Raw genomic sequence first — 130,876 nt, 5'->3', positions numbered from 1 at the left:
ACATTTTATTTTTTTAATAATATTTTTCCACTAGGTTGACTTCCCCTTCATCCTGTATGGCCCAGGTTTCCTTGTGCCAGATAAAGCAAAAAAAAAAAAAAAAAAAACCTTGGGGTAAAAAGTTTCAGAGTATCTAAGTCCCATTTCCTTAGCCTCCCAAGTCTTATTGCAGGTCAATGAGACAGCCTCCTAAGTCACTCGGGCACTTTTGAAAATTTTACCTTTAGGCTTTGCTTTGCTCATGCACAAAGAGACTAGAAGTTAGGGCTGGACAGAAAATACCCATCTCCATGAAATTTCGATGAACAACAGAAAATAATTTTCCATTCCTTCCCTTCAAAAAGTTTGGAAACTCTAAAACTGTAAAGGAATTGGCGCTACTGTTATCAGAAAGCCGTGCACCTGATTTTATGCCTGCTAATAGACTTGGTTTTAAAAAACACTGACAGGTTGTTCAGTCTCTAGGCCTCTCTCCTGCTGCCTCTGAAGTTGTTGGGATGTTTCCTTAAGGAAAGTTGGATCAGGCTCTCCTGCCCCCCCACTAATGGCAGGCAAATCCTCATCTATATATAAGCAGTCACACAAAGCCTGCCGTTCATGGAAAGCGAGGGAAAGGAGCAGAAACTGCATGCAAGAGGCCTCTGTCACCCCTGCATGTCATGACTGCTTTATGCTACTCAACATGGGGCGGGGGGAAATGTGAGCAGGACTAGTGGGTTGGACACCCCACAGCTCCTAAGACCCAGCATGGACAGGAGGGTGGTCACCCCCATTCACTGCACTGCACCTTACCTAGCAGTAGTGGCCACGGCGCAGCCACTCCTTGCTGAGCACAGGGGGGTGGATTGCATTCCCCTTCATAGTCCCTATCAGCAAGGCCCTTTTTCCTTTGGCTCGTCCCCTGGGACTACAATGGAGCCTTAGATCTTGTCTGATCACCAGTGTTGATGGCTAACGTTGTGCCAACACATTGGAGCACGAGGGGCACATCCGACTGCTACACTGACAATACGGTCTGTACGCCAACTCTGATCTTTCAGCTTCAACGCACAGTTCTGTTTGCTTGTATGTTTACATAATCTTCAAAATGTGGGCACTGAAAGGCAAACTTCCAATGATCTGAGACCATTCCAAGTCTGACGCGGACCGCCTCCTTCCTGGTTTGTTTTGTGTAGCATTCTACGTTGTTGGGATCCAATTCTGCTCCGGCTGATGCCAGGTGAATTTTTCCTTTTGGCTTCAGTGAGAGCAGGATTGTGGTATATTCTCAGGAGTACTGATGGGGCGGGGGGAAAGGGAGGCATAACTATCATGCATTTTAAGAGTAAGCTTGATTGGAACCAAATTTTTCTCTTTCCATCTCCAAATAATTAGTATTGGTGTAGAGTGAACCATTCACTGTAGACGTACATCTGAAACCAAAACTGATGTGAGGATCCACAAGGATGGGCTGGAATTAACACCAAACATCTAGCAGACCAGCTGTAGAGTGTTGGAAATTCTTGGGCAAACACTCTTGGCTAGCATATTGGTGCAGCTCCACTGAGTTCAGCAGAGCTATTCTGATGTACACCAGCTAAAGCAGGGGTGGACAAACATTTTGGCCCGAGGGTCACGTTGGGGTTGCAAAACTGTATGGAGGGCCTGGTAGGGAAGACTGTGCCTCCCCAAACAGCCTGGCCCTTGCCCCCTCCAACTTCCCACCCCCTGACTGCCCCCCTCAGAACCCCTGACCCATTCAACCGCCCTGCTCCTTGTCTCCTGTCAGCCCTCTCCTGGGACCCCCAGCCCCTAACCGCCCCCTGGGACTCCACCCCCTATCCAACCCCCCCTGCTCCCAGTCCCTTGACTGCCCCGACCCCTATCCACACCCCTGCCCCCTGACAGGCCCACTGGGAGTCCACGCCTATCCAACCCCCCCTGTTCCCCATCCCCTGACCACCTCCTCCCAGGATCCCCCACACCTAACTGCCCCCCCCCCGTTCCCTGTCCCCTGACTGCCCCAACCCCTATCCACACCCCCGCCCCCTGACAGGCCCCCTGGGACTCCCACGCCTATCCAACCCCCCCTGTTCCCCGTCCCCTGACCACCTCCTCCCAGGATCCCCCACACCTAACTGCCCCCCCGTTCCCTGACTGCCCCAACCCCTATCCACACCCCCGCCCCCTGACAGGCCCCCTGGGACTCCCACGCCTATCCAACCCCCCGTTCCCCATCCCCTGACCACCACCCCCCCCGACTGCCCCATTCAACTGCCCCCTGCTTCCTGTCCCCTGACTACCTTTCAAGGCCCCCTGCCCCTTATACAAACCCCTGGCCGCGGCCCACTTACTACGCCGAGCAGAGCATGCAGAGCAGCATGTGTGGCTGCCACGCCGGCCGGAGCCAGACACGCTGCCACTCTGTTCAGCAGAAGCACGCAGCTCCATCACCCAGAGCACTGCCCGCGCGGCGGCGTAGCTCTGCGGGGGAGGGGCCGGGGGCTCAGAAGTTGGGCAGGACAGTCCCACGGGCCGGATGTGGCCCGCGGGCCGTAGTTTGCCCACCTCTGAGCTAAAGGTATGACCCTCTGGATTCAAAACGAGCAAACCCCAAATCTATTGCTTCCTGAGGACCTGCGGTATAAGAGAGAACAGAAGAATTAATTCTGGAATTAAGGAGGTCCTGCAGCTGAGGTCCTACCAGAGATTAGATAGCTCAGAATGGCAATAATTTGACAGTAACACAGTAATACTGTGATTGTTGTTCATATAAAATAATACAAGTTGTATTGTTACAGCACATTTCAGTAATGAGCTAAAAGGTCAGTAGGAGCTTATAGGTGGAAAATCTTGAAAGAAACTGGACAGTGTTTCTAACAATTCCCTGCAGATTAATCACACTGATTCGTGACCCAGAAAGTTTAAAAAAAAAGTAACTAGACTCGCTCGAAGTACTAGTGAAAAGTTTCATAAACTCAATCTATTTTTCCAAACTAATCTTTGTATGAGGATAGTATAAATTGTCAGGAATTACGTGCAAATTTGCATACCTTCCTACCAGTGGAAGATATAATTAATATCACTGTTGCGCCACTCATCCAATTTCTCAGCTATGGGATTTTTTAAAATAACATAGCATATAAAAAGGTGTAAATTATACACAGTTGATGAGAAGAAACATTTTTCAGCTTCTTTTAAAAAATGGGACTGCAAACTTACCTTTCCCCCTTCCCCACTTAAAATGCAATTTTATACATGTGTTGCTTTATATAACAGATATTGAATGTGAATGTTACCTTTTATGAATGCAACTTGCCCTTTTTCATTACAGAAACTTCTGTTTGAAGTAATCAATAAACTTTGGTATGTTGTTCTGATTAATATTTTTGCCTCGTCTGTCACTTGGGATGCTCCTAAACCTCATTTGCAGGAGCAAGTAAACGGTTTATCATAGACGCATAAGATGCAGTTCTTAATGGAGGAGGTAAATGGGAGAGGTGTGGTCTGTTGCATGTTATACACAGTGCTTCATTCCTCACATAGAGCCTGATCCAAACCCCTTGGGAGTCTGTGGAAAGACTCCCATTATCTTCAGTGGGACTGGATTGGGTCGATAGAGCCATACGTAATTCTCCATGGGCAACTCCCACTGCTGTCAACAAGAATTACACACAAGGGAAGAATATGGTAGCCTCTACCTTCTCAGCAAATCAGACCACTTAGTTAAGCACCAAGTGTGAAAATGTTGGTCCTGATGCACCATGTTATATACTGGGTACTTGGGTAACGAGTAACTGAAACAATCAGCTGTTTTTCAGCTCCAAGCAACCTTGCCTTCCGTTCCACAAACACAGCAGAGAAGATCAGAGCCCCAGCTCTAAGCTGCCTGGAGTTGATGAAATGCAGGTTAGGATTTGTGCTGATGAAATTCAGTGTCGTTACGAATTGTTGGAGCAATTCACATGCTGTGTGTGTTTATTTTTAAGACGAGTGTCTCTGACTCAAAATGTTTGCCAAAAAAAAAAAAAAAAAAAACCCAGTTTGAGAAATTCTGTTTCTGCCTCTTTAATTATTAAGCTTCTGTGAACCATCACAGGACAGATGGCTGAGCTATTAAAACTAAAGTTAACCTTTACGGAGTAGCATGTACTATTGGAAACCAAATATCCACGTTGAGAATCTTAATCGTCTATTGTACTGTGTATTATACTGTACTGAGTGATCGGTAAAGTGATCTGAACAATTGCAAAGGCTTTTTTATCTGAATTGGCTATAAAGAGTGGCAGGAACAGAGTGGGAGCAAAGTTAGTGAACTTTGCGTGGATTGCCAAATACTTCAGAAAGCTCTGAACCATCGCAGTAACCTTTAAAATATCTATTTAGCTAAGGCGGGCCAGTGGTACTGAGTGTTCTCTCCCTCAGGTGCTGGGCTGGCTGGTTGCTGCTCACATGCTCAGGGTCTAACTGCTCATCATATGTGGAGTCGGGAAGGAATTTTCCTCCAGGTCAGATTGGCAGGGACCCTGCGGGGGTTTCACCTTCCTCTGCATCGCGTGGGTGCAGGTCACTTGCCAGGATTCTCTGGGTGTATCTCATTTAATCCTTTCTCCGCTTCTGCGGGGGCCTCAGCCACTGGTGCACCTCAGTCCCTCCCATGCACATGGGATGACCAGACAGCAAATATGAAAACTTGGGACTGTGTGTGTGTGTGTGTGTGTAGGGTAATAGGAGCCTATATAAGAAACTTGGGACTGTGTGTGTATGTGTGTGTGTGTATGTGTGTGTGTGTGTAGGGTAATAGGAGCCTATATAAGAAAAAGACCCAAAAATTGGGACTGACCCTATAAAATCGGGACATCTGGTCACCCTACATGCACATAATAGTCTAGTCTCTTGTGGGTCTCATTTATTTTGGTCTTATTTCTGGTGTTGGGTTTAGTGTTGGGGTGGTGTGGGTGTGTTGTGTGATACAGGAGGTCGGACCAGATGATCTAGTGGTCTCTCTGGCCTTAAATTTTGACTCGATGAATTGGAGAAGTATTAGAAATGAGAAGTATTGGTCATTTCCTAACATTCAGACCTTTTTTTTTTTTTTTTTTTTTTTTTAAATAAGGACTTTTAAGGTCAAGTTTTCAAAACATCAAAGCCCGCATGCATGTACTCATTCCGTATTTGTGTTTCAAAACCAGATGCATCTGCACCTCCGTGTGTGTGAGAGAGAGAGAAACGGTGGCCTTCCTGCGGCTGCTTGTGAAAACATTAAAATCTGATTTCAGCCTCACTTTGAACCTTTTGAAATAGTGGGATATAAAGTGGTGAGCTGACTCTGCAGCAGAAGACTTTGCCGACTGCAACAGCATATTGCCCCCCCCCCACCCCCTCGTGTGCTAGTATTTATAACAAGAAAGTAAAGTAAAGTGAACTTAAGCAGGGTTCCAACTCAGCCCTTGGGCATGGAGTCCAACCTCCCCAAAAGTGTTAGTCTCCCCTCTTTACATCAGGCTGCCCCAAGCCGCAGATGGCTGATGCGGTTTAAAGCATGGCAGTTCCCATAGCCACTGGTACGCAAGGGAGTGATGTTACGGGCATCACATCCAATTGCCTTTGACTTCCCTAACCCTGTTGACCAGGTACCTGCTTTACATCTGGATGAACTGAAGCAGCCTTTCTAAATGCGATTTGAGGGAAGATGAACTGACGTTAACCCCTTGTTCACTGGGGACTAGGTAGTGTCCCTGTCCCCTGACTTATTACTGAGATACTGGTAAACTGTAGACAAGTGAGCTTACGTATCTGAGGCACTTTAAACTCTGCTGAAATTGCTGGGTATATAAAAGGTAGTTCATCCCTGGTATAAGCTCTTTGATGTCAATATACTTATACCAGCAATGAACGTATCCCTTTCACTTCGGGTTAGTTCCAAACTAAATTTAGCTAAACCTGTTTTTCCCGTTTCCAGGATGGCTTAAAATATAAACTCTTAGCTCTGGCTCTGGGCGTGAAAGTACTAGATTGCCCGGCCGTGCTCTGGGGCCATTAGTGCTTGCAGATATTTTCCCAGGGAGCACCAGCGTCAAATGAACCATCATCTGTATGTGCATCCCAGGGCCTTAAACCCACTGATACTCACCTGGGGAAGGCCTTGAGTTGGGGTTTGGCCAGAGACCAATGTACAGAATAGGGTTGTGGATGAGATGGCGGGAGGAGGGTGATAAACAGGGATGTAGCAACGGAATTCCTGAATTATGTGAATCTGCTGGCTGAAAACCAGGGTAGAGGGACTGTAGCTGGACCTTCCTAAACTTCAGCAGCTGTTACAGTAAGGGCACAAGATGGGATTGAGGTGTCAGTCTCGCCACTACTACATAGGTCACTGTGACCCAAAGGCCGTGGATGCCAACTGGCAGAGGGCACAGGACTCCTCTGGGTTCACCAAAGGAATGTCATGGAAGGACTCTAATGAAAGCCTGTGTCCCATTGGTCATCATAATCATGGCAAAACGGATGTTGTATAAGGAGATATGTGTATACACTGAAAATTATGTTCTTAAGGTCTGTGATGAGACTGGTCACCTGAAAGGTAAAAAATTGGTTTTCTTTCAGGCAAGAATTGCTTTTCTAGCTGCCTGCTTCCATGTAAATTAAATATTGTCTGGTTCACAATGGGCCTCCAGTTACTATATGAACCGCCTGCTAATGAAGGATTGTGATATCTTCAAAGAGAGGAAATGTACAGGCAGAAGTGACCCAGCAGAGGAGAGAGCCCCGTTTACACAGTGAACTTTTGGGGATACAACTCAATAGTACAGAGGCACACCCTCATTCCTTCCATCTGTAAAGACAAGCGGCCAGCAGGCTTGATCTCATAAGAAGGGACTGCAGCCAAACTGGCTGAAAATGCTGGGGAAATGACGGAGGTAAGCTACCTTGTAGGAGATTGGGGAATGCCTTGTTGTTTGTGTGTAGGCTCTAGAAAGCGTGTTATGATTTTGTTTTATATATCACCACTTGGTTCCAGGATTCTCTCTCTCGCTCTTTCACTTGAATCTCTGTTCTTTGATGATAAACTTGTTCTTCTTGTCTCTATAAAGTGCAGTGCGTTAAGTGACATAGTGATCCTGAGTTGAATCTTACAAGCTGGTGTGGACTGCACCTCTGGGAATAGTGGATCTGAGAGTTTGGTGACAGGGACCTGGGCACACTCGGGGGATGCTCGGAGGACTTGGGGGTGAGCGGTTGCCTTTCGCTATCCCTTACAAAGAGAGTCCGGTCTAGTGGAGACTGAGCGGGTGCTCAGCCCGGTGCATGACAGCCGTGCAATCACCTGTGCTGTACTGGGACCAGTGCTGTGTGTAGAAGCAGTGGTGAGTTACCAGCATGCTAGGGGAATCCGCTCAGTGATAAGCATGCCAAAATTCCCTGGGCCAGGTAAAGCCGCAGGCTGCCAGTTGCAGATGAGGGAAATGCTGAGAGTTCAGCCAATTGATTTCTTCCTTAGGTGCAGGCATTTCTCCGGGTCTAACAGGGCAGCTTCTGACGGAGCAGAAGGGCTGGGGCAGTTGAAAGGAAACACCGCCTCTGACTGCCTGGCTTTTCAGCCTGGCCACACAGTTGAAAGGAACAGCAGTCAGAAGCGGGAGAAATAAAAACGCAAGCCTTTCCAAGAGGGACAATGGCTGTTGCTCCAAAATGGAGCTATGCTGGGCAACGGTGTCTGGTTCTTCAGATCAGCCGCAGAAGGAGCTTACGGTGGGCCGGAGAGTTACATGTCTGGGTTTGTTTAAAAGGCAACATGAAAAGAGCGACTTGTTTGATTGACCAGGGATTTCTGCTGTGTTTTTTCACCAAATAGCATGGTCCCATACAGGCCATGTCGACCTTTGTCAGAACTGAGGGTTTTACTGAACAGGAGCTGAAATTATCAGATTAATTGGGAAATTCCCCCCCCCCCCAAAAGGCCTGTAGCTAAGTGTCAGCCTACATGGAATAAAACTCAGAAAATAGAGGGGTCTTGTGGAAACTCTTAACACAACCTTTCCAAGGGAATGAGATCTCTCCTGCTCCCTGTGGAGCCTTGTTCCCTTCCAGGGCAGTTGAAGAACATCATCCAGTGGGTCCTATCTTGCAAGGTGCCGAGCACTATCTTGCTAAGCATGTTGTGGGCTCATGCCCTGGGATGGAGAGCCTCTTCCGCCAGCAGGACAGGACCGGTAGCTTCTGTTTAAGTGTCCATCCATCAGCCAGTGCAAAATCGGATCAACCCCGACTTTGCCTCCTCTGGAAATCCATCACTGCCGCAGCATGCTGGAGAGATGGCAAGTGTGTGGAGGGATTGAAAAATAACTACGTAAAAGAGAAGGTTTCACTGTAATGCAGCAATCTGAGGGAATATTGTTGAGGAACGCGGTACCTGGGTGTACTTTGACCTATGCATAAGTGGTTTCCCTCTGTCGGAAACTGGCTTATGGTTTTTTGTGCCAGTCGTGTCTGAACAGGGCTATATTGCTATGGCTGCAGTGGGGGTGTAGCTACCTATGCGATACCCAAACACTAAATCCTTAATGGGCAAACCTTGCCTTCTGTTTCACCAGAAACCCCCCTGGACACTGTAAGGAAGTTACGCCCAGTGGTTTCTTTCATGCTTTGCATCGGTCATTTGTATCTGGCTGCTGACATCTTCTGGGGTGGTGCAAAGGTAACTTTGTTCTGATTATTTTTTTTGGGTCTGTATCTAATCAAAAAGAGCCGTGCCTGGGGGCTCAGGCTTGGAAGATCTTGCTATTATGGGGCTTTCTAATTTGAGTTTGATGGCAGCAGAGCTTGTCAATAACAAAGTCGCAATGTGCCTGTGTAACTAAACGCTGGCCATAGACACCAAGACATTTGTAGCATCTCACAAAATACTGGACGTCAGTGCAGGAGAACTTGGTGCTACTGCGCCAGTCAAGGCATGTCCTGTTGCTCCCACTTAGCAGAGAGCCACCTTCTGTAGCGAAGTAGAATGAACATCACCCAGCCAGGGGCTGCTGCTAGTCTCTGCATCAACTGAGGTGGTGTGGAAGTGGGGAAAGGGCTTTACGGCAATCAGTTACTGATCTACAGCTCCTTGGCTATTCCACCGCTGTACTATGCCTGAGTCCCTGGCTTTGCACCCGTTGCCTATTTTTAATCTATCTCCGCTCTGCACTTGCTCGGATTGCTTGAGTAGGGGTGAGTGTACGTGAACAGACGTCTTTATCCTCTCCTCCTGAAGAACATAAACAGATCCAGCACTCCACAGCCAGCCAGAAGTCTCCATTCATCGAACTACTGTGTTGGCGTCCGCTGTCAGTCGCGTCAGTGTTAAAAATTAAGTACAATTACACAATATACTGAACTGGAGAGGGGCGCTTCCCGGGTTCTGATTTACTGTGAAATATCAGCCTCTGCACTGCAAAAAAAAAAAAAAAAGAACAGAAATATGGCTCAGCCGTTAATTTCCCAGGGAAAACACTGAAGCATCACTGAAAACATCCTTAATAAGACAGTGGTCTTATAACCTTGTTGTACGAGAGAGAATCTGACTCAGTGACTAGATTGCCTGTCAGATCTGCATTTTGAACCCACATGGGAAATGTTCCTTCATTCGGAATGCCTTGGCACGTTGGAAAGATATTTTTAACCGGGAAACCCAGCGTGGAGGCCCAAGATTAGAGCAAACATACTATCACCTGAAGGCTCTTGGATTCTAAATCTTTCTCCTTTTAAATTAGATACTATTTGTTCACAAACAACTGCGCACACTCACCCCAAAGCCCCTTTGAAATTGAAGCTTACCCAAGGTATTAACTTAACCCTTGCTGGAGCCTGACATTCCCATTTTATTTGCATAGCATACAGCGGCTGTGCAAGCAGCACCCGACTGACCTACTGCTACAGCTCTGTGCTGACCTGCAGGGACTGCTCTTGGAAGGGAACATGGATTCTTCTCCATGCTCATTTAATCTATGGCCTCTCTGCTGAGACCTGCCACTAAAGAGCAAATTGATGGCAAATAGGAGTGGACTGTTTTGTATGTGATTGCGTCAATTTTGGAACTGTACTGAGACCATCAACTCTTAGCCCCACTCCATCCCCAATCAGTAGCTGCTAAGATTGTATATCTCTAGCAACCGAAACAGGATTTGAACAGATGAATCTCCCATTAATTGTTTTCTGATCCACCAAATCCCTGTTAATTTTTATAACAAACCTATTTTGGTAGGTCCTACACAAACCCCAGGCATTGCATTCTTTCTGCTTGTCGAGCAGCACTGTTGCTAGAACTGTGCACAATCCTGACCTCAGTGAGGATACCTTTACCCAAACACAGAGAAAGAAGAGACAGCCAGGCTGGCAGCTGCTGTGTTAGAAACAAGAAGAAAGCATTGGTTGAACTGGTAACTATACGACGACATTTGTGGGGAAATTTTTCTTATAAAATTAGACAAATGTTAAGCAACCCCGGAAGCACTGTACATACGACTCTTGCCAGAGTTTACACCCTAATCTAATAGCCTGCCTAAATAATGACTAGCCCTGAATGCTGGAAGGCAAAGGGCCAGGCTACCGCTGGTTTTATGTGAAAGCAACATAATTAAAAACAGCTGTTTTGCGGCTGAGTTTCCCATCACAGTAGCCTCTGATCTGCATGAGCTGCCGTTGACATCTGATAACCGAGGCTGACAGGGGTCAGCCCTAACGGCTAGAGCACACTGCAGCTGCTCCACCAGCCCAAGTCACGCTACAGCCTGGTTTAACACGCTGCTGGGCCCAACCAATTCTGCGCCGGCTCTGTTTCAGCTGCTAGCAACCACGAAAAGACTTTGGTTTTAAACAGAGCTGCACAAAATTCTAGCTCAAATCTAACATGGTGTTTTGAAAATGTAGATAGGAAGGAGCAGCAAGGGATGGAACAGTATTATTTGTATTGTCCATGAACTGACCCTGACCGTTCCTGCAGCTGAGATACTTCTGCAGAGTTTAACTTAGAAGGGCCCAACTGGGCCATCAGGTGTGGATAGCAACAGAGGGTCCTGTGGCACCTTTGAGACCAACAGAAGTACTGGGAGCATAAGCTTTCGTGGGTAAGAACCTCACTTCTTCAGATGCAGGTGTGGATGATTTCACACAGCGGCACGTAGATCATTCTTGGGCCAATGGCCTTAACAGCGAAGAGGTACTTCAAGCCTGAGCTGACCCAAGTTACTGTGCAGGGTTCCAGGCAGCAGTGGCGGGAAGTGCAAGGCTTGCTTTCAGATGCAGTGGGTGGTATGACATAGCTTTGATGCTGGTGGCCAGGTGGCAGCTGGCTTTCTGGCTGACGGCCTCAGCTGAGAACCAGAAGGAAGAGTTAGGGTGAGGTGACTCAACTACCTTCTCAGACCCAAAGGCTCTCTCCAGGAAGGGCTGAGGCAGGTCAGGGCACCTGTGGCTATCAACCAAATCCTGTTGTGTTATTTTCCAGGAGACTTAAGTTTACTGGACATTTAGCGCACACACACCCTTCTTCCAATAACCAGGCTCATAACTGAGCTAGGGGGCTTGGTATTAAGGCTGGTGGCTAGCAGCAGGCTGTGAAATTCCACAGGACATTAGCAAGCGGAGGTGCACACTCTTAGCACACCCGGACAGCAGAGTCCCCTCACAGGCAATAGCTTTGATAAAGCCGTGGGGTGAACTGCTGGCCCCTCTAAAGCCACTAGCAAAACTCCCCCTGATTTCACCCTTGGGGGGACTTGCCTAGTTTAGAGCAGGGGCAAGAACCAGCCGCTGGCTAGGAAGCCAGTGCTCGCTGCCAGGCGAGGAATAGCTGGGGTGGAGGGCATGTCCCTCCTGCCTTCTACCCTCTGCAGAGAGAGGGGGGTCCCCATCCTTGGCGATGGCACAGCTTGGCTCGCGTACCAGACTCTCCCCTTCCCGCTGGGCGGTACACGGGGAAGGCTGCTCCCCACCCGGCCACCCCGTGCGCGCAGAGCCCCGCTGCGCCCTGAGCGCAGCAGCGATTCAGGGAGGCAGCGCCAGGGGAAGGAGGAACGGCCCCGTCCCCAGCCGCTGGAGCAGCCGGGCGAGGTGTGCCCGAGCCGCCCCCAGCCAAGGTCCCGTGCGCTCGGGCTGGAGGGAGCGGCCCTGCCGGGCTAGCAGGGCAGCCGGCGGCTCCGCAGTGCTGGGCGTGCAGGCCAGGCTGCCCGGAGCGCAGGAGGAGCGGCTCGGCCCGGGGCTGGCGCTGCCCGCTGCGGAGGCGAGGGGCCAGGCTGAGCCGGGGAACGACTCTCAGGGGCGATCCCGGCTTTCTCCTGGCTCCCGGCTGGGGAGGAGCATGGGGAGCCCAGCCCGGCGCTAGCAGGGAGACCGGCTGGCTGGCAGCGGGGACCAAGTCACCTGCCTCCCCTCCCCGCAGAGCTTGGCCCTGGCGCACCCCGCGCCGGAGCGCCCGGCCTCGGGCATGGCCCTGGCGCGCCCCGCGCCGGAGCGCACCCGGATCTCCGAGGTGGAAATGGAGGGTTATTACTGCCTGCTGCAAGCCGCCGCCCGCCTCCACTCCAGCGTCGCCGGTAAGTGACCCGCTCCCCTTCCCCGGCTCTCCCGCACCAGCCGGGGGATCCCTGCTTCTCCTCAGCCCCCCGAGGAGCCGACTGCTCTTCCCTGCGCCCCAGCCCCGTGCGGGGTAGGCGGGGGTCCCGCCTGGCAAAAAAAAAAAGTTCCATGGGGTGTCCGGGGTCATGGGGCTGCTGCTGCTGGGAGGCGAGTCCCTCGCTGCCCGGTTTGTTCGCTCCTTACACCCAGGGATTGAAGCAGTCCAAGCCCAAACCTGGCAGGAGCTTGAATACCACCCATGGGGATTGCTTATGTGACTGTTTGGGGTGCTGGCACTGGGGGAGCCTGACCTTCCCTGACGGGCAGGGGGCTTGGAGAGGGAAGGTGTGAAAACCTCGGGGGGGGGGGGGATATATTGTTAAACTCCAATGAAAAGAGGGTGTTTTAAAAATACATATTTTGTAAAGAGAACCAGAAATAACCATCTTCATATTGGAAGCCCAACCCCACCCGCAGCCCACAGTCTCCTTGCCCCAGCCTGTTTTTTCTCCCTCACCTAGTTCTTCTGTCCAGCAGCAATTTTCCTGCCTAATTTAGAGCATGCCTTCAAACATGCATCATAAAGATTGATTTTTAACTGATTTTTTTTTTTTTACCAAGCAGAAGGGACAAACTTCTGCATCTTCACCTTGCTGACAAATAAATTTATTGCAGCCTTATGCCTTCCAAATACCGTGCTCCTTGCACCCAGTGGATCTATGGAGGTGCCACTTCCGATACAGGTGTGCGATTTAATTGCTGACAGAATGTTTGCAACTGTACAAGTTGCCAGGGGGAAATAGCTGGGCCCTTGTACTCTAAAGCCAGGATCCTGAATACACCTATGTACGTGCTTAACTTTATTCAGATGCATAATGTCAAACACGTGTAGCTCTTTACAGAACTGGGTCCTAAATACTAGGCAGACAGATCACTACAGTAAATTCTTGTTAGAAGTCTCCAGTAGGTTTCATTGTAAGTGCTGTATGGTTGTTGTTTAAGGCACTGAATCACACTTGCTTTGATGGATTGCACTATGCATGTAGAAGGGTGTCTTATTTTTAAAGTAATCGTTGCTTCCCGTTGTGCCCCTGACATGCCCTCTCTTGTTGCGGGAACACTGTCGGAAAGGAATACAAAGTATTCCGGTTCCTTTTAATAAGCGAAAGTGTGTGATCGGATGCTAGCCCCTTTGTCGGGTTTCCATTGGCCAGTATTGCTGCAGTATGCCTCTTGTTAGTACTTGCAATACCCAGCCTTATGCTTCTGGTGGGCTTTGGGGGTATAAATCAGACTGCAGTTTATTTGCTAGTAGAACCCGTGATGGTCAGAAAGTTATGACTTGTATTGGAACCTCTGTGACTGGCGGTGATGTGCCATGCCAAACCTCACATTGATGATGCAGGCTCCGAGTCATTTGCATGTTTGGCGTAGTCACGCAATAGGAGCCATCAGCATTTTACAAATTGCTGCACCGAACCCTCAGAATGGTTCCAGGTCAGCCAGTTATTGATGGGTAGGTTGAACGGCAGCTGGGCATGATCAACTCTTGATTGATCTATTTACAGTATTTTTTAAAAAGCAGCAGATGTGTATAAAATTGTGTAGAATTGCTTGTTGCCCTTCCTGAGTCACTTAGGCCTGGTCTCCATTCAAGAATGTACTGGTCTGACTACATCGATGATGTTACATCAGTGCAAACCCGTAATGTGGACATGCTACACTGATGAAAAGCAGGTGTGACTTGACCCAGTAACTTTAGGCCATGGGTTTCCTTTGTGCCTTTACAGAACTCCCTTTGACAGCTCTAGTTATTTTGTAGTCCTGCACTGAGTGCAGGGGACTGGACTAGATGATTTACTGAGGTCCCTTCCAGTCCTACACTTTTGTGATTGTATAATCTGCTAATAAACCTTCCACGGGTTTGCTTAAGGGGGAGATTTTATTTCTTTTCAGCATAATCCTTTAATGGCTACCCAGGGGAAAGGGTCAGGGCCTATGGGCACTGCTTTCCCCGTGAGTGACACACAGAACACCTAGTCCCAGAACTGAAGGCACATGTTATTCATTATCGCTTAAGGGCCATCTCTGTGCTTGGAGCCATGCCTGGCACATAAGAAGACACTCTAACACAAGGATCTAACCGTCTAATTCTGATGGTCTCGACTCCGTTGCATAGCGTAGCTGAATTTATGATGCTGGATTTTTGTATTGGAGAACATAGGGACAGATGATTAGGTTCTGTAGTAGAAGTTTGGTTGGTGCTGCAAAGGAACAGTTGCATGAGCAAGGAAAGGATGCTGTTCGTGGGAATGTGCAATGAAAACAAAACAGTTCTATAGAGTCTGATCCGGTTCCTGTTGAGTCAATGACAAAACTTGTATTTTCTTGAAGCCAGAGCAGGACTGGGCTTTAGACAGGCAGCGTGAGTATAAGGGCATGAGTGCAGCGGTGATGCATAAATTCTCCACGCTATGTACATGAAGTCTGGGGAAACTGGACAGATCGCTCTCCGGTAACACGGGTCCCAATCCTGCATTCCGCTCTGTGCAGCTGGACCTTTACACCTGCTTTTGGAAAGTCAGTGGGACGCGACACAGGACCAAGGATGAATTTGTGTGGGTCCAGTTGCAGGACTGGGACCATGATTTGGGCAGAATTGCCTGCTCTCAGTGTTAAAACAATCATGTCAGCCTCCACTCCAGATCATGAGATTTCTAAAAAGATAATAAATGTGGGATTCTTCCCCACCCCATAATTTCTGAGTTTTTTTAGCCTGGCCTTGGGATACATTTTAAGCACTTTTCCCCAACCACAAGGGCTAGCAACTTTTTTAAAAAATTAAAACTGAGATTCTCACATAATTGCTTGACTGCAAGTGCTGAGGTTTCAAGGAAAACATCCAATATCATGAGACTTGTGATAAAATCATGAGGATTGGCAACATTGCATGTATATATACACACACACATACAAATGTCCTTTCGGTCTTTTTAGGGCGTAACGCAGCGATTCTCAAACTTTTGTACTGGTGACCCCTTTCACATAGCAAGCCTCTGAGTGCGACTCCCCCCTATAAATTAAAACCACATTTTTATATATTGAACACTATTATAAATGCTGGAGGAAACACAGGGTTTGTGGTGGAGGTTGACAGCTGGCGACTCCCATGTAATAACCTCATGACCCCCCGACCCCCAGTTTGAGAACCCCTGGCGTAACGTGTTTATAGCCATGTTTATAGGAGATACCATTTGAGAACTGTTAGAATACAAGCTTACTATGTAATGACCTCCAGAAAATGAATATTATCATCACTCGAAGCCATTCAAGGAGCTGCAGCCCCAACGAGGACCACAGGAGAAATAGTTGTGTAGGGATCTTAAACAGTACATAGGATGCATTCTGTTCACATAAAGCACAGTTTCTATACCTGCAATTTCATGATTTATCAGTTGTTTACCATAAGAAAAGTGAAATGACAGCAGGGCTGTGTGGGAGGGAGGTAATCTGAAATATAAAGTGGAGTGGGGGAGGGTAATTGACTTAAGTATTGTCAGAGTCTACCTTTGCCTCTAATCTGCATGATGCTCTGAAACAGGGAGCTTCCACCGTTTCTCATGGAAAACGTTGCCTCTACTTTTTCTGCCGTGTTTGCTTCTTGAGTCAGAGTAACAGACTAATGCCGCATTTTTAACCAGGGCTTTAAGATTACTTTATTCCCCAGCTCCAGAGTTTGATACAGAATTGGGTTCCAGTGCCCCTTCCTTTTTTAAATACAGTTGTTTCTGGCCCTTGCGGTTCAGAAGAAAGCCCTACAACAACACAGTGTAAACTGATGTAGCATTGTCTGCAGACAATGTCTGTAGACAGCCTGAAACAATGCTGAAAGTGGTGGATTCTCAGGTGTTTCAGCGAGTTAACTCTGAAACCGCAAGATGACAAATGTCAACACTGCTAATTATTTCAAAATTGTCCTAAATTGTCTTCTCAAGGGTCACCTACTTAATTGCCCAAGCCTCCAAATTCTTCCCTGACAATTTCTGTAATGTTGTACGTGATCAGTTACATTTTCAATACCCTGCAGATTTTTTAGGAGTTGCGCGAAGGAAGTCAGTTCAGTGTGAAAACCCTGCACCGACTCTATTGTCATGGTGGGAGTCACCATTTGGCTCTGCTACGCAGTCTTTCAAGTTCCTTTTCTTAGTGTGTAAGTAGTGTTCAGTCTCTGAAGAAATGCTTGCATTTTTGTGTGTGAGATATAATTGTTTGGGAGCGCTGTGGCAAGCATCAAGGAAGTTTCCTTCTGCCTTAACCTCTCTAACTAGAGGCAGAGTTGCTTTGTGCGACCCGGACATTGGTGTTTTGGCAGAGATTCCAATTGGCCGTGGGGTGTTTGTCACTACTTCTGTTCAAGGGCTATATGATGTAAAATAAACAAGTAGCACAAGACTATACCCAGACTCCACGTCTGATTCCTCCTTCAGCAGGAAACTAACCTAAGATGTCCTGACATCTGCTACTGCTCAGCAAGGGGTGATGGTATTCCTCATTTTCAATTCAATAAAAACCTCTGCTTTTGAATTTATCCTAATCTGCTGTGGAATTTCCACGTTGCCCCAGAAACTGGGGGCCTTGCTGCAGAATTGAGTTTCCCATTATTACAGGGTGCATGGGCAAAGGGCAGGGAATTCATCACTCCATCGACTTCGACGCTGCTGCTCCCAAGTTTGCAAGTGAATTAGGCCCCAGGATTTACCCTTAAACCTTCTGCCTTGCATCTGCATCTCCCTCTGAGGTTGTTACCTGTACATATGCAAAGCTGGAATTTGGCCTAAAAGAAGAAAGATTTGCAAGAGATCAAAGAAGATGTGAAAAGTTATTGATGTTTGTTCGCTCTTCTTTGGTTCTGCAGCTCTCTTTTAAATTACCTTGTGGTGAATTTGATTTGCTTTGGAAGCTGATAATTTGGCTATAATGGTGCATGGTGAGGGCAGATGCTAAGCATATTCCCCAAAGCCTGTTTGGAAATACAGCTGTATGCTGATTGGGAAAACATCTTTAGTCTCACTCCTGGGTCTTTCCTAAGCACAGACCGACTGAAGTTGGAAATTGAGGAAAGTTAAAAGCTGGCTGAAGCTCAGACGTTGATTTAAGCTTAATGTAAAAAACTCAGTACAAGTTTTTTTAATGCCCACGCTATTTACTGGGGGTGAGTATGAATGTGCACTGTGGGAGTTGAGAAACTTTTATTGCATTTCTTTTGTTAAACATAAATCCATACCTGGCTGACTTGGCTTTTAACGTTCCCAATTTTCAGCTGGCGTTAGGGTGGGTGCAGACAGAGAGCTAGTCTAGTTAGACACACATAGATCAGCATGTTGGATGTTGCTCTAACAGAAGAGGTCTAGGAATCAATGCATGACTCACCCACTGGAAGACTGCCAGTGTTTACGCTTGAATTCTTACTTCTGCTTTCTCTCACGTTAACTAACACAAGTATAAATTCTAGCCTCGACAGGGCACAGAAGCTTATCGTCAGTTCTACTGAACCCCAGGTTGCAGCCTGGGAATGACTAGCGAGAAGTATTTGTGTCCAGGAACAAATGTTCATATTGCGTCTACACTAGAATTTCCAACCAGCTTAGTGAACAGCTCTTAAAACACAACAAAAATGTCAAGTGTTAGACCGGTGCTGGGTGGCCTGGAGAAATCACTTAATTTCTCTGCCTCAGTTTCCCACTCTGTAAAAAGGTGATAATGCTTTCCTTCCTCACAGGGCTGTTGTGAGGCTTATTCAGGAATGTGAGGTGCCTTGCTATCCATGGATGAAAGGCTGTAAGAGTGCAAAGTATTATTAGAAGTTACCATTTACTTCAGGCACTGCGTCCTACAGAGGTTGGTGCCCTTATACATGAAACCATGGTATGGCTCCCCATCTGTGTGAAAATGATGTGCTGTCTGTTCCCCAGATGTCTCGGTGATCTAGACATCAGGGCATGGGAGGTAGGATGAACAGCTAGGAGGACGAAGTATTCAGAGGTGAAGGTGCAGTATTCTGCTGTGTCTTGTGGAGGTGCATTTGCAGTGGAGAAAGGAGCCAGGGAGTTCTTTTCCCCCCACAATGCCCCTGCATAGGGATGGGGCAAAATGCCGTTGCTATTGTTCTGATGGCGAGGTGGCTGGTTGAGCTGGTGCTACTTCATGACCTCAAAGGGATATGGCCAGCAGGGAGCTCCTCAGAGCTCTCCCTCCGTGCCACTTCTTGGAGGCAAACACCGCAGGGAGTGCCTTTCCGCAGCGAATGTAAGGAATGCTGCCCTCTTCAGTCCCCGCATGGGTGCTGTGTGCCCTGCAGGGTGCTTCGGTGGTAATCGGGGTGGCTTTATGGACTGCGACTGGACCACCTCAGAATGATGGACTGCCTGCTGCCATCCTAAGGCTGGGTCTGCCTGGGAAGCCGGCTCGCTTTACTGAGGCTGTTTTGCTGTTGGTATATTTGCATTTGTTGGAGAACCTAAGTCCTAGTGAGCACCCCGTGCTCAGCTGCTACAACTCTGCAGGCCCTGTCTGACTCCCAGTGCCCCACAGAACTCAGCACCACATGGAAAGCTGATGACCGGTGAAGCGTTGCTAACGTTTCAGTAAGGGGCTCCCTCAGTAAACATCCACCTCAGTCAGAGACACATTCCCTGTGTGCCACGCACTTCCCCACACTTCCCGGCCCTGTGGCCCTTGAGCCACCTTGTTACTCCATTGTGTGCTTCCCTACCTAGCAGCAGGTCTTTGGCAGCAGAAAGGGTGGCAGACAGGTTGTCTTATGGTCTCGTCTATCAGCAGTGAGGACAGCAGGCCATCTTCTGCTCTTTTGGCCGGAGGTGACTGGTTGGGTGGTGAGCAGGTCCTCTTTGGTAATGGGCCTGGATTGGGTCTCCTTGTCTTGACAGTAGCTCTCTCCTAATTGCTGGAGGCTAACATGAGGGGCGGAGAGGAGGGCAACTGGTTGAGCAGTGACTCTCTCGCAGCTGGTGGGTGTGGGTAATAATGGCTCCTGGCTGGGTACGCAGCCATGGTGGGAGAGGTAGGCTGTGGTGGGTACTAGACTCCCACTCGGTGCAGTAAAAGCTCTGCCCCATCTTGCCATCAATGCCATCAATTAGGGGCTACTTGGTAGAGGCCAATTTATATGCTCCGGGATGGCATCACCGATTAAGCCAATGGGAGCCACGTGGTGAAAAGCCCCTTGCGCGGCATTTGAAAACCTGATTTTCCTCAGCAGCTACACGCGTGCAGGCGTGTGAGTGTGGTTTTAACTTCAGCGGGGCGGTGGGCGGGGAACCATGTGCAAAATCTGGCCCATTAGAAAGTAGTGTCTAGACTGACTTGGAAGGTGCGGGGCGTGTGTTAACCTTTCCTGGGGGTTGATTTGCCTGAACATTGTGTGGTTGCAGAGTAGATTATGAGCCAGTTTTCTTTTGTCAGCGATTCCTGAGTTTTACGGATCTTCCTCTTCAATTAGTGTGTGACAGATGGCGGTTTGCTGTGGTATTTTTGACAGAACCAGCCGATGGTGCTTGTTGGCTTTCCCAGCATTGATGAAGGATATCTTTAATATCCAAAATCATTTTTTCTAATTTATCTAATTGCTAATCTTTGCCTGCTAATGAAACTCTGGTTTTAATTTGCTATAATTAGGCTTTCAGCCTCAAGACTGGAAATTCTTTTTGAATGTTACTTGCAAGGGTTACAGATGTTATATAGCCTGGGGCACTGCAGCCTGCGAACTGTAAACGCAGGTAGAGACAGCTATAGCAGGATCTGCTATCAGGCAGGCAGCGTTTGCAGCATTCAGAGCTACTGAGACCGTGTCATCAATATTTTACCATATCTTTTGTGCTACTGTAGCTTGGTAAAGAGAACGGCTGCGATACTTTGGAATAAAATAGCAGCCATTGAATTTCTGATCACTTCTGAGTTAAATAGCAATAATTGTTCTCATATTCTTTTTTTTTTTAATGGATATATAAGACTTCTCCTTAATGCATTAGGACCCCGATCCTGTGTGGATTTATTCAGCTGTGTAGCCCCAGTGACTTTAGTGGGGTTAGCTGTGTGTGTGGGAAGTTAAGCAGGTGTGTACGTTTTTGCAGGATTGGGGCTTAGGTGAGCCACTGTGCATCTTGTTTGGTGCCTATTTGTGCATGCGTTTACTGCAAGTGGATGCGTAGCTCAGGTAACTGCTGTTGCAAATGGCTCATTATGGTAATTGTATGCAACGACAATTGTGCGTGCAAACAGGCCCACAATTGTGGGTGCCAAACTTGTGTAATAATCCCATTCTCACTGTAGGTAAGAGAGGGATCTGCTTAATAAAATCCATGCCTTTCTCGGGTGTCCATTCCTGTTGTATGTGTGTGTGCATTACGTGGGGTGAAGCAGCCCAGAGTGTTGATGCTCTATGGCCAGACTACGATCCCACTTACACTGGTGTAAATCCAGGGTAAGGCTATTGACACCAAGTTGCTCTGGGTGAATTCAGTGTAACTAAAATCAAAACATGGTTCTTTGGGAGACTCCCCAAGCTCCTCCCACCATGAGTTCCTGCCTGGCATCCCAAAGGTCACTTCCATGCCACCCCGTCTCTCTCTTCTGCTGCTGTCACAGAACCCCCGTGAGCCATCTTGCTTCCAACGTGGTAGAAACATTCTCTCTCCGCCCCAGACCTCACCTACTGATTTGGAGGCTGATGTTCCCATTTGTTTGTGGATTTTAGGGAGTTCATAATGCAAACTCAGTTGCAGCCTTAACTGTGGAGTTCCTTCTGCCTCCCCACAATAAGGATGCTGTATACGTTGGATGCCAATGCAGATTAGACGTACACCCTTTAAGGAGTGAAGGGAGATCCTAATCAAGGAGCTGAGGTAGTTTCCCTGCTGGACATAAGCCTGGAGCACAGATCCAGCCAGACCGCAGCTTTGAGCTCTGAAGTCCTTTGCCAGCTACAGACAAACAGGTCCGGTTGGTTAAGGAAACCTGTTTGTATCCAATTGCCCAGAAGAGTCTAATGTAATTTTATTTCACACCTGTGTTCTAAGCACAGACCTTTTGATTGAAACTCTGACAGAGCCCATCATCCTACACGTTCACGAACCCGCATAGTCCATGCCTGCCTGATGGCTGGAGGTTGGGCTGTTTTAAAACTTGAGGGTCTTTTGGGGCTAAGACAGCACTGTGCCAGAAATAGAATGTCAAGCAACCTCCCTGAGAGGCCTGGGATTGTTCCACTTTACAAATGGGGAAACCGAAGCAGCGAAGACAAGTGATCTGCCTCATGGCCACAAAGGAAGTCAGTCTCAGAGCTAGGGATGGCGGAGTTCCTGGCTACCAGCCATGTGCTCAGGTCACTAGCCTACACCCTATTGTAAATAAGATAGGTCCCATAATCCAAGGAGTATTAATAAAAACATAATATTAAAATAGAGAGTTTAGGCCTTGGAAATAAGATGCCTGTGGAAATATGGGCAGCTTTCTGCCCTCCTCCTGCATGATGATAACCAGGGCACACGTCCTGCTCACACCTGTTTGACAGGAGTGTCATTGAAGCATATGCCATGTGTGTGTTTACTTCTATAGTTCTTCAAGGGTCCCTGCCACAGCAGATACCTGAACTACTGCACATGCATCTAGCCCAAACAAGCCTGGTGCAGGAGATTAAACGCAGGAAAGTGCCCCAAAAGTGAGGTGGTCAGCTTAGTAATATAGGTGCGTTTCAAGGAACAGAGTGGACTTAGTTCCAACCATAAGGTTGGGGTGAAAGCAGCCGCATGGCCAGGAGTGGGAGAAGATGGAGGCAGAGGAGGTGCAGGCAGAACTGACATCTAGGCAGTGGGTGTCAGTGCGTTCTGAGCCTCCAGGGCACTGTGTGCGTGTTGTGTTCTTCACAAAGCTTAGTACCACCGTGGTTCAAAGTTTGAGCCTGGAGTACAGGGCAGTAGAAACAGCTGCCTGCTTGTGTTAGCACGCCTGCATCATGGGTTCCCTGCAGGCTAGGAAAAGAACTGCTCTCCTATTTAACGTTTTTAACATCCTGCGTAGATTTTCTCAATCGTGTGCAATTCATTGTAGGACGTTGCATAGATTGTCTAGATAGTATATAGTTTAAAATAACTAGCTTCTGCCTTGCACGCTGGGCGAAATGCATAGTCTTTTCTGGCAGGCGCATTGCCTTTGAAGCAATAATATTTTGCATGTGCATAGTATCATTCATGTGGTGGCCTCAAAGCACTTTCTAGACATCAGTAACTTCACAGGAGCCTTCTGAGGCAGGGAAGGCTTACAGATGACTAAACTACGGCAGAGCACGGTTAATTAAGTGGCTGGCCCAAGCTGATACAGTGAGAGAAGGGGTAATAGGATGCAATGATCCCATTTCCCGGGCTCCTCTGACCACCAGACAAATATTCCCTCTTCAGAGCAGGCGCAAGCAGGGAATGATCAAGGAGTTCTCTTCATGGTTTAATGTCTCTCTATTATAGCTTCCCACAGTGTTGCAGCAGCCTTCAAATAAAACACGGTTCTACTCCTTTCAAATTAAATACATTTAGAGCTGGCTTGGTTGTTCCAAAGAACGCTTGATCAATATCATAAAACTGTAATGAGTTACTGTGTCAGCCTGGCAGGTGTGTGGGGCAGCTGCTGTTTACAGATGGTGTGGGCTACAGCGAAGTTCAGAAAGGAAAGAAAACAATGGGAGAGGGAACCCTTTAAAAAGGATATTAATGAAGCCAGAGGGCCTGTGTATGTGAACAGAGAGAGTTAAGGCTCCAAAGCTAGCTCCTTATTAACTGTGTAGTTTGCTTTAAGTACCTGGACAGATGGACTTTGATCATCCTGAAAGGAAAGATTTCTAAGAATGGGCATCGTTCTCACAGCCTTGATTTGTACAAATCCTAAAATCCAGCCCGGGGTACAGTCAAAAGGGAAGAGGACTCAGCCGAAGATTCTGGGCTGCACAAAACCAACCAGCTAGGACAGAAATAGATTCAACAGTGTTCTCTTAACTACGGATTCATATTCTCTCTCTCTCCGGCTGAGGAGTAAAGGCTCAATCCCGTGCGCCCCCCCCCCACCGCCGTGCTCCCCTTCCTTCCCCCGCCTGACTTCACACATTCTCAGAAACCCTGTGTTGTAGCAACAATCCTGTTGGCAGAGGAATCTTTCAGCTTCTGTTCCTTGAATGCAGCAATGGCTGCAGAGCGATTTTGTATATGTTCAGCTGGGTATGCATATAAAAATGAAGAGTAAAATGTTATTACAGGCAATCTACCCTCCAGTTCTGAGTAAGTTTTTAGATGCTACCTTAAAAGTGGAAGTAATACCTGCTTGGTATGGAGGTCAGTCTGGTGTGTAAAACTGTGTGAGATACGACAGGATAAAGGATTCTACTAGGTGGTATTGTTTTTAGGTTCAGTTTTGTATCTGCGCTGCTCTGATATGGTCCATCTGAGAGCAGATGTCTACCTGGTGTGGTTTAGGCAGGGTGAATTGGGTGCCATTTATTTATTTCTCCTAGTATTTGCCCAGGAAAGTGAATGTGGTGAGGAATGCAAACTGAGTCAGAGAGGGAAGCGGGCGATGTGACAGCCGCAATGGGAATGTGATCGCTAAGTTGTTATGCTTTGACCTTTACCAAAAGGGTGGTGTTCTCATTTGTATATTTTTTTGTCTAGCCATTGACTTCCCTTAACCCTTAAGGCTCTGCAAGGGAGTGTACTCCCATAAGTGCCTAACGCTTAGCTGCCAAGATTTTCAAGAGTAACTGGTTTTGGGTGGCCAAGTTGAGACACCTTAAAATGGCCTGATTGTCAGAAAGCGCTGAGTACCCGCCCTCTGGCAGTGAGGCGCCTTTGAAGTGTCTTGAGTGGGAAACCCAAAAATGCTAGTTACTTTTGAAAATCTGGGCCTCCATCATTGTCAGTCGCTGAGCCTACCCCCAACCCTGACTCCTAAGCATGAGTCGCAACTCAAACTCCCTCCCAGCCATTGAATCTTCAGCTCTAGGGCCCTTCTCTCCACCAATCTCGTCTGCTGTCCTTTCCCACAGCTGCCGGACACTCAACAAAATCCCTGATTCTTCTCCCCATCTCCCTAACTTTCCCACAAGTGATTCTGCTGCTGCTTGTCCTTGGCTACGCTGAGCCAAGGTGGGAGAGGCACTCTCTTTCGTGCAGCGTTGGTGTAGCCGTTGGTTACGCTAGCTGTTCGTGAGTTCAGCTGCCCCCATGGACAGCGAGGAGTAGCTTTTGTCCTGTAAACAGACTTAACATGTAAGTGAATAAAGTGTTGCTGGAGAGGAAGGCATGGTGTTAGCGAGGAACTGCTGAGTTCCAAACCTGGCTCTGACAAAGATTCCCTATCCTTAGTGTCATATGTGGTGGGTATAATAAGCATAATAATAATATAAACAGCCGATGCCACCTGCTGCCGGATACCTGGGCTGTGGTGGCCCTGCCTGCCCTCTGCCTCTTCCCATCCCTGCTCCACCCCTTCCCCAAGGCCCCCACCACCTGCCACTGCCTAGTGAGTCCCTCTTCTTCTCCACTCCACTCCCCCCTCCGGAGGTCCCTGTGGCTGGCTGCGACCCTCCTCTTCTCCACTCCACTCCCAGAAGGCCCCCCCTGCCTGCCACTTGCCATATCCCTCCTCTCCTCCACCCCCCTCCCCCACGAGGCCACCCATACTTTTGTGTATGTGGCTTTAAGTGGTCACTTAAGTTGTATCTCAGAGAGTGTTGTGAAGATTGATTGGTTAGTGTTTGCACAATGCTTTGAAGGTAAAAAGTGGCTTTCAACTTATTGGCAATGTGGTCCAGTGGGTAGGGCATTGACGTGGGGGGCAGAAGTTGTAGGTTCTAGTCCCACCTCTGACTCTAGGGAACTCTTTCTCTTACTACTGTTGGTCTGACTCGTGTATTTAGGTTGTAAACTGTTTGGGTCAAGGATGGTCTCTTAGTATGTGTTTGTACAGTGCCTAGCCCGACAGCGTTGTAAGCTCATTTGGGACTGGAAGACCCTACAGTAATACAAGCCCCTAGTGCTAAATAGCCTTCATTATCAGGGATTGTGGTTTAAAATAGATGTTTTTTTCTCCAATTACTGTCCTGTAGCATAGCTGATCTTTAGGAGGCTGGCAGGTGGGAAAGGCACAAGAGTGGGCAGGCTGGCACCTGCTAACAGTACAGCTGCTGGTGAACCATGCGCTTTTCAGATAACAGATATTTCTCTTGGAGGCAGAGCCGGCCGTAGGGGTAGGCCTCCCGGGTAACTGCCCAGAGGCGCTATGGTCCAGGGGGTGTCATATGGCAGTGCAGAGGCACTGCTGGCGTAGTTAGAAACTGCTCCTGTCTGGCAGGGGAGTGCCGCGTGGGGGGCGTCCAGATTTCTCTCTACCCCCTCCTGGTGGAGAAACATGGGGGGGGCAAGTGATGACATACAGATGCTGCTCACCCCTCACCCCCAACATTCCTCCATGCTCCCCCAGGGGGCTGTGAGGGGAGGAGCGAGGAGCAGCACTATGTGCTCCAAGCATCCAGGTCAGTTTCCCCATGTGGGCGCAGGAGGGGGTGCAGGGATTGGGGTAATGGGGACACAGTGCAGGAGTCAGGGGGGGCAGATTGAGGATCCCATGGGAGGCTGGGGCAATGGGGGGGGGGTCACCGTGCCTACGGGGGCCAAAGGCGCCAAAATACAAGTTTGCCCGGGCTGCCATTTTCCCTAAGGTCGGCCCTGCTTGGAGGAAAAGAACAATCTAAATGTCAGTGGGAATAGAGCTGTGCAAATCTTGGCTGAATCGGGGGGGGAGAGGAGTTGCAGTTTGATCCAAAATATATATACATATTTTTAAATTTTCGGCAAAACTAGGAAGTTTACCATTTTGGGTCACATGAAAAGTTTCATTTGGTTCTGAAGTTTTTAAACTTTTTTTGATTTAAGTGGAAGTAAAATTCAAAACGAAAAGTTGTTTTGAAGAAAAAAATCAAAACCTTTAATTTAGAACATGTAGCAAAATGTTTCAGATTTTCAGAATTCTTTTTTCCCCTTCTTTTTGACCAAAACAATTTGGTGAATTTGACACGAATTCACCAGAATGTTTTGGTTGCCCAAATATGCATTTTCAGTGAAAAAAGTTCTCAAGAAAATTTGCACAACTCAAAGTGGGAAGGAGCGAGTTGCTTCATCCACTGTAACCTGTCTCTACTCTGGTAAGAATGCAAACTGATAAATAAGTGCCTTCCTATTAAACATTGACTTGGAAAGACGTTGTTGTTTTTTAAAATAAGTGCTTTCATTATCACCCTAAGGTTAACTCCCCATTGCTAAACAGTGTTCTCTGAGAGCTATTAATAAACCACCCTTTCTGCCCCTATTCCTAAATGCAGGCAAACAAAGGGTGCATTTATTGTAAATCTTTTGGTGCTTTCTATTTTATTGTCACAGTCATTTATTCTGTGGGCCAGTTTTTCACACAATGTCCTTTGCAGGGGCGGCTCCAGGCACCAGCGCAGCAAGCGTGTGCCTGGGGTGGCAAGCCGCGGGGGGCAGCCTGCCAGTTGCTGTGAGGGCGGCAGTCAGGCTGCCTTCAGTGGCATGCCTGCAAGAGGTCCCCTGGTCCTGCGGTTTTGGCAGCAATTCAGTGGCGGGGACACCGAAGGTGTGGGACCAGCAGCCCTCCCGCAGGCATGCCGCCGAATCTGCATTACCAGCGGACCTCCCACAGGCATGCCGCCGAAAGCCGCCTGACTGCTGTGCTTGGGGTGACAAAATACATAGAGCCGCCCCCGGTCCTTTGGCTATGTCTTTACTGCGAAAAAGGCAATCCCTAGGTGTGAGGTATAGGGTTGACCCTGACTAGCTACAGTGAGGTAAAAATGACCTGTGCTTTGTCTCCATCAGACTTTTATAGCATATTAGCTATCTTGGTGGGAAAATGCATCTTTTTGACAGTGAAGACAGCCTGTAACTGTGAGTGCACACACAAGTCCTGCATTTGTATTTACTGATGTCATTAGGCAGGCAAACGCTGCATTCATTTATCTGCATGTGCCTTGCCTAACAAGGGGTCCTTTTAGGCAAGGGTCCTGTGGGGTCCTGATCCCTGTACATGTGGATCTGACTGTACTATCGAGGCCTTTGACTGTAAACTCTTTGGGAAAGGGACAGAGTCTTTTTACAGTCACTCACATTTATATAAAGTGATCCTGGGAGACAAGAGTGCAAAGCAACAACGCCCCTCTGCCATGTACATTGGCCAAAGCGGACAGTCTTTACACAAAAGAATAAATGGACACAAATCAAGAATGATAACATTCAAAAACCAGTAGGAGAGCACTTCAATCTCCCTGGACACTCAGTAACAGACTTAAAAGTGGCCATTCTTCAACAACAAAACTTCAAAAACAGACTCCAAGGAGAAAGTGCAGAACTGGAATTAATTTGCAAACTGGACACCATCAGATTAGGCCTGACTAAAGACTGGGAGTGGCTGGGTCACTACAAAAAGTAATTTCCCCTCTGTTGATACTCACACCTTCTTGTCAACTGTTGGGAATGGGCCACATCCATACTCGTTAGCACTGCAAAAAGTAAGTTTCCCTCTGTTGATATTCACCCCTTCTTGCCAACTGTTGGGAATAGGCTACATTCACCCTGTTTGAATTGGCCTCATTAGCACCAACCCCCCACTTGGAAAGGTAACTCCCATCTTTTCATGTGCTGTAATATATATACCTGCCTACTGTATTTTTCACTCCATGCATCTGATGAAGTGGGTTTTAGCCCACAAAAGTTTATGCCCAAATAAATTTGTTAGTCTCTCCTCGTTATTTTTGCTGATACAGACTAACCCGGCTACCCCTCTGAAACCCATTGCTTGTAATGTACTTCTGGGTGAAAAGACTAATGGGGAACAAAATACAAGTTGGGGAACAAATGATAAAGTTCTGGAGGCTTGTGGGTAGTGAAGTTAATCTCAGATTGAAGGATGAGGTTCTGCGGAAGTTGGACAATGACCAAATCGACCAGTGATACCAACGAGGCTTTGGGGGGAAATACCCGCGTGTATTACAGCTTGGCCACAGGCATCTTGTGCACTAATGAAAGAAGGGAAATTTCATGGCAAGGCAAGATGGAGGTGATCCAATGATGTGCTGGAGGCAGTGAAGGAGGAGCAGGAAAGCTTTAAATGATGGCAGAGAACAAGAATGGAGTGCAAGCTGGTAAAGAAAATGGCCAAAAGAGCGGTGGCAAAAATGAAGGGTCAGGCACTGAAAGTCTTATGTGCAGGACCACTTAAGAAGGAGGGGGAGAAAGGAGTATATAGATTAGCTAAGATTAGGCAAAGAAGCACAGAGGATTTGGAAGCTGTGAAGCTTATGACAGAGTGCCTAGAGAATTGTTCTGGTGACGCCTGGGGTCATGCCGTCTGCCGGAGACCTACATTGAGACTATCACGCACATGTACGAGGGTAGCACAAGGGTAGTGAGAAGCAGCTGCTGCTGCAGGGAGTCATTCGCTGCCAGGGTAGCTCTATATCAAGGATTGGCCTTCAGGCGATTCCTATTTGTGATTAGAAAGGGCATATTGATGCAGGAGATTAGGAGATCATCTCCGTAGAGCACGCTTTGCGCCCAGGACATTATGTTGTGCTGTGAAGAGAAATATGAACTGGAAAAGGACCTAGAACTATGGAAGGCTGCATTAGAGGGAAATGGCTTATGAATCAGCTGACAAAAGGCTGAATACCCGCAATGCTTCATTGAGAGGGACAGCGAGAAGTCAGTAAAATAGGCTGGCATCGAGTTAAAGTCTATGCAACAATTTAAATGCCTCAGTTCAGGGTTGAGGCATGATGGGAATGTGGATGTGGACGTTAGGAGCCGCATGAAGAGCATTTGGTGTAAATGGAGGGAGCTGATGGGAATTCTCTGTGGTAAGAATATGCCAAGTAAAATAAAGAGCAAAGTATATAAGATCATGACTAGGCCAGCATAATGTATGGGTCAGAATGATCACCAGTGAGGAAGAGAGAACAACCGTGACTTCAGACTGCTAAAGTGGACACTGGATAAGATGAAAGCTACCCAATGAAATGGTACGAGCCATGATGCAGCTATCCCCTGTCACAGAAAAGCTGAGGGCATATCGACTGACATGGCTGGGTCATGTGAGACAAGATGTGGGGTGTGTTGGCCAGAGAGTACAAGAGCTAGTAGTCAAGGGGCAAAGACCATGAGGAAGACCTAGAAAATGGTGGTTTGAAATGGTGAAGGAGGACATGAAGAAGGTTGGCCTCAGGTTGGACGACACAGTTGGCAAGAACGCGTGGAGATGAAGAACAAGAGCTGCTGACCTTGATTGATGGGTCAAAGTGAAGGCAAAGAAGAAGAAAGGCAATCTGGCACCCCTGTCATTAAGTACATCAGGGTAGCTGAGAGGGCTAGTTGAGTTGAGCTAAAGGAAGTTGATTAACGACTCCTGGGGAAATTCTGCAATATTGCAGTGCAGCAGAAAAATGCTGACTCCCCCACCCCCAGAGATTCCCTTTGCTTCCTTGCAGAAAATGGTTTCTGTGGGGGTGGGGAAGCAAAGAGAAGCTACACCAGTGTTCACTCACCCCTCCCCAGCAGCTCAGATGTGTCTGTTTGGGCAGTCGGGGGAGAGGTAAATCAACAGGGGGAGAAGGAGATCTGGGCTGCCCTGGCTGCCCAGGGATGTTAGTCTTGTCTGGGCGGGGTGGTGGTGGGGGGAGGAGGAGGATGGAGATGGAGTTCCCCCTCCCCCTTCCCATCCTGCACAGAGCAGCTGGGGCTGGTTCAGATCAATCCCCAGAAACTTCCTCTGGCTGCAGGAAGCTCTGCACTGCGGGAGGGGCTTGGTAGGGAGAGTTCTGAGTGCGGGGGGGGGGGATGAAGCTCAGCGGGGGGGTTGGGTGTAGGGGGATCTGGATGCAAGGGGATATGGTGGACGGGGGAGCAGCTCCCTGTAAGTAACCCATCCCACACCCACACACTGGAACTCCCCCACTGAGCCCCCCACTAAACCTCCCTAACCCCCAGCACACTGAGCCTCACCCCATGCATCAGGAGCCCCCCACCCCACTGAGCCCCAACCAGCTGCACCTTGATCCCTCCCCACCCCACTGAGCCCTAACCACCTTCACCTGGGCTCTCCTGCACCCAGAACCCCTCACCGAGCCCCTGTGCACCTAGATGCCTCCCCCGCACCCAGACTCTCCATTGAGCTGCCTGCACTCAGATTGCGCCAGCCAGAACCCTGGTACTCTTGAGGGAATTCAGCACCAAAAAAATAAAAATTTTCAACTTTTGCATATTTTACTTGTCAGAATAACACAGAAACACACTAACAATATAATCACACCATTTTCAATTCTTTTGGTAAGTCATTTCAAATACTTGTTAGCAAATAATTGAAAATGGTGTGATTGTATTGTGTTATTTTGACAAATAAAATATGCAGAATTTAAAAATATTGTGCGCAGAATTCCCTCAGAAGAAAAATTAACTCTGTAGAGTAAGCAAGAGGAATAGGGCTAAATCTGGGTCTCATTGAAATAAGTAGTTTTACGACTGACATTTAAGTGAATGGGAGTGAAAATAGCAAGGTGTGCAACTGAATGCTGGGGAAACACTCAAATAAAAAAACATAAGCAATGGTTGCGGCCAGAAAAGGGATTAGAGTAAGAAATGATCACGGTGTGCCAAGGAAGTAGTGGAATGCGACAAAATCTCAGGACTTCAGGCAGCCAAGAGAATAATCCCTGAAATCAGAGTTTTATCGAAGAGTTAAGCTTAACTGTCAAAAAGCACAAAGACTTAATGGCATGTAGGTGTGTTTAAAATCATCATATTTACACTATCAAGGACATACATTATATAGTAATATTAGTTTCCAGTACCTTCAGTCAGTGTAAATTGAGTGATTTTATTTTGAAGCTATCACAAATTATACATTGTGGGATAATAGTCTAATGGACACAAACCCTTGTTCATTCTCTCTGTCTCTCTCACGCTCTCTGTTATAAAATTCTGCTGAGGTGTAGAAAGAGCCCCCACGGGGTCATGGTACACTACAGATGGCTTATAGCAGTTTTTTTTCTATTATTTAATTTTAGAAATCTAATCATCGTGCATCAGAACCCTAATCTTCCTAATGTGTTTTGTGCAAACAGCTTGGCTGACTGCAGAGTTTTATTTGCTTTGGGCGTACGTTCATTTTTCCAGAATTAAGAAACATGACATTATAAAATGCCCTGTATGTTTCACAATATACCATTCTCTGACACGGCTGCTGCCAACAGAAACGTGCAGCCCACTGTGCTGGGAAGTACCAGGGGATGCTGCAGATGCGGGAACTGTGACGGGTTGGATCACAGAAACCCCCTTGGGAGCTGCCACCCGAAGTGAAAAGACTACCTCTGCTCCTGTTTTCCCTGCCAGCTCAGGACTCCAGCACCCTGTCTTGTTGAGCCAGACACTCCCATCTACTCCAACACAGACCCACGGTCTGAATCACTTGTCCCAAAGCTGCAAGTTTACCTGAAAACAGCTCACAGAAGTTTGCTTGTCTTTAGCACTCAGATGCCCAACTCCCACTGGGGTCTAAACCCAGATAAATCCGTTTTACCCTGCATAAAGCTTGTGCAGAGCAAACTCATAAATTGTTCGCCCTCTATAACACTGATAGAGAGATATGCACAGTTGTTTGCTCCCCCAGGTATTAATACATACTCTGAGTAAGTTACTAAATAAAAAGTGATTTTATTAAATACAGACAGTAGGATTTAAGTGGTTCCAAGTAGTAACAGACAGAACAAAGTAAGTCACCAAGTAAAATAAAATAAAATGCACAAATATATGTCTAATCAAACTAAATACAGATAAGTTCCTCACCAGTTCCAGAATACTCCCCTTTACAGGCTAATCTCCTTTTAGCCTGGGTCCAGCAATCACTCACACCCCCTGTAGTTACTGTTGTTTGTTCCAGTTCCCTTCAAGTATCCTGGGGGAGGTGGAGAGGCTCCTTCCTTAGCCAGCTGAAGACAAAATGGAGGGTCTCCCATGGGTTTAAATAGACTCTCTCTTGTGGGTGGAGACCCCCCCTCCTCCCTCCTATGCAAAGTCCAGCTCCAAGATGGAGTTCTGGAGTCACCTGGGCAAGTCACATGTCCCTGCATGACTCAGTCTTTACAGGCCGAAGCCATTGTCCACATGGTATCTTGCCTGTCTCCAGGAAGACTTCTTATGTGGATTGGAGCATTCCAAGATGCATTGTTCCCCAAGTGTTTCCTGATCAGGTACTTAACCTGGTGAATTCCTTCCTAAAGAAGCTGACCAAATGCCTCCCAAAGCTTACTTAGAAACCAAGCCAGCATACAGCCCATATTCTTAACCTCAAGTAGAAAATGATATATGTGTACCAATAGGATGAATAGATATAGTAGACCATAACCTTTACGGAGATATGTTACATGGCACAGGCAGCACAAAACATATTCCAGTTATGTCATACCTACATTTATAAGCACCCTGCCCCCATAAAGCCTTATGGGGTACACTATCACAGGAACTATAACTAGCTTATTTAAAAAACAAACAAAAAACCATTCCGAATGTCCCCTACGTCCTGCAGAATACAGGCATTAGCACACCCTGACGTGTCATCTTTAACATAATTAATACACCTGATAGTTACTGCTGTATTGTGGCATTTGATCCGCTTGATGAGTTAAGAAATGTATATACCTAGGCATATTGCATTCTTAGGTATGACCTTTTAAATATTTAGTTTAGTGGAGTAGTGATAAGCCTCCACTAATGGATGCATTTTGTTGTTTTGTTGTTGCTATTTTTGCTAGAAACCACAGTTCCCATTTGTGCAAAGGACATCAGTGACGATCTGAGGAAAAAGTTTGCGTTTCTTTCTGGTGAGTATGGTAAACTTTCCCCATGTTCTCTGTGTAAAGTAATTTAATTCTCTGTGTGAACCTATGTACTGTTTGGCAAAATTATACTATACACAGGAGAATATTCATCAGGTCATCACCAGTGCCACTAGCAGTGTTGTTAATAAAACATTGTGGCAGTTTGAAAGACCAGCTTAGGTTTCTTTCTCAAGCCATGCTACAAAATATTCCACTTTTCAAACATTTAGAGTATTATCAAGTATGGTGCTTTGAAATAGAATATATTTCTATAGGCTTGTGGCCAGTTTACAAGTATTAACCCTTTTTCCCCCCGACTTCTTTGCCGTCACATCCTAAGTATGCTGATATGGTTAACCCTCCCCTCCCCCAGCATCTAATACTTTTGATAGATCTAACTCTTATGTGGGAAATGAGCATTTGAAACCCAAGGTAGAATTTGGCCCATAATACTGAAATGTTTTAGGGGCCAGTTCCCAGGTCCTTTCCTCAGGAAGGATCAGATGAAAAACTAAGAACGTTCCTGCCTGAAGAGAGGTACCACTGAAAATAGTACCCCTTATGTCCCATTTTCAAAAGTGATTTTAGGGTATGTCCACACTGGAATAAGAGACCTGGGGCTGGCCAGGGTCAGCTTACTTGGGCTTATGGGACTGCGTGTTTTGTTTTAAATTGGGGCTTTTACGGCTTGGCGTGGTTTCTGGACAAACTGTTCAGACAAGCACTGTTCTTTTACTTGTAGGTGGCCGAGGGAAAGACAACGGTTGGATCATCACGTTTCCTGAAAACTCCCATTTCCATGAAACATCAGAGGAGGTTCTAACGAAAGTCTTAACATACTTAACTTCGGTCCCAAGGTACGGTGCTGCCTTCCGGCTTTCATGCTTCGTTGGCTCCCATCTGATCTGGTGTCGGACACGTGAGCTGCGGTACAATTGTCTCATTGTGAATGAAGCTAGTTAGAGAAGGAGGAAATTACCTGCAAAGCCTCATGTTGTTAAGCCAGAGTGTTACACTGGTATTTCTTATACCAATAATTACATAATAAAAAGTCAATTTTTGTCCCTATTGGCTGCTGGTTTCATAAACCTACCGATGACAATAATAATTAATGGAATCACTTGGCTTAATCTTAGATGGGTGTCAGCACTCAAAAATGATATGCCACTGGCAAATAATTTGGGATATATTTTGCACGTGCAAGTGGAGAGTATGTTAATTTGGAAAAAGAGAGCGAGACCTTGAGAAGTAAAATAACTAAAGGAACGAGAGCCATTTGGTTGAATACTTTCCCATATCATTATGCTTGCTCTCCTGGTGCTGTACTACGTTTTCCAGTACTGTTTTTCTGTAGCAACATTTACTCGCTGACAGTCTACCAGTCCCACAAGGTAGTTCTGCTAGGATTAATGGATCTGAACAATTTCTTCTTCCTGAGCCTGGTGGGTTGAAGTTACCTGGACTGCTTAATCTCTTTTTAACTCTCTCACACCTAGTTTGGCAAATTGCTTGCTACAGAGTGAGCAGGGTGAAGACAGCTAGGTGGCCATCAACCGCTGTCCTGGAAAAGTGCCATGTGTTTTCTCACAAACTCAAGGACAAAGAATTGCTGGGTTCTTGTGGCCTATTTAATTCTTGAGTGACTTGCATTCTACATCTACCCTCATCACAGTTGTGCTGATAGAGCAAAACTCCCAGTGCAGCTAGGTTGTATACAGTGTTGTTATAGTTGTGTGGGTCCCGGGATATTAGGTGGCACTCCCAGTGTGGTTCCAGCTGGCCACCAGTTCCTCCAAGAGAGGGCTTGTGTCAGCACATCCTTTCTAGTAGAGTTGGGCATGTGCAAACAGACCTTGCAGTCTCTGGTTGTGAACCAGCCGCTGCAAGTTCATTGGAGGCTCCATTTCCATCTCTAGTCATTTCTCTTCTGCTATTTCCCTTACTTGCCGCTTCTTCCTGCTTTACTTCCCCACCCGACTCCTCTTCTCTCCTCATTGACTTTCCTTCATATCCTTTCACCTCCCGTTCCCTTTTCCTGTCTTTCTTCCTCCTCTCTCTCTCTCTCTCTCTCTCTCTCTCAAACTTTGCTCAGATTTTTCTGTCTTCACTTCACAGACTGCCAGACAGTTTCATATCAGGCGATGGTTGAAACTTGGCATTCATGGAAACCATGTCACAGCAAGATGTTTTTTCTGGGTCTGTTGAAAGTAGCAGTAATGCTTCTCTGGTCGGTAGGGGGTGTGACATGTGACTATATGAGACCACTACTCAACCTTGTTGATTTCCACAGAATTTTATACCGAATGCAACATCTGCTGTTCTATACTATTATTGCAAATACATACAATGTTATAAAATTACATTTAATATGATGTATTTTTGACCTATTCCATGTGAAGCCCTGTTGAGGGCTATAAGACTGATGATGATTCAAACATAAAGTTGGCACTTTATTTGCAGTGAGTCACACTACCTGCTTCTCTTCTCTTCCTACGGTTCTAAGAGCCTCTTTTGATTTTTAACTTTAGTAATAGTATGCTTTGTATCCCGAGGGAATCTAAAACGTTGTGATTAGGGCTGTCAAGCGGTTAAAAAAATTAATCGTGATTAATCGCACTGTTAAACCATAATAGAATACCATTTATTTAAATATTTTTGGATGTTTTCTACATTTTCAAATATATTGATTTCAGTTACAACACAGAATACAAAGTGTACAGTGCTCACTTTATATTTATTTTTTATTACAAATATTTGCGCTGAAAAAAACAGAAGAAATAGTATTTTCAATTCACCTAATATAAGTGCTGTAGTGCAATCTCTTGATCATGAAAGTTGAACTCACAAATGTCAAATTATGTACAAAAAATAACTGCATTCAAAAATAAAACAATGTAAAACTTTAGCGCCTACAAGTCCACTCAGTCCTACTTCAGCCAGTCACTCAGACAAACAAGTTTGGTTACATTTGCAGGAGATAATGCTGCCCGCTTCTTGTTTACAATGTCACCTGAAAATGAGAATAGGCATTCGCATGGCACTGTTGTAAACAGCGTCACGAGGTATTTACGTGCCAGATGCGCTAAAGATTCATATGTCCCTTCATGGTTTCACTACCATTCCAGAGGACATGCTTTCACGCTGATGGCAAGTTCTGCTCAATAACGATCCAAAGCAGAGCAGACCGATGCATGTTCATTTTCATCATCTGAGTCAGATTCCACCAGCAGAAGGTTGATTTTCTTTTTTGGTGGTTCGGGTTTTGTAGTTTCCGCATAAGAGTGCTGCTCTTTTAAGACTTCTGAAAACATGTGCCACACTTCATCCCTCTCAGATTTTGGAAGGCACTTCAGATTCTTAAATTGTGTCGAGTGCTGTAGCTATTTTTAGAACTCTCACATTGGTAACTTCTTTGTATTTTGTCAAATCTGCAGTGACAGTGTTCGTAAATCAAACATGCTGGGTCATCATCCGAGACTGCTATAACATGAAATATATGGCAGAATTCGGGTAAAACAGAGCAGGGGACATACAATTCTCCCCCAAGGAGTTCAGTCACAAATTTAATTAATGCACTATTTTTTTAACGAACATCATCAGCATGGAAGCATGTCCCCTGGAATGGTGGCTGAAGCATGAAGGGGCATACAAATGTTTAACATATCTGGCATGTAAATATCTTGCAACGCCCACTACAAAAGTGCCATGCGAACACCTGTTCTCACTTTCAGGTGACATTGTAAACAAGAAGCGGGCAGCACCATCTCCTGTAAATGTAACCAAACTTGTTTGTCTGATTGACTGGCTGAAGTAGGACTGAGTGGACTTGTAGGCTCTAAAGTTTTACATTGTTTTGTTTTTGAGTGCAGTTCTGTAACAAAAAAAAAATCTACATTTGTAAGTTACACTTTCACCATAGAGATTGCACTACAGTATTTGTATTGAGGTGAATTGAAAAATGCTATTTCTTTTATCATTTTTACAGTGCAAATATTTGTAATAAGAATAATATAAAGTGAGCACTTTGTATTCTGTGTAGTAATAAAAATCAATATATTTGAAAATGTAGAAAAACATCCAAAAATATTTAATACATTTCAGTTGGTATTCTATTGTTTAACGGTGCAATTAATTGCAATTAATTTTTTAATTGCAGTTACTTTTTTTGAGTATAAAGGTAACTAATATGACTCTGCACTTTGCATACATGAAGGCTGCCCTCATTTAATAGTACTACATGAAGATGTGCTCACAGGAAAGACTTATCTGGCTACACTAGTGATAAGGGGAGGGAGGAACGGATATAAAACGATAACCTTGCCAAATATTGACAGTCATGTGGTTGTAATAAATAATTAGTCTTGGAATGAGTATACAGCTTCTTATGCCCCATGCTAGCTAGATTAACGCTAATCCAGGTATGCCTACCAACTTTTCAAAACAGACGTACTCTTAAAGAGTTGTAACCAGATTCCTTGATATGGTTGTACTTGTATCGTAGACAGGGACTCATCTGAACACATGTTATCCCCCAGTGTGTAGAACTAGAATACTGCTCAGTTATCTATTAGGGTTGGGATTTTCTAAAGAATTTAAGGGAGTTCTTAGGCTCCTTTGCAAATTCCAGCTCCGAAGTAATGTGGATTTGTAAGGAACTTTCCAAACTGCACACACAGCGCGCTCAAGTGCAAATAAAATTCCCATTGAACAGGAGGAACGTTGCATGTTTCTAACGTCAAACTTGCTGTCAAATAATAGTGAGATAGGTTGTTGAGTTTATTTCTGGAACCAACTGTAGAAAATAGTTTCAAATGGAATTTTAATGTTTACGAAAGGTGCCAGAGGTATTGTGTTCTGGGTATTTATGAGAACTTTGTGTGTTTGTTTTTTACTGGGACTGAAATGGCTTGCTCTCAAAATGTTACCTAGCTACTTGGTATTTTCTTGTCTTGTAGTCAACATGAATCTGACACAAAATTTATCCTAATCCTGGATAGAAGATTGGATACATGGACGTCTGTCAAAATGACTCTCCAAAGGATAGCAGTAAGCCCTTGTTATTGTTAAATGTTTTGTTACGGTACTGAGTCATCATGTACATTGTTTCAGATTTTGAAAACATCTGTATCCCAGACCTGTTCAACTAGTCTCTCTTTCAAGGCATTTCTATGACCCTTTTCACCACAGTAAATGCAGGTATTGTGATGTACCTAATTTGTATGCATATTTTAGCAGTTTGGATATCCAACTGATCATTTGCGTGTGCTCATGCAAATTAGTCACACAGCTGTGTACACATTTTTGTGCCCTGCTCTGGGCATTTGATGTTTAGACAATCCATCTCAGCATATATTCTACGTGTAGGTTCTGATTTTTAGTAGCAGATGATTATTTTACCCTTAATTGGGCAAAGTTTTATTTACTGCAAAATAGCCTTCACCATAATTTTTATATATAAAAAATCAGGGGAAAACTACTTTGAAGTTTACATGTGGTCATTCCTGGGGCCGGTTTTGTTCAATATCTTCATTAATGATCTGGAGGATGGCGTGGACTGCACCCTCAGCAAGTTTGCAGATGACACTAAACTGGGAGGAGTGGTAGATACGCTGGAGGGTAGGGATAGGATACAGAGAGACCTAGACAAATTAGAGGATTGGGCCAAAAGAAATCTGATGAGGTTCAACAAGGACAAGTGCAGAGTCCTGCACTTAGGACAGAAGAATCCCATGCACTGCTACAGACTACGGATGAAATGGCTAGGGCTGCAGTTCTGCAGAAAAGGACCTAGGGGTTACAGTGGACAAGAAGCTGGATATGAGTCAACAGTGTGCCCTTGTTGCCAAGAAGGCTAACGGCATTTTGGGCTGTATAAGTAGGGGCATTGCCAGCAGATCGAGGGACGTGCTCATTCCCCTCTATTTGGCATTGGTGAGGCCTCATCAGGAGTACTGTGTCCAGTTTTGGGCCCCACACTACAAGAAGGATGTGGAAAAATTGGAAAGAGTCCAGCGGAGGGCAACAAGAATGATTAGGGGTCTGGAGCACATGACTTATGAGGAGAGGCTGAGGGAACTGGGATTGTTTAGTCTGCAGAAGAGAAGAATGAGGGGGGATTTGATAGCTGCTTTCAACTACCTGAAAGGGGGTTCCAAAGAAGATGAATCTAGACTGTTCTCAGTGGTACCAGATGACAGAAAAAGGAGTAATGGTCTCGAGTTGCAGTGGGGGAGGTTTAGGTTGGATATTAGGAAAAACCTTTTCACTAGGAGGGTGGTGAAGCACTGGAATGGATTACCTAGGGAGGTGGTGGAATCTCCTTCCTTAGAGGTTTTTAAGGTCACGTTTGACAAAGCCCTGGCTGGGATGATTTAGTTGGGGATTGGTCCTGGTTTGAGCAGGGGGTAGGACTAGATGACCTCCTGAGGTCTCTTCCAACCCTGATATTCTATGATTCTATGATATGTACATGCCCATATATGTAATAGGGTTAACTGTAGACTGTATCCAAAATGGTACAGGGATTGGGACCCAGACTTCAGAGCAGACACAGCTCTTAGTCCTGCATGGATCAGCCTCAGAAACAACTACTGAGCATGCCTAGTAACTGACACGCTCTGTTCTGGATGTTTTTCGGTTCTTCTAGCTGACTTGCCCTGCCCGCTCTCTGTGAGTGTGGGGAGAAGTTATATCCAGCTAAGATCCATGCCTCCTTCCTGCTGCTTCTCTCCTTCTCCTCTGGAGAAACATAGTCAAATGCTGCCATATAAAGCAAGTGGGTACAGATATATGTATATAAAATGTGTCTCTCTTAATTAACTAGAGCAGATGTACCCTCAGATGCAGAACAAATCTCACAAGTAACACTTCCCTCCTCTCCCCCTGCTAGTCAACAGTACGTGGTCTTTTGCAAAAATTAAAATGTAGTCTAAACGTGCTACACTGGTGTATATAAAAAATCACTTTTATAATGAATGGAGTCTGTACTGAAAAGCAGGCTGTGAAAGGCTAGTTCTAAACTGACCTTGCAACAGTGGAAGGTGAAAAGAAATCTTCTGAAAAGGTCACAATCATCACCGTCACCTCCTCCCGTAATACAGGGCAAGTCTGCACCACTTCACTACATCCGCGTAGCTGCAGCACTTCTGGTGAGGATGCACCATGTCCACGGGAGAGCGCTCTCCTGTCGGCAGAATTACTCCGCCTTGGTGAGAAGCAGCAGCTCTGTCAGTGGGAGTGTGTCTCTGGCCAACATAGTGCTGATGTGGACAGCGCAAAACTTGCATTTCTGGATGGGTTTTTTTTTCACACCCCTGAGTGATGGGGGAGGGGGCTTTTTCACACCCCTGAGTGACATAAGTTATATCGACTTAGGTGGTGGTGTACACCTGCCCGCAAAGAGACACTCCAGATGAAGAGTTGGATATGCAAACTCAGCTGATAGAGAATGAGGCAAAGAGAGTTTATCGAGAGGAGTGTGTAACTTAGACCACTTTGTACCGAAATCTCGTTGGGCTAGCTGATGCCCTGTCAGGTCAGATCTTAAGTATTAACAAGTGTTCGACCATTAACTATTGCTGAACATGGCATTAAGGACATTTTTGCTGATAGGCGTCTAGTGGCAGTAATGGTATTTTTTGATCGTTAAAATAAGTCATGACTGTCAGAGCCTGGTCCTGTTGCCTTTACCCGGGCAATGCTTGCATTGATCCCAAAGGGAGCTTTTTCTGGCCCTTGAATGGCATTTTCCATTCAAATAGCTTGAAACCATTTTTTTAGAATGAGAGCTCTACTTGCCTGTCCTGATGTAGCTTTCACAAAAGTGCCTGCCCTTTACAGTTCATTTTAAATGATACATGAGCATGTGATCTCATAAGATATGTGCTGTGCATTTCCTTTTGCATCCACAGACAGAGGTGACTCTCTCACTGTATATCTGAGTATTTAAGGCAGTGCTGTGTGCAAACAACCCAGAGACACCCAATGCAACTAAGAATGAAAGACAGAAAAATCTGTGTACACAAAGCTGTATGACTTGAGTTCTGCCTGTGAAAAGACAGTAGTAGGATCAGACCTTAAGATGCCTCTCTCAGACCCATGTAACTGGGCAAGGGAACTAACTAGTTTTAAGATGGAGCTTGATAAGTTTATGAATGTGATTATGTGACGGGGTTGCTTGTGATAGCAGGGGACTGATTTCAATGACCCTGGAGGTCCATTCCAGCTTTATGGTCTATGTTCCCATGTAATACCTTATTACCCTGTGCTTTGTGTGTGGGGTGGGGGAAGAAGAGGCAAGACAAGGAAGAATAGAGACTTGATACTTTTCCAATGATCAGTCATAATATTGGACTTGACCGAAGTTTGGAGTCAGACATTTTCTGTTCTCTGATATGATGGAGTAAAATAACTACCACATAAGTTGAATTCAAAATGCACAGGGCCTGATTTTTCTGAAGTGTGCATGTGCAAAAATCTGGCTGCAATGGCAGATCTGACCAGGTATAGCGAGACGAGGTGGGTGACATAATATCTTTTATCGGGCTAACTTCTGTTGGCGCGGGAGGCAAGCTTTCGAGTTTACATCGAGTTTTTCTTCAGGTACGTGCCTAACTGCAGACATGGGGTATGCAGCGCTGTTGGAGCCATGTTGGTCCCAAGGTATTAGAGAGACAAGGTGGGTGAGGCAATATCTTTTATGGGACCAATTTCTGTGGGTGAGAGAGACAAGCTTCCCAGTTTATTAGGCAGAGCTCTGTGACCTAAAGAAGAATTCTGTGTACGCTCCAAAGCTTGTGCCTCACCAACACAAGTTGGTCCAATAAAAGATAACACCTCTTTCCCCCCCCCATTTGCAGATGTAAGTATCCTCCTGGTGACAAGAAGAACAGGAGTACTTGTGGCACCTTAGAGACTAACAAATTTATTAGAGCATAAGCTTTCGTGGACTACAGCCCACTTCTTCGGATGCATATAGAATGGAACATATATTGAGGAGATATATATACACACATACAGAGAGCATAAACTGGTGACAGTATGCATGTGCAATGTATGTGCATATTGGTACCATCCCGTTTAGAAAGTCAGGCCCTACCTGTACGTCCCAGGCTTTAGGATTGGCTTTTCTAGCTTTTTCTGTTGCATAATTGGGCACATCCTTTAAAAATACATATTTCAGGCCCCACTAATTCAAGAACTACGGTATTTCCCCAGGTACAGGGATGGAGTTCTGCTTTCTTAAGGGTTCCCAGCAGAGCGCCCAAATAAATGAACTACCCCTAACTCGAGGAAGATTTTTGGCATTCCACCTTAAAAAGAAAAAGGGAGCCCTTCACGGAGGGAGCAGGCACGAGTCAATCGCCAGCCCCGCACGCCTGGTCCGCTCCAGCAGCCGACACCGGATGATCCCCCCGGGTTGAACGGGGATGAGGCGTGCGGGACCCTAGGGAATCTGTGCGGGGCGCGGGGGCCGGAGGCTGCTTGCAGGGCTGCGATGGGAGCCGCTTTGCGGGAAGCCGGCTGGCGGCTGGGATTTTCCAGCCCCTCCTGAGAAGCGGCTCCCCCCAGGCCGGGCTGCCAGGCGCGGGAGAAAGGCGATGGCCGAGGCGGCCCCCGCCGGAGGTATGCTGAGGCGCCGGAGGAATGCGGTAAGGGCGCTCCGCCTGCAGTCCTGCAAACTGCACAGCCCAAGTTCAAGTGCAAGGCTGCTGCAGCGCGGGGCTCTAACACACAACTGCTGCTGAACGGGGGGGGACCAGGGGAGAGCCCTGCGCTTGCATGTGCTGCATGCGACCACCCGTCTGCCTCTTGCATGGGCAGCCCGAGAGCGGGGGGAAAAGGGAAATACTGTCAGGTGATGATTTCATCCCAGGGAGTATTTTTAGTAGCGTCTCCTTTAGAGGGAAGCATCGGATACTCCGGAAATCTCTCTGCAGCATTGTCCTCAGGGCTTAGGTTACAGTCAACCAAAATATCGAGCCAAAGGTTTTAGGGGCTGCTTTCACCGTAAACACAACGCATTCCTGGGAAAAGGCCTAAGGTCTGGTCTATACTACCCGCCTGAATCGGCGGGTAGAAATCGACCTCTCGGGGATCGATTTATGGGACGCGACAATCGATCCCCGAATCGGCGCTCTAACTCCACCAGCGGAGGTGGTAGTAAGCGCCGCCGACAAAAAGCGGCAGAAGTCGATTTTGCCGCCGTCCTCACAACAGGGTAAGTCGGCTGCAATACGTCGAATTCAGCTACGCTATTCACGTAGCTGAATTTGCGTATCTTAAATCGACTCCCCGCTGTAGTGTAGATGTACCCTAAGAGAGCGTGCTCTCCTGCGGTTGTAGCAGCAGCCGGGCAAATCGCTTTTGTGGTTAACTGTGCACCCATCAGAACAGGGTGTAGCTTGGTTAGCTTCAGCAGAAGTAGAAGCCGAGCGAAAACAGTCCCAGCGTTTGGTTGCCTGACTTTGCTCTCGAAGGAGAGAAGAAAGTCACTAACTTTGCAATCTGTGTATTGATCAGTTTCCTGTGTCCAGGATCAAACTTAACGGGTGGATTTTCCTTTCCTCTTGGTCTGTTCTTCTTTCCCTGGGTGCAGGGAAGTCCCAGGGGAAGGTTGTCTATTCAGGGGGAGATTATACTTTTAACGGTAATTTCTAGAAAAGATGGTAAATGCTTTTAGTGTAGAAAGTTAAGTAAATAATGGCCATGTTCCTTCCAACCTATGTGACATCCTAATTTAGTCACAAAACAGTGTGTATTTAAGACAATAGGATGCTTCACTTGCTAAAAGTGGATTGCCCCTTATGGGCATAATTTTTTATGTCCTTAGAACTTTAGGATCATTTTTTTTAAAAACACAAATTATTGTGCTACTAAATTAGGAAGACTATTAAAATATTAGCAGCTGGTTGATTTTTTTTAATTGTACAGATTACTTCAAATTCTTTTCTAACTCTCACATTATAGAGAATACTAGAAGCTGGAGAAGGGGAAGTTGAGTATCAAGGGTTCATGAGTCTTTTTACCAGGTTTTATCAAGTGACAATGATTCTCTTTAGTATAATAAATAGTAGGACTGGAAGTTCAGCTGGGTTAAGTTACTTCCTCTTTTAACTTTTTGGAACATAGGGTGTGAAAGTTCCCCAAGTGTTCTTTCTCTGTCATATTGTAGCATGACACATTTTCTTGCCTTGGCTAATACTAGAGTTAAGCGCAAAGGTGCTGGCTAACCTCAGTTAAGGGGTAGAGTAGTGCGATGATTGTAAAGGGCCGGGATTTGTTTTTAGTCCCTTCATAAATGTTAACTTTGAATAATTGTTAAACCAGCTGATTTTTTTTATTTTTATTTATTTTTATCTATCATCTTTGCCCTTAAGTTAATACTACACAGAGGACACCTTTCTGCTGGTAGCAGACTTAAAGCAAGGGTTTTTTCCATATGTAGTCCATACTAGATATTGATCTGCAAAAGGTACATTTCTTTGTCAAGTACGTATCACCTTTTTGCTCCTCATTAAGTGGTGACCTTGATTGTACATTGATAAAATCACCTTTCATGCAGGAAAATCTTAAAATGCTTTCTAAACACTAGGAATCATGTTTCCTGTTCTGGAAATGCAGCTACCTCTGGGGTGAAACGTGACACGTGTTTAATAGCAAACAGATCCTCTTACATAAATTTAGGATACAACATTAAAAATACCATATCAGACTGGAATTTGCCTGTATCCCAGATGTGACAGACTGGGATAAATCTGTGCCAGATTATGAACTCTCTCTTGTAGTACGTGTGAAAATGCTGGGAACTATGATGGCATACCCCCAGACATGCCCAAAGGCAATCTATTGTACTTCATCCCAATGAATTGCCATACTTGGGGAAGATGTTTGACACCTTGTTGAAGGACTAACACTAAGGCTTATGTCTACACAAGCATTTTTGTCGGTAAAACTTTGCAAAAGTTTCACCGACAAAAGCGCCGGTGTGGACAACGCTATGTCAGTGGGAGATGCTCTTCTGCCGACATAGCTACTGCCGCTCATTAGGGGTGATTTAATTATGCTGGCAGGAGAGCTCTCTCTTGCCGGCAAAGAGCAGCTACATGGGCAACCTTACAGCAGCACAACTGTGCCTCTGTAAAGTCCGTAGTGTAGACGTGGCCTAAGAGCCATCACAGAGAAATTTGGGGCCCTGGTCGCTGATTGTGTCTCATTTACAGGCCTAGCCCCCCATAGAACAGTGGCATTTCTACACAACACCCTGTACAGGGGAAGGAGTGGGGAGGGGGAGCATAATTGATGGATCAGTAGTTTCACTCTCTGAGCAAAAAGCTCAGAGACAGGGTTCCTATTTAAGAGAAGGATTCTCTTCTGTCCAAGGGGGCGAGGGGACCGATCATTGTCACACGTAAGAAAGAGTTGCAGGAGGAATTCTTCCCAGCCTGAAATGTTGACAAACCTCAGCCTTGCAGGGAGGGTGCCTTTCAGGACTTTGGTTGTTTTCAAAGATCTGTAACGTTTTGTGCTTTGAGTAAACTCATCCTGGTTAAGAAATTCCTTTGTCAAGCCAATGTTTCTTGCTATCCTGATATCTTGTCCCTAAAGGGTTTAAATTAGACGTCCAGAGAGCCTCTAGTTGGAGCGCTGGATGAGCACATGTAGGAGACTGGGGGCTTTTGATTTTGGGGTCTAGGGCAGCAGCACCCGATGTCCCAAGGAAGGGCATCAGACAAGAGGTCTGAGCCAAGGAGAGTGCCCTGTAGACCTACAACTTAGATTTTACCCAGACGGCCTGGGAGCACACGGGAGCCAGGAGTGGGTCCACTCTCAACAGACTGTTGACTGCCGAGAGGCGCTGGGCCAGAGTTTAACACAAGAGCTGCATGAAAGCTTCCCAGTTTGTTCACAGGTCAAGCTGTGAGGTCTGCCAGAACTACCACGTTTGGAAGTGGCGGTGGGCCTGGTCACGGGCTTGTTCGTGTCCGTTTGGGCCATTGACTTGATTGGGTGCGGGAGTTGGGAGGAATATCTGCTGTGCCTGTCCAGTCGCAGCTTGCTGTGGCCCCTGGATGGAGCCCTGCAACCTCCTTGTGGCTTCTGCTGCCCTGACTGGTTTTCAGAGGAACGTCTGCTGTCGAAATTGCTATGCTGTGAGGTGAGACCAATAAACAAAGAGTAAAGTGGTTTTAAGGCTGAGGGTAAACTAGGGAATGTCATGTGATAGGAATGCAGCTCCAGGGCAGCATACATGCTCTGCCAGTAGTATATAGGCACAGAGACCTCATAGGGGGGACGCCCAATGATTTCCCTGAGTCTCCTGAGTTCATGGGGGCAGGCCAATCTAATGACCAGGAGAGATGCCGTGTGACCAACCGTGTGGCTTGCAACAAATGTCCAACCACCTCAGAATCTATCTATTATCAGGGAGAACCAGACAGCACAACCTTCTTGAAACAAACCCCTGTGTGTTAGCAGAGGAAGCTCTGACTTGGGAGAAGAAAAAATGGCAAAAAAAAAGCCCACCTTAATTTGGAGTGTTGCAGACTTTCAAGTTGGAGATTTCCCGCTCTGCCAGTCAACACTACTCTTGGCAAAAGGAAAATGAGGCTTGTTCTTTGTTTCTGACCTTTTGAGGATGGTTGCATTCCTTGTCAGCAAACTGTCTGAACTTAACACACAATGGGGTGAGATAAAATTGGTCTCTGGTTCTGTAACTGTACTTAAATCCTTCTAAACTTGGCATGTCAGGTTCACTCCCGCCGAGGATTGCGTTGAGATGCTCAGATGAAACCACCAGGCTTTGCTTGGGTCAATGAAAACCTCCTGGGAAATACTGGTGTCTTGACATTATCAAAATGTGATGTTGAAGACCTCCCCTCTCCCAGAAAACCCACCTCTCTCCAGACCTACCTTGTCTAGGGTGGGAGCTTAGAGGTTGGCAACACCCCTCTGGTTGACGGTAGTACTTTGCATGGGAATGAGCTTCTTCCCAGACCTTCCTCCCACCAGTTTCACAGCATCAGTCCTATAAACGTGTGGCAGCTCACCCTATAACTGCTGACTACACTGGACTTGACCTTAGTCTAGGGTCTGACACCTTCCCTTTCCCCCAAACCCTGCCAGAATGCACCACTGTGTTAGAGCATGCTGACTGACGCCTGTATTTCATTCTTGCCAATAATGGATACACGCCTCCCTCCCCTCACCTGTTTTGGGGACTCCCTAGCACTGCTGTTCATTGTGGGGTGCATCAGAGCTCAGAAAGACATAACAGGCCAGCCATGAACCAACCATGGGACCGTCAGCAGCAGCATTTGGAGTCCCACTGATTGCCACACAGGCAGCTTGCTTCTCTGGACCATATGGGAGGGGGCTTGCCTTCCCTATTGACCCACGTAGAAGATGGAGAGCTCCAGTCAGCCTGACTGCTCAGAAATATCAGGAGTGTGTTAGGTGCCGTCTCGTTGGGCGAGAGACCTGCAGGCCGCCCGGCTCCCAGCAGGTTTGCCAAAGGGAGATTCTGAGCCTGTTGGAAGAAGGGAGTAATGGCCAGTCTTAGAACCAGATTTGCAAAGCTTTCTATGACCGGGACCAGGTTTCGATTGGTAACAAGCCCAGGCACGGGTTCGGCCTGGTGGGAGGTTTCATTGTGCAAGGTTCACAAAGCTCTAGACTGGCAAACATTTTACTAGCCAACATTCAGCATCAAAGCAATAGCGTACAAATATTGGCAAGGAAAGGGTAGGCACCCAGGATTTGAGTCAGAGATGACAATGTCACTAGCCATTTAGTGGTTTGCTCTTGCTGTCAGAGCCAAATCTCGAACCCTGGCAAAATTCCCATTGAATGGGAACTTAGTTTGTGTTCATTTATTTTTTCACTCCCGTTTAAAATTGCTACATTTATGTGGCTCTTGTGATGCTAAAGAGCACTGACCATTTCTAAGAGGAATATAATCCACAATCAGTTTTTTTAAAAAAATTTAATAAGAAAAACATAAGCACGGCCATATTGGCTCAAACTAGCCCGTCTTGCCAGTATCCTGTCTTCTGACAGTGGCCAGTGTCAGATGCTTCAGAGGGAATGAACAGAACAGGGTGATTATTGCATGATCCATCCAGACATCCAGTCCCAGCTTCTAGCACTCAGAGGTTTAGGGACACCCGTGGGGTTGCATCGCCTGATCATTTTGGCTAATATCCATTGGTGGACTCATCCTGCGTGAACGTATCTAATTCTTTTTTTTAACCCAGTTATACTTTAAGCCTTCACAACATCCCCTTGCAATGAGTTCCACAGGTTGACCGTGCCTTGTGTGAAGACTGTGCCTTTTGTTTGTTTTAACCTGCTGCTACTAATTTTCATTGGATGACCCCTGGTTCTTGTGTTATGTGGTGGAGTAAATAATGCTTTCTTATTCACTTTCTCCACAGCTTTGATGATTTCATATATCCCTAGCATATCCCCCCTTAGTCGTCTCCTTTCTAAGATGAACTGTCCCAGACTTCTTTTAATGTCTCCTCATATGGAAGCTGTTCCATAATCCATTTCATTTTCATTGCCCCTCTCTGCACCTTTTCCAATTCTGATATGTCTTTTTTGAGATCGTGCAGTTCTGGTTGCCCCCATATTCGAAGTATGGGTGTACTATGGATTTACATAGTGGCGTTACGATATTTTCTGCCTTATTATCTATCCCTTTCCTAATGGTTCCTAACATTCTGGTAGCTTTTTTTGACTGCCGCTATGCATTGAGTGGATATTTTTGGAGAATTATCCATGATGACGCCAAGCTCTGTTTCTTGAGTAGTAGCAGCTAATATAGACCCCATGATATTGTATGTATAGTTGGGATTATGTTTTCCAATATGCGTTACTTTGCACTTATCAACATTGAATTTTATCTGCCATTTTGTTGCCCAGTCAGCCAGTTCTGTGAGATCCCTTTGTAACTCTTTGCAATCTGTTTTGGACTTAACTGTCTCGAGTAATTTTGTATCATGTGCAAACTTTGCCACAGTGTAATTTGTGGGTGTCAAGTCTCAACTGTAAATTATGGCTTCTTTGAACAGTACATAATTGGATGTTTATGGAACCAAAGCATAGATTTGTGTGTTTTGTGTGCATAGATATACAGACACTTGTATTCTTCTTCACCAGAGTGTAGATTCTTATGTGAAAGTCATCTCCCCTCCTCTCCCCCCGTTGTACACATTTTCCCCTTGAAAAATGGGCTAGTGAATATTTTATAGTAGAGTTTTTTTTATTTCCCCTCAGTGAAAACTTCATTTAATGTAGATTTAACAGGTAGTATCAGGACTCTTCTATCATTTATAATCACGTAAATAAAATGGTAATTTACGCTCAATAAAGGATTCACATGTTTATGCTGACAAGTTAACATGTGCCTTTGATACTTTTAAAGTGCTCAAGAGACCGTAAGAAAACGTATATATGATATAATATATGGAGATAGTTTGGCACAATTGGATTTTAGAGAAATATCATAAATCTTAATTAACTGGTTTCCTTCTGTCATTTACTTATCTGTGATTTCAAGTTATTTTTCTTGGCTCCATTAAAATATTCAATGTTCTTTTCAGTGAATCATATACAACTCTCTACTGCTGTGTTTGAAATACGGAAATGATATTTGTGCCACAAATTAAACATTGCCAATAATTACCAAGGACAAGCAGGTTCATTTCGATACACTTCTGAGGAATACATACAAGTACATTACATAATGAATCACTGAACTAAATTACGGCTACTTCACAGCTATGACTCATTTCTTGGTAGAACACTTTCTGGAATATTTCAAATCCAGCATTTTCATCTGCCAAAGAGCAACAGTTAAAGTAAGGAGGGATGTGTGAATCATGGAGGAGCACAAAGAAATAGTAAGAATCGCTTGAAAAGTAGGCTTTGAATTTTGACCCACTTTTGCAATTGGGTCTTGTCTGAATTTTCACCAGTTGAATGCCCATGTTGATCATCTGCCATGTTTTCCTGCAGGAGTCCTTCCCGGGAAACCTGCAGTTAGTGATGGTTCTACGTCCCACTGGGTTTTTCCAGCGCACTTTCACTGACATTGGATTTCGCTTCAGTCAGGAGGATTTTCTACTCAAATTACCGGTATGAGTATATCCGCTGTGCATTATGCTCATGTCCTCCTAAATACTGATTTGGTTCCATGCTGCTGTGTCAGGGCCGTGTCCACATTCAATGCCTGGTCATGAAAAATAAATGGGGCTTTTCTTTTAACGATGCAGGATTTCAAACAACTGTAGCTTTTCCGAAGCGTTGGGTTTTCCTGCGGTATGGGATTGTGAAAAGTGCACATGGATACGGTTTTTCCTTTGGAAGAGAATTTGGTCGGTGTTTGAAGGTGCTGGATTGGCAGCCCTATCGTGTAAAGTTTGCTCTCTGCAGAAGTAGTATTGTCCTGGGCAGTGGCAGGACAAGCTGAACTATGTGACTGCCCCATATGCCTCCCCCGTGAGCTGGGGGGCGAAAAGGTAGCTCATTCTTTAATAACCGTTTAACATTTAGCATGTGTGAAGAGACTTCCAACGCAAGTACCGCGGTTGATGCCAAATCCGTCACGTTAACCTCAGTGTAAAAATCCTGTTGATATCAGCGCCCTGTTTTTATTTATTTTCAAAATAGTTTGTATTCTCAATGGGATACTTTTAGAGAGGCTCAACAATCTCCCTCTACACTGCTGGCCTGTCTCCCCAGCCTAGGAAGGCTTGACACCATGCACAGAGGCTGCTTCAGGTCCTATTCTCAGGGCCTCAGCTTTATTTCTTCCACATAAAACTAGTACAGCATATCAGTTGTTCCTTCCCCCTAACCCACGGTCTTCTGCTGGAGACAATCTATTTCCTACAGGTTTCCAGTCTATGCCTGAGAGCCCTCCACAGACGCTGTGCTTTTCCCTCCAGGAGCCAACCTAACTCCCTCTCCTGCCACAGGGTCTCTCACAAGAGCCTTCTTGCTCCCTGCGGCCTTCTACCCCAACTGAGCCACTTGCTGGCTTTGATCCCAAGCTGATCAGCCTCCCATCACTGGGGAGGCTGGGACCAGCTCTGCTTAAAGGGCCAGCCACCCTGTGTCACACCCTATCAGTGAAATCACGGGACATTTGGGGACCAGGACCAATGGAGAGTGGTTAAAAGAAGAAATGCATTAATAGAACTTGAGTCTGAAAGACTTCGTTGTAACCCCCTCCCCAATAATATGTGAATTATTGCTCTATTATTTTTGCTTAAAAATCAGATTTTGCAGTTTTTGCACGGAATGTACATTTTTCACTCAATTCTGTTTTCAACAACAAAACAAAACAAACAGCCCCCCTCCGCTCCCAAAGAATCCAAACACCCTCCTGCAAAAACCAAAACCCTGCAGCATCTTTGAAAATTCAAAATTCACTCAGGAAAAAGGTCAGTGTTTGCATCAGAACAGGTAAAAATGCATGGTTCGCATATTTCTGTGTGAAACTGGCCAAATACGGCTATGCAATGCCCTGTGGGAATGTTAAGAATATATTTTTTTCCACATGAAATTTAACCCTCTCCTCTCCCCGCCAATCGCATCACTGCTGTTTACACATCTTGCCATTTTGTCCATGATGCTGCGATTGGAGCCATGTGGGTGACTCCCCGCATTCGTGATCTGTGTGGTACTTCACTGGGGTGTTGCTGGGATTTAGCTGGATAGATCCTATTGCAGAATCTCAGGGCCTTTGTAAGTACGCAGTTCCTCTTTAGACCCTGACCTTATGAAGACTCTCACGTGTGTTCAACTGAACACTGCATGATTACTTCCATTGACTTCTATGAGACTGCTCACTGGGCCCAGAATGAAATCTGTGCAAGAGTTTTTGCGGGGCTTCTACCTTATTCTGTGTTTTTCAGCACCTACGGGGCCCCGATTCAGACTGGGGCTTGTACGTGCTACTGAAAGATAAATAACTAGAAGACACAGATGATCTGGAGTTCAGAGTTATCTTGTAACTGAATAGTCTAGGAAAAATCCTAATATCCAAAAGTCTGTTCAGATAAATGAAATCTAATCACTTCTACCTGCCCAAGCAGCTTCTGATCTGCACACTGGAAATCTGGGTGTGTTACTAATTTGTCCATCCAACTGAGACTGAAAATGGAGAATATTCTTTCCCTTAAATGTCAATGAAAGGCAGAAGAAATGGCCTATTTGCCATCCAGCTTCCTGCTTGCAAAGTCCTTCCTCTGGCTTCACCCGCTCAGCACTGCACTTTGGGTGGCTGGCAGCTGACTAGTTCTGTCTGGCTCAGAAAAAGTTGGGTCAACTCATTTTAAGTGAACAAAAGTGAATATCTGTATATTATAAAATAAGTGTACGAGTTGTATAGCCTGTAATCGATAAATACAAATTTGACCTCAGATACGTGTAAAATGAAGGTGTGTCATAAAGAAATAATTGGCGCAAAAGCTAATTTTGTAAATACGGTAGAGTCTTGGTTTTAAGAATACCAATCAACGAATGACAAGGTAGCTGAACCATTTTTTCTTGACACAAAAATAAAGGAGCACATAATGAAAGTACTGTCAGTGAAGAACAAATCAACCTCCCTTCACATTTCGATGCCTGGAAATCGCTTTGCAGTGGTTTGAAAGATGAGAAGAAATTTGGTGCCGTGTACAACGCTGCAACTTATGCACCGTACTTACTGTGATATTGAGATGTTCAATTTTATAAGACTCTTCTATCCCCAATTAGTTTGTAAAATAGAGATTAGTACATGAAATATTGCAGGCATGATTTGCACGTTAATTGTGAAGAAGCTGCGATGAATCAATTCATGATGTTTCTTTGTTCCTAGGTGGTGATGCTGAGCTCGGTCAGTGATTTGTTGATGTATATTGATGAGAAGCAGTTAACCCCGGAGTTCGGGGGCACCTTGGAGTACCGTCATAGCGAATGGGTTATCTTCAGAACTGTACGTAGCGCTGCTTATGTGACATTACTCTGCATAAAGCATAGCTCAAGCAGGGCCCGATTCTACAAAGTGCTGAGAGCTGCCGCCCCCACTAAACCCCGCCTGGGAGGTGATGAACACCCTTGAGTCCCTAGTTAGCACCTTGCAAGATCAAGACCTTTGTGTAGCTCAAGTTATTGGCAGTGTTGAAAGGGATCTGAAAGAAGGGGGACTGTCTATCATTGACCCCTCATCGACCTGTCCCTCTGACCCATCCCTCCATCCATTTCCATCCCCCATTCACCCCCCACCTCACCTCTGCTCTTCCTGCAGCTTAGGTGTTGTTCATCCCCTTCTCCCAGGTCAGCAGGCTCCTCTCTGTCCCTTCCCAGTGAGGGACAGGAGCAGAGGAGCCGTCCTGTTGCTCAGAGGAGGGGAGAGGAGGGAGCCAGACCTGCCTTGAACTGCTGGTCCTCCCTGCTCCCCTCCTGTGTGAATGGCGTCAGCTTCTGAGGGGCGGGGGTCAGAGTTCCACAGTGGCTCTGATTGGCTGCTCTTGCCTCGGTGGTATTCAAGTGAGGAAAGCAGCCAATCAGAGAGGTTTGCCCCCCTCAGGCGATACAACAAACACGCGCCCCTCAGCGACCCAACTGGCTTCTTAAGTTGTTATTTCCCAGGTACATGACCCGGTGCACTTTAAGCATTGCTTATTGACTAGGCTTTTCAAAGGAGTCCCAGGGAGTTAGGTGCTGAATTCCTATAGGAGATGGGCAACTAACGTCCTTAGGCTCCTCATCGCTTTAAGACCATTTAAAAATTCATCTCCTTTTGTCCCATTGGTTTAAAATGACAAATACACCTCTACCCCGATATTCTTGGGAGCCAAAAAAATCTTACCGCGTTATAGGTGAAACCGCGTTATATCGAACTTGCTTTGATCCGTCGGAGCGCGCAGCCCTGCCCCCCCCGGAGCGCTGCTTTACCCCGTTATATCCAAATTCGTGTTATATCGGGTCGCGTTATATCGGGGTAAAGGTGTATCATGTGTTTTTCTTTGGATGTGGAGTAATGTAATTGAATAATGGTGTTTGTTCCTTGCACATGCTACTCTTTCATATTGCCAGATTTCTAGGCTTTCTCTGAGCTATATTCTGCCATCAATTTCTATGCAACACCCTTTGATTTCAATGGACTTCACTTTCTGCTCAGAGAGCAATGGTAGGCTGTTCTGCTAATTATCATCCAGACAGCTCAAAACACTAATGAAAACTGCATGGAATTATTGCTTAAGGCTATAATCCTGGAATGAGTGCCACAAGGCAGACCTCTGTATCTGCATGGAGCTCATTGCTGGATCGGGGCCACAAGCATCTCTTTCGAGTTCTGAACCTGCATTAAGAATTAACGAGAGCACATTATAAACACCTTTTTGCTTAACAATGTAATACACTGAACGTAATTTAAAAAACGAGGCTGAGAAAAGGTTGAGAAAACGGGGGGGGGGAATGAAAACACGTTGAATATTTCTGCTTGTTATGGCATTCACAAGGGCGATTCAGCTTAGATTCATTGGATGGCTTAAAGTAGCAGTTCTCAAACTGTGGGTCGGGATCCCAATGTGGATCGCGACCCCATTTTAATGGGGTCACCAGGGCTGGCTTAGACTTGCTGGGGCTCAGGGCCCAAGCCAAAGCCCAAGGGATTCAGCCCTGAGCGCGAGGCTCAGGTTACAGGCTCCTTGGTTGGGACTGAACCATTGGGCTTTGGTTTTGACCCCTTCTCCATCGAGGTGGTGGGACTCGGGCAGGCTCAGGCTTTGGTCCCCCCTCCTGGGGTCATGTAGTAATTTTTGTTGTCAGACAGGGGTCAGAGTGCAATGAAGCTTGAGAAACCCTGGCTTAAATCTTACTCTTGTACAAGGATTAAAATACATTAACTTCCCAGCTACTTTGAAGCTAATGGCAAAACTCCCATTGACTTTAATACGAGCAGGGTTTGAGCTGGGGTTTTCAAATGAGCTTTAAGGAGTTAATTGCCCAACTCCCCTTGAATTTCAATGGGTTGGGTGTACCTAACTCCCTTAGGCTCATCTGAAAATCTCAGCATTGGCCCTTAGTGCATTTTTTGATGAGCTCTTAGAATATCCTGACTACTGAGCTGATGAAATAATTGTCTTGCACCAGGCTATCGAGAGTTTTGCACTAACAGTGAAGGAAATTGCGCAGATGTTACAATCTTTCGGCACGGAGCTGGCAGAAACAGAGCTACCAGATGACATGTATTCAATTGAACGCATCCTGGCTTTGCGCACAGAAAAGTATTGTCAGCTCAAGGTATGCTACTCAGAAACTCAGCTCTATGTTAAGTCAGTGTCCTACTGCAAGGTAGGACTTCTGTGGTTTGATTGATTCTTTGTTCTCTCTCTCTCTCCCTCTTCCCCCATATGCATGTGTTTCTATTATGACAGTTAAAATAAAACAGACCTATTTCTGTATGTTACATCTATATTTGCCTTTCACTCATTCAAACAATTGTCATGTCAACATCCAGGAAACTGTCTCTGCTGCTAGTTGCTTATTTGATAGCCATGTAGCTGTCAGAGCTCGAGAAACAAAGCAATTCTTGCCCATTCTTGAATGTGCACCACGTTCTTCTCCTACAACGTGTCTTCCAGGGAAGAACTATGAAAAGCTTTGTCAACTCCAAGTGCAATGCTTCCCTCATGGATCTGCTTGTTAGGACCCACATCTGGCATATGTAGAGTGAACAGAACACCAATCTCCCACTAACATCAATGGGAGTTTTGCACATATAAAGAGAGCAGAAAAGTGTGGTAGATTTGAAGGATAATTTTGCCCCAAAGCTCCATACGTCTTATGAATGTGGTTGCATATTCACAGATACTATGGGGCAAATTCTCTTCTCCCAGTGACTTCAGGAAGGGTCCATTGGTTTGAGAGGAGGCAGTGAATGCATTGGTGTAAATCTATTGAGAGAATACACTATGTATTTTGTTACCCATGATGTGAGCTTTATCTTAATGTGAGCCCTTTTGTTTTATATAAATCAAATGGGAGTGCGGAGCCGGTGCTCGGGGCAGGGGCAGCGCGTGAAGCCCCATGGCCCCTCCCCCGGCCTAGGAGCCAGACCTGATGGCTGCTTTCAGGGTGCAGTGTAGTCCCAGGACAGGTAGGGACTAGCCTGCCTTAGCCCCGCCGACCGGACTTTTAATGGCCTAGTTGGCAGTGCTGACCGGAGCCACCAGGGTCCCTTTTCGACCGGGTCTTCGGGTCGAAAACTGGACACCTGGTCACCCTACCGTCAAACAACTGTGTCCCCTCAGCTCTCCAGCCTGAGATGCCTTTTACACTGCTTTGCTCGTAAACAGCCCCCTCTCTAGGCTTTGCCCACACCCAGCCTCGAATATGTAACCTGCTCCCAGTATACATTATTGAGTGCCACTAGCTCTTCCCTCCACTGCCACAATGGAACATTCTTTAAACTTCTTCCATTCTTCCTCCCCAGATTTAGTTGGCACTGGCAAAGCACGAAAGCCTTCCTTTACTTTTTGGCAGAACTCTCCTTTCTTGTTTAATATTTAAAGATATATTTTACTGATTTGAGATTATGATTAAAATATTAGATGCTTAAACATGGATTTTTGGTACAGCAGCTGCCAACCAAGCTGTTGTTTTTGATACTGCTGCATATGTGAGAGACCAGACTGGGTATAGTTCTGAAATCCTTCAGTTCAGAGATTCAGAAGGCCAGAAGGGACCACTGTGATCATCTAGCCTGACCTCCTGTATAACACAGGCCAGAGAACATGCTCAAAAGAATTCCTAGAACAGATCTTTTAGAAAAATATCCAATCTTGATATAAAACTTGTTGATGGAGAATCCACCATGACCCATGGTAAGTTGTTCTAATGGTTATTTACTCTCACCATTAAAATTTGTGCTTGCAGAGTAATTGGCCAAGTGCTCCTGTGGATTTGAACTCACAACCTACCTCTAGCACTGGAGGTAGAAGCCTCAGACCAATGCCAACAACCTGCCTGTTAGATTGCTCATGCATTCAGTGGGGCTACTAATACATAGTGTAGGATGAGGTCCTGTATTTGCACTAGAGTGTAATGGGTTAATCCAATAAAGTTTGTATATTTTTTATATATAACATGCTATTTCATTCCTATGGCATTGTCTTATAGAAAGCTCCCAATTAGAAATACACACAATGGCAACCAAAATGTGCTCTGTGTATGTATGCATAGGTGCTTATAAATATATACAGCATAGGAAAATATTGCGGTATTTTTAGAAACTATGCCAGCTATGCATTGTCGTACATGCTTGATTTAACCTTTGTGCTGAGGAACAAATCCTTAGACAATGAAGCAAGTGTCAGTTACAAATGTGCTAGTAAATACAGACATGTCAGTGATGCCTGCTTTTTTTGTGGTGAAATCAAAAATACCATGAGTTTTCGTTTGCATTTAAAATATTGAGCTGTTCCTTTAGATTAATCATTCAGTAGAAATCATCTGTTGTTGTTTTTTAAATGTCTCATTCATTAGTTTGAAAGGCTGTTGAGTTTTTGAACAAAATGTAGCCTAGTTGTGTGTGTGTTTTCAAGAACATGAAAGATTAAGCTAGATAAGAAATTGTGCACAGATTGCAGTAATAAAGATACAAGATTCTTGTATTGCTGTCATGGCAACTGAAAGATTGGGGCAGGAGATTTCTGAATACATAAGAACCATCACATACATTTCCGCATTTGTGTAGCTGTGATACTGAACAGAAGCCAGTTGTAAAGGTAATGAGAAAAAGACAAGCTAATTAAGCAGACTAAGAAATTAACCCCTTTGATATACTGAAAGGGGAAAAATCATATTTAACACCTGTTCAGTTGCTTTTGATGTTTAGGTTACAGCATCTTCCCGTGTAATGGAATTGCCTGAAACAAAAGGAGACTTTAGGTCTCTGGAGAGCTAAACATGAGAGGGTAACGTAGCAGCCATCTTTTGCCTAAAACATACAGTGTAATTCCTCTTCCCTTCTGTGTTTCCTGGATTACTGAAGTATCAAACATGGTCAGAACTTTTGTCCTAGGTCACATCAATCAAGAGCCAATTGATACTAACACATTCCAACAGTTTGCACTTCATGTGTTCTGATTGGCTGTTTGGTCCAACCCTCCACCTGCCCCTCCCTCATGGTCTCTTCAGCTCAATATCACTCCACACCTGCCCCTCTTACCCTCTGGTGCCTTGGCCTGGCCCCCTCACCCTCCTTCCCTACCCTTTTCTTTCCATTTAGCTGATTCCTCCTAAGTAATCCTTCCCCTTCCCCTCAGCCCCCCTGAAAAAAAAGTGGAACTACCATGACATTTGCCACTCTCACAGTGTTCACCCTGCTTGTGTGTTTTACCGCTTCCCCTACCGGTGATGCCTACTCTATTTAAATTGTAAGCTCCTTGAGGCAGGGACCCTCTGGCACACTGTCTCTGTACAGCGCCTAGCACAATGGGGTTCTGGTCCATGACTGGAGCCCCTAGGCAATACAATAATATAAATAGTAAGTGTGGAAGAAAGCATGGGATACATAATCAAATCTGTTATGTTCTTTTAACATAGTAAGGCCAGTGAAATGCACAGAATCAAATGATGGATCTGCTCCCACCCTCCGTAAATAAACCAGTCCCTTGAGATACTTTAACTTGCTGGCTATGTATACGCTAATCCGGCCAGGCATACTTCTGAAGGAAGGGTGAGACTAGCTGCTTTTTAATCTCCTCCCTCCCTCCCATGATGCTCCTGGTGCTCCTTCCTATAGAAAGAAGAAATATCCAGGAGCACCACACGCAACTGGGTGCTGGGTGCGGTGTGCAACGGCGCTGTTCTCATGCCCCGGGCCTTCCCACTAATCAACAAACACAGCTGCATGGGTTGGCCTGACAGTACCAGGTGGGACTTTGCGTTGCCACGGCAAGGAGGCAAGACGGGGGCCAGTCTCAGCAGTGAAAGGCTCTTTCTTGGACAAAACTTGGCCTTCAGAGGGAAGTCGCCTGTTGCGATATTCCCAACCAAATGCCTTTGGTGGAATAATTGGGTCGTGGAATAATTGGGTCATAGCTAGAAGGGCAGAAGGTAAATGGGCCTGGTGCATAACTCTACTGTGGCAGAACCTTGTGCACCCGTAGTTACTGAGCCTAGTGATTTAAAACTTTACCTTGGACGCTTTTTGAGGCAGAGACTAGCTTGCCCTTTGTGTACATACAGCTCCTAGAGCAATGAAGCCCCAATGTCAGGGTGGGAGTATGTCCATGCTATGAATGCTGCAGCGACACATCGACCAAGCTGTGTCGACGGTGGGGGTTAGAGTGACCTAACTACCCCGCACAGGGCATGAAGGTTTTCACGGCGTCGAGCGACGTCGCTAGGTCGTCGACCTAAGTTCTAGGTGCGGACCGGGTCGGAGGTGCCACTGTAAACGTGGGTATCATTTTAAGAGGAAAGGGAGGGAGGAATCTCCTCCCAACCTCTAACTTGGATGGAAACCCCTGTTCTTTCTTCCCTTCCCCCACCCCCAATTTCAGCCCCTCCGTGGAGGGGAGGGCAGAGAGGGATGCAGCAGGATGGGGGGGAGAAGGTTTCCATGTGCAGCTTGGCATTCTTTCCTTGCCTCTGCCACTTGGGTCTGCTCTGTTGGGGAGACCAGAGGCTGATTTCTGGAGCTGCAGCCCCCATCCTGCCTGCCCTGCAACATGCTCTGTATGCAGAGCAGGGGGATTGGCAGGCAGACAAGCCCTGGCCCCTGTCCACCTTCATTTCCCCCCACACTCCTCATGGAACGGAGGGGAAGGAGGAATCAGCCAGGGGACAGCCTTCGGAGGACACAAGATGGAAGAGGGGGTCCCTGGGGCGGGGAATTGTGGGGAGTGACCGGCTGAGGGGAGCGGTGTGGTGATGGACGTAGACTTGAGTGGCTCAGTCTTGGCTGTGGGGAGATGCAGGCTCAGGGATGGGTCTTGGGAGAGGGGAAGATGAGGGTTTTTTGGGGGAGGAAAGGGTATTAGTGGGGGGGGAGGAAGGGAGTTGAGGGATGTGGTGGGAGAGGGAGTGAAGCTGGTATCTGGGGAAGCGCCAGTGAGTGAATGATTTGAGGAGCATGCGGTATTGAGACCCGTATTGGTAGCAGGGCATAGGAGGAAGGAGGCACTTGCACTGCAGGGGGATGGGGAGGGTTAGTAGCAGTAGGAAAGTCTGTATCCCCCTCAACTTTGCTGGCAACATTACTCCACCGGTCAGAGAAGTAATATGGAGTAATATTGATAAACAGGAGAAACCCACTGCAATGCACGCTCATGCCACACGTAAAGGAGTTGCCAGCAGAGCGTGCTGGGCGAGAGCCCCTTAGCTCTGGGATGTACTGCTCCCCACTTGGTCTGCTGGAGCCCACCGTTGTTAACAGGATAGCTCACCCTGCAGTGCTGAGAGTCCCTTTTATTTCAGACTAGTGTGTCCACATGGGCAGTTATACCAGCACAGCTATAGCCATTTAATTATCCCTCTGGAGTTCTGCCAGACAGTTTCCCCATGTTGACTAGCCCATCTTCTGGTTTCTCTTTTGCTTCCTGAGATGCGTCATTCAGCCCAGTTCAACACCCACAGCAGTTTTTCTACTCTCTTCGCATCACCAACCCTGCTCCAAACTGTCGCTTGCCATGGGAAATAAACGAAGAAAACACTTGCTCTGGGGCTGAACCTGATGTAAAGTGAATTTTTTCCGCTGAAACTCAACTGCCAATTTTTTAGTTTGAATCCGCTTCCAATGAGTTTATAATGAAAACGCTGGCAAACTTTTGGTTGTAGAGACTCTGGTGCATGCGGTCGTACGATCGCAGTCTCAGGATCAGTGCACAATCAGCACATAGTGGGTGGACGTTTGTTCTTCCTGTGATATTGACCTTGACTGAAAAATGCAACATACTAACTGGAGCAATATTAATTCAGCACACCAGCTGTTTATACCTAGTCTATCTAATATCTTGCTCTATATAATCTTTATTAACCACTATATAATAACACTTCTATCGTGCTTTCCCATCCAGCGCTCTTAAAGCATTACTCCCCTGTGAGGTAGGTATAGTAGGTGCTAACATCCCCATTTTACAGATGGAGACACGAAGACCCAGAGAAATGAATTGACTTGCGCAAGCAGATCACTGTGGAGCCTGACAGTGTCTGTAAATAAACTAACCAGTAGTGTCCTACATTTGTGCAGGGAGATATTACAATAGTAACAAAAGAAGGAAACGTGCTGTTAAGTAGTTTAGAAGAGCCCGATGCCAACGAACGTAGTCAGAAACAACACCGCGACAGACCTGGAGACTGGGAAACTGTGAATCGGTGAGTGCAACGTGCTACTTGTTTGATTTGGAATGGGAACTCGCAAGATAGTCAGACTAAAATAAGACTTTAAATGTATTAAGCCATGCATGTACTTTCCATGGCAGCCGTGGTCAATACAGGGAAAGAGACAATGATACCGTCATGGGTTCTGTTCCGATCTGTGCCACTGACTTGCTTTTGCAAGTGATTTAACCTTGCTGTGATTCTGTTTCCCCATCATAAAATGGGAGGATGGGGCTTAGCGTCTTCAGTGGCAAGTCCCTTAGACATCATAAATTAGAAAGATAAAATAGAAGCAGTTTTATACTTACCTCACATGGGTGTTATCAGCCTTAATGTTGTTTGTAAGGTTCTTTTGAGATCTGCACGCAGTCATTTAGATCCACATCTAATGAGTTATTATCAGAGATGGGCCCTGAACTGAAAGCCCAGATTCAAAACACCACAAAGTAGAGTGGACTCTGAGTCAGAACTTTGCCATGTGGTCCCATCTTCCATAGTCCTGTATTGACCAACTCTTTTTTGTCTCATCCTTTTTCATTCTTGTTCAGGTTACTTGCTCAGTTGCATGAGATGGAAACTGCTTTTGATGGCTTCTGGGAAAAACATCAACTAAAAATGGAGCAGTATTTACAACTGTGGAAGTTTGAGCAAAGTTTTCAAGAGGTATGCGGAGACTGAGCCTTCCCCCCGCACAAATGGGAGTCCTGAAAAGAGATTTCAGGCACAACCATAGTTGCTGCCTTCCATCCAGAATAAATGGAAAGAAGCCATTGTAATCAGGTGGCTGAAACAATGACAGTAGCACCCAAAACAACAGGCACATGGCAATGCTGAGTAGAAGCTGAATCCTGTAACCCAAGGGCTTTAAAATGCAGGGGCTGGGGCTTTGATTGGTAGAACATTTTTGTGTGTGTGTGTGTGTGCTTGCAAGCACCAGAGAGAGACAGACAAGACAAGCTGAAGTAAGACAGACTGGGAGAGAGCCTGGACAAGCACAGAACCCAGAAGAAGCCAGAGAAGGGGCTTCTGGGTCCTGTGCTGGCTAAAGAGGACTGGGGCTGTAAGCAAAGAAAATATCTCCTTTCGGCTTTAGTTCCTCCTGCATTCAGAGAAGTAGGATTTTGTACATCCCTTGTAAATAAACAAGACAGAAAATAGCAGACTCTGGTCAATTCTGTCTCCAAACCGGAACACACTCAGAGCTCCAAACTTTGCCGCTTGAAGCAAAAAGGGACGATACTGTACCTAGGCCACACCCCTGAGCGACCTAATCTCCTGTGTAGCTAGTGCTATGTTGGCAAGAGAGCTTCTCCCACTGACACAGCTACCGCCTCTTGGAGAAGTGGATTAATTATGCCAGTGGGAGAAGCTCCCCCATCGGTGCTGGAGCGTCTTCGCTTGGTGCAGCTGTGCCGATTCAGCATCTTAGGTGTAGATCTGCCATTAGATAGACTTAACTGATGATTTCCAGACTTTGGGATGATTTTTTTAACTCTAACGTTCTTGCAGTTTGAGATGTCTCACTTGGCAACCTTAACTATAACGGGATGAGCTTTTGGCTTGAGACTAATTTTGTGCTTATAACTTGTATCCTTTTGCAATTGTCATCTTCTTATTTTTAGCTCCAGAGTGCCATTGAATTTTTAATGGGCCAGCAAGCAGAACTGCCTGACACTGGAGATAGTGTGGCTGAAGTGAAACAAAGGCTCAAAGACTTGGGTAATTTAGATGGAATGGCTCAGGTGAGATAATCTTTCAAATACTAGGTGTACCAATGAAACATTATAGGCGCTTTCTGAGAGTGCCAGAACTATCTCTCTGAAATGACCTGACTTTCGTGTAACTCATCAGTAGGTGGCTACAAGCTGGTGTTGATTTCACGAGTCTTTCACCTCTGTGGAACTTCATTCAGAGCACATTGAAAACCGTAGGGCAATGAATTTGGTTCTCCTAGACAAAAAAAAAAAAAAAAAAAAATCACTGAACCAACACAAAATCCAGCACAGATAAGTCTGTCCATAGAGAAGACCAGGGGGCCGCATAGCTGGGGAAGAGTTATTTATTTAAGAAATGCCATTATTTGGTAACGCGTGTTCCATAGGTGCTCACTTACCGGTGAAGAGGCAAGACAAGTCCCCGGCTTGAAGTGTTGGCAATCGAAGTGGGCAACATATAGGTGAAGAGTAGGAGATGTGACAAAAAGGAAAGGGATGGGAGTGTTGAAGTTTTCTGGGAGTCTTGCTGATCGCATGCTTTTTGTATAGCAATATATAATGTGTGTGATAGGCATGCATGGCTACATACATATATGTAGGGTGGGATTTTCAAAGGCATGTAAGAGAAGTGGGTTCCTAACTCTCGGTTAATATGACTGTGTGGCAGGGCCGCCCAGCGGATTCAGGGGGCCTGGGGCAAAGCAATTTTGGGGGCCCCTTCCATAAAAAAAATTGCAATACTCTAGTAACATGTATTTGGAAATGTAAAAAATAACCAGTGAAATACATTCAAAATTAATTGTTAATAATTTGAAAATACACTAAATACTTATTTAAAAACATGAAATGCTTTAATGGTATGTATACATTTGCAATTACATAATGGGCTGTTGCTGGGTGATGGTGATGGTTGGTGCCAATGGGCTGTTGCTGCCTGGGGGTGGTGCTACTGTTGCCCAGGGCTGGGTGGGGAGCTGGGCTCTGGGTCGGGGGGTGCCCGGCTCAGAGGGGCTGGGCTCGGAGCCGGGGGTCGAGGGGTGCCCAGCTCAGAGGGGCTGGGCTCAGAGCCGGGGGTCGAGGGGTGCCCGGCTCAGAGGGGCTGGGCTCGGAGCTGGGGGTTGAGGGGTGCCCGGCTCAGAGGGGCTTACCATGCCACCTCCCCTCTCTCCCAGAGCCTCAGCGAGCCGCGTCCAGGAGCTTCTGCTGCTCGGCCCGCCGGAGCTCGCAGCCCTGCCCCCTTTCCGTGCGGCTCCGAGCAGGAGGACCTCAGGCCCTGCCCGAGCCACGCCGCTGCAGCGCTGACCAGGGCCGTTCCTGGACGCGGTGCTCTGAGGTGCTGGGGGATGGGGGAAGGCGGAGGCAGGGGGAAGCCTCTGACATTCTCATGGGGGCCCCTGTGGGGCCCGGGGCCTGGAGCAAATTCCCCCATTTCCCCCCGGTCCCCCCCCCCCCTGGGAGGCCCTGCTGTGTGGAAAGGCCTAGGGCTTGTGGGCCATTTGAAAGAAGGGATGTTCTTAAGCTGAAGCTTGAAGGAATAAAATGAGACATGGCAGACAGGGAATGTTGGGGGACGGGTCCCTGGGTAGAGCCCGCATGGGAGACGGCAGAACAGTTGCATTGGCATAGCTGCCAAGCTTGACGACGAACAAGGTGGTTAATTCTTCCTCCACATTATCATCCGGAGAACAAGCCAAAGCTGGCTGTTAACCACATTTGAGGGTAATATTTCTGGAAACGATGGTACAATATCCTAGGCAGCTCCGGCCATGCACTCGAAGGCCAGCCAGGTTGTGGTGGTGATTTGTTGCTTTTCCTTTTGAATGGTACCAACACCTTAAAAGCGGCCCATCCCCGGTTGCGGGTGCCCTGTTTTCAGATGCTGCATGCTGAACCTCTTTTACCCATTTCAAATGGTATGGATTTGGTAGGTGAAATCAGATGAAATTGTTAGGTACAAGTTATTACTGAGAAATGTTTCCATGTTTCATTGTGACGGCACGATCCAAACACGCGTGTAATCCCCTCCATTGCTTTGTCTTTACGAAAGGACCTGGCAGGAAAAGCACAGGTGGTGATATTACATGGGCACCAGCTAGCAGCAAATCATCATTACGCGCTCAGCTTAATCTGTCAGCAGTGCAATGAGCTGCGGCACCATTCTGACGTCCTGTCGGAGGAGATCAAGAGGAAGCACGTACGACTCCGGATGACCTTAGATCTGCACACCCGCCTGCAGCAGGTAACGGTCAGAACTATGATGCACCGGGAAGTGGCTGTTTAACCTCTCCGTGTGGATCTCCTGCAGAGCGGACATCCTGGCTACAAGTATCCTGCATGCAATGCACATCTTGTGGTGGCGATACTCTGTTCTATAGCTCACACTGGGACAGCGCTCCTCTTTGTCCTCCTCTAGGGGCTGTGTCACACAAGGTGTTAACACATCTGCTACCATGGTTAGCTCAGGCAGAAGAGGCCTTTGATTTTAGGGTTGAAGGTCCCAGGTTCTTGAGTACTTGAGTCTCCTCTGTGGCAGCCCCCTCTAATCATTCCCCGTGTGATCTCCACATGTGGTGCTTAGTGTTGTTTCTGATGGTCCATGTCGCGCTGTCTGGAGTGGCTCACGAGTGAGAATACCAACCTCAGGGCAGACTGTTAGGAAGCAAGGCACAAACCCCAAAGTGGTTGTGAGTTCTATACTTAAAGTTCATCAACCCAGTAACAAGTGTAAATTCCTCAGGCACTGTACGGCCTTAAAAAGGGGAGTCACAGACTGTCCCCTTTTGCCTTCCGATCTATCTGGTCTCCCAGGCAAGCTTGACTCTGTGATAAGCCGTCACTTTATGCCAAAATCACAAGATATTCTGGTTACCCGCAGTCCCAAAGAACCAGTCACTTACCCCAGGCTGATTTGCACTTAGATCTCACACCAGAGCCAATGCTTGTAGCCAATCTTATAGTAAAGTAGGGATATATTAACTAAAGGAAAGAAATGAGAATTATTTACAAGGTTAAAGTTTCTAGCTAATCCCTCAGTTAGAGGTTGGCTTCTGCCCTTGTTTTCTAAGTGCTTATTAAAGTAATTATGGACCATCTCATTGACTATATAGAAGTCTGATCCTTTTAAAAACCCTATTCTGTTCTCGGTCATTGCAATATCACCTTGTGGCAATGAGTTCCACAGTTTAATTATGGTAATTGAGTGGCATGCATAGAACTTTCAGATGTTATTGATATAATATTATAGGTATAAAACTGTAAACTATTGGTATTTAAGTACCTTGTTATAAAAATATGGACACAATGATGTCAGTTATTCATCACAACTCAAACTCTGTCGAGCCCAACTAATTAGTCACTAAACACATTAATGGCTGATCTTCTTGTTCATTTTGCCACGTTTACTTTCAGAGCAAGATAAATAATACGGGAGGAGTTATGTACCAAATTCTACTTTTATGTCCGTGGCACACGAGTGATTTTGCACCAGTGTAGCTGAGAGCAGAATTTGGCTGGCAATGTTAGCCATTCTCCGGAAATTTAAGGCCCGACTTCCCTATTATCAGAATGCAAGAGAGTTGATTGAACTTCTCAGAAAGCTAATTAGCTTTCTGGTTTTCTCCAAATTGAAAAGCAGATTAAGTGAATGCTAAATTAATGGGTGATAAATATTTTTCATTTATACGTTGGTTAACTGGAGGTTTCGGCTCACTGATCTGTTTACTCCTCATTTGTGTTACACTTTTATCAGGCCCTCGAGTGCTGTGATGAAGGGGCTAATCTTCTCGCTAATCAGCCAATGGATAGATGCCAATCTAAAGAAGGTGCTGAGAAAGCTCTTCAGGATATAGACAAATTTCTTGAAAGTTCTTTGCCGTACTTCAGCGATGATCCCCAAGTCCTGTGCTATGACTTTGAATCTGTTTTAACTCCTGAAATAAAGGTAAGATACCTCACTGTCCTCTTTTAAAAATAATAATAATACAATTACAATACAGTTGCACTATCACCAGCCTTTGTATTGTCTCTCTTATAGTGACAAATAGTAGTAGTAATTTGCTTACCGTTGTCTTATTCGCACTCCGCAGGGCCAGATACAGTCAGTCCAGATCAAGCTTGAAAACGTTCGAAGTATGTTTGAGAATCGGCAAACTTGCTTCAAAAAGCTTGTGGATAAACAAGTGCGGCCTGTTCAATTAGTAGCCCCTCGACCAGAAAACCCACCAAGATCGAAATCTCCTTTATTCTCTCCCAAACACGGTAAAAGTATTTTTAAGTTTCTGTCACCTTAAAACGTTCAGCTTTGTTCATTTTGCTCTGAGCTGTGAAAGAATAAGTCTAAGTGTAGTTTTGAGAAGTAAACTAGAATTTATGGGCTGATGTAAAATTGCTAGATCAGTGTTAAATGCTTAGGAGATTACCACCTCTCAAGTTTTGGGCTCGCGACTCCGATTAATGGGTAAGTAACGTATGTTTGGAAGTCTCCCATGTGGTGCATAGATGGGACAAAGATCCCTGTCGTATTTAAGTTTATGTTGGTCTCTGCTACTGTATGGAATGTTTTTAGCTTCATAAGCAGAATATAGTTATAAGAAGAGAGGTGAGTTATTGAAAATTCTTGAGCTCTTTGAAGTTTTGAGGCCTTCAAGTTTCTTAGGCCTGGTCCCCACTAAGTCCCCAAATCGGACTAAGGTACACAAATTCAGCTACGTTAATAACGTAGCTGAATTCGAAGTACCTTAGTCCGAACTTACCGCGGTCCAGACGCGGCAGGAAGTCTCCCCCCGTCGATGCCGCGTACTCCTCTCGGCGAGCTGGAGTACCGGCGCCGACTGTGAGCACTTCCGGAATCGATCCCAGAACATCGATGGCGTGCCGCCGGACCAGCCGGTAAGTGAAGACTAGGCCTTAGAGTTTTTATTTCAGTTGTGAAAAGGTTGCATGAGAATGGGTGCAATATTTTCTCCATTGTCTGTGTAGACAAGCCGATGCAGTTTTTCTATGTTCATTTTTGAGGCTGGGATTGGTTGCATGGTATTTATCCCGAAAGACACAGTGCAAAGTTCCCCCGCGCTGTCCCACCTGACAGCCTGCAGGGCTAAATTGGAAGTGAAATTAGGGTTACATGGGAAAAGGACAAGAACCTATTAAAACGTATGGACATATTTATTTTCTATATCAAGAAGTCCTCACTTAGCAATCTCATCCATATACTTAGAGCCACAGCTGACACAGATTTTGGCTGACATTTTGCAGGAGCCTAAGGAAATTAGTCACCCAGATCCCACTGAACTTGAAAGGAAGTAGGGCGCTTAACTTCCTTAGACTCACTTAAAAACTCCCCTCTTAAGCCCTTATTATTAAATAACATATGTTCCTAAAAAGCCAAATCCTGGGAAATAAAGGTCCATGGAAGTTCTGCCCAGAACAGTATTTGGCCCGATGTTTGTTTAAATGATGAAATTAAACTTTTTTTCCTTAACACGCTTTTATATACCAGTATAAACAAGTTGTCCAAGGTAATGCTCAGATGTTTGATTATGTAAGGCAATTAATTTATGATCTATGTGAGGATCATTTTTCTTAGCATATGCACGACGTGACCAGGATTAATCACCGAATTTGGTCCGCTGGTTGGCTCATTAGCTTCCCTGGCCCAGGCCGGTTAGTGACGGGGACGCTGATCCATGATCGTTAATTATTTATTATGATATTAGGTATGTTATGCAGTGCCTTAGAGCGCTCAGCTGAGATCAGAACCCCGTTGGGCTAGGCTTTATACATGCACATGTTAAGAAATGCTCCCCACTCCGGAGAGTTTATACAGTAAATAAACAAGGCAGGCAAAGATGGGAGAGGAAACACAGTAAGAGAGAGGTGAAGTGACGTGCCCAAGGTCACACACATGTCAGCGTTGAGAAAAGCCCCAAGTCTCCTGACCCCTGTCCAGTCCCTGTTCAAGCATTTCCTCTGAAGCATTACTCATCAACAGTATTGTGATGGCTTTTTAAAATCAAAGCGTTGTGGCTATGTCGTAATGTTTCGTCGTCGGCATTTCAGAAACAGAAAAGTGATAAAGAGAGAACTTTGCCGTAAAGATTCGGGCAAATGGTGTGACCTGTCGCTGTCTGTGATGATTTGGGATTATCCACACCGGTAAGGGGTTCTGTCACCGCCTGTCCGGTAACCTTGGGTACTTTGATACTATTCTGCGGCGGTTCACAGCCCTGACATCAGGAGCCAGCCCATAATCATAAAGCTCTCATCCTGGCTTCCACTAGCCTACTTAGTCCTGGCAGAGTGACCCCAGCCACCCCTTCAGTTCCAAGTCTCCTCAAATCCATCATCCTGCGTCCCTAATGACCAGACACGTAGACTTTTCCTCTCTGGTTTGTCAACCATGAAGGTGTGAAACCAGTCCACTTGCTTTGGCACACAAACTCCACACAGTTTGCACACCAGGGACCTGCTTGGGGTAAAACTAAACAAGAGTTTATTTAATAGAAAAAATCATGGATTCGAAGATGAAATAGCAAGGGAAGCAAACACGTAGAAGCTACACGGACAATAAACATAAAGATGCATCTTCAGGATGTACCCTTTCAAATGAGAGAAAAATCCCTTTTCTAACACATCTATTGGCTTTGAACTGTTTGTCAGCATACTCCCTAACTGTAGGGGGATCCAGGGTTCATAGACAGCTTCCCACTTCGATGTTGTCCCTCAGTCTCTGAATAGGTTTCACTTCAAACCCCTTCCCCTTTAAAAAGGATTTTCAGGGTTTTTTCCCCTTCAGTCACTGTAGAAATTCAAAGTGGGGAACCCCCTCCCCCCACCTTCCTTAGTTATCCAGGACTGGGGGGGTTTCTTTTCAGTTTCAAGTTGTTTCAGTATTTTCCCATGAACTCTAGTGCCCATCATTTGTCTTTTCCTGGGTTATACAGTGGTAGGTGCTTAGGGCTCATCTCATCTGGTGGGGGAGGCAGCCCCCCCCCCCCGCCTGACCACTTACCGCCCTGCTGTTAGAGGGAACTAAAAGCTGCAGCACAAATAAATAAATTCATATATACATATAAATACATAACCACAGTCTGTATGAATATCTCATAATGACCATCAAGTTCAGAACATTACAGGCTTTCATAAAAGACCTTATTCAACATATTTTTATAGCATAGTAACATTGTATACAGCTTATTCTTTGGGGTTCTACCCTGGGGATTCCTGGACCCTGAATGTCACACCATCACAATGGCTATCTGACTGGATGTATTTGATGCTGTTCCCTTAAACGTACATTTTAAAGGCATGAAATCAGTCGTAACGGACAGGTACCCTGCATTAATCTTAACCCTGAAAGACACGAACAAGCATCTGGAAATGAGCACAGCCAGCAAAGGGTGAAAAGATGAAAGGCATTTCTTTTGGAAAGGTCTCCATTTCACACTGAAACATCGAAATGGCTTGATCTGAACTGGTGGGATATCTTGTGTCAAAGATCCATCCTGGGATGCACTGAGTGTGCTTTGAGTTCTGCAGACACTAGGGCACAGATTGAAAGCAAGCTACCGGGAAGCACGCTTTTTTGTGCTTTTTTCTTTTTGTTTTTTTTTAAGAGGGTAGGGACTTCCTCCTTTCATCTGTGCCCTGGGTTTGAACTTCTCTGTTGGGGGGCAGGTCTATTTTTAAAACTACTTTTGAAAAAATGTAAACCATAAAATAATGTAGTACCGTATACTGAAGTGCAGTAAAGTGCAATAATGTTATGGCTCTATAATAAAGTAACGTTAACGGCTGTATTTTCAAACTTTGCCACCTGAGTCGCAGACACAGAATACAGGATGATCCCGAGATCCTGAGCACCTTCCAGTCTCAGTGAAGTCTCTGCTGCTGTCAATGAGAGTTGAGGTTGCTCAGTGCTATATAGGCAATACTCACGTACGTGCATCTGACGTTCCTGCAAAATGTGTACAAAAGAGTCTTTGCTTATGTAAAGGGGATGGTTATACCCACAAGAACCATGCAGACATGCAAATATATGTCGTGCACATGCAGATATGTGCTTTGTAGGCACAGCTGAGGAAGACACATTTTACAACTGCAGTTTAGAAATGAAGATTTCAAAATGTAGCCAGTCAAGGGCGTGTCTCAAACAAAGCAAGGTAAGGTAAAGTTAAGGACAACATTTCCAACTTATTGTATAGTTACAGGGGAGGAGGCACCAGGATGGAATTGTATCATCAAACTGCAATGAGGTTTTTCATTTATGGCTTTCAACCAGCTCCTTTTAAAGTGCAGTTCAAGTTTGAAAATTACCAATCTAACAATGACAACTCTCAACAATTAATTTATTCCTTGTGTGTATTCAGTGATATCTGCTAAACCTAATGACAAAAATCAGTTTGACTGTGATTCTCTCCTGATAGTCCTGCTGAATCAACACAACTAAGAGGGCAGGAACGGGATTCTTTTCCCTCTCGTGCACCATCGACAATTGTTGACGTAGCTCCAATCAGTTACAGCTGTCTAGCTGGTTAGCACTGGTGTTACAGAGGGCATGATATGAAGATAGTGGAGATGCACAGATGTCACATGTGCCATGGGATATAATTTGGCCTACAGGACCTTTTGTGAAGCAGTAAAGGATCCAGCTTGATTCTCAGGGCTGGCTGAATTTGCAGGGCTGGCAGTTCGGGAAGAAAAAGCTTGACTTGTAAAAAGAGCATCTAAGATATGGAAACCGTTGAGAGACAAATAAGTTTAGAGCGCCACAGGGCCATTCTTACGTTTGCTCTTCACTGCCGAGCCTCGCTTCTAAAAGCAAAGGGATGTTCACCCTGGCTTGTCAGTGGCATTTGTGGGCTGCATTACAGTGGCTAAGCCACAGGCCAGGAGAATGGCAAGAAGATGATAATGGGCTTCTGACCAACAGGAATCACTGGAGGGGCCCTTCTCGCTGACTTCTAATGTTCTGGTTGTCTGTAACTGTACAAGCGACTGTCCTCCTTGTACGTATCAATCCAAATAACACTGAGAGACAGAAAGTTTCCTATTTTTAAAAGTAGGAATTTTGCTGAATGTGTTACAGTAATTTCTGCCTTTTCATTCTGAAAAACATGAGCGTAAATACGCAGGCTCGATTGCTGGAGAATGATCCCCCCCCCCCCTGTAAATTCAGCAAAAGGGAACCAGTGTTTAAAATACTTTTCTTGCGCCTTCATTGCCCCATTTTTAAATTGCAACACAATATTACCATTGGAGGATAATTTTTCTTCCAGTGACTTGCGTCAGAACATCTGTGTTCAATCAGTGTCGTTTGTTTTTAAATATCGTCACTGATCTTTTATTTCAGTGGAAGTCTCAACAATGAGACAGGTCCTTTGGTCAACCATACTTATTAATGGCTCTATTGTTAACTTTTTTGATGCTTCAAATATGTATTCCCCACCTTCTCTCCAGCAGTCACCCTTTGCGATTGAAGTCTTTTTCAATCTAACTGGTATGTAAGGCATCACTGGAATAGTAATTTCTAATCATTTTATTTTGTAACAGCACATTTTGAAGACGAGAAGCCTTCTCTCCATATCTGTTTCCATTCCTCTGCATCAATTTTTTCTCCCTGCATCTTTTGCTCATTGCTTCACAAAAGGTGGTTCTTTTGTATAAATACTATTCAAAATTTTAAATAACCTAGTTCCAGTTCCTTTTCGTACTCTCATCTGCAGCAATGCGTTTTTCCCTATTGAAAAGAATCTTTCATTAACGTTGCTTTATTTTTGCCTGTGCTGACTTATTCTTTGATTTTTAACTAGTGTGAAGATTACAAGTCTTAGGAATTTTTATTTTAATTTGTCTCAAAATTGCGTACAGTCCTTCTTATAACAAGTCACACAATGATCAAGTAACTGCTTTCCCCCAGACATCAACATTTCCTCTTACTAGTGAGAGACTTTAAAATCGTCATTTCATATATTGGTCATTATGAATTATTTGTATTCAGGTAGCACCTGGGGATCCCAAGTGAGATTGAGGCCCTATTGTGACGTGCACCGTATGCATAGTAAGAGAGGCCTTGTCCCAAACAGCTTCCAATCTAAATGGCCAAAGGGTGGGGGAAAAGGGCAGTATTATCTTCCTCATTTTGTTTTCGGGGAAAGGAGGCACCGATGGTATGTCCACACAGTGTTTTTGGAGCGAGCGGGAGCGTGGTTGCAGCCTGGGTCAACAGACTAAGCTGGCAGGGCTCACGCTAGTGCTCTAAAAAGAGCTGTGTGGACAGTGCTTTCAAGCTGAGACTTTGTCTGGAGCTCAGGCTGTGAAACCCACCCGCTGCCCTAGGTTTCAGAGCTGTCTAGACGCCTGTTTTTAGAGCGTACCAAGTCTGTCGACCCAGGCTGGGAGGTTGGCTTCCGCTCGCTCCAAAATGTGATATAGACATAACCAGAGAGGTTTTAGTGTCTCCCCCAATGACAGAGAGTCAGGAATGGAGTCCATATCTCCCGTGACCACAAGACTACGCTTCCTGTCATACTGGTGATAGATGAGATAGAAAATGATTCCGTTCCTCTGAGACAAAAGCTCCATCATTTTAGATTGACTTTAGTAGTAGAAGCCTTGGTAGCACTGTGCCCCACTCTGAGAGAGCTTGAGGGCAGGGTGGCCAGCGGGATGGGTGGGGCAGAGATGTAGCTTTCTGTGGCACTCTCCTTTTATCTATTTTGCTCAGAATGTGGGCAGTAGGTAATGCAGCTCAGAGTTTCAATACCTTCTGTGGCTGCTACTCCGCAGGCTTGGTGGGATCCAGCCTGTAGTAATGCAGCTCTTGCTGCAAGGGGGAAATGGGATGGCAGTAGAGTCTGGAGTTATCCATTAGCCCATCTCATATCTCATTGCAGAAGAGAATGCTGTTACTGTCTGCAGAGGACCCCAAGGGCTGGGAGGCAACACAACTTCAAAAATCCACTGCTCCTAAGTCCCTTCCACCACAGATGCTGTTTCAAATCCCCTCCTCCTATGTCTTCTTGCCAGTGAGATGGGGAGAGTTGGTCCTTAGTCACTTTTAATTGCTCTGATATTCCTTACTTTAGATGCAAGTATTTCTGTTGTGGGATAATATAAATGAAAGTAAACTCGCTGGGTTCCTGTGTGTGTCTCTCATCTGCTTCCATTTGAACATTCTTCTGATGACATAAATAGCCCACAGGCCCTCAATCCTTCCAAATGTGGTTCAATTCCAGTTTTTTCTATTGCCATTTCAAGGAATCTCTATTCAACCCTATCAAATGCTTTAATGATGCTAAAACACAAAGGGTGAAATCCTGGCTCCACTGAAGTTAATGGGAGTTTAAAAGCATGTCTAACATATATCTCACAAAGCCTATGGAAGTAAATGGAAAGACTTGGTGTATTTTTTTTTTTTAGTAATTAAGGAAAAATAGCAGTACCTTAACCAGCCATTTATCCTTGTGGTTTAAAAACATTATAGGTCTATAAGCATCACATCATGAAAGATTTTCCCACGTTTGAGGATGACCAGCATAATAGAGTCTGGAGCTGTCCATTAACTCTGCTCGTATCAAAGGAACAGGCCCTGTTTGATTTAAGTACCAGTTGTGTCAATTGATGGAGCCAGGAATCTCTTTTTAAAGATTTTGTAAGACTCAGCAGGACAACTGTCTGGCATCCTTCATGTTATTCATCTTCAAACTTATCTCTTCAGACAAAGTTGTCTGAATCTTGGTTATAAATGAATATTGTGGGTCAGTGCTACAGCTGGTGTGAATCAACATAGCTACATTAGAGACAATGGAGACAACTTACAGCAGATGAGCCTCCGGCCCTATTGTTGTAAATAGGGCTTTTGTAATATAATCACAGGAGGTGGTATTTCTTCAGACAGGTTGTTAGAGAGGTATAGCTCCTTATAATTTGCAGAGGCTTCACTGAGTTTGTTCGTTTGAGTTACAGTATCCCCTACCTGGAGAGATGTTTCTTTGTACCCAATGAGCTTTTATTTTATGTCCTAATAATCTATTGCTTTTATTCCCCTTTTCATAACAAAATTGTTTGATATGTCTAAGGTTTTTTTTTTCAATTAGGAGTGTATTCAGTTTGCCTTTAGTTTTAATTAACTGATTATACACTCTCTGGACCATTTTTGCTTATGCAGGTGATCTAATTTTTTAATCTCTTCCTGCAATGCTTCCTTGGTTAGTTATACATTGTGTAATTGTGCATTTTTCTATCTAAGGCATGGATTTTAATTCCAGTTTAAAGTTTTCATTTGACATCTCTCTCCCTGGGAAGAAAACGTCAAGAAAATCTCACAATGCTCGTAAGGTAAAAATTGTTAGTGAACCGTGAATGGGTTTTACATGGCAAGATCTGAAATCATATTTTTCCAGGGATTGATAGAACTTAGATTCTGGGTTTTTTGGGTGAGATGTCTTGCATCCTTTTTACTAACACCCTGATTGACTTCATTGGGACAATTCATACTTAAAAGTTAAGTACATGCCAAAGAGTTTTCCTGGACTGGGGCCAAAATCACTTTTCTTTATCGATTTCCTGTTTTAGGCCTGGTATAACAATGACAACAATTAAGGAAATAATCCTTCCTTCAGGAATCTTCAATGCTTTGAAGACTAGAAACAAAATTCTAACTCCTCCCCCGCCCCAATATCAATAGTGGAGACTCTCTTAAGAGAGTTGGAAAAACTAATGTAATTTAGATCTTTCTTTTTAATTCTGCAATTGGTTTTATCCAAGAAGGATGCATAAAGCACGCCTGTCAAGGATTTGGGTTTTTAAATAATTTAACATTTGAAGGTTTGAAGCCTGTTGCTTGTGTCCTTATCAGAAAGCTAATATTATAAAAGAGAGAGGGAGGGAAATAAACAAATGGAGTTTCTTGTTTTGCTTAATAGCAGAAATAATATTGAAATAAATAAGTTAGGTATGTATTACCAGTATGCAACATACTGTTGCAATTCTTACTTCATTTGACACTTGTAATTCTAGCTACTATGTAATTATTACCTTAATATGTAGTCTATTTATGTAGCTAGAAATTTATCTGATTTTTCATTTACTTTACAACTTATAGTTACCTATGGCCTTTGCACATATATGGCACCTAATAAATGTTGTACAATTGTATTACAATACCCTGATCATTTACCTGTATTTATCTAAATTACTCATGAAATAGGAAATTCAAAATTAGTCACCACTAAGGCCCCAATTCAGCAAAGTGCTTAAGCATGTGTCCAAGTCCCTTTAAAGTTAAGCACAATCAGGCCACCACTGTGACTCTGAAATTCTCTCATAATCCCCTTACATATTTATTTGTAGACTATGAAATTGAGCATTATTATTTGTATTATCATAGAACCTAGGAGACCCAGTCATGGGCCAGGAACTTCTTGTGCTCACCACTGTAGAGACACAGAACAAAAAAGACAACCCCATTCCCAAAAAGCATGTAACCGATATTTTTAGACAGTAACCTAGCCAAGGAATTTCTGGGAGAAAGTTTATCAGGACCTTACACAGTATGCCATTTTTAATTTTAGCTCTCGTATACTGCAAGGAAGTTCCGCGGTTCAGCATATCTTATCCAGGACACCTTCCCCAGATGGTTCTTGTGTTTATTTCAGAAACTGAGCCGATTGATATTGGCTCAAGCATATCCATCTCTTGAGTTCTCTCTAATACGTACCATTTCCATTCTAGATTGAAGTAATGCATGACTATCAAGAAAAAAGGAATTCCTTGCAGTCTTTTATTTCAGAAAGTGAAGACAACTTAGATATACTAAAAGGGTATGTTTTGTTTCCTATATTATCCTAGTAGAACCTCATGTAGAATATCCTGTGTTCAGAAGATCTGCTTAATGCAAAATCAGAACCTCTGTTGGTAGCATCACAAAAGAAAGAAGACTATAGTAATTATTAGTTGACTCTTATCCTCAAAATGCACTCTCTATCAATGGAAAAGGAATGTTCAGTGCAACAATTCTCTTGGCTGGTGTGTAAAAATCAAAACTCATCAATAAAGTTCCTGTGCCAATGTAGCTTAAATAAATATGTGAGAACAGTGATTAAGAGGGGACTTACGGAGCTCATTGTAAAAGATTATTTCATGGCAAGGGAGAGCAAAGGGAAGGTCTGTGAATAGAACACAAGTGCAGGTTTTCACATCTGAGTAAAACACTTGAACAAATGTCCTGAAATAGAAGCACTGTGTTCTTAACAATTTGATCTTTCTGTTAGATCCACCATCAAAGCTAAAACTCCACAGTTTGGCTTTGTTGTAGGGGTATGACCTAGAACGAGACAGACAAGCGGTCTCAAGTTTGCTGCTGTACGAACAATGAACCTCCACTAATATGACACGTCTGTCCATTCAAGCAGCTGAGCTGAGACGGCCCAGGAATGCTGAGGACATTGTTAAATTTCTCTGTTCCCTGTATGATCTGGTGCATGTTCGGGATGGGGGCCGGGCCAAGGCTGGAACATGTTTTTATTCTTTCTTTATCTTTCCACACCTCAGGTGTACAGTGTGTCCACCAGTTTTCACCATTTATTTTGGTCGTGTGCTGGTTTGTTCAGGCTTCTGTGTGTCTTGTTCATAGAGTTGGCTTCTAATTTTTTTTATTGCCCATGTGAAAATGATTAGGGCAAGTCAGTTTATATATACTACTTAAGCGTGCATCACGTTGACAGACTCCTGAGGCTAGTAGCACAACTGGAAGAGTCCTAGGGAATAGGCAAGAGTTTAAAGTTACTAAAATATACCAAGCTGTTCTTTGGATCTGAGCACAGACTTAGTGCTTTTAAAGAATTTGAAGGAGCTGTTGACATGGAAAAGTGCTGTCCTTTCACTGCATGTCCAAAGCATTTTTGAGGTTGACAACATCCATCCCATTGAATGAGTCTAGAGAACACATACATAGAGTAGCAGTCACTGTAGCACATTCCAAGGGTCAACCTCAGAACTAGTCTTCACTACCACACACCACTGTAGCGTGTCTGGTGAAGACGCGCTATGCCAACAGGAGAGCGCTCTCCCATCAGCATAATTACTCCACCTCAGTGAGAGGCGGAAGTTATGTCAGCGGGAGAGTGTCTCGTGTTGACTTAGCGTTGGCATGGACGATGCGTAGGTCGATGTAACTTGCATCACTCAGGTAGGTGGCTTTTTCACACTTCTGAGCAACGTAAGTTACATCGATTTAAGCGGTAGCGTAGACAAGCCCTCCGTGTTGTCTTCTGTAAACCCTTGCTATTCACCATGTTCTGAATGCAGTCTTTTGAGAATGCACTACGTTTGCCTCACTTTGGGAGAGATCCTTTTTGGCCAAGATTTTGTTGGTGCTCAGAAGAACTGGGAACATGCAGCATTTAGGGAAACATGGGGAGAGAGCCTAAGAAGTTCAAAATCCTTTTTCAAGGCTAAAACACAGTGTTATTTTTTTAAGCTTAAATGAACCATGTCTCATAGACTCATAGACGTTAAGGTCAGAAGGGACCATTATGATCATCTAGTCTGATCTCCCGCACAGCGCAGGCCACAGAATCTCACCCACCCATTCTTGTAACAAACCCCTAACCTATGTCTGAGTTATTGAAGTCCTCAAATCGTGGTTTAAAGACCTCAAGGTGCAGAGAATCCTTCAGCAAGTGACCCATGCCCCACGCTGCAGAGGAAGGCGAAAAACCCCCAGGGCCTCTGCCAACCTCCCCTGGAGGAAAATTCCTTCCCGACCCCAAATATGGCGATCAGCTAAACCCTGAGCATGTGGTAAAGACTCACCAGCCAGCACCCAGGAAAGAATTCTCTGTAGTAACTCAAATCGCACCCCATCTAACATCCCATTCCATCCCATTCCCAATTCTGAATTTTAACATAGTAATTCCGCTCAAAATACAGTTCAGAAAATGATCCTTTAGTGAAATTTGTTAAGAACAGCCAATTTTTTGATGTGTAGTGAGTAGTGATGTGTAGTGGGGGGAGGGATACCTCAGTGGCTTGAGCATTGGCCTGCTAAACCCAGGGTTGTGAGTTCAATCCTTGAGGGGGCCACTTAGGGATCTGGGGCAAAATCAGTACTTGGTCCTGCAGGGGGCTGGACTCAATGACCTTTCAAGGTCCCTGCCAGTTCTAGGAGATATGATATCTCCATTAATTAATTTATTTATTTAGTTTATTTTAATCTGTTTGGGTGTTATACTATATTGATAGAAAATGGACACATTAAAATTAATGGTTTGTTACACAACCAAGTTGATCTTTACAATAAAATACAGGCATGCAGGTGGTTAAATGGTCACTCAGAATTCACCAAGTATAAATAAAGAGCAAAGGGCCCAAACAAAACCCTTAATTCCGCATTTAAGGTGCATATGGCCCTCTGATCTGAGATGGATTTAATCTGTTACTCATTACCTGTCCTACTGCATCTGTACTCATTCTGCCCCTAATTGTTAGAGTGTGGCTAATTTCAGGCATATTTACCGTGAAATTGAAATGCAATGGCTCAACCCTACAAACATAGATGGAGCATTTCTGATTGTTTTTTTTATTTCAGCCATGTCATAAATGAGCTAATAGAAACAGAGAGAGTGTACGTAGAGGAACTGTTCACTGTTTTGATGGTGAGTTACTTACAAATTCCTCGTGACTGCTCTCTGATGTGTTTTCTGAAAGGCATCTGGCCAATTAAACAAAAATGTGATTTGGTCAATTTCTACTTTGCTGTCATATCCGGGGTGATCTTGAATTTTTCTCCCATCATTTTGATTCAGACGACATGTGCACAGTATGTGTCAGTACAAGCTTTTAATCTATAATTTGTGTGAAACCTTCAGTTCACAAACGTATGTCTTGGTAACTAATTTTATCAATGGTTGGAGAGGAAATATACAAAATAAGCTGCAATTTGATCATATGCACAAATACATAAATGTATATGTATGTGTATATAATATAATATACTGGCTTGATAGACTGAAATCCCCTCTCTCTCCTCCCAGCCCCGAGCTTTTCTGCAAACATCCATTTCTTCCCGAGACATGGCATTTTATATAGCTAGGCCCGGTAATGGTGATTAAAACTGAAATGATTGATTTCCACTAAGCTGACTCAAGATTTATGTTCCTGCTGCATCTTAACGTCAGTAGTAAATTCATATTTAATGTAAGATATGCCAGCATTGCTAATAAGCAGTTGTGCAAAAGACACACATTTCAAAGCTGATGTAGGTGACGTTATATATTACTGAATTCATTACTCCTAACTGGTTGACTAGATCCATTGTATGGGCCACATTTTGTCATCAGTTGTGTGAAGCATGCATTGAATTCTGTGGAAGCCACATGTGTCTGCACCCGTAGTTAGAAACTGTCCCTGAGACTGGCTACTTGTTGTCTTTTTCACAAAAAAATTATATGCCAAGCTTAGAGACAATAACAGGGACAGTCCAAAGCTCTGCCCAGTCCCGGTTCATTTTTCCTGAGCCGTTTATTCTTTTGTGTTAGTTCTCCTTGAAGTTATTGTCTCTTTCCAGGGATGACACAATTGGTAAATATTTTTTGCAATGGTGTTCTAATGTGACCTTAACGTAGAGTGCTGTACTTTAATTTACTAATAAAATATAACTATTTACAGTACAATAATATCCCTTATGCCACTGCCAGGTTACTTAGCGCAGATTCCCTTTTGGAAAATGCAGTTGATTTCAAGGGGCAGATGCTGTAGCAGAGGGGGGAAAAAAACCTTAGGCAGCAAGAATCAAGGAGAAAGGGATCTGGTGTTCCGAGAGTGTATTGTTGAACAGCAAAAAAGCCCATTGATGTTGTTATTTGATATCTAGCAGTCTTTTGCTTTGTTACAAATTTCCCACCGCATCAGACCTTGTGAGAGTATCTTTAATTGTTTTCCATTTAACAAGTTGTCAGCGATGTGTCTTGCAGTCATAACAGCAGATGTGTAACCAAGACAAATATTCCTCCAGGACCTCTCCCTCCGTTGTGCTGTAGAGAGATGCCAATGGCAGTTTGTCTTATCAAAATACAGCATGTCTCCGAAGTAAATGGTGTTTTGATGGGCGTGTCTGTGTGTACTTTCCTTATCCCATTGTGGATCTAAAAGTTTCAGAAATCAACTGTTACATAATGTGTAAACACAGATCAAAGCCATGCATGTGTATATGTAGATGAGAGGGCCACCTGGATCCCTAACAGTAGAGCAATTTTCTTCCGTGTGAGAGCTCTGAATTCTGTTCCCAGATTTGGTCCTGGTCTCCTTGCCCTGTCACATACAGGGAATGATGCTGAGCAGAAGCATCATATTCAACCCCTAGGTGCAGGAACATCTCATGTTGCTCTGTAGCTACTTCCTGGTGCTGTCTGATGAAATGTGAAGCCCTCCCCATCAGACAAATGTCACTAATACTCAACCTCTGAGGGCGAGGGAAATTCAAAGAAAAAAATCGGGGAAATCTAGAAGATGTGGGGACTAAAAAAAGAAATAAAAGAAAAGTAGCATTTTGTAACAACGTACATTTTATTGAACCGATAGTCATGTTTCTTTCCATCTAGTCTTTAATGTGGCAATAAACCAGGCTTATACAGGCCTAATCATGACTACCTGCTGTGTTCTACAGGGCTACAGGGCTGAAATGGATAATCCAGCGATGGTCATTCTCATGCCGCCTGCCCTGAGAAACAGAGAGGATGTTCTCTTTGGGAATATGCCAGAGATATATGACTTCCATAACAAGTAGGTAACTAGCTGTATATTCCCTTTCTTTATGAGTTCCCCTTACAAACAGACTGCTCAGGTGCTGTGGCATTCACAGTCACATTGTATCTCTCCCTTAACCTCTTTCAGAATTTTCCTACACAATCTGGAAAGCTGTGTTGGAGCACCAGAGCGAGTGGGGCTTTGTTTCCTGGAAAGGGTTAGTGAATCAATTGTTGTATTTAGAACAGACTTTGTAAACTGCATTTTCCCCCTGATACTTAGCATTCCTCAACTTGATGCTTTCTATATAAAATAGCAACCGCCGGACACTGTATTTATGGGAGAGAGACAAGGTAGGTGAAGTAATATCTTTTACTTGGCCAACGTGGGTTGGTGGAAGGTACACACTTTTGAGCTACACAGAGCTCTTCAGGTCTGGGGGAGCAAACAGAGCATCTGAGCTAAAAATGTATTCTGCTCACATGTCCAGCAACATATGGGGAAAAGCAGCCGGCTTGGCAATAGACCTATCTACTGTGTAAGAATCTCCTAGTTTTAGGGAGTGACTCTTATTTCCCATCTATCTGGTTGTTTTTTTAAAATATGTATTCTTCCAATTTGCAAGTGAAATAGAAGCTAAGAAGAGCATTTGGTGCTTACCTTATTCTGCCTTACAGTTGTCATAAGTAAGACGTTCTAGAGTGCATATATTTTAAAATTGATTTATTTATTCTTCTTGCAGCGAGAAGATTTTCAGATGTATGAGAAATATTGTCAGAACAAACCTCGGTCAGAATCTCTGTGGAGGCAGTGTTCAGAAAGCACCTTCTTTCAGGTATGCTAATTATTCATGTGCAAAGCATACTACAGCGTACGTGAATTATTTTTGCAAAATGCAGCATTCATATCCTTAGCATTGCAACCTTATTCACCATTCTATACGTGTGGGAAATCCCCCATTAATATCAACCACAGTTACTTGAACATATGGCGTGTAGCATAGTAAATTATTGTGCATCCTATTCATAGATTTCAAGGCTGGATAGAACCATTGTGATCATACGGTCTGACCTCCTGTGTAACACAGGCCATAGAACTTCACTACAATAATTCCTGTTTGAACTAGAGCCTATCTTTAAAAAATCCAATTTTGATTGAAAACTTGCCAATGATGGAGAATCCTGCACAATCCTTGGTAACTTGTCCCAATGGTTGATTCCCCTCACTATTAAAAAATTGCGCTTTATTTCCCGTCCAAATTTGGCTGGTTTCAACTTTCAACCGTTGGATCTTGTTATACATTTGTCTGCATGTTTACTTTATACTATTTCTTTGTTACAGGAATGCCAAAGAAAATTAGAACACAGACTTGGGCTGGATTCCTATTTGCTCAAACCAGTACAACGTTTGACAAAATACCAGTTGCTTTTGAAGGTATTCATATGTCTTTTTTTTAAAGCATAGGGAACTGAGGGGAGGTCTAGACTAGTGGATATTCACTAGCCATCTCCAGGAATGCTTAGGCCTTAAATCTGGGACATTGCTGGTGGCTGTTCGAGAGTTTTAAATTCTCTTTGATGTCTGGTGTATACTGAGGGCAACACTCAAAGTACTGTACTACTGAAGTCTGAGAATGTCTTGTTATTACTGCACCTCTTAGCAACTTCCCCAGGAACAGAATTGCAGCCTTGTTTGCTGTTCTCTTCACTTACGTGGCTGGTGACTTACTGGATCATTCTTAAAATTGCAGCAGTCATTAAGCCCTCATGCAGAGCACCGTTGTGATGTCTGAAGAAGGCCTGACCATTTGAATAAAGGGGGAGGAGTTGCTTAGGTTTTTTTAACCTTAGAAATATCAGGAATATCAAGTCTTACCTTCCTTATTTTTGTTGGATGACCTAGAAGTGTAGACTGGGATCTTTTTCAGCCCTGAGTTGAACAGATATAAATTCAGAATATTTAATAAAGCGAGCTTTTTGGCCATGTGTTAATGTTAATAATGTTTAATAATGTTAAAACTGACTTTCCTTTTAATGAATCAGGTTTCGCTTCCTTGGTATCTTAGTTCTTCAGCTTTCCAAGGTAGACGAGACCTGACTCTCTAAATCAGAAACAAGGAAAAAAACCCCAAATACCTGTATTTATTTTACTGTCAGGAATTCTTTACACAGCATGAACAAAGCCACCCATCCAATATCTCCCTCTCCCTCTGCCCATCCCCTTAACCTTTACCTTTAAACCTGTGATAGGCTCATCTGAATACGGCTTAGCCTTGGCTTCAAAACTGAGAAATTCTATGGGGAGAGAAAATTCCATATTGGAGGAGGAAACAAGTATTTGTAACAAGTTATTTTTAGGAGGGAAAAGGTTGTTTGAATCTGCTCAGTGATATGGAATAAATGAATCCTGCAGGAAATGGAACTATGAGTAGATACGATGGTCAAAGGAGCATGATAAATGCAATTTACCACATTGGCATGTCTACTTTTTCTTAGGTATTTCTATGGCAGCCATCACCATCCTGGCTGAGTGTCTCACAGACTTTAGTGTATTTGTTCTTGCAACGCTCCTGTGACATAGGGAAAGGCCGTGGTCCCTATTTTACAGAGGGGGAACTGAGGCACAGAGACACTAAGTGACTTATCCATGGTCACACGGGAAGTCTATGGAAGAGCAGGCAAATGAACCCAAGTCTCCCAAGGGCCAAGTTAGCACCCTAACCACTGGACTATCCTTCCTCTCAGGTGGGGGGATGTACATACAAAGTTATAACTGAGAGAAAGAAATAGATCGGCTATATAATGTAACTTTGTATGTGTATATATTATGGATAATACAATTTCTAAACACTGACACCTTGGTTACTCACTTACTGCCTCTGTCCATTGTTAAAGGTTTTCATCTATAGTTATCTGGGGTCTCCCACTGTTAGGATAGTCTTCTGTTTGGTATCTTATTTTAGCCGCTGTTCTATGACTCTCTTTTCCTAGAATATTATTCTCTGATGTGTGAAACCTATTGTCTCGGTTGCATGTCCTTTATTTATCACAGCAGCAATATCTTCAAAGAACTCTGGGAGGATAGTTGAATATGACCTCCCCTGAACCAACACTGACTGTCTTTAATGAAGCCAAGAAAAATGCTGTGTGTGAATGTGGTACTTATGTGACACATTTTCCTTACAACAGTGAATGTATTTCAAATGTTCCATTTCCCCCAAGATACAAAATAAAGGATACACTGGCTTCTGAATTATTGCAATTTCATGGGCAATGGAGAAAATGTGTTACACTCAAGTAAAAACACATAGCCTTTGATTTCTAATTACAGGAGTTGCTAAAATACAGCACAAGCTGTGATGGAGTTAAAGAGTTGCAAGAAGCTCTGGTTGCAATGTTGGATTTACTAAAATCAGTCAATGACTCTATGCATCAAATTTCAATAACAGGATATGATGTAAGTACATCTGGGTAATGAAAAACCTTTTACTCCAAAGTTCTGGGCATCTCAGTGGGAATGTCCAAACAGACAGGGAAAGAATAAGAATCAGGGGGTAGCCGTGTTAGTCTGTATCTACAAAAACAACAAGGTTTTTAAGGTGCCACCAGACTCCTTGTTGTTTTAGGGAATGAATAAAATCTAAAGTGAATAAATATGACGTTAAAAAGTATAGTAGACAAGACAGTTACAAAATGAATAGGATGAGAAAACACTTCCAGGTGTCGATCTTTCCTCTAATTGCATTAGTTGGGTAAACACTTCCTTTTTTTGTTTTCATGCAAAGGGCAAGTTGCAGGTGCAGTCCCAGAGCAAAGCCACTTTGTGGCACAATCTCCGTTTCCCTCCTGGTTCACCCAATAACTCACCCACTGTCAGGGCTTTTTCATAGAATTTCCCTCTTGGGGTCTAATTTATTAAATCCTCTTGAAACACCGTTCCTTTGGACCTTTCGGGGCTCAAACCCTTGTCCTTCCTGAGGCTTCAGGTCATGGTTTCTTGTTCCCCCTAAGCAGGGAAGCTCTGCTGGTCCCATTCCAGACCCTGGCTTCTCCAGAAAGTCCTTCCCCTTGGATATTTCCTAGGTTCAAATTGGGTTCAAATTACTCCCCCCGTGAACTTGGAACAGGGTATTCACAGCCCTCTCTCCTCAGCTGTGTATCACTCCTGATAAGTTTCCACAGCTTCCCAGTTCTTCCCCCAATGGACCTCTTCCCCTTGGAACAGGGTAACTACAGCCCTCCTTCCTTGGTCTGTGCGTCACTTCTGGCAATTGGCCTCCATTTCCAGCTTGGTCTGCTGATCCTTCCAGGGAGACTTATTCTCAGAGCAACCAGGCCTTGGGACAGGGTTGGCTGGCCCTGGGCCCCACCTGCCCTTAAAGGGGACAGACCACCTTGTTACAGTGCATATTTTAAATTTTTAACTGGTGATTATTTATTTGCTGTGTTATTACCAGGGGGACTTGAGTGAACTTGGAAAAGTATTGATGCAAGGATCGTTCAGTGTTTGGGCAGGACACCGGAAAGGCCCTACAAAAATGAAGGATCTTGCCAGGTTCAAACCAATGCAGAGGCACCTCTTCCTGTATGACAAAGCCCTGGTGTTTTGTAAGAAGAGAGAGGAGCATGGAGATGGATATGATAAAACCTCTTCATACAGTTTTAAGCATTTTTTGAAAGTAAGGAAAACCTAGTAATGACGGGAAATTGCATTTATGTAATAAACAGGCAGCTTTCAGAATTGGGAAAGTCTTATTTATCTAGACAATAGTTCTCAGCTATTAATAGTCACGATGTGCATACCATTACTGCCAGCCTAATGAAAGAATCTTTTCTGATTAAGCCACAACCTCCCTTGTTCTCCAAGCACACAGTGGGCAACACCCCAAATTAGAATCACAGACAAATCTTTCATTTCAAAGATCAGATGACACTTGTCAGTGAAATCATGTCCTGGGCAAGCCATGCATGAGAGACAGGGATGTGCTTTTGGGAAACACGAGTGTGCTCCTTCCCTTAAGGATCAGGGAAATTGTAGTCCAGTCATGTGATTCTGCTGAATTAAAGCTCGGTCTGAAAGCCAATGGGGATAATGAGGCATCATCTCAAACTTCTCAATCACTGCCAAGGCTTTGAGGCCTCCTGGTAAGACCAGTCCCTGCTGAGGCAAGAAGACAGCAAGGCCAGGCCGTCTCTGGAACCCGTTCTTAGGCCAGAGCAAGGAACCCTGTTCTTGCACCCTCTGATTCCTGGAAATGTCTGAGCAACGGCTGCTAATCACCTGACTTCCCAGTTGTCTGTGTAGTTGGGTCGGTAAGTAGATGACCCCTCTTCCTCTCTCGCTACCCTCCCTCCTTTGGCAAGGATTAGTTGCTACTAAAAAGGTAAGTTTCAATAAGAAATAGCATAGAACAGAACTCAAGGGGTGTAAACAGCTATCCCAAGGCACCTACAGACCCTGCTGTCAGCAAAGGTCAGAGAAACCCCAATCTATCATTCTCCAGTTTCCTGCCTTTCTTAGGGCCCATTGTGCGCCAGCTTCCACGATGCCCACAAGTGCTAACCATTATCAGTGCAAATGCTATCGCTCTCCCATTATACTGAAAAGCGCCCACCCCGTTAAGATGGACCCTTTCCACGGGCCTCCCAGTGCATTCCATGTGGAAAGCTCCTCCAGGCAGGGGCCATGTTCTCCTCTGGGCCAGCACAGTGCCCAGCCTCTAGTGACTAATAATAATAATAATGTGTGTGTGTGTGTTTTAGAGCCAAACAAATCTGTATTTAGAGGATGAGCCTCTAAGGAACTCCCACTGACTTGGATGGAACCTCTAAGGAACTCCCACTGACTTCAGAATCTCTTTAAATATGTTATGCTCTCTCAAATCTGTTCAGCTCATCACACATTAGCAAGTGCAATGGGAGACCAATAAATACCGGGCCATTTATTTCAATATTTGTTTGTTTTTCCAAACATCATCTTTTTGTTTCTTGAGAGCTTCTCTTTCCTTGTAGGAAAAGTTCCTGAGTGCTTTTATAGATTCCAGAGTGGCTGCATGGGGAATCTTTGTTCAGAAGAGAAAATCCAGGGTTCAGCCAGTCTTAACATTTGTCTGGGTCTGCATCACTTTCCAGCTGTTGTGCTGCAGAGCCGAGTGATTTGTGATAAAAGAATTATTTTCTTTTCCGTATTGGTGGCATGAGGGGCAGAAATGTGTTTCTGGAGCCCTGGATTTGTTTGATTAGTGATCGTATCGAATCATTTTTTTGCTCAGGAAGAATGTTTTTCAGAGATGTCTAGTTTAGGAAATCTATTTAGTGGAAGCTGTGGAACTGAGAAATCTATCAGAATAACTTCATTTGAGAGCTGTATATCTGTAAGACTTGGGATAATATTTTAAGTACTTTTCTGAGAAGAGTTGGTTTAAGACTATTACAGTAACTTACTCCTGGCTACTTTATTCCTGATTCCAGTAGTATATAATCTTCTAGACCATCACTTGTGGCATCTGAATGATATTTGGGTAACACTGAGAACATTCGTTTAAAAAAAAAAGAGAGAGAAAAATTAAAAAAACAACCTTGCAAATCCCTATGCCAAAATATGCACAAATAATAGAAATTGAATCATTTGGGGGGAAAATTTCTCAGCTCTTGTAGTATTTAATTATAAAAAAATGGAGCCAGATCTGGCTTTTTGCAGCATTCTGGCACCATATGGGTTTCTGTTTATCTCTGTGTGCACTGAGAGTACTAACTCCTGTGCAGCAGGTTTTAGTGGGCACGGTTCTTGAACACGGGTATTTTTATATACACACAGTTGTAGGGGAGCAAATGGAGGCTGGGTTGAGGCACCTTTGAAAACTTGACCCTGTTCTTCAGTGCAGGCATGCAGAATTTTGCAAAACATCAATTTGCAAGTCCAGTTTGCCACCGAGCCAGTGGAATAGACCCAGAAAAGAGACATTAGCTAAGACGTGTTCACTGATATTCCTTTTCTGCATCCAGGGGTAAATGCTTTCTCTGAAGTTTGCGGCGAACTCTGGGTATTTATACCCAAAAGTGTTTGGAAATTGCCTGCAGAAACGAAGGAAGCTAATTAGCAACTTCCTGTTTCCTTGAGGACATCTTTCCTAGTTACGGATAATGGTGCCAACATTTTAAAAACAGATAGGAACAGAAGGTTTACCCAGGTGGCCTAATTTGTATACTGTCTCTTTCATTCAGACAGAAAGCTCTGTGTGTGTGTGTGTGACGTATGCAACAAAATACATCATTACTAGAGCTGGTTTGAAACACTACATTGCAATAATGTTTGCCCTTTTTGGACCATCTAATTATTAGCTGTCAATTCCTAGCTCCTTGTGCTGTAAAAGCCATCAAGAAGCATGTTAATGCACTGGAGAGGAATAAGCCCAGTATTAAAATATTGCTTAGTATCCGTTGCTGGTGAGGCAGGAATCTGGTGGTACGTTTAAGAATTAGGGCAAAGTTTTCCTTGGCGGCTAGACCTCTCTCGGGTTTTAATCCTAGTTGAGTCACTGGCTCTGTTTGTCGTGTACAAGCCACATGATCTCTTTGTGCCTTGGTCACCTCCAGCCAAATTACCAAAAGTGGTTTTGGTTTTGGGTGCCCAGCTTTCGGCCTGATTTTCAGAGTTGCTGAGCTCTCCCAGCTGGAGATTTTGAAGCCTGCTGCCCAAGGTAGCTCAAGATGTACATCTCTCCTCTCCCCCCTCCCCCCGAAATGTTGACCTTTAATGGTAGACCTGGGTGAAAAGCAGAACTGCGCTGAAACTTGGATGCTGTGTCTGAAATGAGGAGAGGGTTGGGGTTATTTTTTAAATCTTCTCCTCAGTGAGAAGTTGATGCACAAACTGTGGCAAAGGCCTGAGACTCAGGCTTATGATCCCTCTTCTAAATCACTCCCACTGATCCATGAATGTTCTGGAAAGTCCCCAGAGGGGCACTGGTAGCTCCAAGAAACCTTCTATAGATGTTACAAACAGTCAAAGCAAAATGCCCAGTGTGATAACCACTTTCAGTCACTGCTGAAAATAAACATTTTTGGTGAACTTTGTTAATTTCGGGCTGGATGGAGGAACTAGGGGACTGTTTAAGATGAACACAATGTGTGAATTCATGGTAAAGGTCTGAAAGACATTCAGTTTTCAGATTAGACTAAAAGGACGTGATTCTTTTAAAACAGATGAATGCAGTTGGAATCACTGAAAATGTGAAGGGGGATCATCGAAAATTTGAGATCTGGTACAGCGGACGAGAAGAGGTGTACGTTGTTCAGGTGTGTGATATTTAAAATGCCATGTTTGATTTTTATATCCTCATAGTGCTGTTTAAAATGGTGGATATTCAGCTAAGAATTGCCTGTCTCTTTGTGAACTTGGAACTCTGGCTGGCAAATATGTGTGGACCGTTTCTGTTCAGCTCCCTCGCTGCTCTATTAGACCAATAATGGTCAGGTAGATTAATAGACCTTATGCTGCCTTTGTTTAGTGGCATCTGCAGTGGGCCATGCTTAAGATTAAGAACATAAACTGCATAGTATAATGGTAAGAAAATCCTCCTGTGCTAAAGGAATATTGTGGAAACTGTAACTTAAATCAATAAACATTGATACTAGTGTTGGTCTTGAACCGGCTTGCAGCCTGGTTCCCAAGCTCCTTCACATCTTCCAGACAGGCTGCCTTGGAGCTAAGCTTCCCAGGGAGTGTGTTTCCCAGCCACCTTTAATCGATACCCCTTCCAAAACACATGGTCGCACTGAAATGTCACTGCAGGATGTGACACATCTTTCTTCCAAACTTTTGATCTGTATTTTAAGAGAATTTTATTAACTCTCTGGGTGAAATCCTGTCTCCATTGAAGTCAATGGCAAAACTCCCAATGTTTTCATAGGATTTCAACCTATATTTCTGGCTGTATATCTCTGGGTGTGTAGGTCGAGTAGTGGAGACAGCATATGCAGGTTGTTGTGTCTGATCACAGGCAGCAAATCCATAATTATTAAAGTACTCTAAGAAGAGGACTGGATTGCTAACTGGAAACAGAGCCTTTCATTCCTGTTCAAATCCAGCGTTGGACATTAGTTAATCTATTCAGTGGCTTTTATGAACGAGGTCATGGAATGGCTACATTATTTAATAAATGCGTGAGAAATGCACCATTGCTGTTAGGTAACAGAACTGCTTTCCATGTTAGGTGTTAGGCTGTGGCGTTGATTGCACCAGAAATTGCTATTTTCAGAAGCTTACAGTTCATCTATAAAACAAGCGCTCCTGGCCTGACCACATCTCTTCCTAGATATTTTGGGGTTTTTTCTGGCCATTTTTTAAACAAAACTGTTGAAAGAAAATGTTTGGTTGGCTTTATATTTACTTGAAAATCCAGTTGTAAAAACACTGAAGCGTGGTATTTTGAATGTGTGTGGTGTTGCCTTAGAATTCTGAACCAGCTCCATTTTTCACATTGAAAAGTGGGAGCTGATTATTCATAGGCAGGTTTTGCCTTTGGGTGTTTTAGAAAAAGCGTCAATGGGACATGCCCACGTACTTTTGACGGCACCCCTTGTGTTGTGATGAGCGCTACATGATTTCCATTTACAGTACAACCGTTGCTATCTGAATGTGATGGAGAACTTTAAATAATTTTGGAGAGTCAGGAACATTTTCAATATAATGAATAGTCATCAGAGGCTATAACCTTGCTCTGGATAATAGGGATTTTTGGATAATTACAGTTTAGATAACTGAGACTCAACTCAATTTTATAACGGGGGATTCATAAAAGCCACCGAATTTCAAATCGTTCTCCTCTTTCAGGCCCCAACAGTAGATGTGAAGATGGCGTGGTTAAGTGAAATGAGAAAAATTTTGTTCAAGCAGCAGGAGCTTATAAAAGGTACGTTTGAACCATTTCCTGCTGGTGTTCACTACAGCAGAACCTTTCTGATGCTCACATTGCTAATTTGCAAACCCAAGAGAAATAGCAGCTTCACTCCACTTTTCACAAAAGATCAAATAGCTGACGTCTCCTATTACTGATACTTCATTACTTTTAAGAACAATATTATAGTGCATATAGGAGCATAACAGGCAGTATTATTATAAGTAAAGGCAGATTACCCTTGTCGAAAATAAATCAGCATTATCCTTTTTTGAGGTCAGCATCTTGATATTTTTAAATTTCATATTTGTTCTCTTAGGCCCTTATTCAGCAAGGTACGTCAGCACCTGCCTTATTTTAGGTACACGAGTAATCCCTTGACTTTAATGGACTTACTTGCATGCTTACAGTTGGGGTGCCTACTAAGAGACCATGCTGAATCAAAGACTAACTCCCCAATTTGCAAAAGTTGGTAATCCAACTAATCTGCAGTTATTCGTGCAAATTAATGAGGTTCTACTTTGCCTTAAAAAACTGATTTGTGCAAAAAAGGCTGATGTTTGAAGTCACGCTTTGTCTGTTTGGAGTGGGTGACGGCTCTGAGTGATTTAACAAACCACGTTAACTAACACAATATTTGCAACCTACTCACAGTTGAGAAGAAACCATCCGGTGTGTTTACAGACCAGATCCAACTTTCCCCGCAGCTGAGTGATGGGTAAGTCAGATGAGCTCGACAGATTTGAAAAACAAAAATAATTATCTATGTTCACAATTTAACATACATCTGCAAATCCAGAGCCTTTCAGGCACTCTCTGGGTGAGCTCTACGCCCCCACTCTGGTCCCCTTATGCCATGTAGAAGGGCTGGAAAAGTGGAGAGGGGCCTTAAGAGCCCCATATCCAGCCGGAGAGGATTCCACTGGTGCAGCACTGTGAAAAAGAGCTGTAAGACTGCCTCTGGAAGGAGCTCCTTGCACGCCCTGGGATAGGAACACAGCTGGCGGCAGGAGGGGCATGTTGGGGATGAAGCTACAGCATGCAGTACTGCGGTGGTGCTGGGCAGTGCTGAAGAAGCTGCCATAGCTTAGAAAGGACCCAGAGTGGCTTAAAGCCAACCTCCTCCCCTGAGCTGTGAATTCTGTGCTGTGCTTCTTAGAGGCACAGCATAGAATCTCACCCGCTGTCTAAAACCTCCACAGGAAGTCCATATTGATTGGTGCACAGAACTCCCATAGAAACAACAGCTCTGAGTTTTGCATGCATAAGGACATTTCCTATAATCTCAGCAGTAGGGTGTAGTCAGAAGAAATCTACAACTAATATGGTGCTTGCGCCTGGAGAAGCAATTGCTTTAGCAGTGTCTGTCCCGTCCCCCTTCCGAACCAATACAGACATCGAGATTATATGCCACTATAGTCATTGATGTATTCAAAAGCACCTTGAAGTACCTGCTTAGATCCTTGGCTTGCCAAACTGAACAGACTTCACCAATATCTGAAAATTAAAACAGTGACATATTTCTTTTATACATTTCAGAAAGCAGCATAGAGCCTCCATAAGCTCAGAAGAAAATGATTCTGAACGCACCAGTCCTGTAATGTTGGATAGTATCAGCTCATCACCACAAAACAGGCCAAACCAAAGTATGTACAAGTTTGCAAGATCTTTCTGTGTGCATAATATTACACTGCAGTGTGTTATATTCCAAACCAACAGCTGAAAAATATATCAGTTATTTAAACTAAGGCACTAAGTAACATATTTTCTTGCAGGTTGGTCTAAAATGTCACACTCTGTGGAAATCTGTGAAGGGCTTGAGGACTGGTCCAGCAATTACCTTTCTAATTGCTCAGACACCGAAGAAGAAGATGGGAGCCAGTTGGTTAGTGATGCATATAAAAATGGTTTATTTCAAAGGCACAAAATAGTGTGTCTGAGGATATCCACTGTAAGACTTCTCTTTTTGTTAAAATCTGTATTTGCTTATGCCTTTTGTGTATTGGTGTATGCAGTGTTGTAGCCGGGGTGGGCCCAGGATATTAGAGACACAAGGTGGGCGAGGTCATATCTTTTATCTGTTGGTGACCTGAAGAAGAGTTCTGTGTAGCTTGAAAGCTTGTCTCTCTCACCAAGAGAAGTTGGTCTAATAAAAGACATTACCTCACCCACCTTGTCTCTGTATATTGAATACATTTTGGTTAAGCTAGCTCTTGAAAATGCCCCCCTAAATGTTACATGTGCATATGAACCCTAAGTGGGATGTGGCAAACAAGACAAAGGATTTCTGGGGAAAATGGACACGGTTGTGCAGAAAGTGATAAAGAATGAAAAGTCATAATTGGAGCTGACTTTAATGGTCACTGGGGAGAGACACTAAATGCTTCTAAATGTACCAGAGCAGCCATGGATTTGGCCGTAAGAACAAGGAAGGGGAAACTAGCTTACAGTGCACCCAGACGTGTGATTTGGTCTGAGTCATGAATGCACTTTTCACTAAGAAGGAAGAACATTTGATTATCTATAAGAGTGAAAGGCTGAGGGTGCAGGTAGGTTACTTCCTGATAAGCCAAGCTGAGCTGAAGAACATCAAAAACCTGTCAGGTCATCTTAAGGGAAAACATTGCAGCCCAGCATAGACTTGCTGGTTCTTGACTCTGGAAACGTATCATACACGAGAAGAAAATAGTCCGAAGCAATACAGCAAACCAGAGGTGGAAGCTTAACGAAGTTAGCAAGGAGTTTAAAATGAAAGTGTTGGAAAAGATTTCTTTAGAAGGGCTAAGAGAAAATATGACTCAATGGCCGAATCATATTGCAAGCAAAACTCAAGAATGTGCAAAAGCAAGAGTCATTTTCTCCAGTTAGATCTGGTGGTGGAATGAGAAAGTTCGAGAGGGCATCAAGGAGAAAAAAGTGTTTAAACAATGTCAAGCAACGCTCCAACAGCAGGATTTTCAAGAGTATGAAATGAAGACAGAGCTGGCAGCCACTGTGGCTAAAGCTGTGGAAGGCTGATAGGCCCATCTTGAAACAAAGTCGGTGAGAGAGAAATATACAGACTGGCAATAAGGGAAGTAAATTGGTGAGATCAAGTCACTAGAGATGAACGTGGAAATATGTTAATCAACGAGACCAAATTAAGGAAAGGAAGAGAAATTACTTTGAAAGGCTTCTGAAAGAAGAGAATCCGAGAGAACCATCCTGGTGATAAAACCAAACCAGGATCTGATGGCACCAGTCCTTGAAGAAGTAGTTGAGGAAGCATTGGACAACATGAAAAATAAGGAAGCTCTTGGTCCTGTTGGCATACCAGCAGAAGCATGAAAGCGCCTAGGGTGTAAACATGTCCCTGCTTGTCTCCTCTACTGGTCCCGAGTTTCAAACAATTTTGAGGGATTTTTTTTTCCAAGCAGCACTGGGGTGGGAGGATTCAATCTGACCTCAGTAATTTTTTCCCTATTAATATTTGTTGTTGTTGTGTGAGTGCTCGCCAAGGGGAACAGAGCACCGCCTGAGATCAGGACCGCTACCTGCATCAATATCTAAAGTACATTCGAGCGCTCTCTACAACTTGCAGCACTAGCGCCATAAATGTTCACTTGATGTACAGAAAAAAAATAAGACATGGAAGTCACAAAAGTACCAGAAGAGAAAAGCATCATTTTTCTTCTAGATACTATCTGGATTCAGGAAAAAGAAGAAAAGTAGTTCTCAGCACCACTTAATTTGATTTTAATAGCATGTTATCAGTTGCTGCATGTATTACAGTAATTGTCTTTTGTAGATAAAAATGTGTTTATAGAAGTGTTAAGAAAGCAGGTTGCATGTGAATACTTATCTCCAACATTGTTGCATGATTGCTTATTATTATACATCAGCCAAGAAGGGTACCACTTTCCCCACAGCAGCCAGGAATAAAGACTGTTCAAAAATTAATTACACCGTGTTGTGGAACAGAGTTCTTGTGAAGTAATTTTCTTTTTAATGTTAGTCTCCAGGAAAATATAAAGCCCTAGCAGACTGCAAGAAAAGAGGCTCGGAGGACCTGCTGGTTAAAAACGGGGATGTAATTCAACTTCTGCAGGAGGACGGGGAAGGGCAATGGTAAGTATTTTAGATTTCTTTTACCTTACCTCCAGGAACCTACAAGGTAACTATGCTCAATCCAATTTAACTCCGAATATATCTGCTATACCTTTGTTAGTGTGTGTACTCTACTGGAAAGCTACAGAATTAGCCCAGGTCTAAACTGCAATCGTGGGGAGCTACTGCAGCTTGACTAGACGTTTAGATTAGTGAAGCCACATGAGTAATTACCCAGAGTTCTGTGGGGCAGGGGGACTCGTACAGTGTGCTTTGAAGTCCATGCTGTCGCAGCCTTGCTGCTCTGATATCTGAGCTAGCTAGATTAGAGCGAGCTCGGCTATGTCTACCTGAGCTGTAGCCACACCCACTGACTGCAGGATAGCCAGACCCTGAGCCTCCTTACAAACGGTGTATTCCATTCTTCTTGACCTGGAAACTGTGATTGGGTTTCCCTTCCCTTCCCAGCTTGAATGAATCACATTAAAATCAAACACGTTGCGAGAAAGACCTTTTTAAACACCTGATGTTTCTGTTTGAAGCCTTGGTTTGAAGGACTGCTCTTTGCCTTTGTCCCCTCCCTGTCCTCTGCAGCTCAGCTCTGGGTCTTGTTCCTCTGGGGCAATTAATAATAGCACTTAGCAATTACAAGGCGTTTTTCTTCTTCAAATTGCTTTGCAAGTGTTAACCAATGAGCAGCGAGAGCTTTATTTAAAGCAGTGGCTTGCAAAGCCAGTCGGACGTGATGCCGATCACATCACTCCCATATGTACGGTTGGCTACGAAACCGATGTGCCTTAAGCATGTCAGCCCAATGAGCCATTGGCTCGGGGAGACTGATGGTGGGTGCTTTACTTCAGACACCCAGATCCTGATTCAGCAAAGTACTTTAAGCACATGCTTAAGTCCCATTGACTTGCTTTGCCGAATCAAGGCCACTGATTTGAATGTATTGTCTATGTTCGGTAACTTTTCAAAATTAACAATGAACATTGTGTGTAATAGGTCCCTTGCTGATATAAAGCTGTCCATGTTTTCCACTAATACATTTATCATTCAAAGGTTGGTGAAAAACCTGAACAGAAGAAAAGAAGGCTGGATTCCTGTCAACAGTTTGCAGATAGTAATCGGCGACTGTAGGTTTCGGACTGCCAAAGTCGCAGGTATCATACGATAAACATATATGAAATATTTTCAGAACTGGAATCAGATTTTTATAAACCATGGCTTGCATTTTATTTTGTGTATCAAATTTGGCTATGTAAAACTCAACAGAAAAAAGCAATTAATCATATGAAAGCAGTTCCTCCCCAAAGCTTACAAAAGTAGTACATGAAGCTGATGCTCTATTTTGTTGACAATTTAAGAATTTGTTGTGATTTTTAAGATGAAGGCACTGGCAAAATAATGCCAAATATTTAAAAACGTAGATAATGCAAGAGCACTTGGTACTGTATGATGGGCGAAGAGATGGAGTACAGCCATTGAGGGATTTCCATGGCTGTTTTGTCTGCACATTGCTGCAAGTTTGGTCCCCTGGGTGAATATAATATCCCCTCGGCAAAATCATGTCACTCTCTAAAAAGATATTCATTCCTGATCCAAAATCCTGTGAAGGGAGTCTTTCCATTTACTTTACTGGACTTTGGACCAGCCCGGATACAGTTTTGATAGGCCTCACCACTTTATTCACAGCTGACTGCTGGCTTACTGGTTAACGTTTATTGATGATAGACTGGGTTTCTGTGAAAGACTCATAGATTCTAAAATGTATTTTCCCCCATGATCATTCTTGGTATAAATCCAGACCTAGAGGGGAGACAGATGATACAAGAAAACACCTTTACAACCACTTGGCATTCCTGCACATTTTGTCTTACTACCCAGGTATAACGTCATCTTACCGTGCTGCAGAGTTGGAAGTGTGTGACTGAGGGTTATAAGCAGAACTGCTTAAAAAAAAAAAGGAAAAATTTTCACATGCATTTATCCAGGTTTTTTTTTACTGTTTTTCTTAGAAAATTTAAAATGTGAAAGCTTTCGAACAGATTTTATCAGAACCTGAGAGAGAAATATCCATATTTCTCTACTTTCTTTACAGTTGAAACCACAGAGGGGATGTCTACACTAAAAACGCCTCAGTGGTATCACTGCACCGGCCCTGCATCTGCAGACTATGTCTAAGATTTCCAAAGGGGTCCTAACCTCCATTTGAAATTTTGTAGGGGTCTGCAAGGGCGCGGTAGCTAGGGCGATGGAAGAATTCTCCCTTTGGCCTAGTGGTGTCTACATCAGGGCTGATGTTGGTTTAATTACATCACACAGGGCTTGAAATGTTGCCCAGCCATGAGCAGAGCAGTTAAGCTGACTTAACTGTGTCGCCCAGAGTTTCATGATCAAACCATGGGAGATTCTGAGATGTTACAATTTCAGTGCAAAATCATGCTCAGGAACACTCAAAACTGAATGAGAAAAGCAAGGTTTTATGCCTTAAAATTCCATCTTAGGGATCTTCTGAGCGCTATCCCAAAGCTCCTCCCAGACTTCAACATCAAGATTCACCCTGGCAGCCTCGCCCCGGATTCAATCGGAGATTAAAAGTCAAGCAAACTAAAACACCATCTCAAAATAAGAAATCGGGCCAGAACCTTTCCAAGTTCTCTCTGGGCCTGGTTATTTATTTAGAGGACCAATGCAAAGTGAGGCTCTTTCATAAAGGGCCTCAGGCTGGTTATTTAAACATGGATCCCACTGCAAAATAAGCAAAACAAAAGTACTTACATTTGTATCACTCACTCAGGGAGTGGGGAGAGGTTTCTCCTAGGAGACTGCCCTCTGTGTTGGGTTCTTTGTTGTGTAGGTCCTGCCTATTTCCCTTGAGCTCCTACTTTGTTGTAGCTTTGCAACTCCTGGGCAGATGGTGCTGTCCTCCATTAAGGAATCTGGATCTTGAAGGTATCATGACAAGTACAGACCAACCAATACTGTATTTGGCGACTAACCCACCGTGCTGTGGACCAGTACTGGTTATGGCATTCACTTTAAATATGCCAGACCCAGCAAAGAGAGCGAGACTATACTCAAAAGGGAGCTTGCAGTAACCAGACTAATCCAGTGGTCACCAGGTTCTTTTCATTTCTTTACATAACAATCATAGAATATCAGGGTTGGAAGGGACCTCAGGAGGCCATCTAGTCCAAAATGCCAGACTTGTAACCTGTCTGTAGTACAAGGTAAAGCAGATATTTCAAGCCCTGTCTTTCTAGAGCCCAGACAAAGATGGAGAAAGATTTATTAAGTACCTTACAAGCCTTACCCAGATATAAAATAGAAGATTTGGGAAAATCAGTTACTAGCCTGGGGGGCCGTTCGGAAGACTAATCCTTCACTCTCGTGAACTAGAGTTTGGTACAGCTCTGTAACTCACTGTAATTTCTGAAGCAAGCCCGTGCCTGCTTTTGGGAAGTCACTGTAATTCCTGTACTAAGGGGTACATTCTACCATATTGGAAATTCATGGCGGGATTTGCAAGTCGTCTGTGGATTTCTGTATTAAAGGGCAGCAAATCACTCTGTAGTGCCTGTGTTAATGTGCAGCTCTCACAGTGAAAGGGGTTTCTAGACAGACATGTCCATAAAATACCAGCATTCAAACACTAGCTTCCCCTTAGACTTAAACATGTGCTGTTGGGTTAAGGTGCCTTGTTCTAGCTATCAGATATTACATGGCCACATAAAAACGTTCCTCACTAAGGATCTGAAGACCATTTCGATGTGTGCTGGAAGGTCAGTAGATAATCCAAACTACTATTCCACAATGGACCATCAAATAACATATTCTCTGAAAATCTCATCGGTAGCTAATATGCCAAAGGTCATGTAAGTCCTGTGAATCTTGCATCCATCTCCCGGCATGTCATCCCATGGCTTTCCAAATAAGAAAAAGGGGAAAATAAAGAAAATTCTCTATTTTAATTATATGTAATAATAAGGTTGTTTTTTTAAATAGTAATATGATTTTAAAGTTCTGTCCCTTTAAATAGCAGGAAACAGGGTAGAGTTATATCTGATCCCAAATGCCAGTGTATGTAACGGAAGTCTTTCGTATCAAATTCACATGCTCTTCTGTTGCTTAGGGACACCTACATTGTTGCAAGACGCAGAGGTAGGATTTTCAGAAGTGCCAAGTGAGTGAAACTCAATGGGAACTGGGCTCCTAACTCCTCTAGATGCTTTGAAAAATCCCACCCCTGATCCCGAAATAATTCCGTATAGGTGGAGATCCTGATGCCTGTATGGAGCACCATTGAAGTGAACAGGGGGTGCATGTTGCTGTAGGGGGTCTATCTGTGAGGATCTTCTTGCTAGTTAGAGGGCCTGTGTGTGAAAATAAATATATCCAGTTGTCTGCCTAGAGGCTGCAGACCTGATTTTCTTTTAACATACACTATTCTCACACCAGTGTAGCTCTACTGGGGTCTCTTGATTTACACGGATGTTGGTGAGATCAGAACCAGGCCCTCCATCAGTAAGGAAGCATGGCTGCACCCGTGATGTGTTTGTAGATATTCAAAGAAGAAAATAGACAAAGGATGGGAGATTGTCAATAGTTTTCCATGTAGGCCTAACTCAGCTTCCATTGAAGTCGGTGGTAACTCTTCCATTGACAGCAGTGGAAGCAAAATTAGGTCAACCCTGCGTGCTTTTAAAGCGTGCTTCCTCCTCCTCCAATGCACAGGAAAAATATTTGATAGCTCAAAAATAATGTATGCTCAATAAGATTGCATTTATAGATGTTTGATTATCAATGCATAATCATAGAATAAAAAAGGAAATAACAAATGACATGGGGATGTGATATAACAGATGAAGAGAGAAATTTCTTGGGTGCCTGAGCATCGAGTATTTTATAGTGGAAATCACACACTCTGTAACCTGATGAACATATTTAGATGCCCTGTACCAGTGTAACTGTTCTGTTAGAACTGGTAAAAAATTCCCCCGCTGGGCAAAGCCTTAGACATTTACTTTCATTACCTCTTGTTTGGACCCAGAGACCAGGCAATGAGATGTTTTATACCAGGTATACCAGTGGTGCGTTAATGGTGCCATTTTTTGTGGGCATAACACTGTGCCAGCAAAATGAGAAAATGGGCAGAGTCCTCGCGAAAAACTAGACCCTAAAAATACTAAAGAGCAGCAAGTCAAGAGACTTCTTTCCATGGTTCGATCTCATGCTGCAATGAGTGGACCCCCGTTTATTTTAATGAGGCTCCACAACGCCTGTCCCTGAGAGCTCTTGGCAGGATCCAGCCTATAGTTACTTTTACATTTGCTTAAATAGCATTTTAACAACACCAAGTGTGTTCATGATTTTGATTAGTGATGTTGCCCTAATTAACCCCTTCAGTTCCCCCGGGTGCATGATGCATCCAACAAAGTGTGCTCTCGTACGACAGTGAAGCTCTGGACATTCATTTGTCCTCTTGTTCTACTGAAATCAGTAACACATAATGGCCCATCATGGCCTATCAGTATGCATTCTTGGCTTGTCCAGTGCTTATTGGAGTCAGTGGGAGTCTTTCTGTTCACTTCAATGGCCTTGGGTTAGACCCATGTGTGGCACTCTCGGGGGAATATTAATGACAGCAGCCCACTTGCTTTGAGAGAGTTCTGTACTTTGGTTTAAATGTCGACCTCTCGCAAGCTTACCTGAGCATGTTTGCTAACATTAGCAAGTATACTGTAAATAATTCAATTGAAAATCTCACCGTTTTGCAAATATAACGAAGCAGTTTGCACTAGTACGCACTTTAATGACTTCAGTCACAAGCTTTGTCATTTATGCAAGCAGAATTATTTATGCAGGGTCTATTAAATCCCATGTTGATTTTTTGCCTTTGAAACAGAAAGCAGACCCCACTTTTTTACAAGTGGATATTCTCATCAGCTCCATGCAGTAGATCTTTTGTTATTATGTAAAGAACATTTGAGCGTCACAGCAAAATAAATGCAGAGAAGATACTATCAAACTGGTTGTGCTAGTCAACGGGTAGATTACTGAATTAAGTCAAATTCTGTGGTCCTTCCTTGGACACGACTTCCACTCAAGCTAGTGGGAGTTTGCTTTTAGTGAAGACCACAGTTCTGAGGCATTGTTGCATTATTACAGGAACCAATGTATTCTTCAAATAAGATGCTTTAATGTTATCGTTCTTCATTACTTTATAGATGCTGCCCTGTGTAACACAAGAAAGTTTAGTTCCCCCTGAATTAAAGGTGAACTAGTAGCATCCTATTTTTGATGCTCCTTTGGAGACTTTGAACTAGGTGTTACAGAGAAACAGCACCGTAGCTGGAATTACCCTGTACTATTCATCACATTCACAGAATTTCACAGCTTCATCTGCGCGGACCGGGACTGCAGTTTGTCACAGTCTTAAAGGAAGACATTCTTTGCAACTTCATTCTCCCCTCTCCCCCCCCCGCAGAAAGCACAGTATTTTATTTTTGCCTGCTGTTTTTCCATGACATCCATTAAGTTTCATCAGAGAAGTAAATCGACAGTGTCCTGACACTTCATTTAGGTGCCTGAAATTGAATTTACAGGTTGAAAGCTTTACCTATTTATTTGTTGTGGTCGATTGCAAATGAAAGAGTTCAGTTTTAGTAAACCAAAAAAATAAAAAAAGCCACCTTTTCTAGTGAATTCATCGTATGGAATGGGTTTAGATCTATTGCAGCTGTGTGAATGTAATGTACAGTAAGATCATCTTCTGGCTGGGTCATATGATGATGATGATGCAATAATGCTAAAGAATTTCCTTTTGCACTAAATAGCTGATTCAAAGCCCATTGTAGTCAGTAGAAAGACTCCTGTTGATTTCAATGGGCTGGGGATCAGGCCCACGGACTGACAACTCAGGGTTGTCAAGAATCACTTAGGCCTAAGGTCTGGTCTATACTACCCGCCTGAATCGGCGGGTAGAAATCGACCTCTCGGGGATCGATTTATTGCGTCCCGTCAGGACGCGACAATCGATCCCCGAATCGGCGCTCTAACTCCACCAGCGGAGGTGGTAGTAAGCGCCGCCGACAGGAAGCCGCAGAAGTCGATTTTGCCGCCGTCCTCACAACGGGGTAAGTCGGCTGCGATACGTCAAATTCAGCTACGCTATTCACGTAGCTGAATTTGCGTATCTTAAATCGACTCCCCCCTGTAGTGTAGATGTACCCTTAGAGTTCCAGGGGTAACACCTGTATCTAGCAAGTTTACATGTAATGTATTGTCCTTCTGGAACACGTGCCATAACTATAAGTTACATGTCCACATTTGCACTACAGATGTTCTTCTTCTAAGACTGTACTTGTCAGCATCTTTATTGAGAACTTACCTTGTGAATTTTTGGAAAAAAAAAAAAGAATATTACAATGTTTCATAATTTATTTTGTCTGTCTAGTTTTCTTTTTGTAATACGTATGTACAGGTGGTTTGACTTTTAAACAGGGCTGTATAAAGATAATTCTGATTGCATTGAAAACAGGGTTAGTGGTATGCATGCAATATCGAATTTACACACTCTCATTGGATTGAAATGTTTTATACTGTGGATTAATGAGGGACCCTTTTGATGTGAATTTGATTTGTGAACCAGGAATTCTGAGTTGTAGTGTAAAGTTGTTGTATAAAACATCATTTTTATTTTCCAGTGACTGTTTTTGTACAAAGGAATTGCTGAGATACTGTATGACTGTCATTGGAATTGTACGGTCCATTTCATAGCATGGTAGTACACAGAACTGATTCTGTTTGGCACATCTCTGACATAACATTACTCATCCAGCCTCAAAAATATGAAACTTGTACAGTAGATCAGCTGCATTTGAATTAAGGATCACTGCAAATACTAGAGATCCCAATATTGTCCAATTACTGGCATTCTTAATGAACAGATTTGAAATCATCCAAATGCATTTCTACCTATTTTAAATAGGATCACAGAGCACTTGTTAAGAGTAAAAATAAGATTCTGTTCAATTACTATTGGGGCTACTTATAGTAGTAACAATTCTTGTGGTAAAAAGTACACATTTTTGAGGTACAAGTCTAAATAGCAATGTCTCAATCATAGCATACATTGCATATTAAAATGGTTTGAATTTTCTCTGTCTTCTATAGTCTTGAATCTAAGCTTTGACTAGTTTATTAGACTGATTAGTTCTGCAAATCTGACTGTACAATCTTAGACTTTTCACATTTGGACCTTTGCACAATAAATGTTACGTTACCTTAAGTATCTGGTTTAATGAGGGTGTTCATATATATGGTACTATCCAGCAGAGGGTTTTCTCTGTCTGCAAATTTAAATGAGCTACATTGTATATGTACTTGTAAAAATGTGTTAAATCTATATTTAAAAAAATTTAAACATTGTTAAATAAATTCATATGAGAACATTTAATTCTGTCTAATGAATGCTGAACTTTTACTTTACAAAAATAGTTTTCATTTTGTTGACTGTATTTCCTTTCTTCATAGCAGCCATAAAGCCCTCATACATATTTCGACATAAAATAATACATGTCGATATTATAAATGAACTGATTGGTTTAGTGGCGGATAAACTGGTGATAAGAGGGACAGAGGTCTCAGTGACAGTGCTATAATGCTAAATATAAATCTTTTGTCCTTAATCGTGAAATCTTTAGTGAGCATTGATCTGTATCACAAAACTACCAGACAATTTGGCACATCTGAAGCTTAGCCAAGAGGGTCCTAGGACTGGAATAGTAAAGGTATTGCAGTTCAGAGTGGAAGAATTTTTGGAAGAGTTGTTTGGAGAAGCTTGGACAGCCCTGGCCTGCAGTATGGATACCCCGGATTCAGGAAAACACTGGAGCATATACTTGATTCCTATTGACCTCAATGGAATTAAGCACATGTTTAAGTTAAGCATGAGGTTAGTGATTCCCTGAATTGGGGCCCATATCTGGCCCAAACTAGCGTCTATTAAAACAACAAGGAGTCCAGTGGCACCTTAAAGACTAACAGATTTATGTGGGCATAAGCTTTCGTGGGTAAAAAACCTCACGTCTTCAGATGCAACTTTACCCACGAAAGCTTATGCCCACATAAATCTGTTAGTCTTTAAGGTGCCACCGGACTCCTTGTTGTTTTTGTGGATACAGACGAACACGGCTACTCCGTGATACTTAGGGTCTATTAGTAGCTCATTTGCATATAACGCCACTGATGTTTGCAGCATTTCATAGATGCAGCAGGCCAAAATTCCAGTGACTGGTGCTTTTCAGAAACGAGGCTAAAATTAGCTCAATGTAGAGAAATACAGCAGCTGCATTTAAAGAATAGCTGGAGGAAATATTTTGCTTTCTGCCATAGCGTGGAGCTATGGTTACCCCATATAAAGTATTCATTTGTTTCATCCGCTCCAGCATAGTTGTGTCATGCTGCTGTAAGTGACAAGAAGGTGGCAGTCAAGGCTCTGATTAGTTTAGCTCCATCAGTTCCTAAAGCAAATCTCTCTCTGCCTCCTATGGGAAGGGGGCACCCTTGATGGACTCATGAGGCCTTCTACAGGACCCAGGAAAGCTACGGCCATTTCCGCTGTCCAGGGAGAAGAGAGCTGTGAAGGGACACCGTGGAGCTGAGGTGAGCAGGTCAGGAAGGTGGCCAGTTGACGTACAAATAACATGTGGGTTGGTGGGTCCTGTAGCCCAAAGCAACACACAGATAGGAGCAGCAGGTTGCATCCACCAATGTACCACCCACCATGGAATGGCTTTGCTACTGTTACGACTTAAGCCCTGTCCTCTCTGAGTGTGCAGTAGAGCCCTTTCACTGAATCAAGTATTAGTTTAGATATCTAAACTACCAAGAAAACGATGCAAAACCTCTGGATGCATTGATCCCACATCTCAACTCAGTGCGAGTTCTTTAGGGGATGGTTTTGCTACAACTGAAATGTGCTTCCACACCAAAGATTTCAGCCCTAATGATAGAGTTGTATTTAGTTCCTGTAACCATAAGCAACTAATACTTCCAGCAAAAATTGAATCCCATACTTAGAATGTGCATTACTTTATTAGACAGGTACTTGCTCAACACAAGGCTTTGTTTTATTCTAACAGCCAGTGACTCGGCACCATTTGTCTGCTTTTTCCAGTTAAGTAGCTAAGGATATTCTGATAGCAATGAGGAGGTGAATCTGGAGGCTACAAAAGTGGATGGAACTTGGTAAATTGTTACCCAAATGTTCACTTTCTCTTCTTATGGCTGAGCATACGATGCTTCAAAATTTCAGAGTTTAAAGGACAATATTTTTACCCCTTTTAGGTATTCCATCGTCAGGTTTATCTATTAATGCTTTTAGTGTTAGAATTAACCAATGATGCCCAAAGCACAATAATGTCTTAATAATGTAAGTGCCTTGAGTCAGGGGAAGATCAAAGGGATATGACACAAGACTGGACAAAGGTGTTTATGTTGCATGAATAGATTGAGTGTATTGTGCAAGAGCCTGATTTATTCGAGTGGCAAAGCTATCATTCATTTTAATAGGAACAGCAACAGACCATATAGACCTAGTCCACTGCCCCCTGGAATCACTAGAGGACTCCTACTAGTGGGCAGTAGATCAGGCAGTAAAGCCCAAATCCTCAGAGGCACCTAACTCCCATTGTTTTCAATAGGTGTTAGGTGCCTAAATACCTCTGAGAACCTGGGCCTTAGTGAATTAAAATGTTTTTAGGGTTAAAATCCCATTGAATACAAAGTCCAGATTACTTGCTTTCCCATTGGAATGACATCTATTCTCAAATACTTACAATCCTCCTTGTTCTATCTTTTATGGGTATGAGCTTTAAAAATATCAGGCCAGTTCTTCCCATGGTATAAATAAATGTGCATGGGTCCATTGAAGTTAATGGAGTGACATCAGTCTACACCAGCAGAGGATCTGGTCACTAATTTTAATTAACTCTGAATAATACAATGAATGTTAAGTTATGGAGATAGAGGCTATACAATTATCTTTTCATAACCTTGAATCAAGTCTCAGCAGAAATCAGTATCACAAATCCTGTAACTACTTTCACATGAGTTTAATAGGTCTGTGCTTTCAGGTTATTTTACATCATGAGAACCAGTGTTACACGTTAATAAATCTCCTCTGCTACAAACACGCGACACTCAGTGACTTCGAAGGCAGTGGCATGCTCATGAATTTGGCCATTTAAAATGAATGCATTTTTTTCCTTTTTAACCACACGTACTCTCAACTTCCTGTGTAAATATTTATCTTCAAAGAGAAAAATTGATTCTATGAAAATTGATTCTATGAAAATTGTTTATTAAAATGCAACATTTTAAGACAAATTACGTTTTTTTTACACTTGCCAACATCTCCTAATCAGGCAATCCACAGAAAAGCAATAGAAAGGTTTAGCTCTATGTTGATTAACCTCTTGTTCTATCTTTTATCCATCTGACATACTCTGATACTCTGGTGTAGATACCATATTTGCCGTCCTTTGCACACTCTTCCCCCCAGCTGGTTATTCCAGTTAGAAACCAGGTACCTTCTATTTCTGTGGTATGAGGGCCCCCGCTGTCCCCTTCACAGGTATCTTTAGCCTCTGAATGGTAACCAGCACAGAACATATTCTGTAAGATAGAAAACGTGCTGCTTCTCATGCATGTTGCACGGTCAACGAATGGGACTTTCAGAACCTGTAGGACTGTGGCCACCCTTCCCCGGAACAGCTGGCTCCCCCAGCCACTCACGGTGCCAGTTCCATGTTTGAGGAGGCTGTTGGTGAATTCCTTGCTGGCGATGCAAATGGGGGTGACGTAGCTGTTGAACTCCAGCGGGGTCCCAAGCTTTAGCAGTGCTATGTCATTATGGTACTTGTTTTGGCTGGCATTATAGGTGGGATGAGGAAAGATGTTCACCACTTGGCGATATTGCTCGGTACCGTCATTGACTTCCGTGTTGTGTTCCCCTGGTGAAATAAACGTGGTGCTTTTTACAATTACAAGCAACCTGTGGGTGACTAAATACACTATCAGGGTTAGTAACTACACATACAACTGATATTTTTACTGTCACTGAGGCTCAGCTGGGAGCCAAAATGTCATAAGTTCAAATCCCACCCTGGGAATTGGCTCAGACCCAGTGGTGATAGTGCACCGCACTATGAGACGATACTAGTTGTGCCATCTGTCAGATGAGACAAGGTTCACTGTGCCTGTTACTGTATAATCTATTTGTTGCTATGTGTTTGTGTCACTGCAGTCTATTAACAGATCTGACTAAGGCCCTGTTCCTGCAAAGGGAGAGGTTGGCAAAAACTTGCCAACTGCAGAACTGAGGCCAAAGTGTGCGATGATCTCCTCATCTAGGGTCTGATCCTGCCCCCTTTTGAAAGTGACTTCACTGGAAGCAGGGTCAGATCCCCTAGTGTCTGCCCTACAAGGAGTAGGAAACCAAATACCAGTGAAAGCTCGTAAGTAGTTTCCTTATGCTATGTGAGAGAGTCCCGTGCTGCAGGAGCAGGTTATGAGTTATGTCCCTTATGGTGCAAATGTAACCCATTGATGAGTGTGTGCTATAGGCTCCCTTCTGTGCCGATCCCGGGAGGCGATGAATTGGTACAGTCCCCAAATCCAGAGCCTTGGCTCTTTTCTTCAAGCTGCAGCAGCTCATACTTTTAGCTCTAGAGGTGCCTGATGCAATGACCACCCTCTTGAGGTGACAGACCAGGGACTGCAATGAGCTGCTATGGTCTGAGATAACGCTCTATAGCTGAGGGCTCTAACAACTCATATCCTTTGTGGATCAGCACAGAGGGGAACCTGCGACACACACGCACCAGTGGGTTACACATACATCAAGTTTAGCTGCCCATGTTGAATGATGTATCAGACCAGAGATGGTGGCCGCCCAGCTAAAGATCCAATAGTACCGTGTTAAACACACACAAAAAAAACCCCAAACCAGTTGGGGCTAACCCTGGCCTCGTAGCCAAAATGTTCTGTTGGGAAATAGGGGGTGGTGATCCAAGTTTTGTAGCGGTTGGGATAACAGAAGTTGGGTGATTCTTTGCAGAGTTGTAAGCGGGAGCGTTGTCCTTGGATTTTACAGTCTCCCGAACCAAGAATATATTTATTAGCAAACAATACTCCAGACCCACAGCAGCCATTCTGTATCTCTGCCAGAAGGACCGCACCCCCCATAGAGGTAGATGCAGGGAGTTGTTGCCAGCAACTGGACTATTAGGCCCTACAAAGGCAGTAGATACAAAGTCTCTGTTCCAAAGCCCGTCTTTCCCAGCTCCTGCAGATCCCCCTCCCACAGCTGCCTACACATTCCTCTGCTGAGGATAAAAATCAACTGCAGGCGCTTTGCTGGTTAGGGCTATTGCAGCTGATTTTTTGGCAGGCTTATCCCGTCCTTAAAATATTTTTCTAGACAAAAAAGGGGGAATTTGTCAAGACTTCAGGTGTTTTGAGTCTGCACAGCGTGAAGATTGAGCAGAGAAGTCCTTTCCTTCCCAAAGGAAAGTCTACCTGCCCAGGCAGCTTGCTAACTAGCTCTGCAAGGAAACCAGAAGCAAAATCACTCCCCCCCCCCCCTCCTACTGTGACCAACATCCTAAATCTGCAGGTAACTCGGGTGGGATGGAGGGGAATCCTGAGACCTGATCAATAGCTTGTCACAAGCAACCCACTTCTCTTTTTTGTGGCCCAAAGTGGGTCGGGAACGTTTAGCCTCTGCCTCAACCTTCCTCCGAGCTTTGCTGCAGTCTCTAGAATCTGAGCTGTTCTGTCTGTTGTATTCGCAGTGCTTCTGCTTTTAACTGTTTATTGGCTTCCTGCTGAGCGTGCCACGAGAGAGCCTGAAGTCAGACCATCAGTTAGCTCTCTGTGTTCTTGTTAATGGTATTGTCTGACTGGCAGCTTTGCTCACTACCCTGTTTCTGAGCCACCCTCATTGGGTGTGGGTGTGGGTTGTTTTCAGTGCATTAGGATATGAGATATAAATGAGGGAGTAGGGATTTCTTTTCAGATGACATTACTAAGCTGTAAAAATAAGACACATATGGGGGAGACTTTGAGGGTTTTTTTTTCCTATTGTTTTTTCTTATTGATATTGCTGCATAATTGTTGCGGGACAGCCTGAACATATACCCTATGTGGGGGGTAATTTTAACGCCTTTCTTTTTGTTTGCTAAATATTTCAAGGGGGGCGCTATTGTGCTATATTTAAAGCTAGGTGTTTGGCATGGATGGAGGGGAAAGTGCAAGATGCTTGATGTGAAAACATCAAGTCACTGTGAAAACCTGCAATCCCAGATTTTTTTCCCTTTTTACTTGGTTCCTGTCAAAAAAATCCACTCCAAACCGATTTCCAAGCAAAAAATGGGCCCTTCTAACATGAAACTGTTTCCGCTGTATGAAGAGCGGAAGTTGTGTATTCGCAGCTGAACAGATACGCTCTATCACCCTTGTGAACTTTCAGGGAGGCAAAACTGGCTGAAAGTAAATGGTAGAAAATGTGGCACTCAGCCTTCTGCAGACCCTATCCTGTGCAGGTGCAACCTGTACTGCATGGAGCTCTGCTGAAATCAGTCCCGGGGGCTTTTTGTCTTAAGCCTTTTTGACAATCCCACTCTTAATGTCTGAGTTGGTCCAAATTAAGTGACAATTATAAATATACCCAGATCACCTAACTTTTAGTCTGGTGTGTTGCACGTTTCAATTGAATCAGTTGTTATGGGCGGCTGCTACTAACTAGATTTGTGTCCCATGTGCTCAGCAGTTATAATATGAAATAGACACTTCATAAACAACTTGAGGAAACAGACTTGTGAGCCATCACCTTTTGACCCTTGCCAAATCCCTGCCTTAGTTATGAGGCCCTGCGTTGAATTCTCTTCAGGTTTCCCATGGGCAATCAATGAAAGCCGAGTAGCTGGCCGGGACGGGGAGAGCGGGTTGAGGGGGGAAATAGCTTTGGTAAAGATGCAATGAAGTCATTTTGTGGATGTGTCAGTTTTGGCCTGTCTACACCTCACAGTTCCTCACATACAAGTTCAGTTCTCTACTTCAGTCCATAATTTCTACTTTCTGCAGAATTTCAGTCTTTACAGGATCCATTTCTGCTTCTGATGCAGGATCATTGATCCCTCAATTAACTTTCAGATCTGTGTGACGTTTGGCCAATGAACAGTTAGTTTTATGAAAGTTTAAGGCCCGACAACCATGGAAGCAGAAATGCAGTTTTTAGCTGCCGGCAAGACACTAGTTGGTCAATGCATTTGGAGCTGTGCGGCACACTGCCACCGATAGGCCTGTTTTAGTCCAATCCGCTTTATAGCCACAAACGCGGATATCCGCGGAGCATTTGTGTGGATGGGACGTGCATACAGATTTTGTATCCACGCAGGGCTCTCTTTGTCAGGTATTTCATGTTCTGTGTCAGCTAAGGCTTCTGAGGGGAGACTTGTCATATTCTGAGTGGTGGTTTTCTGGACTTTTGTTTCACTAAAGTGAGACCCAAAAACTTCTCCCTTTTAGGCCCTGGTTGTTGGGAGCCATGATCCTGGAGACAACACTAAAGCCACCTGAGCTTACTCTTCTAATTTACTATGGGCCTGATTTTCAGTTGGCATAAACTGCTATAGCTCGATTGAAGTCCGTTGACTTTGATGGAGCTAAGCCAATTTATACTAGCTAAGGACCTGGCCCTACATCTTTGTTTGCTATAGTCAGTGGACACCTTAAAGCCTGTTACATTACAACTCTAGCTGTACCATGGCACAGTTGTCTGGCCTGGAGAGAGGCATCTATGTTCTAATACAGTTTGTACGTACAGCTGGAGTGGGATATTGTGGCTATGAGACTGTAACACAACTCTTGTTCCCTACCTGCCAAAAACCATGTTGTCCCATCAACCTAACAAACAAACCCTGCTGGAATATGGATGCCAGTCACAGGTCTAGGGGAAGCTTTGCCATGATAAACATGTTCATAAACTGGATAGCGCCCATTTTATTTAGCATGCCTAACTGAATATCCACGAATGCATTCAGACTTCCTTTTGCTTACCTGCCACGACCGTAATCTGTGCTCCAGGCTCAATGCAGTGCGCTGCTGTTACGATCCATTTTTCATTGACAATAGACCCTCCGCAGAATCCTACTCCATTTCTATTCTGCAAATGAACCTACGGAGAGAGAAATCCAAGCCTTGTGTCCCACACAAACCAGTAATGAAGAGAAATCAAACATCATAGGTCTATTAAGGGAGCGGACAAAGGGTGAGGAACAGCCACTGCTAAATGGTACATGCAAAATTGACACCGTGAAAGCAACCACCCACTTTCCCTCATGCTCAAAGACAATTTCTGAGGAGTTCCTGAGCATCCTTCCTCCCCTCTTGAGGTATTCCTGTCCCGTCCTGCTGGTTTGACCACATTTCACAGGACAACCTTACCAATGGCTAAATACCATCTTCCATCCCTCCTCTGGCTAGGTCATGACAAGGGGAAACCAATCTAACACAACGTGAAGTTCAACTCCCCTCACAGTCATTCCAGACAGACTCCTGAACAGGTTATATTGGACACCAGTGAGAATAGTGGCAATGGACCAGCTCCTCTGCTAGCCTAAGGCAGCTAGGTGCTGCGCCAGTGGTAGCCAGGGGACACAGGCCTACATGTTTTACATTCCAAAACTTCATTTCAAATTAAATATGCAAACTTATTAGGCACAATTAATTTAGAAGAGGGATTTCCCAACCATGTTATTCCTTAAATACCACACGATCGCTACTAGAGACCAGCTTCCTTCTGTAAGTGTACCTGCTGCCTCTTAGCCCCGAGAAGCAGAATGTTAAGCAGGAGAGATCAATACTTATGACTAAGAGAAAGAAGCCTGCATACTACAAGAGGTTTGCACCAAACAGGATCTGCTCTACAATTAAAGTTCAATACTTTGTATCTCTCAGGTCTCTGTTAATAAAGCACAGGATCTATTTGTACAGATGAAAGATAAATGTCCCTGTTAATTCCAACCATGTTTTAGTTTGGCAAGAGATATCTCTAAGTAAGTTAATTGTAGACTTGAAGGTACCTGGCCACTGGAGGGCAGCTATAGATTGAAAATTACAACACTAAACCAGCTACTTAAATATCAGGCTGCAAAAGTAGGAACATAATTTTAAAAAAGTATTTGCTACTGATTTGAGATGTGACCCAAACTAATCTCCAGATCCAACTGTTCCCAAGATCTGAGACAGTTTAGATGAAGGTCTGAATTCTGTGTCTTGGGCCCATGTCCATTAGCAATGTCTTAGATTTCAAGTGACGTTAGAGGCCTTCTTAACATTAATCAGGCTGTTTGTGCCAGTCCATCACGGAAGTTACAGCACCCTAAATTCTTGCCCAGAGCTGGTGTAGTGGTGCATGTTGTTAGTCGTTCGGGGCTACCTTTTCCCTGTGTCCTTGTCTGCCTCAAGTAGACCAGCACAGGTGTGGGGTTTTCTGCCTGAAGTTATCCATTGCAGCCACTAGAGAGGTTCCTCCTTCAGCTGCCAGGAGCGCCGCCTTTCTTGTGCTCTCCTGTTATCTTCCTGCACGGAGTGATTCACTCACTCTTCAGAAACCATCCCTCAACAAGAACTCCGCACAGAAACGTGTGAGGGTGTTGGAGAGAAGAGAATACTGACCAGAGAAAGCTTGGAGTGGTGGTGGTGGGGGGCGGGGTAGAAGGAAGAGGTGGAGGAGAGAGACAAAGGGGGAGAAAAATAGGTGGATCCAGAAGGCAACTCCACACTTGAGAGGGTGGGGAAGAATGCCCCAAGGAGTAAATGGAATGGGGACACAGAAGGGGGTGATAGCTTTTAAAGAACCCAAATGGAGCACCGGACCACTCAGAAACACATTGCAGGAGGTAGCAGACCTTCTGACCATTGCCAACTCTTCCAGGGTAGCAGGTCTACTAGCTACTTCCCCATGTGATGGTGATAAAAACTGGGAACAGGGAGGCACTCATGTTTCGGGTGACAGGAGAGTCACATGGCTTGGTAAAGGCCTTTCTAGAGTTGGATAAGCATCAGAATTTGAAGGGTTTTTCCAGTCCCGTGTGGTTTCCCCCTTACTCTTTTTAATGGTGTATCCTACCGTGGTGTCTCCTGTGTATGATTTTATGTCACTGACATGAATCATTGTGTAGTGGTGTATCATCACCGTGCAACATATGGAGCTGGAGAATGTAGGGCTTTGAGCATCTCTGGGCTGGTAGTCAGAGCAAGACTGCAAGCTTGGTCATTCCTGGAGACGATGGGTCTGTTTTTTTTCCCTTGATTGCACCTAAATGGCCCTGACATCTGTCAATTTTGGATTCCAATGAAGAAGCTAGTGTCAGCTTGTTTGTGACCATCTTTGCTCACATAAACACAATTGTTTTGCTGTCATCCTTAAGAGGTGAGGCAAATGGTCACTTCTGCCTGCTGCTAACCTTCTAACTTAAACCCCTTCACGTCTCGGGTTCTTCAGCAAAGCTGTCTCTGCCTCTAACCGAGCTCTCGTTTTCGCTACCTGGCTTCCTAGAAACGCCTTCTTAAGAATGTCATTGTTCCTCTGTTTCAGACAGGGTTAAAATACCTCCACTTGATCTGCCTGAGTGAAGATTTTATATCCCGTTTTGTGCAGCATCTAGTCATTGGTCTTGCAATCTCCATTACCGGCTGTGCTGGGGCTCAAGATATCAAAAGATTGTACCTCATACTGATTTTATTATTTCACTGTTTAGCTCTCTCAGCCATCGCTGGATGCATCAGCCTCATCCAAGCCAGGATAACTGTGGAAGTCTTTGAAAAAGGTTCCATTTAGTAACAGTTTCTTCTGCACCTCTCTTCTGTTGCTCCTTGTTTTTACAACTGTTTACACAGCAGTTGGTGGGTGGAGTTTTATTTGCATTTCCCTGGTCCAGACGTCACAATATTTCTGTTTTATTACATCCCTGTTGGTTTGGATGAGATGGTTGTGATGTCACTGTGATGTTGCAGTCTGTATGATTTTATGAAAGTATGCTGATGAGTGTGAATATAATGTAACTAAAATATGCTTCATGCAAAAGGTCTCTTGTAAGGTATCATTACAAAGCTGATAATCTACTGAGTATGGTTATCCTATTTGTATAAATGTATCACTCTTGTATCTGAAACTAGAACTATGAAATATAACTCTGAGGGCCTATTGTAATTATGCAAAGTGTGGGCCATTAATGGTGGTTTCGAATCTTGATGGCTCCCATCAATCAGGACAATTGACTGTGGATGGCTCTGTTGGCAGGCAGGCCTTCCTGTGAGTCAGGCTGGGAGGAATGAAGGCTTGGGGTCTTACAGTGACATGTGATCATGTCACCTGAACTGGAATCCATCTTTAACCTGGTGTTTTTCCATTGAGAAGGAGGGTGGGGAACCCAGAGGGACAAAGGATTCCCACCTTATGCAAAAGATATATAAGTGGTGGAACAGAACAAATTGGGTGGCCATCATGAGAAATCCCCTAGCTACCACCTGAGCTGGAACAAGGGCTGTACCAGGGGAAAAGATTGTGCCCAAACTAGGAAGGTGTCCAGTCTGTGAAAAAAACTTATTGCAACATCTCTGAGCTTGAGATTTTATCTGTATTCAGTTTTATTACTGTACTAGGCTTAGACTTGCGTATTTTATTTTGCTTGGTAATTCACTTTGTTCTGTCTGTTACTACTTGGAACCACTTACATCCTACTTTCTGTATTTAATAAAATCACTTTTTACTTATTAATTAACCCAGAGTATGTATTAATACCTGGGGGGGGGGGGGCAAACAGCTGTGCATATCTCTCTCTCAGTGTTATAGAGGGCGAACAATTTATGAGTTTACCCTGTATAAGCTTTATACAGGGTAAAACGGATTTATTTTTGGTTTGGACCCCACTGGGAGTTGCACATCTGAGTGTTAAAGACAGGAACATTTCTTAAGTGGCTTTCAGTTAAGTCTGCAGCTTTGGTGCATGTGGTTCAGACCCTGGGTCTGGGTTGGAGCAGACGGGTGTGTCTGGCTCAACAAGACAAGGTGCTGGAGTCCCAAGCTGGCAGGGAAAGCAGGGGCAGACGTAGTCTTGGCACATCAGTTGGCAGCTCCCAGGGGGTTTCTGTTATCCAACCCGTCACAGTCACAATATCTGTTTGTGACTTCTGGTGAGGAATAAGCAGATGGAGTAGATGAGACTCCTTCAAATATATATAGGACCAGTTTATCTGTTGATGTAAATTATCATAGCTTCATTGAAGCCAGTGGAAGTGCACTGACTTACACCTGCTGAGGATCTGGCCCAATCTGTGTTCTCATACAGGTGTTCCGTGGTAAGAGAGGGTGAGTAAAGAACATATTTAGATGATACCATATGTGTGCATGGCACTCGCCAGGCAAAATGAAGTCAGTGGGTTTCTGCCTGGGTGCAGGGGTCTGCCCATGTGGCTCAAACTGCAGGATCAGAACCTTAAATTGTAAATTCTGATTCATTCAGTGACAATATCATGAAAAGCGGCCCACAGTTTAGTCTGAAGTATTAAAACGTGGCTCTGTCTCTTCTTCATTGTGAAGTTGTGCCCCAAAATGTCAACATGTCCCCATAAGTTTTGCTTGATTGGAGAAGTCTTCCCCTTTGGCTGCTTGTAGTGAAGTGCTTGGCGCGCTCATGTATTATTCTACCAGCAGCCAAAACTGGTTGGATTGTCCCATTTGGACAAAGATGCAGTCACTCTGTCTCCTAGCAAGTTCCCAGTGTGGCCCTGAACTGGGCAAAGTATGTTGCTACAGCATAGATAATGTACATGGGCCAAAAGGCTCTGAGATTTGAAGTGTGTGACACTGGCTTCAAAGAGCATATAGAAGAAATTCTGCTGTGTACAAAATGACATGAGAGCAATCAAGTTTAGCAGAATAATAAACAGGAATAAAAAATCCAGTACCTGCCAAGGAACTTCACCTTTCCCGCTTTCCACTCCACCAACGACTCGTGTAACTTGTTTAATGATGGGTGTGATTTGTGTGGTATTGTCTGTTGCTTCGTCGTGATCATCGGTAGAATTGTAGTACCACTTGTCAAAGGTGTTCATGGCTCGGGAGTTCTTGCTTTTGGCTTCAGGAGTGGTAATCCTCCCACATGGAAACGGCACTGTGAGAAGAATGCAGCTTCATAAGGTAGCACTTCAGCTGGCCATGCATCATATTAAGTGTTATTACAAATGAAGTGGCAAAACTGGAGATGAATGTTTCATGCATCTCATTGGCAGGATGATGAAGGAGCTCGAGGGGAGTGGGCTAATTTAAGTGGTTCATGTTTGTTTGAATTAATTTATGGTGATGTAAGTCGCTCTCATAGTCAAATTAACACAACAATAAACTCCATCCGAAGGTCAGAAATAGGAGCTCCTTGGTAGTGCAAGCACAAAGCTTTACCAGGTTTTAGAAATCAATTTTGAGGACTTTAAAACGAAAAAAAAAAAAAAAAAACCCCTGTGTGTATGTACACATGGGGATGTGATTAACTCAGGCCTTTACTCAGCATGGTACTGGCATATGCCTAACTTTAAGCATCAGAATAGTTCCATTGACCCAAGGGGTCTACTTGCATGGTTAAAGTTAGCATGTGCTGAAGAATCTGGCTGAATTGGGGCCTCACATGGCATAACTCTGTTGTAAAGTCTGTGTCATCAAACTAACAGTTTAATTAAAATTAAATTTATTACAATTATTAAAATAAAAATTGGCCATGGTTCCCGGCCAATGGGAGCTGCAGAGCTGGGGCTTGGGGCATGGGGCAGTGTGCAGAGCCCCTTGGTTACCCCTACATGTAGGAGCCAGAGGGGGGACATGCCGCTGCTTCCAGGAGCCGAGTGGAGCCATGGCAGACAGGGAGCCTGCCTTAGCCCTGCTGTGCTGCCGACCGGAGTTTTAACGGCATGGTCAGCGGTGCTGACCGGAGCCACCAGGGCCCCTTTTCAATCGGGCGTTCCGGTCGAAAACCAGACACCTGACAACCCTGCCTGCTATGAAGCTTTCCAATGAGCCCTGCCTCACAGTCAGAGACTGTGGACCACGCTGTGAATGGGAAGCCTACAAGCATTTCACTTATGCTGTCGACCCATGGTGGTGGCCACATGCAACCAGGCTTCCTGGAGATCACCACTCTGCATCCTCTGTGTCTAGCTGGTTCTGCCTGCTCCCGCTTCCAACCCTGTTGTTCCTGTAGCAATGGCAGCTTATACTCTTTACCTGGATTACTAGCTAACTGCCAGGAGTCCTGACTCCCACCAATTGTTGCTGCCAAAGAGATGGTGGGGGATCTCGAATAGGAGGGGCAATGCCCAGGGGACAGTCTCTCTCTGGAGATGGTCTCCACATTTTGAATAAGTTTGAGAGCCTTAGTAGACGAGGGGAAGGGAAATTAATTGTGCCCTATAGTGCCAGATCCCTTCAAACCAGCTGATGTTGGACTCTTGCTTGACATCTGGTTCTACTCAGTAAAGTAGTAATGCAAATACGACATTTCTTACCCAACAGATCTGCTCCTTGTTTGTATCAGTCAAACCTGGTTACTTTCGTGACAAAAGGAATTGCTTACTATTTCTTGCTCCTGTTTGCTCTTCACTGTTCCTGTCTTCCACTCTACCAAACAACCCATATAATTCCCAGTTACAGGTTCTAGTCCATCTTTTGCATCGGAGTCAGAATTCTTTTAGCAAAGTTCCTATCAGTTATACCTGTGCAAATCAGCTTGAAAACAATAGGGCCACAGAGAAACGGCTGATTTTGTTCGGCAAAGCCTCTATCACTGATAGCGATGCACAAGAAGGAAGCTTATTTTCTTCTGCGGTGTTCAGCTTGCTTACCAAAATGACGGCTGTACATGTGCCTGAGATATTCATGGTAGGCAGGTTGCAATAAATCAAACACTTAAAAAGGTATTGAGGAGTTTGGGAAAGCCTACTGGGTGGTTTGGAAGATCAGAATTAGAAACCAAGAAAATCAACTCTCCTGTTGCACACATAGAGAGAGAGATTTCTCCCACTGCGCTTGCTTATTATAACTGACATTTCTATAGCAACTAACTACAGTGCAGTATAAATACAGCATGTGTCTGAGCTAGAAGAGCATGGAAATTATACATGCATATGTAAATATTTTACAACCGATGAAGGTGAGAAGACTATTAAAAAGCTGTTGATAGATTAGTAAACGCATTTTAGAGTTTTGAAAAACAAGTTGGAATTTCTAAGCACTTTCAATGCAGATAGTTAACTGTTATTTTCAATGGCCACATCTCACTTACTTTATATGAGGTCATATCTTTTACTACACCAAGTTCTGTTGGTGAAAGAGACAAGCTTTCGAGCCACATAGAGCTCTTCTTCAGGTCTGTGTAGCTGGAAAGCTTGTCTCTTTCACCAACACAACTTGATCCAATAAAAGATATGACCTCACCCAGCTTGTCTCTCTAATATCCTGTGCCCAACATGACTACGACCCCATTGCAAACGGAGTTAACTGTTCTTTTCAATGGCCACTTACTTCTCTCTTATTTTATATGCACAGCCTAGTAATATGGTCAAATCTGGGAGACGTAACAAGATAAAGTTGTTTCATGATGTTTTTCAAAGTAAAGCTTCTTTCTAAAGTTGCAACCGTGAAAATCCATGTATTTCCTTTTAACCTCCTTAATAGTAGATTTAGGTTGCATATTTTAGCATCAACTGCATGTCTTTTTCTGACTGTCAAGTGGTGGAATAGAAATAGTACCCAAAAGCAGCACGAGCTTGGCATGTCTCCAGTGAAGACTTCTCAAAGAACTTGTAGGATAATTCCCCATGATGTTCAAAGATGGGATCTAGCCCTGTTCTGTACCATCTATGGGATGTAGCCCATTCTGACTGGATGTAGACTTTCTCCATCCTATCTACTGTAATCAAAAAGCCCATCGCATCCCAAATATGAAGAACGTGGGATCAACAATGTCATAGCTCTTGCTTGCAAGAACTCATACGACATGCATACCTGTCGGCATGAGAGCAGCTGGACACATGGCTTCTCCCTCTAGAAAGTTAGGGGTCTCGGCAGAGAATGTTGTAAGGGGGTCATACTGGCGCATTGACAGAGGAAAAGTAGACATAATCTATAGATGGCCACCTGAAACAAGCAGTGATCCTAGTGCCTACTCTTAAGCATCCCATTCCTGCTCTGTAGAGTGATGGCCTTAGTGTGGCTCTATTTTTCCTATGTCTTGTTTGGGGAAGGGGTTTATGCCACCAACTGCGCATGTGGCCCTTACCTGCCACAAAATGTCCACGACTATTGCTAACCTGCTCTACTACACATTTCACAACATGCTTTATGAAACAACCAGGCTGAGAGCTCCAAAGCCACCAAAGGGATCTAGAGGCACTTGTCCCATTCATTTCAATGCCATTGTGTGCCTAAATACTCCCGGAAGCTTTTGAAATCTCAGCCCAAATCTTTAAATCATTTTAGAACTTGACCTGCAGGGTCACAGGATTTTCCATCTCCATTCAGTTTATAGCCAACTGCACAGGAGCAAGCAACTTTGCGGGGTGGGTCATTGGTGCAAAAATGCTTGCATCCTCCATTCTTAGTAGCACAGGTTGAATCTGAAAGAAATTAAACCAAACCCATTAGACACTTTAAAAGTGCAATAAATGCAAAGCTGAAAATGACATAGATTAAGGAGCATGTCGCTGAACTGTTTACTTAGGACCTAGTCTGGGAGTAATGGGTGTTTAACCCTTCTCAAGATCAGGCCTTTAGACTCCAGCATATAAACAACCCAAACTGTTGCATGGCAGAAGCAAATTTGCATCTTCATTTCTTCCAATGAAAGCACTGATCAGGATACGCTACAGTCAGAAATTTTGCCTGGTGTGTGTTAAGGGAACCGGAGTTAAGAAACCCATTTAATCTGAAAGCATGGCTAAATCCCTTTGTCTGCCTTGAAAATCTCAACCAGCGTATCTAATCCATGCACTTCTCCAAGGAATACATGTACAGCTTATGTGAGACCAAGAGGTTAAAGCAGGGGCAATTATTTTTTGTCAAGGTCCAAATTTCTTCGGCAAGGTATAGTCAAGGTCCAGATCCCAGAGAAAATAATACAAATAATAATAATAAGTAAATAAAAAGATTTTTGGGTCAGTTCAATTGCATCTGGCAGTCCGGATTTGGCCAGCGGTCCACCTATTGACTACCCCGGGTTAAAGCCAGTCTCCCCAAAACGGCAAATGTCTGAGCTAGAACTGGATGAAACTGGTGGGAAAATGTATTGTGGAAAGTCAGGGGAAGTGGTAGCATCTGTGGGTCCCCTCATTTCTCTCTCTGCTGGAGAGTGTTTTGGCTGGTAGACTCCGGTCTCATTGCTGATCCACTGAACCTGAGGCCTGCCCTGCACCGCCTAGCCTCCTGGCAAGCTATCAAGGAGACTGGTTTCCGAGACCTGCTTTGCAGTATGGAGAGGGAGCAGAGTCCGCTAGGGCAGCCTCCTTGTGGGCTACAACAGCACCAGTTCTGACACGAATGACGTCAGAGAGATTGAGGCCCCTCAGAGTTTCGGAACTCTCTGGGACTTGGCAGATCCACTTGGAAGGGTTTGTACAAATATTTGTACAATATCCCGTGGATTCCCCACCACGCTCCTCCTCCCCGTCTGTCTTCAGTTTGGATTCAGGTGACCAGATGCCAGGTTGAAGGGTGCAATGTAAACCTTGGGATAGACCTCTGATTTCAGATTGGTGTGAACCCAGAAACTCTAAGCAAAAGTCAGTTTAAACTGCCAGGTTTTGCATCATAAATGAAGAAAAACCACAGATTTTCCATGACACAAACCATAAATCCTCCCTGATCGAGCCCAGCTTTTGATGAAACTGAGCTTGGAGCCTATAATGTGTAATGCTGCTGCCTCTGGGCGGGTCCTTGGCAGTGGAGCTTGTTGCACGTGTCTCTACTGTCTAAGCAAAAAGACTCAGCCCCCAGCTTCAGCCATTGACACCACACTAGGGGTGTCAGTGTTACAGATGGTGGCCTGGATAGGAAATTGAACTGGGACGCCTCTGGAGCTCGGGATACACTTCCCCAGCCAGGGGGAGTATGTAGGAGATGACAACTTGATGCCAAGTTCTGTTTCCCCTCTAGTGGAGGCTTGGCCAAGTGGAGATGGATGAGCCTGCTACAGAGGTAGCTAAGGGAGTTGAGTCTTTTGGCTCAGGCAGTAGAGGCTCATGCATTAAGATCCAGAGGTCCCAAGTTCGATCCCCATTGCTGACGACCAACCCAGGGGCATTCACGTTACACTCACATTTTGTCGTGAACATTTTTGATGCACGTTCCCCTTTGCTTATCTCTGTCTTTCGGGAATCTCATCTTCCCGGTGTCGAAAGTGACTAGTCAATAGACTTGCTCGTAATTCTCAGTGAGTTCTCAAATAACTTCATAGTAGATTAACTTCCCTCCCACTCCTCAAGGACACATCCATTTCTGTTGTCATGCTTACGTGATCGTTTACTATTTTTATGAAGTCACTTCATTTCTATTGCTATTTTAGTCCCAGTCTGCCATCCACAAGAAGATTGTGGTGGCTTGAGACCATTTTATATTTGCTGCAAATTTAAAACACTCTTCCAGACCCACACCTCTTCCCTGCCAGAGTAAAAACACAAGTAGAGGGGGAATTTCTTCTCAGTGCTCGTTCGTTACACTCGCTATACTGGATCAGAGGATGGGCAGGAACAATGAGACAAAGAGATTCTCGCTCCTAAAACCATTAGTGATTCTATTTTCATAATCTCCTGAGCCCTTCAGGAGAGTATTGGCATTTTGTTTGTCTTTGGACTCACAGGGTGTGTGTGTAGTTGATCATTGCTCATTGTCAAACAGGGCCCCCTGTGTGGTGTGCATGAAACTGTTGGGCAATACTCAACCCCCCAGCACCGTAGCTCGGATCCTGCTCCCACTGAGTCAATGGGAAAACTCCAGTTTGATTTCTGTGGATTTTGGATCAGGCCCCATTCCTCTCTATCTCCCCAGGAAGTAGAATGGAACCAGGGGGTGAAATCCTGGCCTCGTTAAAGTCAATGAAAATATCTTGTATTCTCTTCATTAGGCTCAGGATTTCACCCATGGAGTTAAATAGCCCTGACTATTATAATCATTACAGGAAGGGCTTGTAATAGGGAGAGAAAGGAGGTTCCTGATTAAATATTTCCATTGGCAGATATGACATTACTGAGCAGGCTGTGAATCTGATTCTCATTTATAATATGTGATGGCTGCCACCTTGGCTAACACTAGGGTTTGAACCAGGGAACACCATAGTGAGAAGTAGAAGTTGCTTTAGCATGATCTAAATAACCAATCCTTACTAGCGGGGTGGGGAGGGTAGTATCTCCTCTGTGGATTGGGTCCCGAAGGAGACACCTGTAACACACTTACCAAGGGGTTACACCTGAGTGTTGCATGGTCACTTACAGCAGTGCAAAGTGGTTATAAAACCACCCAATGAGAATGGAAATTATTCCCATCCACTTTGCCCAGGTCTAAGGGACTACGTATGGTGCAGGGCAGCAGAGAATCTGCCCTCTTGGTACATACTTAGCTCACAATTCCTTCCTTCATACCCTGCCGGGCACCAACACATGTAGGAACCGATGTCATCTGCACAACGGGCTCCATTTTTACACGGATTTGGATTGCACTGGTCTCCATCTTGGAAATGAAAACAAGATCAGCTAATTAGCAGACAAGGGTATTCATCACTTTTGCGACTCAACAGTGAGTGTTCCCCCACCCTACCAGGCTCAGGATAAAGAATGTTAAGCTAAGCTTGGACCTGAAAACTTCTTTTTAAGGGAAAAGTTAGATTCTGGAAAATCGTTGCATAACAAATTGACAGAGCAGGAATCCTGTTGGTGACCTCTGCAGCTGCATTATGCACAAAGGCCTGATTATGGCATCAAACCTGACCTAACTACAGTCTTTGGTGTGTTAATTCCCCTGACTTCAGTTGTGCTCTGCTCAATTCTCACTAGTGTGAGATCAGAGACTGCTCCTATGTCTCATCTGGCTTAGAAAGCTGGAGCTAGGAGGTGGAGTTCCTTGAGAACACGCAGAGCCAGCTGGCTCCAAATTAGTTTTTTTTTTAAGTTCTCATCCTTCCTTGAAGAAGTCTGTGGTGTGGCCACCTAGTTTTGAGCCTTTACTGTAAGACCCTGAACTTTAGGCTCAAGCTTTTCTCCTTTTCTGTAAGGGCTAGAAACAGACTTCTTAAAAGAAATGAAAGCCGAGATTCTCATGTATTCCTGTGAATCCAGCTCTAAGGAAAACACCAATTATCAGAAAATTTGCAATAAAACCCGGGGACTTGGCAATTGGATTAGTGATGCTGAATCTTAAGGAAATAAACTCTTAAAAGACAGAGCAAAGCCGAAGCCGAAGGAGAAATGAAGAGTGCCCTGATGCATTCATGTTACACCAGCAAATTCAGCTGTTAATGCTTCTTCCTCCTCTCTCTCCTTCCCCCTCGTTCCAATGCAAACGGGGCAAAATATAACAAAGTACAGAATGTCCAGCTTGCAGGCCATTTTTATTGTATAGTTTGGACTGACTCATGTGAGTTATTTAAGGGTGGAGATATTCTGTGTGCTCAGCCAATCTACGAAGCTGAAACATCCTTAGTTTCATATGTTTAGTGTTCATTGAATATCTTTTTTGGGGGCGGGGGGTAGTTGAGGTTAGGGATCAAGGAGTAAAGAGACAGACAAGAGATGCAAAACAAGTGTTTGTGGGCATTGGTTTGAATTCCAAACAGCTATCAGCTTTGGCCACATTTATAGCTCTCTTTAATACACTGTTTCCAAGAAAATGTGATGTGCTCACACATATGTTTACAGAGAGGCCATTCATAGGAAGAGCCATATTTGCATGTGAACAGGGTGTTTGCTACTGGCCAATTGTCTCAAACCTTAACGTTTCATTTTTCCATAGGAGCTGAAACATTCTACATGGTTTACGCGACCAATCACACATCACAAACTGCAAGTGGTCGAGGTGAACTCATACAGTGAAACTTGTTCACACAAGCTGTTTGAACAAATGCAAATAATGAATAGACTCGTAAAAACCAACACTGTGAATTATCTGCAAACAGAACAGGGGAAAGAACTAAATTGGGGGATATATTATTCATCATGCATAAATTTGACCAGCACTAGTGTAGAATCTATTCCATTAAATGGGAAATATTCTTTCAATGAATACCTGTACCTCCCGTTACTTATAGGCATGTACTGAAAGGTGAATACAGGATGACCTTATGGTTTTTATGTATGTGAAATGTGGAGGAAGCAAATCTCTTACCAATATAACCTTTCCAAAACTCCATCTACAAAACAAACAAACAAACAATAAAATGAATAATTTCTCTTGATATTTAATTTGAAAATTAAATTACAGAACTAGCAAGAAGTAAAGCCCCCAAAACTTTAGGTAAAGGATCCAAATAGAAAGGTTTTAGGGTTAAAATCCCTTTCATGAAGTGGGTCAGCACAGGCATAAGTGCTTATGCGAGACTCGCATGAACATAGGTGCTCTGCTGGTCCATTGCATGGGCTGAATTGCACCCTTTGGGAAAAGAGGCTTTTTCCATGATTGTCTCCCTCCGATCTCTCCCCCAGGACGTTCATAATGGTGGGGCCGGGGTCATTCTGCCATAATAACACTCACTGTTTTTTCCCTGTTTTCAAAGACTTCTAGCGCTTCTTCAAAACTGCATTTTTCTTCCTTACATTCTCTCTCGAGATTCCCTGGAACAAACTCTTCCAGTCGATTTGAATTATATCTCTTCAGCCTGCGCAAAATTGAGCTTGCTTGTTCATTTTTGATAAAAACTGTAATAAAAAAACCCCATAGACCATAGTTACAGGATGGTACAGTCCCCTCAACGTTTTAACTGTCACGTTTAAGTGCTGTGTTCTCAAACACCAGGCTTTCCGTTTCTGGGTTTTCATATGGCCATATTGCACACGCATAGTAAAATTCTAATATAGTGTATTCCCTTTCCTGTATACGGAAGGTACCTGTATAATATAACTTGTCCAGCTGGAATGGTATGACTATATCAGTAAAAAACCGACACCCATAACCAAAATATTTAGGCTGGTACAAAACCTGTGTGTAGACCAAGCCTGAAAATGCTTGTTGAGGTGAATTTCATCCCAGTGCAGAGAGGCTAAAGGCTTAAGTGAGAGGTAGGTACCGCACAAGAGGCCCTCTGCAGTGGGGTGAATTTTGTCCTAGAAGAAAATCAAAAGGAGAGGGTTACTATTTGTTTTCACTTTTAAAACATTGTTTACATTTTTTCCAGAACTAACACCTCTTAAAGTTATTGCTCTACTTACTCTTTGCTGAACCAGATCCCAATAACTCATCCTGTAGGGCTACCACAAGGCAGATAAATTCCCCATTGAAGACTTTATTAATAGCCGCCTTGTCTGGGCACTATTTTATCATGGTTTCAGTGTTCTTGACTAATTTCTCCAGTGTTCTAGGCACCAGTTGGTGCTTTGTTTCACCTCACACCACAAGCACTGTCTTGAGTGTGAGCAGATCTGCTTATTAAAACAGAGAAAATTCTTGGTCATCTACTTGGTCAGCCAAATTTTCAAGGCCCTGTCTTATGACTAACAGGCTTACAGTGAAAGACATCAAAGCTCTCATGGTCACTAGATGGCGCTGTCAGTTCTGCTTGGGGTTAAAGTTGGACATTAAATTAGTGAAACCATATTATGTAGCTTCTTGTTCATATAAGGTTTATACTGTAACGGATTTCCCAGAGAATGGGAGTAAATTTCATTGGCCACTTGAGACTTGGTGAGAGAGAGAGAAGAAACTGATCATGATGACTAGAAAGGGAACTTGTGAGGACTGGTAACAGCCAGACAGAGTCTCTATTTGCTTTTAGAAGGCTAGTTTCTGCTCTCACTTAGTGCCTAATTAAACACCCCTTGAAGTCATCCAAGAAACGCCCCCTGACTTCAATAAAGCCCTTATTCCAGATTTATACTTTGACTCCATTTGAGTTCATTGGAATTACCATCCTCACTTACCCCCTGTAATGGAAGGCAGGAATTGGCCCTTCTGCTGGAGCTCTATCTGCAAGTGATTATTCTGACTGCCAACTGTTTTTATAACCGTTTAAACGACTGCAAAACAAGTCTACAGTTCTGTCTTCCTTGTGCTGACACGTGCTTTCAATTAGCTATGAGAATTAAAATCTTGATCTTAACAGAACTACCTTGCCCTGTGTCTGAATGGAGTAAACAATTCTATTCTCCCGGAAAGCAGGTCTGGTAGAGAGTTGTGACTATTAATACAAATTGTCCAATGGCAATAGCTTGGTCGTGTTTAGGGGCGGTATCCAAAATTGATTTCCCTCCTCTTCCTTGAAGTTTTGACCATTGACCAGTTCACACTTAAAATGCAAAGGCGAGCACTGTCGACAGATCGCCCGGAGCAGCATCAGTATGAGTAAAGACGGTTCTATCTGCCACTGTACCCTTTGCAAACAATCCGCCCCTTTTGGGGGTGACTGTGCTTCTGGGGCCTGCCATTTTGCATTTGAACTGTGCAAAGGGTCCAGTCCAGTGCACTCCAAGACATGGTCAGCTCCGTGGGCTCAGAGTCATGCTGCTTTTTTCCACAATTAGTCTCCAGACTAATTACCCAAAAACTAGAACATCAGTTGCAACATTTTCACCTTGTATCTCTTCCTGGACACTTCTAGCCTATAGGAATACAGCAGGCACCTGTTCCAATTAACCTATGTGCACCAGATACCGATGGTAACTCGTCAGCTGCCTCATTAAAATATAGTGCAAAGCATCCCTCTAACTCCAGCAACTGCCATTCTGCCATTCCAGCTAATGCAGTCATGTCCTGATGCTGCAGAATGCTTTAAAAACAAAACAACACAACACCCTGGACAAAAGGCGACAGGCTCACTTGGAGAATGGGCATTTTATTCCATCCCCAGGGAAACCTCTGGCTGGAGGCAACTGCCACTAGTTAAGCAGGTGAATCTGAGAATCAATGGAGAGACTAAAACAACGAGGAGTCCTTGTGGCACCTTAGAGACTAACAAATTTATTTGGGCATAAGCTTTCGTGGGCTACAACCCACTTCATCAGATGCATGGAGTGGAAAATACAGGAGCAGCTATAAATACATGAAAGGATGGGAGTTGCCGTATCAAGTGAGAAGTCAGTCTAATGAAACAATTCAATTAATACCAGGGGAGGAAAAATAACTTTTGAAGTGGTAATGAGAGTGGCCCATTACAGACAGTTGAAAAGAAGGTGTGAGTAACAGTAGGGGGAAATTAGTATTGGGGAAATTCGGTTTAGGTTTTGTAATGACCCAACCACTCCCGGTCTTTATTCAGGCCTAATCTGATGGTGTCCAGTTTGCAAATTAATTCCAATTCTGCTGTTTCACGTTGGAGTCTGTTTTTGAAGATTTTTTTGTTGAAGAATTGCCACTTTTAGATCTGTTATTGAGTGACCAGAGAGATTGAAGTGTTCTCCTACTGGTTTTCGAATGTTATGGTGCCTGATGTCCGATTTGTGTCCATTTATTCTTTTGCGTAGAGACTGTCCAGTTTGGCCAATGTACATGGCAGAGGGGCATGACTGTTTAAATACACTTTCTCTGTGCCTGGGTCTATGAGGTTTCCAGTATCCAGGTCTAGCACAGAATTCTGTAGTAGGCACGTCTCACGGGGCATGGGAAGAATATTTTGCAATGGTTTGCTTTCAAGGAGTATCGCAATACTGTGCTTTAGGCTCTCAGCTCTAATCAGTGAGTAAACACACTGGAAAGAATATTTTATCTTCCCAGCTAGGACAGGCTGTCTGGTTTGAAGTGAAATAACAATATAGTGCTCTGCACCAATATATAGTCCCTTCCACCACCCCCACAACACAGCACAAACATGGATACAACCTCAGAACCCCACCAGTGGGGTGGGGGGGTGTTAACCTCCCTATGTAGGACTGGGTCCTGCTTCCATTGAGGTAAATGGTAAAAATGCCTTTGATTTCCTTAATGCAGGATCATGCCCCTGGACATGAGGAAAGATAGGCAACAAATGGTGTGATAGTTGGTGCATCAGCCTCACTTCTATTAGAAATGTCTGCTCTTTGGCCAAACTGTTCTCTTGCATGCTCATAATCTTAGTATAAAATATTGCATTTGAATTTAGCCCAAATTTGGCATTTAAACAATCATCACAGTAGAAAATCCAAGGACCCTGTCATGTATTTATTGGTCTACTGGACAGTTTGTTCTGGGATTCAAATACACCATAAAAGGCGCAGACGCTCATTTGTAAATATTGTTTCCTCCGATTGTTTTATTTGTATTAAAATGGCTGAATCTAGAGCAATTCCTTGACATTAATAGTCATAAAATAAGTAGCAGAAAAGTCCCATTCTTTAAATAAAAAGCAGTACAGCAATTAATTTTATCACCATAAAACCCCTATTTTTTTATTCTCAAGAGAAAACATACTTTTAAATGGAGAACCGATAAAATTCAGCAGTCTTACTCTGTGAATTTTGTTGCTGGTAAATGATGTATTCCTTATCAGAGGACAGAAATGTTATCCGATCTATGAGAGCAACTAAAAAGCAGAGGACTTGCTAGGTTTAAAATGAACCAACCTGTACATTCGGCACTGAGAAGAGATCCAAGAAGACCAGTGATGATCATGAGAGAGATTTTTGCCATTTTCATGTACCACGCAATCCTTTTGTTAATGAATTGTGCAAGTATAGAGAAGCTGGATCGATAGTTCCAAAGTACAGGCCCTTGTTTGTTTACTTTGGGTAAAGCTGAGCTCTCCCAGCTGAAGATTTTGAAGCCTGCTGCCCAAGGTAGCTCAAGATGTACATCTCTTCCCCCCCCCACCCCGAAATGTTGACCTTTAATGGTAGACCTGGGTGAAAAGCAGAACTGCGCTGAAACTTGGATGCTGTGTCTGAAATGAGGAGAGGGTTGGGGTTATTTTTTAAATCTTCTCCTCAGTGAGAAGTTGATGCACAAACTGTGGCAAAGGCCTGAGACTCAGGCCTACGATCCCTCTTCTAAATCACTCCCACTGATCCATGAATGTTATGGAAAGTCCCCAGAAGGGCACTGGTAGCTCCAAGAAACCTTCTATAGATGTTACAAACAGTCAAAGCAAAATGCCCAGTGTGATAACCACTTTCAGTCACTGCTGAAAATAAACATTTTTGGTGAACTTTGTTAATTTGGGGCGGAGTGGGGGAACTAGGGGACTG

At 44.2% G+C, this 130,876-nt stretch overlaps 2 protein-coding genes across 2 annotated transcripts; one reads left to right on the top strand and one right to left on the bottom strand.

Annotated features, from left to right (window-relative positions):
* Positions 1-12,136: 12,136 nt before the first annotated feature.
* MCF2 (MCF.2 cell line derived transforming sequence) lies at positions 12,137-104,869 on the top strand. Its single transcript, XM_054040630.1, has 30 exons — positions 12,137-12,554; positions 33,509-33,577; positions 34,317-34,431; positions 38,530-38,620; positions 50,594-50,713; positions 53,445-53,561; positions 55,724-55,873; positions 61,830-61,954; positions 62,509-62,623; positions 63,583-63,702; positions 65,723-65,914; positions 67,424-67,615; positions 67,761-67,932; positions 75,923-76,011; positions 77,407-77,495; positions 80,264-80,330; positions 82,340-82,455; positions 82,567-82,636; positions 83,162-83,254; positions 83,761-83,853; positions 85,750-85,875; positions 86,876-87,097; positions 90,624-90,716; positions 92,254-92,332; positions 92,972-93,035; positions 93,857-93,963; positions 94,093-94,202; positions 96,312-96,424; positions 97,466-97,566; positions 102,634-104,869. Exons 1-30 carry the CDS (start codon positions 12,446-12,448, stop codon positions 102,672-102,674), a joined length of 3,360 nt encoding a protein of 1,119 aa, XP_053896605.1. The 5' UTR covers positions 12,137-12,445; the 3' UTR covers positions 102,675-104,869.
* Positions 104,870-107,754: 2,885 nt separating this feature from the next.
* On the bottom strand, positions 107,755-130,338 carry LOC128842676 (coagulation factor IX-like). The gene is made up of 8 exons (XM_054038783.1): positions 130,256-130,338; positions 126,261-126,424; positions 125,895-125,919; positions 124,131-124,244; positions 121,013-121,141; positions 117,446-117,651; positions 112,532-112,649; positions 107,755-108,423 (listed from the first exon to the last, which is right to left on the bottom strand). Exons 1-8 carry the CDS (start codon positions 130,326-130,328, stop codon positions 107,879-107,881), a joined length of 1,374 nt encoding a protein of 457 aa, XP_053894758.1. The 5' UTR covers positions 130,329-130,338; the 3' UTR covers positions 107,755-107,878.
* Positions 130,339-130,876: the final 538 nt, after the last annotated feature.

This window comes from Malaclemys terrapin, chromosome 9, assembly GCF_027887155.1.
Source record: "Malaclemys terrapin pileata isolate rMalTer1 chromosome 9, rMalTer1.hap1, whole genome shotgun sequence".
Classification (NCBI taxonomy): domain Eukaryota; kingdom Metazoa; phylum Chordata; order Testudines; family Emydidae; genus Malaclemys; species Malaclemys terrapin.
Note: the sequence above shows the minus strand (reverse complement) of the source record. Positions and strands in the feature narration are given on the sequence as shown.

Bases quoted from the DNA above. Each gene is read 5' to 3' on its own strand.
- MCF2 (XM_054040630.1), top strand. From the start codon at position 12,446: ATGGCCCTGGCGCGCCCCGCGCCGGAGCGCACCCGGATCTCCGAGGTG. The intron at 65,915-67,423 runs GTAACGGTCAGA...CACTTTTATCAG, and splicing joins TGCACACCCGCCTGCAGCAG to GCCCTCGAGTGCTGTGATGA. The intron at 76,012-77,406 runs GTAAAAATTGTT...TTTCCATTCTAG, and splicing joins AATCTCACAATGCTCGTAAG to ATTGAAGTAATGCATGACTA.
- LOC128842676 (XM_054038783.1), bottom strand. From the start codon at position 130,328: ATGAAAATGGCAAAAATCTCTCTCATGATCATCACTGGTCTTCTTGGA. The intron at 121,142-124,130 runs GTATGTACCAAG...AATTTCTTTCAG, and splicing joins AGGAAGGAATTGTGAGCTAA to ATTCAACCTGTGCTACTAAG. The intron at 112,650-117,445 runs GTACTGGATTTT...CTCTCTCCGTAG, and splicing joins AAGGTGAAGTTCCTTGGCAG to GTTCATTTGCAGAATAGAAA.